The sequence below is a fragment of the Vidua macroura genome, chromosome 7, assembly GCF_024509145.1.
Source record: "Vidua macroura isolate BioBank_ID:100142 chromosome 7, ASM2450914v1, whole genome shotgun sequence".
Classification (NCBI taxonomy): Eukaryota; Metazoa; Chordata; class Aves; order Passeriformes; family Viduidae; genus Vidua; species Vidua macroura.
In genome coordinates, this window is record NC_071577.1 from 28,609,293 (window position 1) to 28,753,008 (window position 143,716).

A 143,716-nucleotide genomic window follows, 5' to 3' on the forward strand; every position below is an offset into this window, starting at 1 on the left:
CGGGGCTCTGCACAGAGCTCGGGGGCACAGACGGAGGCGGCCGTGGGGCGCGCAGCCCCTTGCGGCCGCTGCGCCGGCAGGACCGGCCCCTCACACGGCGGGGCTCGCCCCTCACGGCCTCCGCCGGCCTCGCCCCAAAGCTGATTGGTTCATGAGCTCCACGTGACCAGCGGGCGGGCGCGCTCTCGCGGGGAGCCGGGCCTGGCGGGAGCGGCGCCGGCGAGGGCGGAAGTGCGCGGCGGGGGCGCGCGGGCGGCGGCGCTGCTCCCTCAATGAGAGCCGGGGCGAGGCGGCAGCGGGAGCAGCGGGGCCGGGGGGCACAGCCGACACAGGAGCCGGGCTGGAGCCGCCGTGCGGAGCCGGGCCTTAGCCCCCAGGTGAGAGCGAGCAGCGACCTCAGGATCCCCCAACCCCGGGCTGGTGGGGGCCTCAGCCGTCCCGGCCGCGCGCCCTCGGCGAAGGCAGGCGAGAGTCGCCGGCTCCTGGCCGCAACCTGGGGATGTGGCTGAGCGCCCCCGTATCCGCGCCCTGCGGAGAGGGAGGGAAGGAAGGTGTCACCGGCGGCGCGGGGCAGCTCCTCTCTCCCGCGTGCGTCGGGCGAGGAGAGCCCCTCGGCTCTACCCGGGGGTTCCTCGGCCGTGGGAGAGCACCGGGGATGGGCGAGGGGAGAGCGGGGGCAGCCGGTGACCGTGGGGCCTGCGCGGGAGCCGCAGTGGGAGGCGAGAGGCCCCGCTCGTGGATTCGGCCGCTCCTGCGGCTCCCGGTGGCGCTGGGCTGAGGTGGAGCCGGGGACCACTGTGGCTCCTATCCTACAAGTGGGACGTGGGGGAGGGAAAGGGCGAAGAGGAGCTGGCCTTGAGCGTTAGTGCAGGCTGCCCTGCCTTCCCTTGGTGCCGTCGGATAAGTGATAACGTTTCGTCTGCGGGAGATAAACAGAGGGTTTGGGATGCTGGTGGTCTCAGCTGAGCCAGAAGTTCCTGGGGAGTCTTGTTTTATCTGGGTATGTTCTCTCTCTGCCCATCTTTATCCTCCCTGCAGCCTTACCCGTGTAGATCTTGTAGGAAGAGAAGGGTGGTGCCTGAGTGTGACCTTACCTGGAGAAGGGCAGGGAGTGAGGTGAGAGAAAGCAGCCCAGTCATGTTTCCTGAACAGCTGGTGGAGGCCTAACTCGGTCATTCTGCTGGAGCCCTGTTGAATCGATTCTGTTCTGAGAACAGGAGACTTAGCCTTGACTGTGCCTGGGCATTTTCATGGTGGAAGGGAACAAGGAGACTGTACTTGCACAAGGAGCAGCCTTGCCAATTTCAAAGCTGAAGTGTGCAGTCTGAGTAGTTTTGGGTTTTGCTTTTATTAAACTGTTCTGTTCTAACAGTTCTTCTCTGGTTACAAGATCCTCATTTCTCTTCTGAGGGACAGGGAGGTGCCTGTCCTCATGTTCAGAGGTACATGATTTTCAAGAAAAGCTGTCTTTATTTCTTAATGTCTTAAACGTTCCCTGCCCCGACTCTCCCCCTCCCACCCCCCAACTGAAGTTGTTAAAGTGAGAGCAGGAACTAACAAATCGGAACCAGACTTGTGGTTCTTGGAAGTGATTTGCTTGAAGGGTGAAAATAATTTTATTATAGTGAATATAATAGTAACAGGTCAATCTTACTTGACAATAGCATCTTTGCACTTATTCACGCATAGCAGACTTGCTAGAATAATTTTAACTATTTGCATTTTTGCTTGTGATCAAATCATACCAACTTACCATGGTGAAATATTTTGCATTTATTTCTTCTATTAAATACTTCATTTAGGAATAGAACAGCCTTCAGATTAGTCCTGTAAACAAGTTCCTGTGTTAGACTTTTAGCAGTAAATTGTTTATTTTCACTTCTTTTGGAGTAAGCCAAAACTTGATTCGGTTTTGCATGCCTGGAAGAAAGTGAAACTGACCTATTTTTGCTAGTGTTATGTATATACTGCAGAGTAATTTCTAGTCTAAAGATTTAGGTAGAATGCTTTACAAAAGCTCTTAACTGAAAGCTTAATTTGACCAGACAATATCCTTTCTTGGCCATCCTTTAAAACTCTCAACCTTGTCTCTAATTGTCAGTGCAGTGGTACTGGAAATCTGGGTAGAAGAGCAGTTGAGGCATTTTGATCAAATCAAGTCAGTAATGATGGGACACTGCCTGGACCACTTGGACATATACACTGAAATCCTGGATGGTTTATAGTTTCTGTGATCTAATGCCTCATTTGGACTCTTAAGTCTTTTCAGCTGCTTAATTGATTTTGCACCTATTGTTGTTTGACCGAATGCTGGATAAAATTACTTGCTTCTCTAGGAAGTGTTGGGGTCCAAGCTTCACATGGAACAAAACTGTCCTGTGAATAGAGCAGAAATGACCATATGAAGCAGCGGAACAAGCTGTAGCATCATGATTTGGGAATCTGGTTCCTAGTTTGTTCTTGTTCTGTAAACCTGTTCACTTTCCATGCAGTGGATAATTGCACAGTAACTCAATCATTTCCTACGAACTAGATTCAAGCTCCGTGTGACTGATTAAATGAATTGCTTTCTATTACACAACGGATTCATGTGAATTAATAGGCTCTTTTAGCAGGGGTACTGAGGGAGCCTGTTTCTCATGACAGCTGTGGCACACCCATGGGAATGCAAGTGCAGAGTGGTATCAAGATAAGCAGTGCCTGAGGTCAGTAGGTGTTTTGTGCCTGTTGCTGTAGCAAGCCACTTGGGATGGCAGTAGTGGTGTCCAGGGGTTTGAGTGAAAGGCAGTGGCTGGGGAGGCCACAGAAGTAGATAAATGTAGGTGCTTGATGCTTTTCAGTCCCTGGGTGCCTGACTTCAAGTAACTTTGCATGGCTCACTTAGGAGATGTGCTGATCCTAATTATCAACCAGGTTATATAGCAACTTATATTCTCAAACTCATTCTGTCTTGAGTTGGAAATACCATCCTACTGATAAAAACCTGCAGTTTTTAGATTTTTTCTCTTCATCCACCTTTGAGTACCATGTCTCTGCTAACTGTTCTGCATCACTGTCAAGCAGCGGTGATAAGATTCCATTGCTTGTTGCCTGCTATTGCTTGGAACAGCAAGGTCAGCAAACTGTCTTGGTTGTTTCACTCTCCTAGTGGTAATAGTCAATTTTGTGGCTTTTGTTGTATGATGCAGTTGATGCTTGTGTCTTGGTAGAGGTTCAGAACATGTATTTTAAAAGTCCTTGCTAAGAGCTGCTATGGAGCAATCATTTTGTTACTAGCTCTTTTAGCTCATTAAAAAGAACTAACCAACTTCTTCCATGCCTGCCCCAGAAATATCAAGTTGTCTTGTCATTTACGGAAGATAAGTCTGTATAAGTCATGCTTTCTCTCTTCATGTTCTCCCAAATACTGCTTTAATAGTAATATTAGAGGATCTGTTTTGTCTCTTGTGCTTGAGATGTGCAAATGTGTTTTTCAAGACCTGTCAAAATGAAAGTCATGGAGTCTTGTAATGTGACAATGTTATTTAGGCTGATGTGTAAGTAGCTACTTGATTCTTTATGGAAACAAAGTGCTCACTTAGAACTTCAACTGTTTTCTGGGGACCCTTGAGCCATTAGCCCTCCTTGCTGAAGTTGTTGACAAAGGAATAATGGTTGATTACACGAATATGAGACTTAATGGAAATGCAGTCCTGACTAGGAATCTTTGCTGGATCACAAGTCGAAGACCGAAAAAATCAGTTCTGGGATTATAAGCATTTGTTAAAGACTTAATCCTGTCAGCTGTTACTTTGTGAATTAGTGTTGCTGTCAGTTGAAGTGATTAGTGTGAAATGTTTTAGGCCACTAATAATGCAGCGAAACTGGAGTATTTAATATGCTCTTCCTAAATTTGGAATGTGTCAAAACTAATCTGAAGTCAAAAAGTCAAAGCATAGAACTGGAAAGCTGAAAACATGCTGAGTTAAGCAGATGCTGTGATTTCTCTGGTTTCTAGCTCTTTCTTTATATATTTTTACCTGTAGTGAAAGATTTTTTTTTTTTTTTTTTTCAGAAAAGTACTGGAGACCTAGACTTAGCTCCTATTTTGGGCATGGTAGATGGATATATTAAAGAATGTTTCCAACTTGGATTTAATATTGATGACTTTTTTTTTTTCCAAGCTGGTGATTTGAATCACAGGTTTAATAGAGGAAAGAATCCCACTTTATAGACAAGATTCTTATAGAGTACTGTATTACAAGATTATATCTAACTTGAGAAAGCACTTTAAAAGATTATTTGTAGGAACTACCTGAACCCTGGACTTCATCCTGCAGAACACACACTAAAGTGGCTTTTTCAATTTTTTTTTTTTTAAGTAGATGCTTTATAAGGTTAGTGCTACCCTGCTCCAGAGGATGCTGTCTTGGGTACCAGTCTAAAGCAGACATTTAACAAGTAAAGTAGTTTTAGATCAAGGTGCATGCCAGTTGCCTCAGCTTTCCAGAAAAGAGATGGTTTTGCTAACTGGGGAAGCTGCTCCCTGATTAAAATGAATTAATTGTAAAGTATTTAGTGATCTGTGATACAACCTTTCCACTAAACTGCTGCTGCAGTAAAAAGCTCCTCTCCATGATGATACTCTTCTGCTATTTAGTGTTCTTGGCTTACTGTGAGATCTCATTTTGGGTAGATAAGGAATTCTTATTAGTGTACTCACCAAGAAGTCTCACTGACTGGCTTTTATGGCAGCTTTCTACTTTTAACTACCATGTCATAAAATAGACTACCCAAGAAATTTAAGGAAATGATCTTTCAAAAGAGAGCACCAGTTTCAAGCACATATTCCTATCTCTCTTTGTACTTTATCATGTTTTAAAACACAGTTTAATAATCAATTTTTTAAACAATTCTGCAGGTGTTGGAAATTTACTTTTAAGTTTGTCTTACAAGACAAACTAAATTTCAAGTAGGCTTTATTGGTTGTATCTGTTCTGAAGTTTTAATGGAAGGAAACTGATTAAAAAATTATTAGGCAGACCAGTTGGTGGTGATACTGTGCATCTTTATAGTATTAGATAAAGTTTCTAATAAAGTGTTAGTCATGATGGATTGGCTTTAAGTTTTCTAGCTCTGCTGTACTACTTGTGCAAGTTGCAAAATGGGCCTTCCCACAGATAAGATTTATAGCAACTGCATTGCTGGGCACAGACTTGACTAAAAGTTGCTGAGGCTGGAAGATACTTGTGGAACTGCCTAGTCCAGTCCTCCTGCTGACTGCTACTCCTGACCCATAAGCTGGCTCATTATAATCTCTAGGCAGAGCTTTGTGCACTCCAGCTATTCTTATGGGAAAGACAACTCTCCTGCCTTGCTTGTCTGTCCTAAAGAGCCTGTAGCCATCCACACAGCATCCACATGGAGCCATGAGAGCTATCCCAGCTCATCTCTGTGGTCCCAGTGAGGTTCTAACCCCTGCAGCTACACACAGACCCTCAACATTTCCAGCTTGTTCCCTGTACTGCATGTATTAGTGTATGGAAGCAACCTGTTGTGCTGATTTTCCCGGAAAGGCATGAGCTCTGAGATGAGCTGGCTGTGTATCAGAATAGTAGGTTTTTTATTCTGGTTAAGTGCTCTGCAGAGATAGGAAATGTCTCCAGGAGCACACAAGAATAAATGCACAGTTTATATTCTGCACTAGTTCTGTATGTTCATGTGACCTGTCATTTGCTAGGTCATAAAGGGAAGTGTCCTAAGCTAAATGTGTCCTAATTCTCTGTGTTGAAGTAAAGTGGTTCTGAGTTAATAGTCTGCCACTCAAACCTAGAGTTACCATGCATGTTATATTGTGCCACTCTTAATTCTACAGCACTCTGGAGGCTGTGTTGAAGAGCACACATTTGGCTGTAAATGTTTTTATAGTGGTAGGCACAGCACTCTATGAGGGAGATCAAGGATAGCACCTCTTCCATAAGTAAAGCTCTCCACAGCTTTTTAGTCTTCCTAGCTATAGGGATACTGAAATTGCATAAGACCCCTGTACTGGTGTAATAATCCAGTTCCCATTTGAGGACAGAAATACTGCTTTTGGCTTTGATGTAAAGTATATGACTACAATAGTCTGGAAAACTGTTATTGAAAACATCTGCTCCTAGTCCAGTAAAAAGGCGGCTTCTTGCATGTGCAGAATACCTTGGTATGGTATTCTCTACCTCATTGGGGAAACTGGAGTAAAGAAATCTATTTAAAAATGACTTAACACAGCAACTGAATTACGGCTACTAAATGTCACTGTTGTTGTTTTGTGTGATGTTGTTGTTTTGTGTGATTGATTGAAAGATGGAGAGAAAGGTTTAATGTTTGACACTTGTGTGATGTTGCCTGATTGAGGGAGCTTAATGACTCACAGTACATATCTGTGAACCCCCGCAGTGAAGTCAGTGAAGTGCTTAAAATAGTGGAAAGTACCTTCATAGGCTATAGGAAGGTGATCTCTGAGTGCTCCTAGGGAGCTGGGATTCTATGGTTAAGAGTGAGCTCAGGGTGGGAGATTATTACTTGCCTATCTGCATCAAATGTGGTCTCAACAGTGGCTTACATTTCCCCAAATGGAGATGTGAGCATGAGATATTAACTTCAGTTTGCTAGCAAGGAATGTAATTGTATGGGCAGGCACATTTGCTTCTTCCAGTATTACCTGAATAATGTTTGGAATTGTGATTAATCCCAGTCATCTAGTTCACTGGGGAAGCATGATCTAGTGAGATACATCCTTTGGGGAAGCAACAGTAGCAGCTTGTGGCAGGTCTGCAGTGTCTGGTGCCATGTTTGTTGGACCAATGGGCTGGGTCTGACAGCCCCAGGACTGGGAAACAGTAGTGAGAGCTCCTGCAACTCTGTAGCACACTTCTTGTTTGAATTGGCATTTGTTGGAGTTTGTGAAATCAGTGGTAGTGATAACTTCCTTGTGGATTATATTTGTGCAGCTTTTTCACTGAAGTAACTGAAACCATGTTGTAACGTGGTACTGAGATGAGATTTGGTTATTTTGAGCTCCAGTGTGCCACTTAAGACACTGATTGTGTGATATGAGATGTTTGGCTGTTGTATTTGTTAGGCTTCTGGAGATCTAGTTAAAAATTGGTATGAGATTAACTATTTGAAGCATGTCACCACTGTTTCTTAGTGGTTTGGTGGACTTCATGTATGCTGTGTATCAAAGATGGACATGTTTCTGCATGGGTGAGCTTTCAAAGGAAGTGGAGTTGAAATACACTTTGCAAGTCAGTGGGAGTGAGGCTGTTGAGCAAGTCTGTTGCCTGAGTGTCACTTTTCTATGAGCCAAATTAACTAGTGTGAACAGTGGTGTCATAATTCACCCTAGGCAACTAGACTGTTACCGCCACAGTGACAAACTCTTAGCATAGTAAAACTGATTAATGGTATTAACTCAGTCTTTGTGCTTGTAGAAGAATTTGGTCAGGTTTTCTAGCAAGATCTTGTAGGGTAAGAGCAACATGGTAGATCCTTCTCTGCTGTAGTCTGTCTGCAATGTGTCTTCTGGGTGTTAATATTAGACTTGGAGGCTTTCTGAAAGTACTCGGAGAGGTCTGGCTAGATATTTCCCCACAGAAGAAGTGGTTTTAGCTGTAATGGCACTACTATCTTATGACTTTCTCTCCAGGTAACACTACCTTGCTGAAATAAAGAGTGTATTCTCCAGGTAACACTACCTTGCTGAAATAAAGAGTATATTCTATCTGGTGCTACATACGCCATACTAGTTGCTCTGTACTGAGTAATATGGAAAATAATGTGGAGAGTGATTTCTTACTTTTCCCCATAAAACTCTATGTAACTATGATGCTTGCATGCTGTCTGTGCATCAATGAGGCAGTTACTATAAATATACTGCCTACATGCAATGACAATCACTTCATACTGTTGATACCTGGCTGTTAAGAGCATTAGCTTTATAGCATGACATTGAAACCTTATTTACTTAAATACAGATGTATGTGATTTTTTTTGGGGGGGGGGGTGGGGGGTAGGGGAGGGTGTTCTCCAGTGCCTTAAAAACACTGTTGGAGGGAAGTCCTTTTTCTTCTCTGAGCTATTGCTCCGAAACAAGTTACTTGGCTGTTTTTCTTTCACTCTGATGGAATTGTAAAAATAAATAGCCAACCAAAATCAAGCAAACAACAACTGAAAAAAAAACCCCAAACAAACAAATTCAGATATTTAAGTTCCTTAGGAACAGGGATATATATTTGCTTATATTTCACTTCAGCATAAGATCCGAGTTTTAAAGGGCTGCTTTAAAGAGTTGCTCTTCTGAGCAATGGATCAGACTGATTCTTTCCTGTCACTAAATCTTTGAAGGTTGTAACCTTGCTACAGACTTGGACAGGATTTAGTTCCAGTTTTTCTTAGACATCAAGATTATTCTTAGCAAGGTTATTGGCTTGAGATTACTGCTGATGTGTAAGGTAATGTCTATTTGTAATAAGTAATCTAGAATGGTCCTGTACTGAATGAGTGAGAGGGCATATATTTAAGAATTTCATCTAGTAAGTAAATGTAAATTAAATGCTGTCAGATTTGCTTTCCAAGCTGCATGGATGCATCTCTGAAAACTTTTAAGAAGAGTTAAACTGTGCTTGGCAAGGATGGAGGGGACTGTGGGGAATGTGAGTATATACAGGTATTTTGTACTTAAAATGGATCACTGTTGTGGTGGTCCAGATCTGAACAGAGCCTTAAAAGATGGAATTATCCAAGTCTAGCTATAACCTGTCAGAAAGAGCAGCATGGTAGACTTTGTAGGTTGCAGGGACAATCATCAGTTAAAGGAGCAATGCACCTGGGAGTCTCTTGTTCTTCCTGTTCTACATAACTATAGGTATCAAAAAATCTTTCGTATACTCAGTCCACTCTTCTCAAAATCACTTGATCTTACTAAACAGTCCACTCTTCTCAAAATCACTTGATCTTACTTACTTTTTTAGTCTAAGTGAAGAGCTGGAGATGGCTTTGCATGCAAATGTGTGAAATAGTGAAAAGTAAGATACGGTATGGAGACCAGGGTCTCTAACAGAGATTCTTAATCCTAATTGGCTGGTATCCACTGGTTGGATGCCTGATGTTATTGATACTGTTGGAATATTTTAGTGTGATATCTGTGTTCTCTTCATGCATGCAGAGAGGGCTCCTGATCACAACTATATTAAAAATACTGTTTTTATACTCCCTGTGATATTTTCCAGATGAGCAAGTCTTAGGGACTCTCCTGCAGTACAAGTTCATCTCACAGTCTGCAGTCTGTCTTATTATGGAAGCTAATACTCCAGTCTGATTCTTTTCATGAAAAGAAATTCTGAAACGAAATGGTTCTTCAATCTGTGCCTGTCATTTCCCCAGCCTTGTAGGAGATGGAGAACAATAATGACCTGGCTTCAGGTTCTGGTTTAACCTTTAACTGCTGTAACATAGTGAACTTGCTAGTCCTGGTCTTGCTTCATGTGTCTGTTAGTTAGCAGTGTATATGTAGCTCCTGCCAGAGCATATTTATGACAGCCAATATCTGTAAGTGTACAAACAATTCTGGGGGGTTTAGGCAGGATTAGTAACTAATAATAATTGACTGAAATTGGTGTAATGTAACTTTCAGCATATCAAGTAAATGTATGTATTCTGTGTTTTTTCCTGTAATATTTAGGGATATGGTTATTGCCACTTTGAACAAGAATCTAGCCTATATAAAGAGGTTACATCCCTTCATGTGTACAGAGTAAAGTAGTTCCTTGCCTTAAATTCTTATTTTTCATCCGGATATTATAAAGTATTAAGTTTTCAAAATCTGTTTTGTTTCCTTTCCAGTGTCCTTATTGTGGCAATTGCAAGTCTACTAGTAGATATTAGGGAAAGAAAATGCCTGATTAGCAAAAGCAAATCTGAGCCTTGGGTTTCAGTCCAGTGCTCAGCCTGGCCACTGCAGCAGGGTGGGGCTGCCCCTTGTGTAAGGAGTGAATTGTGATCAGGGTCAGGCAACTGCCCTGTTTCTGCAGCAGTATAAGTAACTGCTTGGCTGCTAAACCTTCTTTGGTCTTAGTTGTGCAAACTCCCTTCACATCAGCACTGAGGTGTGTGTGGCCTTGCAGATGTGACTGACAGGCCCAGTGGGCTGTGCTGAATGGCTCTGCTGCAGGAGGAGATGGGCTGGAACAGCCAGGGGCAAGAAAGAGGGGACTGAGGCACAGGGGATGGGTGATATAAATGGGGACTGCAAAACTACTCCAATGTGCTCTGGGAGTCATTTCAAGCTGAATGAATTTTTTGATCCAAATAAACATGGCTCAGAAAAATCTATAAGCACAACCAAGAAGGTAGAAACATCCAGTATTACATGGGGAAGGATATTATTATTCTTATTATTATCAGGAATTTCTACCAAACACATCATGATCTCTGTTTAGCTTGGAAACCATTAACTGGATTTATGCCAAGAGTTAAGATGATAGCACAGCAAAAGACAGAGTAGCATTTGTAATTTTTCAGCCTGCATATCCTAAAATTTTCAGTGACATTAAATATGCCACTTAATCTCAAATGGGGTTTTTTAGTTGAATTACCATTTGGAGCATTTACAGTCCATTGAAAGCTAATGGAATTTCAGTACTTAAATATTTTCTGGGTAACCTCAGAATGGCTGAGGAGCTCTTACAGTTCATAGCTCAGTGAGATTGTTAATTAGTTTTGTGATCCAGGGAATTTCTATGACTGCATTCTTATGGGCATATCACAGAACCAAACATTTCAAAGCCGCTAATTCATATTCTGATAAATGAGGATCACTAAAATACCGTTGCAAACCTTGTTCTTTCTCTGCTGGCTTTTGATGACATCATATTTAAGTCTTTATAATAGGTTGAATACCCAGATTTTCCTTTAAAAGTAGGTATCTGAAGGGTTTAACAAAGCTCCTCTGTCAAGCTATTGGGCTAAGGGTTTCTAGAATCCTGTTTTAAAATCCGAAGAATGGCTGCTTTCAGTGGCAGGATAGCAATGAAAAGAAATGTCCAAAGATATCAGCTGCACAGCAAGAGAACAAGGGCTGATCTCAGCAATTTTGAGCTTAGAGCTTTATTTCAGTTTTAAATCTCAAACTGAATGGAAGAACTAGCAGCAATTCCAATTAAAGCCTTTGGAGGGTCTCAGATTCTTTTATTACAGCAGTAGAATATTTATTGGAAAACAGGTAGACTTAGTGAAGCTTCTTTTTTTTTTTTTTTTTTTTTTTTTTTGCCTTATGTACTTGGATGAACTGTAGCGAAGTTTCTTTCTTGTGAAGGGACAAGAGTGTTTTCCTTCAAGTGTTCTGCAGCTGTGGTGTCTTAATGCACGTGAAATAAACAGGGATGTGAGTGTGGTCTGGTTTGAAACACATGTAGTTATTCAGTTATAGTCTTTGAATCTTGGTATTAGGTAAACCAGTCCTGTTAGTAAACTCTGTTCTGAGCAGTTTTACTGTTTAGGTTGAGGAGCGGGTGGAGAAAAAGCAGTTTACTAAGCTGTTTATAAACAATTGCTTTGAAGTGCTCAGTTTCAAGGGACCAGCCAAGAATGACACAACATTGTGCAGGGGCTTTAGTTAACTTGCAGAAATTGTAATTTGTTACAATTACAAAGGAAGGCTGAAATAGCTGGTGAGTTTAGGGTTATGTATCTTACATTGAAGGTGGCATGGTTTGGTTAGTCCTGTGGCCAAGTAGAGATCTTCAGAAGTGTAAATCAAAACAGCTGATTAGTAACTCCTGTGGTTTGAATTGTAGACTCTGTGCTTCATGTGGGCAGCCTGTGCCTGGTGTAACTTTCCTTTCTTGATCTGAAGAGCATCTTTCACCAGCATCACAAAGCTCCTATTGTGCATAAGGCTGTGTGTTACCTATTATAGAATAAATGCAGCATTATCAAGTCAGTGGCTTAATCCTTATCTTTGAAAACAGATGAAACAGGTAATTGCTTCTATTTTCTTGAAGAAGAAAGACTGCTAGAAAAAGTGTATTCTCTGACATGGCATCTAGCAGTTTATTTCAAAGCAGGGTGAATGGTAACCAGAAGAAACCACCTCCCCTACCTCACTCCCTCAGATAAACTTTCTGAAGGTTTGGGGTGTGGTGGGGTTTTTTTGTTTGTTGGTTGGGGTTTTTTTTACACCTTATGACACTTAGCATATGAAGTTCAACATGGTGTCATTAGACCCCAGGGTAAAGTTACAGATGGAAGTTAAATAGATTGACTGACTGCCCAATGGATTGCTTCTTGTCCTGTCAGAGGAGAATGGATCTTGCTGGAAAGTAAACTGTGTCCAAAGAACAAGTAAAGAGCAATAGGGGAGAGGAGGAATCTTGCCACAGCGTTAGGTGTCTTGTCTGGACACCTACTCAGAGTGAGCTCTTCAGCCTTAAGGACCCTTTGCCTTAAATCTATGCCCCTTAAACTGAAGGGACTTGAGTAATGTTTTAAAGCAACTGCAATTGTCACAGGTTCTTCTAGACACTGCTCCTTTTTTTTAGAAGTGTTGGATTTCCCAAGACTTCTTTTTCTGTGAACAGATGAATTAATGTCAGTGTCTTGACTGCCTCAAGGATGCTTCATGTACAGAACAGGAAGAAAATTCATCCTTGCCTACTCAGAGATAAGAGGAGAGAGCTTCCACTTGTGTTAATAGATCTTTTTAAATTTTTTTTTACTTTTTTTAACCTCAAGGAACTCTTAGAAGTGAGCTTTGAACCATGTTGTGTAAACTGTTTCTTGGGCTGCAGAGGTACTGATAAAAATAAACAGTTGGCTCCAATGCCTTCTCTTGTTTCATTAGAATATTCCTATTATAATCTCACCATGCCCCTTTCTGAAGCAGTGATGTGCTGTCAGCCTGTTGTTCTGTAAGCACTGGTACTTCTGCACTGATACTGACTGTTAATCCTGTGTCACACTGCTTCAGCCTTGCCTTGTCCTCTGTTCTTGCCTCTTCACTGCCTGGCTATTCTGGGCTGGAGGGGGCCATGCTCCTTCTGATGCCACCGAAGAAGAGCTGCTTTGTGTGCAGCTTCTGGGACCTCACAGCGTGCACGCTGCACGGCGTCTGTGTTGTGAGCATACTGCTGCATTCACGGGGTCCCTGTAGTCCTGATCCTCTGAAATATTTGAGTGGCACTTGGAACAGCTCTGCAGGGAAGATCAAGTAACCTTGGCCATGAAGAGCTTGAGGTGCAATCAAACTGTAAATTTTTATGCTATTGGATGGATTTTGTTTAATATTATACTTTGATTATGAATCAGGTAATAGTGTAAGGCTGACCTTGCAGTTTCTACAGGCCGTTGTTTGGGTGGAATAGAGAAGGAAGATTTAAATATTCCCTCCACTTACCTTTATGATGAACTCAAGCTTGTTGGTATTTTTCCTAAAATAGAACTATTCGTTTACCATGACCATGTAAAGATGTGTTATTTGTATTGACAGAAAGAGAAGTCTTTTCTCTTGTCTATTAGTAAATTAGGCCTTTATTGTTGTTGCATAGCACAGTGGACTTAGTGTTGCTGCCTATTACATATTCCTAAGTTTGTGATGCCAGAAAAATGTCTAATTTGAAAACTTTGTATTAGATATCACAACAGTTACAACAATGTTAGGATGTCTGATAAAAGAATACTCACAGGTTAAAACAAGTCACAATTATATGAAAAGTAGCTAAGGGTCACACTCCAGAAAGCAGCTTATCTACTACTGTGAAAGCCAGACTACTCTTGAGCTAGGACAAAGCAGCATTCTCTACAATTTAAGAGCAGGCTGTGTTATTTTTATAACACTTAAAGTCCCTGAACTGTCTCATTGTGTGGCCAATCTGTAGCTCTTGTTTCTTGGGTGTTTATGTCCAAGCAAGCTCAATTCTAGTTTATTATTTGTAGACTATGTGGACAATAGGCAAAGCAACAACTTCTGGAGTTCAGGTGCTACCTGTTGTGTTTTTTCACATTCCCTTGGCAGGGAAATGTTCTCTTTCTCTCTTGCCTCTCTGGTGACTTAGAGTTAAAAATCAGTCTCTGTGGCAATGGCTGAATTCACCGTCCCCAACAAATGTATGTTTGTGCTGTACAGGGAGAACCTATGGAGAAGTAGGAATTGTAATGCTCCATTTCTGTACTAAGGAGTGTCCTGGATGAGGGAGCTGATGTATAACATAATAGAGAAGATTAACAGAGGAAAATATCTGTCTTCACTTACCAGTGTTTATCCCAGAATGAGCACTTAAAGATGATTAATTTGCATTGCTGTACTAAATGTGTGTAGCAAACAGGTGTGAGTAAAAAACTCTGCATGGAAAAATACTTCTGCTCAGATGTTTGAAAATGCTGTCCTGAGGGCACTTCTTGATTGTTGGCATGTTTGTTCTTGTATGCATGAGTCAATGAGAACTTAGTTTGATTTGTTGCTTTTCAGAACATCAAGTCATGACAAGGAAAAAAAAATAGTTGCTGTCAGTGTACTCTAAGGGCAGTTGTCCAGACTGGTCATGGAATTGTCAGTCTCAGAATGCAGGGCACATAAACTGGATTGCACGGAGCAAACTTCTTTCAGGGAGAGGTTTGGACTGGACAGTATCCAAAGGTCCCTTTCCAAGCTAAATTATCCTATGGCATGTTTGTAGGCTGATGATCCCTTAGTCTCTTGTTAGTTTTGTTTAGGCCAGCTGCTTGTCCTGAAGTCAATTTTCCAATATACTACTCAGTAACTTCTACTGCTGGCCTTGTGTTTCCATACAGTAATACTTGCTGATGTGGCAGTTGCAGTGTTTTTCGAAAGTAATCATGTCCAGGTAAATTTGAGACTCCTGGAAGGTCCATTGCTTCTGTGCTTCTGGAATAAAGTGTGCTGCTGTAAATCAAGGCTGGTACAGCCACTTCCTGTAGCAGTGTTTTCTGCTGGTCTCCTTACAGGTCTCTGCCAGGATATGAGCAGTTGGGGTCCTTTGTGGTGCTCCAAGGGCACAAGAATCTCTATCCTGCCATCTACCATATAAACATCATGTGTCTGAAATATTCATATTTGGGTTTTATTCTGTGTGGGAATCCTGACTGGTGACACATCTTTGTTTCACTTATTTCTGCTTTTATCTTCAGTGTGCTGTCCATAGAGATGCTGCTTTGTGCTAATCAGCATGGCAGCTGCTGCTTGTGCTTCTGGTACAACTACTGTGTCCAGCTACTCTTAAAAAAACCCAACCAACCAAAAAAAAAAGGCAGTATTACTTTTAAGGAGCCTCCAGTATTTAATTACGAGGCTCACATAACACACAAACAGAGGCTTGTTAGCTAGGGCTTGTTTATTGAAGCTAACTTCTTTATGGCTTGGCAAAATCAGGAGAAGAATAGGAACTAAGTTTTGGGGTTTTTTTTGGTTTTGTTTTTTTTTTTTTTCTGTAAAGCAGGATTTTTTTTTTTCTAAGCAAATTAGATTTGCAGCATCAAAAGGCAGGAAGAGTGTAAAATAAATGGTAATGCCATGTCATGAGACTTTTTGCTAGAAGCTTTTGCAACTTGTTCCTGCCAATTTACTGTGTATATCTGCTGTTTTCTTAGCCTACGTAGAGAGAAGATCAAAAGCCAGATTTCTGCCTATGAGCAGATCTAAGGTATAGCTGTATCAACATTAAAGAAATATTTTAGAAAGGTGTAATGCCTTATAACAAGAATAATAAAAACCACTTATTTTCATATCTTTTGAGAAAGAGTGAGTTTTTCTTTAGAAACTGTTCTAGACACTAGTCTTGTAGGCTGGGTTTACAAATTAAGAGTAGCTTGTTAGAAACCTTTGCCACTTTTATTAATCATACTGTAGTCACAAATAGAAGGCATTTGTTTTAATACTTTGTCCTACTCATACTTTAGGCATGGTTTGCATGCCAGTGCATTGGAGTTGCCCATTCTTTAGGCTTGCAGGGCAGGGCTTTAATCTGGTCTTTCAGCACTTGTGAGACACTTTACCTGTATGCTACTCTGATGTCATCAATGCCATGGATGGGTGACTGTGCTGCTTTTCTCTGCAGATCTGATTGGTTGCCTGGCACTTCGTCTGTGGCAAGCAGGGACAATGGCTGCCAGCAAGAGTAAGAACCAGAGTTCCTTGGCCCTCCATAAAGTAATTATGGTTGGCAGTGGAGGTGTGGGTAAATCTGCCCTCACACTTCAGTTTATGTATGATGAGGTAAGTAACTTCGGTTCAGCTTCTCTAAAGCACAAATTCATATGGCTTGCTAAGCTTTTTTATGTGGGACAGGGGAACTAAATGTGATGAGCAAAAGACCAGATGACCCAGCTGGCAGGAGCAGGATGTAGAAAGGTGGAAGATGTATCCTCTGGGAACATCTCTGGCTAAAGGTGACAAAATTGATGCTTATTTGTTAAAAGAAGTGTCTTCAGAAGTCATGCATAATGTATGGGTGCTTGTGTACAGAAGCTGTTACTACTTGGAGTTGAAGTTTAATTTTGTAATTTAGGTCAGTTAAGGATGAAGTCAGAAGTAAACATACTAGCTCATTCTGAGCCAGGTGATGAAGTAGGTATGTTCATAGCATGAATTCTTCCATACTGGTATACAGGAAGCTAGATTAGGCAGCCCACATTAGTATGTGAAGGAATACATAATCCTGTAGTTCAAAAGTTAGTATTTATCTATAGGTACTATAGTAGTGTTAAGTATCTGAACAGGTGATGTAGTCAGTCATTAATGAAAGCCAGCCAGCTTAATTGGGCTTAATTGTTGTGTTCTGAGGCTGAGAAACTCTTTACCTCTCTACTTCTCCGCTGGATGTGTGTGGAGAAGTTAACTAAGTTGAACTGGCAGTGACTTTGTGGATCTGATCAATACTGAACGGACTAAAAGTATGTGCCTGTGTAATTATGGAACAGGCCTTTGTGTTCAGCAGCTGGATGCTCTCATCTACACCTGTTAAAAGTTCAGATACCTGTTCCTGAAGTATATTCAAATGCATTTTCTTAAAGTGGGAGATCTAGATAATGTCAGCACATTGCTGGTAACTTACACTGCAACTCTGTTCTTAAATTGTACTGAAGTTGCTGACATGTTTTGTGTAGCAAAACTTGACTAGGCAAATTGGCTCTTTGATGTATTAAGGGCTTAAATAATTTGCTTTTAATAGTAACACTAAAAAAAAAGCAGTGGAACTTAGTGGCTGACTGAATTATGAGAAGGTTTTGGGGAATTTAAATGTCACTGAAGTGAAAGAAGGAAGACGGACAAATACTGAAACTGTTTGACAGTAATTCTAAACACTGATCCCTTTCTTGTCAGTTTGTAGAAGACTATGAACCTACCAAGGCTGACAGCTACAGAAAGAAAGTAGTTCTGGATGGTGAAGAAGTTCAGATAGACATTCTGGACACAGCAGGACAGGAGGATTATGCAGCTATCAGAGATAACTATTTCCGCAGTGGGGAAGGGTTTCTTCTTGTCTTTTCAATAACAGAGCACGAATCCTTCACAGCAACAGCAGAGTTTCGGTGAGTAGTTTCTCTCCTAGCCAGGGGAAGTTATCCAGTTCCTGTGTTGCTCTGACAACTCTGCCTAAAAGCTACAGCTCTTTATTCTTTGTTTGTTACCATTTAATTGATAAGAGTGAAACCTGACCATTTTGCTCTCAGTAACTGATAACCTAAACCACAATATTCAGCCTCTGGCTTTAGTAATCTTTGTGCCTGCAACTTATGAGTACACTATGCCAGCAGCAACTTCAGGCAAGTAACAGATTCTTGGACTCTTAAAACAGGCATATTCCAGCCAATTTTCAGTCTTCATGGATGTGAAGTTTAATTATCTTAGAACAGTACTTCTGGAATTAAGTCTGTCTTTTGGCCAGGTTTCAGACACAGTATTGCTTACTGCTAGAAGCAGGTGCTTTAAGGAAGGGAAGGATTAGCCTCCACTCTCAGGTATGGATTGGTGCCAAACAAGGGTTGGCAGCCAAGCATTGCTATTGTAGGCAGATGTATTCCTAGAAAGACACAGGGTAGTAGTAAGCACTTCCATTTTTCTTCTTGGGATTAGCAGTTCTGATGTAAAAATTGGCACCAGATTGACCATAGAAACTGCTTGTGTAGTGTGGGGGGTAAATAGAAAAGGATTTAAACCACTACTCTGGCTTTAGAATCCATGTAGCCCCATTCTTCAGGGCAAGTGTTCTAACTCTTTGATAATACCTGTTGCTTCAGTAGAAGGTAAGCTGGAGATTGCCTGGAACAGCTGTATAACTTGAAGGAAAACTTCCCAAAGCATAGGGAAAGTTTAAGAGTTCCTTATGCTTGTCAGAATAAAAGCTCTTTATCAGTCTGCCTTATGTTCCCTTTGCTTCAGTGGTACAAATTTAACAGATACTGACTGGTAATGGAAGTGCTGTAGCTGAGGACACTTATTTCTAGGTTTCCCTTAAAGCTAAGGCAAACTCCCCTTGCACACCAGAACTTAACATATCATACTCTTTCAACAATAGTGGAAGACCACAAAATCTTTCATGAGATATAAAAATACTAGTCCATCTTCACATAATACTTCTGTGACTTTGTTCTGCTTCAGAAGGCTGACAGTCATGGGACATATAAGCAGAGCTCAGTTTGCTCTAACTGCAGCTCTGAAAGGAGCCAACAGTTCCAGCTGTTAGAGGACTGCAAAACTGAGTGCTAACACTGATGTAAGATGGAGGAAAAGGTCAGGTAGCACTCAAAGAACACAAAGAAAATGAGACAAGTGGAAGCATTTGGTTTTGGCTTATGTGCCTAAGTGAAATATAATGTTAAACCCAAAGCTTAAGGCTTTGAATGAAAGAGAGTAGGAGTATTTATCTTGGCAGTTTGGTTTTTTTGTCAGACTTCTGTAACTAGGTTAATGGTGTGTTGGTTCAAGATTCCAGCAAAACAATGAAAAAGCAATGCTAGCCCTGAAGATGGGCAAGAAGGGCCTAAGAGCTTTGTGATGCAGAATCTCCTACTTTTCAATGGTTTGGAAATAAAACAAATAGTGAAATTAGTTAAATGGAATATTTAGGCTGATATGCAAGAACCAGCTCCTTGGTCCAGGAAGGAGTGTGGAATGGGTAGTATGAGTCACCAGCATCCCAGGCCAAACTGCAGAGTGGTATTATTTGCTGCAGAGCAAAAGGTTCCAGAATTCTAACACTATGAAAAAGTTGAATACTGAACAAACAATAGGTTTGTCTTTAAACCCTAGCTCTCCTGCTGATGCTAAGCATTCAGTGTTTGCTTTCAGTGCCTCTTTAATCTGAAAATGTGTGAAGATGCAGTTAAATGCAACAGCAGATTGTCTGCTTCAGTGTTAATGCTATTTTAGAGTCTCATGTACTCTCCTTACATTGTTATTTTGTAGATGGAAAATGCAGGCATCTCTCTTGGTGAGATGAGAGGGTGTAGCACTATGCTCATGCCTCGTTTAGGTCTTCATAACTATTTAAAAATAGTTTAGAGTAGTAGATTTCTTCCAGCATCCTAGATGGACAGCAGCATGTGTCAGTCTGGTTTCAGCTTGTGTTTTACCCCAGTACAGACTGAGACTGGTATGCAACATCACTCCATCTCCTTTCCTGGACACCGGTACATCCTCTTAGCGTGACAGGATAACGCTGGCAGTTGGAATATCTTCTTGGAGTCTGTGAAGGAGGAAGGTTGCTAGTGTTTTAGTTCAAAATTGTGTAGTAACTCTCTTCTTTGGGTAGAGTTGAGGTAGCCATTAGGAATGATCTCTGCCAGCTACTGGGCTGTTTGCAACCTACTGCCTTGGCAAAGACTTGATGTTGCCCAGACCTATATAGAGATGTGATGCAGACTGTGAATTAAAGATGGTGACTGAATGCCGAGGTGGAACTTGGCAAACATGGCACTTGTACTCTTTTTCCTCATTCAAGTGTGAACTCCTGCTGCCCGTTGCTCTTCTGCCATACTCTTCTTCTTTCCTAGAGCCTGATTACTCACTAACTAAATGGTAAAACTGCCTTCCTGGAAGTGTGAGGCTTTCAGCAGTGTAAAGCCCATAGCATTACTATGCTAATCTTGGAATAATTTTAAAGTGTGTGTCCAACTGCTGGGAAAAACCCAGTTGTAAGCACTAATAATGTACAGACCACTTGATCCACTCCACATAAGTGTGGGAGTTTTGTTGCTACAACTAACACAGATATTTTTATTTTTAATACCTCATGCATTAGGGAACAGATCCTGCGTGTGAAGGCTGAAGAGGATAAAATCCCTTTACTGGTAGTGGGAAACAAATCTGACTTGGAGGAGCGCAGACAAGTGCCTGTAGAAGAGGCTCGAAATAAGGCAGAAGAATGGGGGGTGCAGTATGTAGAAACCTCTGCCAAAACTAGAGCGAATGTAGATAAGGTAAGAGAAATGACATCTGCTCAATTAGATCATCACTGCTTGTTTAGTAGCTGACTCTTGCTGGGACAAAAGCAAGTCCACCGTTTGGTTTCTGAAAGCCTAGTTTATTTTAAAAAACACAAAAAAAACAATGAACTTACTGGAATGTGTGCACTTAAGCACATACCTAGCTTAAGGGAACCTGAGATCTGGAACAAGTTAATGCTATAGCATTACAATAGCATTACAAACATTTAACTGTTTGTACCTGAACAAATAGTTTTAAAATAATCCTTTGGGTAAATGGTTCTAAGGATTACACAAGTATCTTATTTTGTTTGTAGGGTGTGTCCTTCTAATAACACCAACAAATAACAAGCTATGGACAATTAGAAATTGTTCCCCCTTCCCTATAAAGCTACGTGTTTAAGCTACGTGGTTAATCTTAAAAATTTTATTCTTGTTTTCTGCTAAGACTACTTTCAACTGTGAGAAGAACTTTTTGCTGTGTCCCTGTCCTGTTTTGGCTTGTCCGTGGTGGTATAGGACAGTTATTCTCATGTTATTTTGCTGCTGGTTTCTTGCATAAACAGTGGTGGTGGGATATTCTAGAAGAGAAATTAATTATGACTATGGAGTGTTTGTCCTGTATAGAGGACAAATCAATTTCAGTCATCCCCTTTATTTTGTTTGTAGTGAGGAATTCTTGAGGAAAAGGGTGCCTTTTTACTTCACCAATTCACAGAAGATGATATGAAATTACTGTTTGCATCCTAAGCGCTCCAGATATGTCTTACTAATATGCATCTGTTTAAAGATTACAAATTTTAAGCAGTTTTCTCTTTGGATAAAGAACACTTGCAGCTAGCTGTACTCTTCTAGACAGCTTCCTGTTCTTCTATATTAGTTCACTAGTGGAAATGCTGTTGGTGCACAAGTTACTGGCAGGAACTCCTTCTCTCTTTAAAACTACAGTATATGAAACTTTTGAATTGAGACGTCTTGATTTAAAGAACGTGGCATAATTTCAGTTTGGTGAAGTCACGGTCACTTGCATAAACTGGGTGATGTAGTGAAACATGAATATTTAGACTTGCTTTTTCCTATAAACATCTCATTACTAGTGAATGGCTAGCCTATTTTATATTTAGACTAGTTTTCTGATCAGCTGAGATTAACAGCAGTGGAGCTGTGTGTCTGGAGTGTACTAGCATGGGGATCTAGATTTGTTGTTACAGGTCTTCACTGGCTAGCTCATGTGGCATACCAGTTATCCTCTGTATAAGCACTGTTAGGTGCATTGTACAAGAAGATATTTTTCTTTGTGGTGATTGTGTGTTAGTAATGGGGCAGAATAAAAAAAAACTTAAGAGGGTTTTGAATTACAAACTAATCTAGTTTTGAACAATAACATGGTCTTGTTTCCAAGTATCAAAGGCTTGAGAGTTCTCTGTTTGGAAAAAAAACACACTTTAGTTCTACAGAGTGATGCTAAACTCTTATTCTGTAATCATTAAAATAATTTTAAATAAAATAAAAATATTTTAAAATAATCCTAAAAATAAACACCCAATGACTGTACAGCAAAACAGCTCTTGCATCTTAAGTGGTATGTACCTAGACATCAGGAATACAGGGGTGAAATTGCCTAAGTTTTGGATGAAAACATTAGAGAGACATGAAAGGAAGCATGACTTTCTCTGAATTTTTCTTAGAACATATTTTTGAGAATTTTTTGTGCCCTGTCACTTGAATGCTGCAACTTTGTAATTACAGACCAAGCATAATAGTAACTGCATGGAAAAGATTGGACTAACTGCTTTCTATAGTTAACAGCACTGGAAAAGTTTGCTAGTTAGACAAATGTTCTCATGAGCTCTGAATGCTGCTTTTGTGCAAGAATGGTACTTAATAAAAATCCCTTAAAAGAGGGCTGTTGAATTTTTTGATAACCAGGTAAGATTGTGCAGCTTTTTGTCACTGCTTGACACACTACATAATTCTTACGTTGCGTTTGTCACAGGAATCTTTGTCTAAACTTACTACTGCTGTGTTGAGTACAGTGTGGTTCTACATCTTTATTTGCTGCTGAATACAGTAGTTTTCATCTGCTTTCTGGCAGCTGATGTTGTTTAATCTTTCTTTATTTTTCTCTCCTAGGTATTCTTTGATTTAATGAGAGAAATAAGAGCAAAGAAAATGTCAGAAAACAAAGACAAGAATGGCAAGAAAAGTGGCAAGAACAAGAAAAGCTTTAAAGAAAGATGTTGCTTACTGTGATGCTTTGGAACTGTAAATATCTATCTACAGCTGGCACGGATAAAATACCACTAAGGATATAGGGCTGGATTCATGAAAGGAAGTCTGTATTGACTCCCTTATCTTTTGCTTTGCATATCACACCTTTAAAATGTGAAAACAACTTTGCAACCATTTCTGGTATCCAACAAAACCTTTGCCTCCTTAAACTGAAATGGGCTCCATCTTCCAGCTTTCAAAACTAGAAATAGTTTCAGAACTACAGTCCTTCTGCTTGGTTACACGATGTACTTTTGTATTAACTTCCTTCTAATGTTTCTCTGTGTTTCTCTTGAACCTCTATTGGCCTTAACCAGCACAGCTGTTCAGGTTCAAACACTTTTTCATGCTGTTGCTGCGCTCCTTGATGGTGCAAACTGCAGAAAGGCTAGATGACACCTAATAAAGGGTTTGAGTCTCCATCTTCTCTTAGTTGTCACTGATATTTCTTACACCGAAATCTGCTGACTTCCTTCCCACACTCCATGTAAGAAATAGCAACTGACAGTTGAGAGTCAACTCAAAACAAACTTTCTTCTGTGTTCTGCTTAGTCAATACAGCATTCATGAATCAAGCCTATGGACTCAATTCAGACTTATTTAGGAAATGCAAAAATTGATATTTAAATACAGGCTAGATGCATTCCCTGCTGGGGTCTGTCCTCTCATCCTTAAATTAGTGGTATGGGGTGAGAAAATGACTGTAAGCCTTTCTTCAAAAGGAATAGTATTATCATCATCTCCCTGAAATGCTGTCCTGGGTTTCTTCCATGTATTGTCTTGACTCAATTACACTTTACATCTATCTTCCTTCCCTTCCCTTGTACTGGAATAGTGGAAATAGGTGATGATTTAATGAGTTATGTTTATATTGGAACACTTGTGATGATAATGTTGGAAAGTGAGAACATCTGCATCTGTCTCCTGTCTTGCTGAAGATGAAAATGGTGAATAAGGGTGGGTCCCATCACACAATCATGACCTGGAATAGGTGAGGCATATATGTTACCTCTCAATGATTAGCTGGCTAGTGAACTGTATGGTGTCAAAAAGCAAATGAAGCTAAGCAGTTGCCACATCTATTACTCACTGTTAATTTTATATGTACTGTTCCTGATTCACAGCAACCTAGCACATGATGAGTTTTGCTGTCAGTTATGCAGTGGTGGTCATGTCTGTTCAACAAAAACAGTCTAGAAGTGGAAAAGTCAGTACTTAGCAGGTCCTGTTGTCAGCTGAATGAAATGAACTTTCTGATGCAGTTTAACTGAAGTGCAGTTGCCAAAATTCACTTCTGTCACTGTGGAAAAGAACTCTTCTGGTTGTGGACTTTCTCAATGAATTATGGCTATCTTCTGCCTCCACGGAGTAGAGAAACTTGGAGAGTAGCTGTATCTTGCTGGTAACTGGATGCTTAAAACACAGTTGCTTGGTGAAAGTAATTTAAATGGTTGTTCAATGAAGCTCACTGCAGCACTAAATTAACTAATGGTCTTTCTTCCTGAGATGGAGTAGTGAATACTGTTCAGTATTTAGTGTTGTAATTTGAGGTTGAAAAATATTTTTTCATATGTACTAGATTGCTTTTGTGCGTTCTGTCTCTGAACATTGAAAAAAGTAAGGTGTTATCTACATCAGAACCTCTGTTGACCTGAGGTTTCACAGGGACTTACCACAAACTCATTGTCTTCCATAACTAGTTCATCTTGTCAGGCAACTCATTGGATTGGGGAAACTGTACTAAATAAAAGGTGCTGTAATCTTCATTCTTGTCAAATTAAATTCCTCCTTTGTTACTCTTATCTTGTATGGGCAGAAAGAAAGGTTAACCAGGTCTGGAAATGCTTCTCTGTGAATAGTATAATTAATTGTGAAGTTGGCTTTGTAATGCCCAATAGTCTTTTGAAGCAGAAGCTGGAAGCCTGCTGGCTTACAAAACTTGTCACTTGAGCTGTGTCACCTGTGTCTAAAGCCTAAGCACCTAATAGGACACTGGGAGCTCTAATACATCTAACAAATTTTCCTCTTGAACTTCCATGGATAAAAGTCCATTTCTGACTGTATAATGTGCATACAGAAAATGAATGTCCTCTTCTGGAGGAAGGCAACTCAGTTAGTTTGGTTTTAGTTGAGACTTAAAGGTTAAGTCCTTAATTAACCTAAAGGATAAACAACAGTTGAGTTCACATTACAAGCTTATCTAGGTCAAGCCCCTCCAAGTCGGGTTGTATATAACAAAATTGAATAAACTGTCCTTGCTGTATGAATAATGAGTTCAGCAAAGCTCACAATGAGCAGCTCAGCTATGTTGGCACAAGAGACTTGCATGCCTTGACCTTTGATCTCTATAGTCTTAAAGTACCTGACAGTATTTGATAGGACAGATGAATTTCTTCTCAGAACAGCGAGTCTCTCACTTGTGTTCTTACAGTCCATGTGCTGTTCTCACTCAGGTTATTTTTTTTTCTCCAACTGATAAAGCTATGCCACTGAGGTGGACTTACCTGGAAGAAGGTGCTTGCTGTTTCATGGCTTGATGCTGCATCTCTACAGTGTTCTGTTCTTGTCACCTGCTCCAGAAAGACTAGGCCTGGAGACGATATAAAGCAGCTTTTTAGTTTTCCTCTTCTGTTACTTGCAACAAACTCAGTTTAACTTGCCATTTACAGCTGAAAACACAATAAACAAAGCAGCTACCTTGCCTACTTTGGAACAGTGGGCAGCAAGCTTTCTGACTTGTAGCAGAAAGGCAATAAAACTGGTCCCCTGGACTGAAATCCTATTATCTCCACCTCATGGTGGAAGTGCCTGAATGTATGCCCTTCTGAATAGGGGCAATATGATTTGGGGGATCTTAAATGGCTTCCAGGTGTGCTTCACTGGACATCAATGGATATCACCATCAGGTGGGTTGAGTGGAGTGAATATAACATGGCACAGCATCCTGTGAGCAGTGTGAATGGAGCTTTGCGTAACTGGGGTCAGGTACGTCAAATAAGTGATCACTTTGGCAGCAGGGGGTGTGTGCCTGCCTGCTGGCCTGGCTGTGTAGCTGAGGAGACTGAAGGCTGGATTGAAGCTGAGGTGTTGTATCAGCCTTTGCACGTTGGGTAATTAAAAACCACGGCTTCTCTTTGTTGGTATAATGCGCTCTTAAATCATTCTGGAGCATGGCTGTAGGCAGGTAACTGGATATTTGCAGCTGGAGGTCATGCAAGACTTGACTATGCACTTGCACTTAAGCATTCAAGTATTAATCTTGTGTAATGGCTTAACATGAACTGTTTACTGCTACGTGCAATCTTCCATATGTGGCTTAGCGTCAAGTGCTCCAGTTTTCTTTCTGGTTTGAGCAGAGCAAACAACCCCCTGTTATAACAAGGTCTAAATAATATGAAAAAAAGCAGGACTCCAGGACTGCAAAGGAAGACTTGACTCTTGAAGAGGAGCATCTCTCCAGGTGGGAATACAGATGCAGCATGAAGTGTGTTTTCAATGACTTGTGCCATATGTGTTCTTATACAGACTGATGCACTTCTACTGCAGTTTCTAGGGGAACACTTGGCTTGATGAGGAGAAAGATGTATGCATACATTTACTGGGCATTAAACTTCAGTAAGATGTTGATAACAATCTGAAGTTCCAGTTGAGTCCTGTCTGGCTTAAGTATAATGCTCAAGAATACTTCAGGTCCAAGGTACAAAACTACGATCTGGAATGCAGTAAGAGGTATGTAGGGGGGATATGCATCTAACTAAATGCTCACCCAGGTCTTTTTTTAAAGCTTTTCAAAGCATTAACCCAGTTCTTAGGCCTGACAGGTCTATCAATTCTTGCTCAAGAAGAGGATACTGTTATCAGTTCAGCTCAGAGCCTATGTAGACAGAAGCTTTCCTTAATTGCTATAAGCATATGTTGTAGTGTTCACCTCCTGTTGACTTCATAGTTAGGAGAAGGAGGGAAGAGGAACAAATAAAAAAGCTATGATTTTCACCGTAATCTCCACACTTCATGGAAATGGCAGGTGTTCCTCTTGGGAGGGGAAGGTGTTATCTCTAACACCAAGTGAGAAGTTTAGTGTAGAGGAAGTGATTGTGATTGCAAGATTTAATGAAACTGCCTCTAAACTATGTATGCTATACTATACGATGTAAATTCTTAATTTTTTCCTTACATAGCTTCAGAGCTTTGTCTCTAACTTGCACAAACATTTTAATGTCTGTAAAACTGGTCACTTTTCATTATCATGCTAATACAACTGATTTGTATTACTATTGATAATAAAAAGAAAAAATGAGCTTCATATTTGTTTGTTATTGATTTTTACAGCATTCTAAAAGCATACCTCATCTCCAAATTCTTGAATGAGCCAGCCACTGATTTTCAGTGTCAGTAACTAACCTTTCTATCAAATATATAACAAGATTACATTGCAGACTATGGGAGGTGTTGAAGAGATGACTGAGACACTCATCATTGGCTTTCTGGAAATGGTATGCATGTTTTTCAGGACTGAATTGACATAGTTTGATTCATTCACGCTTAATTTTCCAGAACTTAATTGGATCAGACAGCTTGTATCAACTATATGAATGACAGAGTTGCTTTGTCTCTTCTTCAGACAGTCTTGTGCCTTTGAATAACAGAATAAGCAACACTGTGTGGAAAAAGTAGTCCTTAGTCTTTTGAGTGTGCCAGACTCCATTCTCTGTGTAGGTTTGTGGTGAATGAACTGCAGGAGAGAAGCTGAGATGCTTCTGAGGCAGAATGGCTCAGGACAGACTCACTGCTCTCTAATGCCACTTAATTTGGAGTGGCAGAACAATGGGATTCAAAGTAAACTTCCAGGCAGTTTCTGCCACCACTGCTGTACAAGTTGGAAGTGGAACATTCTCTAGCTGATGACTTCTGGCCAAGGACTACAGCAATTTACATAATCTTGTTTACATGGTGCTTGCCTGGTGTTTGCCCTGTGTTTCTGATTGCCACGGTGGTTTATGTTGCTCTCCTTCCCAGTGAAGTAACTTTTAAAATACTGTGGCAGAGAAAGGGTAGCATGGAAAGTGTCATGTAGGAAGCAAGAGAGGGTTCTGAGCACAGTTGTGTTACACTGCTATACCCAAAGCCCATATTGTCACCTTTTTCTTCAGATAGTCTGCAGATGCTTGTTGAGGAACAGGCTTGCCTTTGGTCGCAGCAGGATGAAACAGGAGGATGATGACTTGTACATGGTTTGGCTCCTGCCTTTGTGTTTGCCTGTATTCTGCCCCAACCAGAACATTTTAGTATGGTTCTGTGAGCTAGGTGCTGACAATTCCTGGGATGGTACAGGCACCTCTTCCTGAGAACTGCTGGCTCCATCTTGTGGATTTAGGAGTTAGAAGCTCTTCTGTGGAGAGGGGCTGGCTGTTCAGCATGCTCAGACGAGCAGACAAGTTGCTGCTATTTATCTGCTACCTGAATTACATGCAGAAATCCACACTAGCTAAATTCTTCTGGTTTTGTTGCTTGGCTGTATAATTCTCTCATGCGGTATGAGACTTTGTTCTAAAATTAAATTTTCCTTTTGCATGCAAATGCTAATGTTAAATCTTGCTTAAACATTCTTCCATGCAGCAGAACACCCAATTTCTCATGAGGATGGTGGATTTACGTTTTCTCGGGCATTAAACCAGTTTGCTTTGCAAGTGTAAGTTTGTTCTGCTTGCTGAGCACTGATTTGCATGCCTGAAAGAATACTTATTGTTCCCTGAGACTGTGCAGTACTTCACTAAATGTTTTGTTTCTATGGGTGACTAAAGATGCTGGGCTTTCTTTGAAATATAAAGCCTTAATTTGGGGGTGGGGCAGAGAATATCCTATTTTTTTTTTTTTTTTTCCTGGCTCATGGTCTTTCGTCCCCCAAACTATTCAGTGTCTGTCATGGAGATAGGATCTACTAGGGATATAGCAGCAAATGGCCCCTTAAGCATTGTAATTCCAAAGGGGGTTGGAATTTTAAGTTGAGGTGAGATGGGGATCACTGGCCTTTCTGATAGAGTTGATTAATCTTCAGAGTTTACAGTAAGTTCCCTTCAATGAGCTTTGTTACTTGGCTTTGGGGCAGAATCAAATGTTTTTGATATAATCAAAATATATAATATAATATAGATATAATATAATATATCTATTATATAGATATAATGTTTTTGATATAATCAGAGTTTATGGAGTTTGTTTTTACAGCCTAGCGTTTGGGGTATCGGAGGCTTTATGCATGTTAGCTTCATAGGCCAAATACCAGAATTCAAGGACAAACTTGTGCACGCATGTAGCATTGAGAGACAAGGAAAGTTACTCCCTACTGTTTAATAGTGCTGTGTTTTTATTCTAGAAAGGAAAACACATACAACAAACTGAACCTGCTGTTTGGATGAGTGTTTCAACCTGTGGTCTCTAAGAGTGCTCTGAAACATGATTACTCTCCCCGCAAAATGATGGCATTACAATTCCATACTTGTAAACGAGGAAAACAACTGTGGACTGTGGGAAGGAGTAATTATCTGAAAAAATAGCCAAATTCTTCCTTGCTTCTAAATGAAAACCATCATGGTAACATTGCCCAAGATACCCTGCAGTTTTACTTCTAGAAATTTGGCTCTTCAGTTTTAAAAAGGCTGCTGAGAACCAAAGAGAGATGGTCCTGGTCAGACACAGACCCCCCTGACAGAAGTGTCCTTTCCCAGAATGACAGGCTTCAGAAATCAGATATTAAAACTGTTTCTTGCTTGGAAGTTGGTGCTATGAAAACCCAAACCTATTAGGTTGCTGGAAAAATGCCTGCAGGATGGACTAGGTGTTTGTTTTTAATTTTCTAGTTTGTGCCCTGGTCATTGGTGTGGAAGAGCCTCTTTCACTCAGGGGTCTCTGCTTTCATTTCTCTATAGCCTGCTTGAGGGGTTCAGAGGGTTTCCTAGGTCTGCTTGGGTTCAGGCAGCTTAATAAAATATGAGCCCTTCTTTTCCTTTCACTCCTGGTAACTGCACCCCAATTAGGTGCTGAGCAGTGCCACTGTGTGACAAGTACTTGCATCCCCAGCTATGGTTGGCTGCCTCATTCCAGCTCTGAAGACTGCAGGACAACAGAATGAATCACACTATGGGAAGAACAACTACTCAGAGAAGGATTATGAGCACTAGGAGAGCTGGATGCTTCAGACTTTGCTAACGAAAGCTGCTTCCTACCTGAAGAACAGCAGCAGAATATGTGATTCACCCACTTCTGCAGTCAGGTTAGAACTTTCTAATGTGGTACCTTGAGTAAATCTGCTTGAGTGATGACAGTAGTGCACTAAACACTCATGGAGCAGAGGGAAACACTGTGCCTGCTTGAGTTGTTTTGTTTTGCCTTTTTTCCCCCCTTTCCCTCCCTGAACAGTGTGGAGGGAGGAAGGCAGGCAGAGCTTCTCCTGCGTGGGAATAAAGGCCACATTTGCAGCTTTGCCTCAGGAGTTTGAAAAACCATAAGTCAGGCCTCCAAAACTGCATTTGGTTTAGAAATAATGAGATGCTTTAGAAAATGAACTTGGAGTTCTCTTTCACAGTCTTTTTGTTTCCAAGCATTTTGAGTACCATTGCTTCATGTTTGCAAGCTTTCTTTCTTCAACAATGATGGCAGAAGTACTTTTTTCGATGAAAACAAAGATGTTCTTATGCTTGCTGATTCCAGCACCTGGGGCATAAATTTTAAAATATTGTGGCATTTGGAGAGAAGTGGAGGCAGGACACGCAAACCACTCAACTTTAAGCCCCATTTCTGCTGGGTCACTATCCTTTCCAGTAGGAATCTGAAGGATTGCAAAAGCCGGAACATAAGGATCCCCTGTTGGTGGTCCCAGTGTCTGTCTTGGCAGCTTGCCAGGAGCCCAAGGGATGCACTTAATTTTCTTTATTCATTAGCATATTTTTAATCAAATCCATCAAACCACAATGTTTCCACATGTCTCTCCCATGGCAAATGAACAAAAATAGGTCAGTGCCCAAATGTACCTTTAACACACTGCAGTTCACTCCCTTTCTATAGTTGCAGTTGGAGGACAGCAAATGACTTGTACTCTGCACCTGGTCAAAACTTATGATGAAGACTTTGCTTCTCTCCTGCAAGAAGTGAGCACATGGAGTTTGTCCATGACACAAACTGCTTTCCATCCACTGCCCAGTCAGAGGGCAGAAAGAGCTGTGTCTGAATCCTCTCCAACTTGAAGCTAAGTTTACAGCCATTTGTTTAATAGTGAATAATCAAGCAGGTGCAATGTCCAGGGCTGAATTCCCTGGCCCTAATGAAGTTCCAAGACTGCTTACGCCTAGTTTAATAACAGGCTTTTTACATTCTTGTCACCTGTAACCTACCTTCATATACCTCATGCTGCCAACCCATCTCTAGCCAGGCAAGGAAAATGTTGCAGTGTTGAGATCATGTTCACACTTGCAGCTGAGACGTGTCTTGCCTTGTTTCTTATCTCTGAATTGTTCATAACAAGAGCTAAGTAAAAATTACTCTTCATGTTTTTTACATGAGCTTTCAAAGTTGGTTCTGGGTGGGGTGAATATTGCATCAACACCAAGTTAAAACTTATCTTTTGTTCTTCTTTTTTGGAAAGAAATGGGGATATAGATTCCAGGGAAACCGTCTTCCCTATGAGACACAAATCAGGTAAAGTCAAAGGTATTAAATAGGTTTGGAGTTTTTGAAATGCAAGTGTATGACAAAGGGATGTCTGCTTTACTTTGTTTTCTTTCTCTTTTCCTAAAAGGCCTTTCCCAGGACTTCAAATTTAAAAAAACTGATGAACACATATCCTAAATGCCGAAATTTGAATGGAGTTGTAGCCTGTTCCCAGCTGCAGAAAAGCTAGGGAAGTGAAAGGTTTGAAAAGCTCTGCAGCCCCACCTCTTCTGGTAACCCCTTCCTGCTGACAGCACCATCACTCCAGACAGGCTGCAGCAAGTGACGCATGCACAGAGGAAACTCTGCTGCTGGCAGAGTCTCCCTTTCAGTCATCACAGGCTCCTTTGCGGTTCCTCTTGTTTTGGGAAATAACCAAGGGGTGAGGGTAGGAAAGGTGTCTTAGCAAGACTGTTAATTTTGGCTTCCCAGTTAAAGGATTTGGGCACTTCCTGCTGGGAAGGCCTTTTGCATGTATTTATGTCAGAAGCCCAAAAACAGAGTATGACTCTAAAGGCTGGAAGTCCATAGTGAGAAGATGAAATTTTCTCTGATGTGCACCAGGTGGTCTCTACTAAATAACAGAGCATCCCAGTTGTGGGGCTGGGGAGCTGTTTACTCCTGCCTTGTTCCATGCCTGTAATCATTCACAGCAGCAGTCCCATGTTATGGGCAAATACTCTACCAAATTATTGTTCTGTTCATTCGGCTCTTCCACTTCTGCTCTAAGTACTGTCTTCCTTGACAGCTACCAACCACTTGGTTACTTTCGAGTCTTAATACAGATAGTTAATGGTTTGCCTTGTCTAAATGACTTACCCCTGTATTCTTTTATTGTCCTTTGACCATTACTGTTAAACAAGCTCAGCCTTGCTACCTAGACAGAAAATAAGTTCCAGCAGGACTAATTTTGCTACAGGCTTAATCCTGCAAGTTTGTGCTTTGTCACTTCGAGAAAGAAGAGAGTCACTTGACACATTTACTTCACGATTTCTCTACTGTTGTGCCTGTTTTGTGGGGAGACTTGGGTCTGTACAGATTTTATTGTGTAGGGGTTTGGACTCTGGGGGAGCTGCCTCTCCTAGCATGGCAACAACAGTGATGTTTTAGCTTGGGGGAAGCAGGCTTCGAAAAGGTCTTGGGCATCACTGGGGAGTGTTGCAATGCCAGTTCTTGACAGCTGCCGCAAACCTTTGCCTTTTGAAGTGATGTTTCCTGAACCATGCTCTACCTCAAAATGGCAGCCACCAAAACCAAGAGGCTGCTCCTCTGCCTGAGCAAGCCATGGGCAACACAGCCTCTTAAATCTACCTTGCTTGGGGATCCCTTGGGCTTCACAATTTAGGCTCTCTCTTGGCTTTTTTCCAGGAACACAGCGTGGGTCCGTTCATGCAAGGGAAAGGCAGGGTGGTTGGCAGCACAGCAGTGTTTTGTATACACTGTGCTTGGCATTCAAAAGGCTAGTGCTGAACATGGGGAATTTCACATGGCTCAATTCCCTTCTGCCCCGGGGAAAGTGTATGTCTCCTCTCCCAGCAGAGTGCACTTACCAGGATATGCTTGGTGCCAGGGAGGGGACTGCCTCTATCCTCTTAAAGCTGGTCTCATGTGAATTGGCTAGTTCCAAATGTTTTGGCTAGCAGGGTGAGAAGAAGGGAGGCCTGGGTTTGTGGGTCTTTGAACTGTTTACAGAGTTGTGGGTTCCTGCTCCCTTTGGTCACGCACTGACTCAGCTGGAGGCTTGGGGAGTGCTCCTGTCCCAGCACCACCCCATGGCCTGCTCCTTCTGAGAACACCTGAGCTGCCTCTCATGCTCTCTGGCATCCCTGTCAGGCAGAAAAGAAGACTGAGCCCAGCTCTTCTTCATGAACTGTTGGACTACTGACTAAATTAAGGTATGAATAAAAATAGCCTACGCCCATATCCTACACCCACCTTGAGCTCTTTTAGAAACAGAGAAGGAAAAAAAATTTTATTTATTGCTGCATTTTTGGACACCTGATCTGGAAGGTGGGCAGACTGAAAACACCTGCTGCACTGAGTCCTTAGGGAAGAAAGTCAGAGATGTTCATCTAGTCATTGTAAGGGACTTAGTCTGAGATGGATGCTGCAGGCTTTACAATACTTGGAAGCCTTTGGTTTGCCACTAAATCCAGCAACAGGCACCTGGGCATCTTAAATATACCATCATGGAAGTCACTACCACATCAGATGCTCAAGGTTTCTTTGCATTTTGCTATGACACAAGTGATTTTAACATAGAAAGTCAATTAATGGGGGTAGGAATTCAGCAGCGGCTAAAACCACATGTTTCACAAATTTCGAGTTGCTCTAGCAGAAGTTGAGTAAGTGTCTTCTGTCTCCTTGAACTTTGTCCTGACCTGCATGTGCATGATTTGTACTGGGAGTGACAGGGAGTGGACAACAAATGTTTCACCAAAGTGAAATCTGTGCAACAGCCTTATTTCTCATGATATTTGTTCCAGTAGTTCACCAGGCTGTGGCCAATTTACTTAGTTGCTGTCCAGGAAATACAGGTAAATAGCATGCAATCATACTGATGATATTAAACAAAAGCACCTTTCCAGTGTGACTGCGCACCACTGGCAGCTCAAGTGCACATTTTGAGGTGGGGAAATGCCGACGACCTGAGGATCACCTGGAGCTGAATGAAGCAGGAGCCCTTAGAAATGCAGTCTGAGCCATCATACCTAATGCTTAGCTTTTCTGTTATTATGAACAGACTATTTTTAAAACACACACACAAAATACAGGGATACTGTGATGCCTAAATAACTGGTTATCTTAAATTTTCTCTAACCCTGACATCTGGAAAAAGCTGTGGCGGTACAAAATATCATCTATTGCTAATTCTTTATGCAGCTCTAGCACCTTTCACCCTGAAGGACCAGACCCCTTGACCTCTGGGCCATGACTACCTTCCCATTTGCCCCGAAAGACCACAGTAAATGAGGTCATCTTGGAGAAGTCCAGCTGTGTGATAGCAGCTGCTGCCTTATGCTCCCCTAAAGGGAAAGTGGGGCCTGTTTTAGGGTGTGTTGGGACCAACTGAATGCAGGCCTTGCATTTTCTCTCAGTGCCCTTCACTGTTCTTGTAGAGGTGGCCCTGCAGAAGAGGGTCCCAAAGGATGCAGCAGCCAAGTACAGCATCTGATGGAGTGAAAATTTGTGCACAATTCAGAGCAAGTACCAGTTTACAATAACCTCTAGTAAAGAGGAACTGTAGAGAATAAAACAAGTAATTGGATCTGTGTCGGGGTGCTTTAGTACCAACGATAAAATTTGGCCAAAGAAATGAAGCTCACACCTTTCTGTTGCACACAAATAAACCAATATTTCCTAGGGATCTTTCACAACCAGTATTGGTGAGGATTTATCACACATAATGTCCAAACCTGAATGCACCTGGCCCCAGTATGGGATCCTTAGTGATTGTTTTTTGGGGTTTGGGTGGTTTTTTTAATATTCCATTTTCAGCTGGAAATTACTGATGTGACCAAAGTCCGATTCCTTTCAGCAGTTTCTCCCTTCCTCCCCCCACCTTTTCGCACTCCCTGAGGTCTGACCATCTGGAAATCCTCCTCCACCTCTTCATCATGTGTGAATTTCCACCTAGGGCTGAAAGTGTCACTGTACTAAAGTGTGATGCATTAACACATTGAGGCAGAAAGCAGAGGGGAGTTGGGGATTATAACACTTCATGACCCACTCCACAGTCGCTCTATGATTTAATCATCTTTATCAGCTTGTATCCTTTTCTTTGTATCCCATATTTTCCCTGTATCCTTTATTAAAAAATTTCCATAATTAAAAAAACCCCAATGCTCTACACAAATACGTGGAGTGCAGAATCTTATATTGAGACTAGAATCAACTGAAAAAGGCAAATGTCTCAAGGAAAACATGCCTCACTCAAGCAATCTGGGGGACCTAGAACCCTCTTTCACAACGAAGCTGAATAATTATCTATATCTCCTATTGCAAACTTCGGTTTCTTCCTCCCAGCTCTCATGCATATGATCTGAAAAATATATATGTATATCTAAAATGTAAGTAGTAAAAATGTTATCTTGTACAGAAAGGAAACAAACCCTGAAAACCAGGTGCCATGTTGGTTTATACTTTTGGGAGAGTGGAATGGAAAATTCACTAATTTGGAAGTCAGTTAGTTAGAAGAAGGCTAGGCAGCTAAATACTGAGGCTTATTATGCTTCAAATAAATATATATATATGTATTTTGTGGCTTGGTTGCTGTAATCATCTTGGATGTAATAATGTTACTAGCCTCAGGGCTATATTTATTAAGATTTTAATTTAAAATCTTTCTGTCCTTCAGCATTTAAACAGAGGAAAACCCCATGTGGAGTAGCCAAAAAAAAAAAAAAAAGTTCATCCTTTTCTTTTTCATGCATTCCCCTCCCCTAGGCCCTCTCTCTCATCTTTTAAGCAAAAAACCCTAGAACAACACACTCTCCTTTTGCAGCTCTTCACCCTGCTAAGACTTTAGTACCTGTGTATGTTTGTTAGACCCAATGTCTGCTTAACATGATCCGTGTGCTTCTGCTCTTGCCATCTCTGAAGCAGTGGTTTATTTTCTTATCCTGGTATAATAGTATCAGTATATTTCACAGTAATATTTCCACATATTATAATTTATTCTTAATAATGTTCTTGGTAACAATCTCAACCACAGCTGTAAACAGTGAGGGGGCAAGATTATTACTCAGAAATGGCAAAGGGCTGTGGAGAAGTTTGAGGGTTATTCTTTGTTAATAAGCGCCCCCACTTCTGGGAAGATCACAGCAGGGAAATAACAGAACAAGAAGACCCGCTTGTAGCCTGGAGAGTGAAAAAGCTGTCACAGTGTAAGTGCTTTTTCACGTGTTTTGGAAGAAATGGCAGAGGTTACCACCCAAGTTGTACAACATTTGCAACCTGTTTTGTTTGAATCCCGCAGCATAGTCAGGCACTGACTTAGGACTGATAGATACTAAGCAGGGCAGAAGGTGATTCAGAAATATTTGTTAATAAGGTTCTCCTGTGATTTAGTGTGGTAGCAGAGGACCTTGCTTGGAGCCAATGTCCATACAGCAAACATGGTGGGTGAGGCAGCCTGAACATTCTAGCTAGAGGCCTGCAGAGGCTAAATAGCACTGGGCAGATGAGAGTGAGTTGTGTGGGACAGCTCTCAGCTGGGCTAAATCTGTAGAGCTCCACTAACTGGGACAGTGTTACTGCTCTGCCCCCGTGGAAGAACCTCCTTGCTTGAACTGGGGTACTTTGGTCCTCTTACAGGAGTGGCTTGATCCTGGCCCTAGCAGAGAGTCAACCATATCACAATCATCTTTCAAATCTCACTCTGACATTCTTTTGCAAACAGCCGAACTGCACAACAGTTTTCATTTAATATAATAAGCTTCATGGAAACAAAACTGTGCAATTTAACTATGAACAGATTGAAAATTACTTTTGACATACAGCACCAAGGCCATGTTGTTTGTGTCAAGTTCCATGGAAAAGATGAATTCTTGTATGCCTCTTTTCTTCATTTCAAAGCAACTTACAGAGAATTGAATGCTGTCATTCTAACTTAGAGCTAGTGAAAATGGGCTAAAGAGAGAGAAATTCAGGCTTAAGCCCAGGACTTCTGGCTGCAGCCTGTCCAGAGGAAGTAGGTGTAGTCACTTCCTCTACATTGTGCTACTTGCTTGTGGGGGAAAAAAAAAAAGCTTATGTTCAGGTACTCACAGAGTGCTACTGATTGTCCACTGTGACATGACTCGAGTACTCCATTTCTCTTATGGCATTGCAAATCTACCAGCCATTTTTTGATTCTGAGCTTCATTTAAAATTTGAGGGAAACATCTCCATCTTGTCACCACTCCCTGATAATCACTGCTGTTCTCAGGACAGCTGATTTTAACATTGCTCCATGCTAAAGTTCATTTTCTGGATCTATCAGATACATCAGTCATGGGTGGATGTACAGAAGAAAAGCACCCGTGGACTTCTAAATGCGCTGCCTCAGTAAGTAGTGTTCAAATTACAAAAAGTCAAGTTTTAACTATTTTGTTTACCACTTAAATGCAGATTTTATTTTTACCCACTTTGCTACTTTGCAAGCCTTTTGGTGTGAACTTAAACAAACATGAAAATCATGTTCTTTACAGTATGTTAAAAGTGCTTATATGTTAAAAGTGCTCACCACAAAGCAGACACTTCTTTGTTGGGCAACCAGCACAGCTTTTTCATGTTCTCTGTGTGTCCTCACCCGCCCCAACCTATTTAGGTCAATACAAGCAACTTCAGAGGAAGTCACTGCCTGGTTATAAGGCTACGGCTTTGGACTGCAGAGGACAGACTGTGCAAGGAAAACAAGAACACTCTGGGCCATCAACAAGCAGAGGATAGCTCTTGAATATCACACGGGATATCCACCCAATGGTGTTTGGTCCCTTTACTCTGGAGATTGGAGCAGATCCCTGAAGTCAGCCCTTTTGGCAAAGGGACACGGCTGTGTGCGGAGACCTGCCTGAGGCAGGGACCTGGCTGCACTGCACCACGGGCACAAGATTCAGCCACACTTCATTCCCCACAGTGAACCTGGGGCTCGGCTGCAAACCTTCCCAGAGCATGGAGGGGTCATTGAAGAGGATCAATCAGTCAACACATTGCCCATGAAGCACAGGCAGGTAGCTGAGGTGAGGGGAGCAGGACTCCAGCCACGCCGAAGCAGGTGCAGTGGGAGCAGGAGGCTGAGGCTGTGAGTATATCCCTGCCACCCTGTCCTGCTGTCTCCCCCATGTCCCCCATCCTGCCTGACACTTGTGCTGAAAGCTGGCATTCAATAGGTGCTCTTCAAAACCGGTTGAGGGCTCTACTATATTTCTTTGTGACTCATCTTTCAGATTCTCGTTGTACCTGCTTTAGATTAAGTGTTCCCAGTTTGATCAGGTCTTTTGTTTCTGTCTGCTAAACCCCTCTTCTTCCAAGTGCTGTTCAGAGTAGGACCCTTTCTTTTAGAGAACAAATCTCTGTTAACAAACAGTATTCAATTAAAGAAGCATGGGCAGGAGTGAAGAAGCCAGATTAACTCTTAGTGTTTTTATTTTTTAATGAGTTAGGTCTACCTTTGACAGTTCAGAAAATGTCTATGTCATTCAGAATGCCATTTACCTACCTGATTTTCAGTAGGACTTTTATACAGAATTATGCTGCTTTTGAAACATCCAGAGTCTTTGCCACACTTGTTCTAGTAGTAATTTTGTGTAGTGAGGAATGAGTCTGATTACAGATACATAATTTCATGTGAAGCTAAAGAATGTAGTGAACACAAATTCCAGATAGAGCACAGCACTCCCAGCCTACCACTGTGTCGGTGTGTCTCAGTTTCTCTGTATTTCCTGCAAGATGACAATGGCCACTTTGTAATATGCTCTTTCAGATATGAGGCAGAAGTATACACTTCAAGGTCTAGCCTTGAAACTTCTGTGGGATAGCAATGCTCTTCTGAAGTGCCATTTAAAACAGATTGCGTTTCACTACGTGCAAAAATCCCCCATATAGATGCAGCTATATGAGCAAAAAAAAAGTGCTTTTGCCAGTATAGCCTATTTTATTTGGGAAACGCTTGCAGAAAAAGATGCTTGTGCTAGTAAAACTTGTATTTGCTGGTTATCAAAGGACAAGCATTTCTAGTGCAAACCAGGCCTCTCTTATGTGAAGCTTTTATTCAGTTCAGCCATCAGTACAGCAGAGAAAATCCTACCTCAAAGGGATTAGTAAGGTTACCTAATAGATATTATTAATGGTTTAAGTGCATAAAAGGTGCTTTAGCTAAAGGTGAAGGGCTAGATCCTTTGCTAATGTAAGTTGTTCATGGTTCCACTGAGGGCATGGTAGAAACACAGAGCACTGAGGGAGCTTCCTTGTGCCATTGCCTCCTGCTCAGTTTCTAGCTCAGGGCTGCACTGACTGGCCTCTCCAAGAGTGACTTCTGCATCCTTACTCCTGAGAAAAATGTGCATAAGCAAATATCTAGGTTATAAAGGAAGAAAAAGTTGTATCTAGGAAGACCCTGTTTGAGCAGGGAGGTAGGATCAGATGACCCCATGGGTGGTGCCTTCCAACCTGGCCTGTTCCGTGATTCTGTAGCAGTCGGATGTCTCGGGAACATGCTGCCTTACACTGCCTGAGGATCTCAGTTTATACTGTTTTCATTATACTAGTAGCTTTTTATAGGCATCAGATTCCAGTCATGAGACTTGATGATTCTACAGAAAATACCCTCCGACGCTGTACTTTCTCACAGTAGGGCTCCCTGGCTAATCGTGTGCTTGCCCGTCAAGCACAAATCCCAGCCATTTCCTTCCCAGTTTTCCCCTGCATTTAATGTATGGAAAAGCATGACCCTGAATCAGATGAATAGCAGCCGCTTTGAGAAGGTGTGTGTGAAAATGTATCCTCACGCAGATGAGCTCAGAACAAATAGAATAGAGGGGAGGAGGGGAAGAGAGCAGAGTCAGGGAACGTGAAGCTACCCTTTCCCTGATACTTCAGCCACTATGTGTAAGCAACAAGTTTATGCCCAAGGGAAAGAACTGAAAGCTGAGGAAATCTTAAAATTAACAGAGCTTTATGGCTCAATCAATAGGCCATGCTCCCTGAGCAAGATTAGAAATCAGATGGCACATTTCTTTCTGTTAACCCTGTTTGCTCTCCCCGAAGGCTCTTCTGCCTGAAAGCATCTGAAGTTTGATTAAGTTCTTCTCTAGGAGGAAGCCAGAGAAAGTCCATTGTGTGAGAACTGCCTCCAGAATGCTGTGTTGGACACACTTTAAATAACAATAGAGGTTATTAGAGTATTAGTTTGTTAGTAATTGTGAGAGAAGATAAGTCTTCCCAATATTTGAATATGCAAAATGGCTTTGGCTAACTGAGAAAGAGGGGGGGGGGGGGAAGCAAAAACCAAAACATGCCACTACAATGAGTAACAGGGATGATTAAAAATCCCCATATGTAAAAAAGAAAACCTCTACCTTGTTTTACTGCTAGAAGTACCTTGCCAGATTTGTTATCCCCATCAAATCCATTATATTTTCCCTCTTTGGCATTTCATTTTCACTGGGGCAATGAAATAGTTTTTTCCAAAGGGAGACGGACTGTGTTTGCACCTATTTCTTGTTTGACAGTGACCTCTATGAACCAGTCATCACTGCTCTGCCTGTTGTTTTCTTGTTAGCTCTTTGCTGTCAAATTAATTACTGTGAAGTACTAAGCTTGTTGCATTCACGTGCTCTTATTAGCTCACAGGATGTCAGAGTGATTGGATTTTTAGCATTATTTCTTTTTTTACATTCTAGGCTTTCCATTCAAAACCTGTTACTGGCAGGGAGGAAATACTGTACCTAATTCTGATCTCTCATCAGGGTAGCTCCAGTGATGCTGAGGATTTACAAAGCTGTATATGCAATTAGATTTTGTTTATATTAAACCCAACATGAACAATTAGATTGGGATTGCAATGTGACTTTGAAGCACACATTGAATGTCTTTCCTTTTGCAGTATAGAACAAGAAAGAAAATATTTAGGATGAGAATAGCATTTGTCCTCTCCATTCTTAAATCACAGTAATGAGCTGATCCTCCACTTGACCCTCTTCACACTCCCGAGTTGCTTGTATTAGTGACAGCTAACAGCTCTCACTCGAGTGCAGTCCAGGGATCTATGAGAAGTTTTATTATTTTCTTCTTCTACAAAATGAAACGAGCAGAAGGAACTTCTTTGCTGTCATGCTTTAAATTTGTGTGTCCTGCATCTGCCCTTGAAAAGCACCATCTGTCTCGGTGAAAAAGATGACGGTCTTGAGAGTTGTCTTCACTCCTGAAGGTAGATTTTCTTTGCTATTTAAAAAAAAAGTAGATGCGATTAGAAGGGCCGGCAGTCTCGCTGGCCGGGTAGGAGGCTCAGCCTAAGGTGCTCCTTCGCCCAGCGCAGAGCTCCGGCTCCAGCGCGCACCGCCCGCTGCCCAGCCCCAGCCTCGGCCCCTCGCCTCTGCGGGACCTGACACCCCGGCCCGGCCCGCGGAAACCTCCCCAGCGCCCCCCACGGCCGGGTCCTCCCGTGCGTCGGAGGGCTGGCACGGGATGCCGGCTGTCCCCGTCCCGCTGCCCCGGTGCCGCTTCCCCGGTGACCCCGCCCGGCCCCGCCGCCGCTTCCCCGCGCGGCCCAGAGGGGGCGCCCTCGGCCCAGGCTTCCCCCGTGACGGCGGCGGCGCGCGCGGGCCCCGCGCAGGTGAGCGCGACCCCGCGGGGGGCCCGGCCCGGCCCGGCCGGGGCGCGGAGCGGCCGCGGTGACGCCTCGGCGGCGACGCCTCGGTGCTGCCGCGGCCGCGGATGTGCGCCGGGCTTCTCCCCACGCCCCCGCGGCCCCTGTCCCTGGCCGCTGGTCCTCGGGCAGGACTTCTGGCGGGAGCCGGGTGGGAATCTCTCCTGACCCCTGCGAGGGGTGTCAGAGCCATCGCCTTTGCCTCGGTGCCCGCTCCCCCCCCACCCCCCGCCAAAGCGCTGCCTCGCGAAGGCGCGCAGAAAACCCGGTCCCCGGGCGCGGGCAGGGCCGGCTCTGCTGCCGGCTCCCTGCCACGGCTGCGGGAGTGCACCGGTCCCGTTATTTCCCCTCCCGTCTCCCCTCGGCCGCCGCCCCGGTCCCCCTCCCCCTGCTGCCTTCGACAGGCTCCGCGTCCCTCCTGCCCCACGGAAAACACACACAGTCCCCGGCACCCGCCCCGGCTACCCGGCCCATTCAAACAAACAAACAGAAACCTGCCCCGTCGCAAAGCCAACCGACGGTAAACTTTCTAATGACTCCTTCTTTCAAGTGCTTAAAAGGCAAGGAGCACCGGGGGAGGGGAAGAAGGGGGCATCCATCTCCCGGCCGGGGCGGGAGTGGGGCCAGAGCTGCATCCGCTCGGGGTCCGTCCGTCCGTCCTGCCGGACGACGGGACAGGGACGGGAGCCGGTGTGTGGTGGGTGTGTTTGCAGGAACCGGGAGGGAGGGAGGGAGGGGACGGGGGGAGTTAAAGAAACAGCATAGTTAATATTTCCACATCAGGAAGTTACTGTAATAGCCCAGGGGGCAAAAGACTTAACTTAATCTCCTAAATAGTGAGGAACCCATGGCGTCTCTGTTATAGGTTGGAGTTCCCACGTGGTTTTAACTCATGTATAAAAGTTTCAGTAGAAAGTGCCACAATGTCGTGATTTTGCAGGGGGGAAAAATTAGCAGGAGGAGATCAGAGAAGATAAACGAGGAGCAAGCAGCTTCCCCGAGACCTTTCACTGCGGATCCGAGAGGGAACATCAGACGCGTAAAAAAAGAAAAACAAAAAACAAAAACAAAAACCAAAAAGCCAAACAAAACAAAAAACCCCAAACAAAACAAAACACAGCGTTCAAGCCAGCACAAGGCGAGCGAAAGATCAAAAAGACGCAGAGGGAGACAGATTAACTGGAGCAGCAGCAGCAGCAGCAACAACAACAAAAATCACACTTAAAATAATAATAACAATAATAATAATAAAACCCAAACCACCAACAAGGGAGATATTGTTTAAAAGAGCAAGCGAGGGAGCGAGCCGAAGAGCTGGTCTGACCGAGTGGATCCGTGCAGCTTCTCCTGGGATCGCCGGGATCGCGCCGCTTCTCCGCTCCGCGTCGCGCAGCGTGCGGTGCCCTGCCCGCGGCGGGGGTCCCCGGGTGCCGCCACCGCATCCGCGCCGGACTCCGGACCCTCCGCGCTGCTTTGAAAATAAAAGCATCTCGCTAATAATAAGCGGGACGGTGGGGGGAGAAGACTCGCAACAGTGGAGCTGCCAGCCGCGCACCCCCTGCCCGTCGCCCCCGGCTCCCTCCCCAGCTATGCTCCGGGTCAACTTTGATGGCACGTTGAGAAGCAGCGGGCGCTGAAGGGGGACAACCGAGCGGAGCGGAGCCGACCTGCTCAGAGACCTGCACCCACGGATTGTCTTGCGGGGGCGGAGTGGGCGGGGGGGTACAAGTGGCATTTCTCCCCCCCCTCCTTCCAGGCTATAAATTGGATTGTATATAAATCTGCTTCGTTTATCTCCCTGACCCCCCTCAATGACGCTGGACTAGAGAGCTCCTCTCCGCGGCCCGCCCGGACCTGCCGAAGCGAGCGATGGACCACGAGCGACTGCGCCCGGGGATGCCCCTCTGAAGCGACGCGGGGCACCGGGGCAGAGCGGCGCCGCCTCTCCCCTGCTCCCCGGATACCCTCGCACCTCCGGCTCGCTCCCCGCTCCCCCTCCCTCCTCCCCGGGCTCCGCAGCCACCCCCTCACCTGCTGCCGTCCCCCTCCCCCGTGGAGCCGGGCTCTCTCCGTGCACGCCAAGCCTGTTTCCCCCCCCGCCGCCAACTTCGCCCTCGGTGCCTGCGCGTGCAGCCTCCCCCCTCCGCCTCCCCGGCGGCACACGCCGCTTCCCCGGGCGCCCCCTCCCTCCGCCGCGGCTCCCCCCCTGCGCGGAGCGGTTGCGGCCCCCCAGCTTGGCTGCCACCGCCCCCTCCGCGCCGCGGAGCGCTCGGAGCGGCGCTGCCTGCAGACGGGCTCCCTGCGGCGCTCCGGGGCGGCCCCCAGCTCGGCCCCCCGCTCCTCCGCCATGGACGGGGCGGCTCGCCGGGGGGTGCTGGCCGCGCTGCTGGCCTGCGGGCTGCTCCTGCTGGGCGCCGCGGCCACCCCGACCCCTCCGGCCCCCGCCGGCGGCTCCCCGCAGGACACATGCACCTCCTGCGGCTTCCGGCGGCCCGAGGAGCCGGGCAAGGTGGACGGGGATTTCCTGGAGGCGGTGAAGAGGCACATCCTGAGCCGGCTGCAGATGCGGGACCGGCCCAACATCACGCACGCCGTGCCCAAGGCGGCCATGGTCACGGCGCTGCGCAAGCTGCACGCCGGCAAGGTGCGGGAGGACGGCCGCGTGGAGATCCCCAGCCTGGACGGGCAGGCGAGCGCCGGGCCCCCGGCCCACGACCCGGTCTCCGAGATCATCAGCTTCGCCGAGACAGGTGGGCGCCGCCCGGCCGCGCGCCCCCGCCGCCCGCGCCCCTCTGCCCGACCCGCCGCGGCCCCTGCCCTGCCGCGCTCCCCGCCTGTCCTGCCTCGCCCCGTCTGTCATTCCCCCTGCTCGACCCCTGTCAGTCCCCCTGCTTGACCTCTGTCAGTCTTCCCTCTCGCCCTGCCCGTCCTCCTGCCCACCTTCTCTTTCCGCCTGCCTGACCCGTAGCAGTTCCCCGGCTGCCCTTGCCTGGCCCCCTGCGCACCCTTCTTGTCCTCCCGCCTGTCCTTCTGCCTGGTACAGGCACCTGGCCGCCCAGCTCACCCGCTTGTCCTTCGCCTCATTCGCTCTCCCCTCTGCCCCGCACCGTCTTGCTCTGGCCCTGCCCGCGCTTTCCCATTCTCCTGCTTGTGCCCCTGTGCCCGGGATTCTCCCCAGGCTGTGCCTTGCAACTCCCCTCTCTTGTCCCTCCATCCCTCCGCAGCCTCTGTGCCCCCGGCTCCCCTCTGGCGGTCCTTCGAGCAGCACCGGGGTTTGTCTCTGTCCCTGTGTGTCCCACTGTCCCTCCTCTGCCTGTCCCACTCCATCTCTCGCATCCCTTGCCTTGTCTGTCTGCCCTGCACATTCATCTGGTTCACTGCCTGCATCTGTTGAGGCTTGCATTTGCCCATCCTCTCTTTCCGTTTGTTTCCCATTTATTTAGCTTTCTTTTGCAGTATTGGCCTTGTCTGTTTGTCCACTGCATGTAGTGTCCTACCAAGTGTGTCTGTTTCCTCTCTGTCAGTCCGTTTACTAACTGCCCTCCATCCCCACGGTACCAGCCATCTCAGTCCTGTCCAGCCATTGCAGTTATGTGTCACCGAATCCCTTCAGCACAGCTTTCCAGTAGTTTAACCACTGTCCCTGTGAACTTTGCACATCTGGCTGGAACACCATCACTCTGTGAATTACCTCTCTCCTGTCTATCTGCCCATCTCTCCTTTCCTTCATCACTTTATCGCTCGTTTCATTTTCCTCTCTCTATCTTCTTGTGGCATCTATATATCATTTGTCCACAAAATAAATCTCTTTCTATCCTGTATGCTGCCCACTCATCTTCTTTATCTACCCTCCCACTTACCAAAGGCATATACATTTACAGTATCTATGGGATCTGTTGCATTATGCATATGCTTGTTATATTCACATACAAAATTTATGAGTGCACACAATCTCACACAACACAAGTGATGTGGATCGGTGCAGCAGCACCGTACTGTTCTTTTTCTGTCACTGTCACCACAGTTTACGAAAAAGTTGTGTATTTACTAACATGCGAAAGGCTTTCTTAGTGTACATTTTGGGGGTTATTATTTTTTAATAGGATGTTGTTGGGAGATTGGGGGTGGGCTTGTACTTCCATTTGGTATTCAGTCAATCGCTGTCTTTTGTAACACTTCCAAAATTGACTTTATGTAAAACGTAGACAAACACAGTGAAAATTTTTGTCACTGAACTATTACAAGGTACTGAATGGGCTCTGGAGGCACATTTGAAAGGCATCTAGGGTAACAAATGAAGACACCGACTACGCAAAAAATCCCATTCAGAGATTGACAAAAATGCTAAAGATTCTTAGGGAAGGAAAAGGCAGAAAAAAAAATCTACATTTAGCTCTGTACAGACGGCAGCAAAACTGATAAGGGCAGATGAGAAAATGCCTTTCCAGCAATAATTTTAAATAGCGATTGGGATGCTTTGATTCAGGAACCAGAATTATGGTCTCCGCCATAAAGGCCGGCACATTTATCACCTACGTCAAATTTAGTTAGGACTTACATTACAAAATTGCAGGAAGGCCGCTGGTATTTCTGAAATGTTTCATGCAGCAGGCTCTTCTGTTTACAAATAAGGGGTTATGTCAGACATTTGGTGACATTTGGTTTTCTGTGACAATTTCTCTCCTTTAATTCTGGTGTTGCTGAAAAGCGTATTGAGAACAGCCAATAACGGCATTTACAGCGGGAACAACCGCTTCATTGCCTTGCCTCGTATGGGAGCTCATCGTTCTGGGGAGAAAAGGCAGAGATTGAAATGATTAATAATAGCTGATACTCTACCAGACTAAGTGGGGGTTAGCTTGATCTGTTGGACAAGCAGGGACATTACTGAAATATTTTCCATTCTGTCTCGTGAATTCTCTCCTTTAAACCGCAAGGAGAATATGTGCAAATCGAAACAAAATCCCTGGTTTGGCATTGGCGTTTTAGTGGTTATTGAAAGAGCTCTCCCCATGAGAATTGGCAGGTAGCTGAAAGTTAAAACTATTCTTAAACTGATGATATAGCAGAATCTAGTCCTAGTGCCGGTCTTTTTCAAGGTGCTGCTGTAGCATCTTTAAATCTGGCTTTCTGGAAAAAAACATATATTCGGGAAAACTCTTACTGATGTCTGTGGATCTGCCACATCCGACTACAGCCCGATGTTGAAGGCTGCTGTGAGAAGTCCCCTTTTCAATTAATTCTAATTGCAAATTGGGGATATCTGATGCAGTGCATGCCGTCTGACTGGCACAGCCCTGTCACTGTTCGCTCGATCTGCTGTGCTCTAGTGTTGTCCCTGAATCCAGAATGGCACACAAGCTAACATTTCCTTTTTGACTTAATCTTGCTGATCTCTCCTTATCTTGCAGACGATCTGGCCTCATCTAGAGTCCGCCTCTATTTCTTCATCTCAAATGAAGGGAACCAGAACTTGTTTGTCGTTCAAGCCAGCCTGTGGCTTTACTTGAAGCTGCTTCCATATGTCTTAGAGAAAGGCAGCAGGCGAAAAGTAAGAGTCAAAGTCTATTTCCAAGACCCGGACACTAGCAACAAGTGGAATGTGGTTGAAAAGAAAGTTGATCTCAAAAGAAGTGGTTGGCACACTTTTCCCATGACAGAGGCGATCCAGGCTCTGTTTGAGAGAGGAGAAAGGAGACTGAACTTGGATGTTCAATGTGAGGGCTGTGAAGAGTATTCAGTGCTGCCAATTTATGTGGACCCCGGGGAGGAATCCCACCGGCCTTTTTTAGTGGTGCAAGCCCGCCTCGCTGATAACAAACACAGGATCCGGAAAAGAGGCCTGGAGTGCGATGGCAGGACCAATCTATGTTGCAGGCAACAGTTTTACATTGACTTTAGACTCATTGGGTGGAATGACTGGATCATAGCACCATCAGGTTACTATGGGAATTACTGTGAAGGGAGCTGCCCGGCCTACTTGGCCGGTGTCCCGGGGTCGGCTTCCTCCTTTCACACCGCTGTCGTGAATCAGTACCGAATGCGGGGGCTGAACCCGGGCACCGTGAACTCCTGTTGCATTCCAACCAAACTTAGCACAATGTCAATGCTGTACTTTGATGATGAATACAACATTGTGAAAAGGGACGTTCCCAATATGATTGTGGAAGAATGTGGTTGTGCTTGATTTAAGGTGTGTTTTGGGGGGGGAGAGAGAGAGAGGGGGAGAGAGAGAAACATTCCCGTACAAGATGGTGTTGGAGGAAGTTTCACTGTGTATCCAGGCATCAGTGTTGGAAAGTCACTGTGGAAAAGTTTGACAAAAAAAAAAAAAAAAAGAAAAAAAGAATCATTTCACTTTGGTGTCAGGACAGTGGCAGTTTGTGGATCATGGACACTTATATATTCTATCACTTATAAGTTAATGCTATGAAATATCTTAAAGACACACACACACACACATGAAATGTGGGCACGCACACAAACACGCGCTCAGACACACAGACACACACAGACACACACAGACACACACACACGAGGCAGCTCGGAAAAGGGACATGAGCACAGAAAGTCAGTGACCAGTGACGATGGACCTAAATGCCTGCCAGTACGAGTGAACGGCTGAGCAGCTGTTTCCCCGCCTGCCGGCGAAGCCAGACCGAAATGAGCTCCCTTTGCTCAGGCAAAAGCACAGACTGTGAGAACACAACGTATTCTTGCACGCAGGTGTCAAAATGACCAAACTTAGAAAACTAAAAAAAAAACAAAAAAGAAAAAAAAAAGTCGACTGTCACCTCTTAGGTCTAACAGGAAGCTGCAGGACACCTGGCTTGGGAGGCGATCACTTCCTCTTAATTTAAATTTATCTAAGCATAAACATCACAGATACCCACTTCTTGCTACAGCACTTCCAGCAAGGAATCCTGTGGTTCCATCGGGGGGAGAGAGAGAGAGAGAGAAGAGGGGGCAGACATGTAAGAAACTGCTGTATTTCTAACACCTGGCCGTTGCAGAGTCACAAGCTGGGCTGGCATGATCTGATGCTTTTACTGCCCACTAGCAACCCATGGCTGGCTACACCCGCCGTGTCTTGGAAAAGGGAATCGATACCATATCTGGACCGTGTTGACTGTTGGCATCTCTCACTGTGCAAAGAACAAAAAGTCAAAAGTTGCAATCTGTGTTCTTCAGTGGGGGACTCGGCAAGGCTACGTCACGTGGGGGATGAGCAAACAAGCAATGGCCACCATGGCTAAACCAATGAACCCTAAAGAGGAGTGACAGAGTGGAGACGTTCTGGGAAATGCAGTGCATTTAATAACAGGCGAGGAACATTTTTACAAGTCTTGGAAAGGAGGAGAGAGGAGAGTGCTTTCAATTTCCTTACCAGGAGGTGTCAAGGATGGCCATAAAGATCAGAAAATAATGATACAGCATAGCACTTGCAAACTGCTTGAATGCACGTATAATAGCACTTGCAAATTTCAATGCCTTGAAAAGTGGTACTTGATAGTGCACTTATCTTTGCTCACTATCTAGGTAAACAGGTGCCGCATGAGCTATGCAATTTAAAGTGTTGACCCATACTAGACAAAACTGGACTTATGATATGACTTTTTTATATTTTTTTATACTTGAAATTAAATCTTTTGCTTCTTTTTTAAAGCGAATGATTGCTTTTAATGTTTGCACTGATTTAGTTGCATGATTAGTCAAAAACTGCCATTTGAAAAAAAATGTTATTTTTATAGCAGCAAAAAATGAATACAGTTAAATGTATTATACAGAAATTTTGGAACCAAAGAGGCCAACATATTAGTTATAATTTTTATGAGATGGCAAAGCCATCATATATCATGTAGTCATACTGAGCAATCCCTCACGAGGCCTACCAATTGTTTCAGGGTACAAAATGGATTCTGTTTGTTCTATTCAGTGTCTTTTCTATACCATACGCACATGGAATGTAGAGTGAAAAAAAAGTGACTATTGTAGAATACATTACAATATGTGCATCCTTTAAATCCAATTTTTATGTTTATTTAATAAAGTTCCTTTTAGGTTCTGTTCCATAATAATTTAAACCAAACAATTTTCACTTAGATTTGCTGTTGAAGTATTTTACATTTGTGTACAGTTTAAATAAATAAAAAAGATTGAAAACTGGATGTGCTTTTTTTTTTTTTCAGTGTGTAACATCTGGAGGAACTTGCTTACTTTCAGGACTGAATAGGCTGCAGACGGTGAACTGTCGCATTAGACTGTAGTCGTATTAGTCATTGCAGAAAGCCTTGTCTGAGAGCTCAGCTGCGATCCTAAAAATGTTACACTCCAGTTTTATTGCTGTCTATACATGTAAGCATCTGCTTCTTTCTCTCTGCAGCAGTGCAGGGGCTCTGGGCGCAGGAACGGCGCTGTTCCGCATACCTGCAGGTCATTTACAGCAAGTTCCTGGTTCACCTGCTGTGTAAGAATGTAACTTCTTCTCTGGGTCACTCCCTGACTGCTTAGAAGACGTAAAAAAAAAAAAAAAAAAAAAAAGTGGAAAGCACTTCCAGGAATAAAGGACCAATAGTAAAGTAAGTTTGATTAATTTTTTTTTTTTTCCAAAACTAGCTGACACTAAGAAAAAGGTTTTTTTTTTTCTTTTTAATAAAATATCTCCCTTTTACTAACAAGCCCTCAAAAATGTTGAGAAATACTCAAGTACTCAGCTGCACATACATCCAGATATTGATTTACCTGATTTTCACAGATAAATTCTTCTTCCTGGAGACCTGAGCAAATGCCAGCTGAAGCTGACAGAAGGACCTCTGTTGACTTAGCAAATGTTAGATCTGACCCTGAAACCTGAAAAGTGTTGAAGAAGCGAGATCATGCAACTAATGATGGGTTCTAGTTACAATTCACATTCAGGTGTAGCTCTGCCCAGCTCTCCTCACAGCCAGGCACTGGGTTTAAATGGGAGACCTGGAAGAGTAATTTGCTGTGACTGTGTCAACAATCTGCTTCTCAGAACTTTGTCCTCCAGATCAAATTTTTTGAATATCTCACAGCTTTCTCACCACCTCGAGCTGCACATTGATTGTCAAAGCCACTAACCACTCACTGTTGCTGCTCCACCTCTCGGCAGCCTTCTCTCTGGTTTTTATTCCGTGGGTCAACTAGGCTACTGATAAGTTTAATAAATTCCCCTTGAAATCAGTGGCCAGTACCCCCCCACTTTCGCTCTGAAGGCATGTTTGCCCTAATATGACACCATCATTATAAATAAGACTGGGCAGCCCTTTAAAAAATGGGATATATTAAGAAATCTTGCCCACTGAAATGCAAGGCCCTGGAGGTAGCTCTGGTTAGGTTTTGTTGTTAATTGAAAGAGTTTGGTTCCTGGGGTCAAAGCCAAACCCTACCCTGGACACTGGGAATCCTGTGCTCAGGAGGAGACCAGGGTGTCTCGGCAAGGGGTTTGGACCTGCAGCCCTGGGAACAGGGAACTGCTGGCAGCCAGGATGCTTCGAGCTTGGGCTGGCCAGGAGCGAGGGGCAGGAACTGTGCTCTGTATCCATCTGCAAACCCACAAGTGAGCTTGGGATCCTGAACTATTTCACACAGGCCATCAAAAAGCACCTCTGTTCTAGGTATAAAAGTCTTTCCCAGGTTTCTTCCCCTGTCCCTGCCTTCTCTGCTCCCCAGTTTGTAGCTAGAGTCACGGTGTTTATGGGACAGAAACAGAAACGCAAGGAATAGCATGAATATCAGGATAGTGTAAGGGGCAACATCTGGGAGTGGGAAGAGCTGGATCATAGTCCAGGCTCCCAGGTCCTTTTATTTTGTGTGAGACTCTAGAAATCGATGTGAACTGAACATGCTTGGAGATTTCTGCAAGCATGGAGTCACTTGCTGCTTTGGGCATTCTACAGACAGTGAGGTGTTCTTGTATCCTGGTGCTGACAGCAACCTGTTACACAGATTTCTGAGGCTAAAATGAAACAAAATCATCTTTAATTTTGTGGGACCAATCTATGACAGTTTGGGCTTGATTTTTCAGAAATGCCATAAAGCTACTGCTCTTGCCAGCTTTTTACAGGGGAGTGCAGGAATTCTGCTTTGTGCAGCTTCCACCTCCTGCATTTTTGAAATCGGGCAAAATGAAAAATGAGATGGCCAAGCCTGATGGCTGCTTTTCAAAAATTTTGGGGTGTTCCCATCTGTCATTCCCATCCTTATAAAACTGAGCATCCAGTTTCATTGCTTTATGCCAGGTTAGGTACTCTACCTCAAAAACCAGCTGGGTCATATCCATACCCCCCCCCACCCAAAGGTGACTTGGTGACTCTCTTGTTTTTGATAGGCTTTGAACTCAATTCTGTAAATGCTAAATCAGTGTCTTCTATCATGTGACAGAATCAATCTCTGGAGGTGGAGAATCTTCACCCTTTAAAATATTCTAACACAGGCAAAACCCCATCCCGGACCTGGCACTGCTGTTAATGAGGATGGTGTGAACTGTGGGTGACTGTCACGATGTGATGCAACAGAGCACTTGTCGGATTAACTCTGCATACATCACGTATTTCCACACATAATAGACACCTGCTCCGAAATTGCCAGCTCTCACCTTCTTTGCTTTGCCACTTGTGAGATGAACTCAGCAGCTGAAAATTAATTGCTGCACTTGCCCTGCCACCAGAGAAGAGGGAAACCCCTCACTGAACGCATCCTTCATAAGGATAATTTTTGTATGGAGTGGTTTCTACTGGGAAGGGTGGGAAACATTTTGCAAAATAGATCAGAAATACAAATTTCTGTCTAAGAGGGGAGTCTGTTTCAGTTAATGCTGATGTCAGTCTACAGTAACTCCCCTAAAGTCTGCAGATGTAATTCAGGCTAGCACCAATATGAGTAAAGACACACCTGAATCTGTTTTTCTGGAATTCCTGATTGGGCCCAGCTCATTCTCAGTTCTCAGTATTTCTAAAAGAAGTAATTTTTCCTTTAGAATCAGCAGCTAAAAGTTTTAGCAAAACCCACACATGCTGGGTGACAGATCAGAACAAGAGTAGAAGACATCTAACTTTGTCATGAATCTCCCTACATACACTGGAATTTGGCCAGGAATTAGCAATCTGCATCAGTAAAAAATGTCCTTTCATTTGCTTGCCTAGTCAGTAACCTTGAACTAAAAGCTGGATTTACATACCTGCTTGTAACAGTAGGGGCCAATTTTATTTGTGTAACTTCATTGATTTCAAGGGAATTGTTTCTGATTTGTACTAGAATAAGTGGGAGCAGATTTAGGTTCTTTAATGTTCTTCCAGTTTAGCTCTTGGAATAACTTATATTTCATTATTATGTGTTTATGTAATTAGTGCAATTATATCAAATTATATAATTGGTACAATTACTTGGACTCATGTAACCACTGCATATAGCATTCCATGCTGTAAAATCTTTTACTCTGGGAAAAAAAAAAAAGGAAAAAAAAAAAAAAAGCAGTCAATATTACATGGGAATCTTAATTTGTTTTTAAATTCCAGTATCAAATTTAGGGCCTGACCACATGCAAGGAACTTCTGGTTCACATCAGTGGAATCTCTGAACAGGCAGCTTGCAGCCTTCACCATAGATACTGCACTTTTAATCTGATTTGGCCAATTCTATTCAACAGAGGCCCTCCTGGAATGTGTGCAGCTCTAACCAGCCTTCCCTGTACAAAGCAGAGACATCAAACTTTTACACACACACACACACACACACACACACCATATGACCTGAGAGATCTTGAAGCCATCAGAGCCCTGAGATATGTGTACAGTTTTTTTATACTTGATCAGATTTACTGTCTTTGTGATCTGCTGTTGAGAATTTTAAGCTAATATTTTATTAAATTCATATACTCCCACTTTTTGGTCATTGAAACTGTTTTGTTCCCCTCCTCTTCTATAATTTGCTTTCAGGCCACATTGCTGTGAAGGCTTGGAAGTAGAGGGTTCTGCTGTATCTGTTGGGGACAGAGGGAGGTTATTCTGCCCCTGTACTCCACTCTGGTGAGACCCTACCTGGAGTCTGCACCCAACTCTGGGGCCCCCAGCATAAGAAGGACATGGACTTGTTGGAAGAGTCCTGAGGAGGGTCACAAAAATGATCAGAGGGCTGGAGCACGTCTCCTGTGAGGACAGACTGAGAGTACTGGGGCTGTTCAGGCTGCAGAAGAGAAGGATTACAGTGCCTAAAAGGGCCTACAAGAGAGCTGGAGGGGCACTTTTTACAAGGGCATGTAGTGATAGCTAAGGAGTGATGGCTTTAAACTGGATGAGGATAGGCTCAGATTAGCTGTAAGGCACAAATTCTTTAGTGTGAGGGTGGTGAGGCACTGGAATGGGTTGCTCAGTGACGTTGTGGGCGCCTCATCCCTGGAAGTGTTCAAAGCCAGGTTGATGGGACTTTGAGCAATCTGGTCTAGGGGAAGATGTCCCTACCCGTATCAGGAGGGTTGGAACTAAATGATCTTTAAGGTCCCTTCCAAACCAAACCATTCTACGAGTCTGTGAAAGTCGAAGTAAGCACATCCAGCAAAACAGGAAAAACAGGTAAGAAGGAAACCGATTTGATTTCCCTAGGTCAGACCAAGGAAGACCCAAGGGTGGGAGCTATGATTGATAACCACCTGATGGACCTCTCCTCAGAAAAGATCAGCCATCCCAGGTGCTGTATAGTTGGGATTCTGCCCTGGTCCAAATGCAATCATTGAACCCAGCTACCAGTGCACACACCCCAGGGGAGGCCCTGCTCTACCTAAGGACATCTCCACAGAGTTTGTGTACTACTGTTCTTTCTCATTTTGGACCTGCTTTTGGAGAGGGTTCACCTTTCTGTGTGCTCTTCTGCAGTCTGGCCTTTGGAATCAGGCTACAGCACAGCCATTTTAGGGCTGCAGCTCGTGCTGCCTCACTGCCTTCCTCCAGCTGGTGAGTGTGCTCAGTGCCTGTTATTTTTATCTTGAGCTTTTGCTTTGTTTTTGAGGATAATTGCACATTATTGCTGCAATATGTTATAATAAGTGCTATGAAGATGACTATTGTATCCAAGGGGAAAGAAGATGTGGCTGGGGAGCAAACTTAAACCTATGTGTCAGCAAAACAAACACGCTGTGTTTGGGCTGTGTCAGTCAAGTGGCACCAAAGTGGCATTTAGGTTTTGCCTGAGAGGAGTCTGCTGGACTGATCTCGCCCCTCTTCACTTTGTTGGCTAGCGTGGCTCGTGCCCATTTCCGCAGAGGAGTTTGCGAGGAGCTGGGGAAGAGCTGCAGCAGCTGCGCTGTCCTGCAGCTGCAGCCGAGCTCCTCACCCTCTGATGGGGGAGCCAGTCCTGGGCAGTGCAGCAGAAGCCAGGTAGGAGAGTTGGATGCTGAAGGCGGTATCCATTTGAGGATAAGGAGTTATAAATAATACTGCATCTGGTTCCTGTGAGCTGAAGCAGACTGGGCTCTTGGACTTTTGGACCCCCATGTGCCATATCCTATTCACTATATCCTCTGTAATCTCATTTGGTCTTGTATGGCTTGGTTTTGGGTCAGGTTTTGGAACCAATCCTCGGCTGTTAGGACTTCAAGGTTATCAAAAATAATTCAGGACCTTATAAATTAAGGCTTTAGGCTCTTGTGAAAGGAAACAAACAATGTTATCTGTGTTAATGAGTTGTGTATGTGTATTTTGTATCCAATTGTATGCATTATTATTAGCAGTGATACTTCATAAGACCATATAATTTATGAGGTGGTTATCAGTGACTCATAAGTATTTATTTATGTCTTATATGCATTGTGTATGTTTGGCTTGATCAGGGTGGCATGTTTGCATGGGTGAGCACCATTTCACCTGTAAACACACAGACAAGAAACAAAAGGCTGTATCTAAGCAAATTGTCTTCTGCCATGCTAATGCCCCTGAAATAAAATGTATTTTGGGGGATCCTGATGAGAGATTGAAGGTAATGCAGTGTAGGTACTGACTATTTTGAGTAGATTTCTTTCCTCTTGTGTGCCCCATCCTTGGTTTGCATTCAGCATGTGGTATGTAGGTGCCCTTGTGATGGCTGAAGAGAGGCAGCCTGTTCTCAGATGTGGCTCTGCTCCAGCCTGCTCCACATCCAAGAGAGTGCAGCAAACCACTTTTGCTCAACTCGTGTTTTGAAATTGCTCAGAAACTGGTTTGGTCTTTAGCACAGTTTGGAGCAACCTTGAGGCTGCCTTTAGGACAGCTGCCAGGGGTCCCCAGTGTAAAAGCTGAGAAAGGGCTGGAATACCATAGTGCCCTGAATACAGGCCTTGTATTCGGCTGTGCTTCCTATACTGGGGGCTTTTGGGTGGCACTTGGATGGAGTGGAACCCATCTAAGTCTCTATGCTGAGTGTTTCTTATTAAGTACATGATAGGCACAGAGATGCAGGATTTAAACCAGCTCTGTTTCTGCTAGCTGTGCACCATAGTGGTTGAATCACTATGTTAAGAGTGCGTGACAATGAATCAAGCCCTATATTTCATTTTATGGGTGGATTCCACTTTGTTCTCATTTTCTTCTCCCCTCCTTTTGACAATTTAGACATGTGCATCTTGGAGAACATTGCTTCCAGACTGTATCCCCTTGAATGGGGTTACTGCATCAAGCAGGGAAAGTAATGCTGTGTTTAAGTTCTACCCTAAATGAAAGCTTTTTCTACTTTGCATGCCGCAAATAGACTTTTAATTATGGGGAGCACATGCTGTAAGTGCACTCCAGGATTTGATTCCATCCTTTGTCTGTTAAGCTTGTGGATGTGCCAGCTCTTAGAGTAATCTTTTTTTTCAGCATCACCAGTTGCAATCCATAGTTAGCAGATAAAGCAACAAAAGGAATTGCAAACCGGTCTTTGTGCTGATGGTCACCAGTTTGCTGCCTCTGATAGAGTTTCTTGAGGTGATATTGAATGTTAAAACAACATTCAGATGTGCTCTGTGATTTGCTGAGTTTAAAAATCTGTTGATGTTAATGTAGGGCCAGATTCAGTTATTCACACCTGTGGAAAGCAGGCTCAAAATCCTACCAAATTGGAATTCCCCAGTCAATTACAGTCAAAAGCAGACTGCAAGACTGTACAGAGCAAAGCCTGTAGTACTTTTGGTACAATATCAGAGCCTTAGCTGAAGGTGCTATTACTCCATGAGCTTCTGTTCAGTTGCACCCATTTGCACCAGGTGTGAGTTTATTCTGTTGGCTTGTAGACAAAGCCCTTGCTTTAGATCAGTCAGCAGCTGGGCTCCTGGTGCTCTGTGCATTTCTGTAGCTGGTGATAGCTCTTGTTCTTTTCTGCAGTATGTTCACGGCATCAGGCATTATGACTCATGTCATAACACCATTGTGAGCCATTTGTTTAATAATACAGCATCCGTGTTGTGTCACTCCAGCAAGGTTCTTAATTCTTTCTATTATTAACATCTGGTTTGAAGTGTTTATACTTGTAATTTAGCTTTTCAAATTCTCACTGGATATAAGCTGGTGCAAGAGGAAAATTTTCATAAACACATCTAGAAGAATCTGACACTTTATTGGCCATACCTGATCAGAAAACCAAGCAGCGTATTTGTTTAGGCCTCTTTTTGGTTTGCAATAAATGGTAATGCAGGTTTCTTCAGCACCTAGAAAGGAAAATGCAGGTGCTACTTTTTTGTTGGTTTTGGTTTTTTACTCCTGTGGGACTAGTTGGATTTTAATTGTTAATGGTATCTTTCAATTTGACAAAGCAGATGCTGTAAAAAAGGTAGTTTACCTTTTTCCAGTTGGGCAAGTTACTAATTTGTTAGGGTGGTGACTTTTTTAGACACAACTGTATCTACATCCTATCTATAGATCTTTGAAGCTGTTTGTGCATCCTTGGCACTGTGGAGAATGTGAAGAACCTCCTTGGGTCCTTCCTTTCTGTCTACTGGCAAAAAAGTGGAGTGAGATCCAGCAAATATTTGGGCAGCAGATCTTCTGTTGAAGCTGTTGGAGTAGAAATGCTTAGTCTATAAACAATTTGGGGTCAGGGAACTTCTGAAAAGTTCTTTGTTGCTGTTGTTCTGTTGTTGTTTTGGTTGGGTTTTTTTCTGATTGGCTTAGCTTCTGGCGATGTTGTCATACAATGACAACTCGGAGGTGTCTTTCTGGAACAGTGTAGCTCTCTTCTATTCTGCTGGGATGTCTGCAGTGACCCTTTATTGGGGCTCTGAGTAAATCTTGCCATAATTGATAGAAACAGCTTTAAAAGAAAAGCAAAACAGATCATGAAGAAAAGAAAGAGCTGATAAAGCTTCTAGCATCAAGAGTGTGCATGTTGAAACACTCTCTAATTATATATTTATCCAATCCAGTTAATACTACAGAGCTTGCAAAAAAAGCCCCATAATTAGGGGTTATGAAAATGTCTACATAGCAATAATACGGCACCTAAATATAGCATCTTTCCTCCTGAAGCACTTTACATCATTTGAGAACCATGGGCTCAATTCACAGCTGGCATTCACAGGTGCAACCTTATTGATTTCAATGGAATAGTGCCATTTTTACCAGGGATGAATTTTGTTATAAATGGGAGTTTTATCTTAGGGGCTTGTAGGGCTGCCCATCACAATAGTATCTGCATATCTTTTACATCAAATTAACTGGCAATTGAAAAACCTTTAGCAGACTTCACAAAGTCTCTGCCACATCTGCCTTCTCATCCTGCAGAAACCTTTTTTTTGGGCTCAACTCTCTCATATTTTGTGTCTTTTGGAGACTGGGAGAGAAAAACAGCTGATGGTAGTGAAGATGTACAATGCTCTTTTGGTGGGTAATGTGACCATGGGTTTCATTCAATGATTCTGCTGGAAGCTGAATTCACAGTTTCTGGATTGAGAATATCAGGATTTTGGGACTCGTATTGCTCAGAGCACCTCTAGAGCTCAAACACAGGGTGACTGTAGCAGGACCTGAATTATGCATTGGTCATGGAACCAATCACTGACAAAGTGACTGCTACATACAATTAAAAAAAATCCTAAGTGAACTTTGTCCAATACCTGGTGAAGTCACTGGGAGTTAGGCTCAATGCTCTGTATTCCCCAGTGTCAGAATAGGCCCTGGAGATTTTGGTCTACTTATCTGCCACTATACAGATTACCTATAAAAGTAGTGACAAACCTGGCACCTACCTCCCTCTAACATGGGAAAGGCAATGTTCCCTGAGTGTGAAGTAAAAAGTGTGTATTGGGAGCTCAGAAACAAAGAAAAATAGTTGGCTAATACTTCAGTTGTATTTGCCACAACCTTCTGTGTGAGGAAAATTTGATTAGGCTGAAACTTGTCAGCTTGAAGATGAGATGCTGGTGGGGTAGGAGTGAATCCTTCAAGTCAGAAGGTGGGCAGGGATTGTTTATTCTGTGGCAGTGTATCAATTAAAGCCATTAAATGAAACTAGAAGCAACCAGGCTTAAAGCAAACAAAAAGAGATGTTCTCTATGCAACTGGTAGTGGACACAAGGAATTCGCTGCCAAAGGTGGTTGTGGAGGCTAAAAGCTTATTAGAGTTCAAAGGATGACTGGACAAGTTTGTGTAAAGAAATGCATGGAGGATTACTAAGTAGCTAGAAACCACATCTGGCTTAGGAAATACCTTGATCTGAAAATAGCTGGAGGCTAGCAGAAATGTGAGGGAAATAGCATAAGTGGTTCCCTGGCTTCTGCTGCTTTCTGGCTTGCTCCAGGAGCCAGCTATAGAAGACTTGATGCTGGGCTAGATGGACTAGTATGGCCATTTTTCTGTTTGTACTTGATGTGACAGCTCTGCCCTGCAGGTTGTTGCAGCAGGCACATGTGGGTCAGGGCGCTTAGAGGTGTTGTGTGCTCCAGTTCTCCTCCATTTGTCATTGCTAAACTTGGTCCCATGTTGTCTGTGAAGGTCTGGGTTCAGAACCTCTGTGAAATGCATCTGGATGATCTTTTATGTTGGAATACCTACGTAGTGTGAATGGAAAAGCAAGATTGTGGAGTACTGAAAATCAGTCCTGTTTCCTGTAATAACTGATTTTCCTTTGAGGCTTCTTCTCCAAAACTTTACAAGACAGACCCTGTGTAGTTCTGAAAGGATCGAGGAGCTATATAGTTTTATTGTGAAAGAGAATAAATTATATTGAGCAACTCCTACACACACATACGGAAGAAAAAATTTCACCTCCTCCCATAATATCAGATTGTTGATATTCCCTGCATAGAACCGTAGGGAATAAACAAATGCATTCATTAACATTTACCCAGTAAGGTGAACTGAGGACAGAATATCAGTCCAGATATCCAGGCTTATCTCTGAATTTCCTGGATTTTATGGGTTTAAGTCTGACTCTGAACAGGTCTTAAGGGCATTTTCTTGGTGGATTAGAAGGATCTGTGTTTGGACGGTCCCATCTATAGTACCTATGGGATTGTACAAAGCCCTAGTTTTACTATTTGTATCTGTTTTAAAATCCTGCTATTCATTTGCCTGAGTCAAACAGCTTTCCAACTAGAATTAGAGTTGGTTTCATAGCATGAGGAGAGTACACATCTGGAAAGAGCTCGAAAGACTCAACCAGTGTTTCACAGACAATGTTGGAAAACAAACAAAAACCTCTCTGAAAATGTGGTCTGCAGATGGGTCTTTATATTCTCTTCCCCATTATTTTAACGGGGAAAATTCATCTTTAACAGAAAGGCATTCAGCACAAAAACAGCAGGAAAAGGGCTCAATGGGAGTAATTTTCCAGGATATCTTTCTGTCTGGGTCAGAGAACAAATTCTTCTGTGCCAAGAGACTCCACTCTTCACAGGGTAGCTGCAGTGTCGAAAATGTCATCATCAGTGTCTTCTGCTGGAACAGTGCTGGGTGAAGCTGTAAATTTCCTCGGGATATTTCTCCAGTAGCTGGTATGGGGCTCTGCTGTGGGCTTGCCCAGTTTGCCACAGAAAGCGTCGTGTGGCTCGGGCGGCCAATCCCAGCTCCAAAGATGGTGTGCTTGTTGCAAGCTCGTGCCAAGCCATCTGTAAGATTTGTCAGATAAATGTGACTAGCGAAGTGGCACTCGTGAGCAGATGAAGGGAAATTCCCTAGGGGATTCTTTATTCGCTCATCATTAGCAGGAGAGGCAGTGGGAAAATTCATTGTTTAGCTGTTCAAAACACTGGTGAACATTTGATACTGAATAATCTTTAAATCTTTGTCAGGGGATGTCAAACGTGTCTTGAGCAGCCCAGACTGTGCTGGAGGTGGAGTATCATGTTCTGCATGTCGCGCTTACCTTCATGAAGAAGGATAAAGATATCCCAGTTCCTCAATTTTGTATTTCACCTCAAAACCACCTCCCCTCCCTGGGGTAGCTTTATTTAAAGTGAGCTGAGGCATGGAGCAGCCTGGAGGTGCATTACTGCTGTTTACCTGTGTGTGTCCCTGATCCTAAATGGAAAATAAAATGTGTCCCTGCTGTGAGAAGGTACTGCCCATTCACTAAATGAAACTGGCTTGCAGGCTTTTTGGTGACAGCTTTGCAGTGAGGACTAAATCTCATTTGCTCCAGTCATGAGGCTGACTTAGATGTGATGTCTTGTGGCGTAAACTTACTGGGCTCTGCCACTGGTATTTTGTGAGCTAAAGTGGGCCCAATCTCCATGCTGATGAGAAACAGGTCATCAGTCTCACGTGTTCTCTGTAGAGCTCCTTTTGCGCAACTCTCTTTGCTTCACCAAAGGGATTTTTTTTAATCTTAGAAGTAATTAAGCTCCTATAACTGCCCTCCCTACTTCCCTCGCCAAGATATTTTAGGCAAAGCCCTTGGTTCTTTTACATTTTTATGGTTGGGGCAAGGATGCTTTATGATGTCTGTGTGCTGACAAGGGCACACATGGCACAAAGTATTCTGCTTGCATTGTTAGCAGCCCTATTATTCATTCAAATAGACTTATATTTAAACTTATATTTAAACAGGAGCTTCGAAATAAATGAAAATATCATCTGCTTGAAAGATACATTGTAGTTGCACTCATTGGGGTCTTTTCCTCCCAAGGAGGATTGGGAGAGGGTACTAAGCTGGTTTCTGGGGAGAAGGAGAAGAGCAGGTTGCAGGATCCAAGTCAGAACACCCTGTGATTCTGTGAGATTCCCAGTTCCATAAACTCTACCATGGCTGGAGACCAGCACAGGTTTCATCTTCAGGGAGGTTAACTTAGTGAGAGCTGGTGAAGAGGATGTAGGGAGAAAGGTGGTCTTCTACTGAATCCCATAAGACCATTCCTCCAAAGGCTTGCTGGTGTAAGGTACTGTAAAAGATGAAGATTCTGTCTTCCACCACTTCTTCCCATAAGTCAAGATGAAAATCAAACCTAATAATACATAACACCATCGTACCACAGCAAGGGTCCCATATCCACATTCAGCATCTTCACTGTGTGAGCAGATTTGAAAAAGCTGAACCCCTTTGCAGCTCCATTTGGCTTGAGGGAGATATGAAGCAGCATCTGACTTTAAATGGTAGTATGTGAAATGTAAAGGCTATCAGTGAATCTTGAGGAGTGAATAGGTAGCTCTTCAGATGCATCAGGTTTCATCAGTGAAAAGGTATTTGTGAATTTGAGTTGAATGCAGTGGATAGCTAGAAAAATGAGACTAGTCCAACAGCAGCTCCAGACCTTGCTTCATGTTTTCTCTAAATAGATGAACTTCTGTTGACTCCTATACAATGTTGCTTGCTTGCATGACATCGGTCTTTTTTATTACAAAGGAAAAAGTCACCTCACAAGAGACCTTTGATGTTTTAATGTGTCCTGGCATATTGATAGATACATCCAGTGGAGAAGAACAATCTGGGACACTTGGTCTGCATTTGTGCTTTGCTGGAGATTTGCTATGTAACCTCGAGCAAATCTATTAATCTCCCAGTACCTCAATTCCCCAAATGCAAAATGGAGATAATAAAACATAACTCCCTTAGCAGGGTAAACACATTAAAAAATGCACTTAGAAGCAGTTGGGTACTAGGTTAATGGAGACCTATATCTTGTGGGGAAGATTTGTTGTATTATAAATAATGCATCTTCACAATTATTCCACTTAGTCTGCCTTGAAGCCTTCAAAGACATACCACGCAAATGTTTACTGGCAGCATGTTTCCCCCCTTTTATTGGCCAACAACATGTTTAGACCAGACTTCGCTGTGGCAAAGTATTTCAGCACATTGCACATGGCAAATGGCTCTTTTACTGTAAAAGTAGATTTTAAGTTTTTTTCGAGAATACCCCAAATAATGCTGTACTCAGCAAAGGCCTGTGCACCTGGAATAGCTGTCTCTGAGCAGATTTTCCTTGCAAAAGGTTCAGCATGCTTCTGCCTAGAGCTTTCAACAGAAATGGAGAATGAAGGAGGTGTGGTGGGTACCAAGGACAAACTTTTTAAGGGTGAGTTAACTTTGCAGACCACCTGAAAGAACTTGGGTATGTCTCAAGCCAGCTAAGCAATGCTGGTGTCAGAATGTCCTGGACAAAAAGGCCAGTGTTGCAGAGCATGGTTAAATTGCCTAGGGTACAAAGTGGGGGTCTGGGGGACTCCACTGCAGTGTTAGTGCACAGGAGCTATTCAGGCCTTTAGACCACCCACTGTTTTAGCAGTGTTACTTAGCTTCCCTGGACTCTGTAATTGCTCTTGTCACATTACTGAGGATAATGTAGAAATATTGCAAGCATTTGCCTTGAACTTGGAGTGTTGAAGCTTATGTAAGGGGGAAAAAAGCTACACAGAATAAAATGAAGGGGGTGAGGTGATTCTTATTGCACTTGTGCTTGTTTAACACTGGTTTTCCCTCTGATGGAGTAATTCCTCTTTAATGATGTAATATATTTAGAAGAAGACCTCTGTATGTTTGTGAAACATCTTTGCCTGTCTAAAAGAGGTGTGTTATAAGGGTATTTTGAGGAAAGCAGCATCCTGGAATTGGCATTTGCTTCAGTTCAGATAAGATTTCTTTTTCCCCCCTCATACAGTGATAGGCCAGTGCGGTGTGAAGAAGGAAAGCTTTGTTTCTGTGATCAGGACATCAAATAAGAGAATTGCATTTTCTCAGGAGCCTTTCCCAAGGGGATGCTCCCTAAGAGCTGACGATGGCAGAGGCATGCTGTCACACCCTCTACCTCACGCTGCTGGAGATGGGCAGCGGGATTTGCTAGTGTGTGAGACCTGTCATGTACCTGCTTCCCAGACCGGGGGGGCTGGTGCAATAAACCTGTGGTAGCTCTGGTGACACAGTTAATCCCAGGTCTGTGTCTGCTGCACAGCTTGGGAGGTGTCATGCAGCCAGCTAAGAAAGGCTGGGTACCAGGAGAGTTTGCTTTTAACCTCTGCCCCGAAGTACAGGAACTATGGAATTGGGGGTTTTTTTTGGTGTCTGCGGTGTAATGCTGTTGGGTGAGAGGCACCACGGAAGAATAGCAGCAGCACAAAAATACGAAGGACCCTAAGAAGAATACCCTGAAATGAGGATTAGATGGGAAGAAAGGTAACCCTGCAGAGGGGCTTCCACGCTTGTCAGTAGCCCCTGACAATTCTCCTGGTCTGATGCTAACAGAAACCCCAGCAAATGTTTATTTTAACCTCTGGCAAACATCTATTCATTGGGTAAGACTAAAAAGTTGATCTCATGCTTGGGAGGAGCTTGGGAACAGCTAGTACACGCCACTTGGCTGTGCTTCAGGCACAGCTGGCCAGTCCCTCCAGCAGGTGATGCTGGGCACACTGGGAGTGCTCCTGGTCTCTCTCAGGCTGTGCGTGCAGCAGTGAGCACAGCTCTGAGCCTCTCTGCAGCCTGGTCTGCATGGGCTGTGTTAGAGGAACCTATAAGAGGGCTGAGGTTTGATTGTGTTTGACCCCTAAACAGCACGCTATCGCTAAGAAGGTAGCATTAATTTGTGGGTACCCATGTGCACTGCTTGGATGGCACCTCTGGTTGCACACTTCATTAATGTTTATTCCACACCATAACCCAAAGCAGCTGAACCATTGTTCTGTAATAAGGCAAAGAGATGTATCTGTGCTGTTTTCTTAGTCCATTGTGGAGAGGCCCAAGAAGAGAAACTACGTAGGAGTAGATACTCCAACCTCGACGACTGATCTCCCAGTGATGCTAAACTGAAGGTCAAATTTTTTCATATTGCATAACTGCTACTGTTGCTCCTATATGCCCCAATGAAAGGCATTTATTTTGACTCTGTATTTTGGATGTCCTACCGTATCTTGATGCCTAGAGTCTATAGGTTAACAAAGCCTTTGTTTTATTGGGAACTATTTCAAATTACTCTAGATATTAATTTGCTGATATCATGACTGTACTTTCTATTGTGATTCAGATTACTTCCTTTAGTAGTGTCTTGTCCTTTCTCCTCAATTTTAACTGTGTTTTGGACATGAAACTATGAATGCAGGGTCACTTATTCTTCTGTCTTGTGATCATCTGTTACCTAGACTAGCAGACAACAAAGAAAAAAATGGTAGTGCCAGTCTATGAGGTGTCACTATTTATGCATAGCACCTAGCACAGTTGGGAGTATATATTATCGACATTGCTGTGGTGTGAAGGGACCTTAATGCTCCAGGCATTACACAGACAGACAACAAAATATGGTGCCTCCCCAAAGAGCTTATGAACAAAATGTGGTTAATGATCAATTGATCTTCACAGCAGAACCCTGTAGAACCCCAGTGGATCAAAGCTGCATAAAGCAGTGACACACACAACGTTTATCTGACTGACAAACTAGGCTTGCACAGAGGCTCATGAAGGGCTGTATGCCAGATTCTTTGGGAAGAACCTGCAAGCAGTACTTCATGTGAATAGGAGAACTTAGAATGATGAAGTTAAGGCCCAGCTAAAGGCCAGTGATCAGACAGAAGGGATGGCTGAAAATGTGAGTTTGCAAGAATCACTTCAGAGAAGGTGAAATAGGTGTTTCTACCCATGCTAGGGCTCTTTACACACAAAGACAAGCCAGATAGAGGCTAACACATCTCTGCTGAACCAGGCAGAGGCTGCTGGAGAAGCTGCCTTGGTAGGCCTGGGTGTACTTCTTGTGCCATCACCCTCTGGCACGTGAGGAGAGGCATTGAAGGCCCAGGCAATGCTGCTTAGAAACTGATACTATGGACAGGCAGGGTAGGAAGAAGGGGATAATGAATTTCAAGTTGTTAAAGAGGTCTAGTGGCATGGGGACTGTGGGAGGACAAGGCTTTCAGAAGAAAACACAGATCTGCTGTTGTGCAGGTGTTGATGACTGCTCAAGGCTGAGGATGGGAAGACTGAAACTCATGTTTCCCTAGGGAAGATGCTCTGAGCCTCAAACTTCTACCTTTTAGACCAGCAGAGTGTAGGAGAGTGTTGCAAGATGATGAATCCATACCACATCTTTGCTTGCTTTTTTTGAGGGAAAAAAAAAAAAAAAAGATGCAATGGCATGGAAAGAAATTCATGGATGCAAACTTGAAGAAATATCAAAAACTAATGAAAAGACAATGAAAGTGCAGGAAGCAAGGTTCATTTGCCTTGGAGAAGCAAAGCTGGCCCTAGAAAAAAATGGCAAAGCAAGAGAGCAAGTATGGGGAAAAAATGAAAATCCCAGTCACAATAATGTGAACAGAAGGCCTTTGGAAAATGTGTGATGCAGGTGGCCAGCACCTAAGGAAAGGAATGCAATGGAGGTATAATCAGACAAAAGAAATTGAGTTAAAGTAGAAAGCACAGCTTGTGACTAAATTAAAACAAATATTTTGTATCTTGCTTTTTTTTTTCCTCCACCAGATTTTACACACAGCTTTTGTAAGGACTGTAAAGTATTTTGAAAGGTGTTGTTGGAAAAAGTAGTAATTTCAATATCAATGTATTTGGTGATGATTTTATCTATTTGTTTTATGGTAGAATTTGGGAAAGAGTTGTAAATCCTCAACCTGCATTTCTTGTTTTAGCATGAATATGTGAAATTCTTTGTATGAATTGGACAGAGCTTAACACTTAGAGGCATAGAAAGAAGGCATAAAAATGCAGATTAAATAGATTCAATATGAATCAAATGGATTCAGATGTGAAATTTGCAAATGCAATCTACTATGGTGTAAATAGGGTTTATTTCAAGTTTTTATCCCAAGCTTGATGTGCACCTGAAAAAGCTTAGCTGAAATAGAAATACGAATCTGTACAAAACCTCTTGCCAGAGTTTAAAAAATAATTTCAACTTAAATTAGTGCAGCTTTTAGTTATAAATAAAAGATGTATGTTAGAGTGGAAACTTAACTCTGATTTCTGCTCTTCTAATTCAGCACATACACCACAAGCCCACTGCTTATGGCATGAAAATCAGAGCAAGAGGGGCAGATGCAGAGCACAGCAGCATAGGATGGTAATGTTTGGGTCTTTGTCATGCAATATCCTTCTGTAAGAACTGCAGATGAAGGGAGCCAAGGGAGGGCTCTCTCTAGCCCTTGGAGAGCAGAAGGTCAGGGGTGAAGTATTTATATTGTAGTGTTGGGGAACCGAGGTTTCACAGAATGGGAGAGGTTGGAAGGGAGCTCAGTGGGTCACCTGGATCATCCCAGAACACATGGCACAGGACTGGGTCCAGACAGTTCTGGAATATCTCCAGTGAGGGGAACTCCAAAGCCTCTCTGGGCAGACTGTTCCAGTGCTTGGTCACTGTGCAGTAAAGAAGGTCTTCCTTTTATTCAGGTGGAACTTCCTGTGCATCAGTTTCCAACCATTGCCCCTTGTCCTATTGCTTGGCCCAAGAAGAGCTTGGATCCATCCTCTGTCACCTCCCCTTACAGACTGTTAATCTACAAATTGATAAATTTCCCTGTCATTCTTTCCTTTCCTCTTCCTACAGTGTGGAAAACCATGGCTAGAAACATCACCTGGATGTGTGAAATGCTTTTTTCCCCTCCCTTGCAGGCTGTGGAGGCTCAGATCTTTCCACTGCAAAGTGAAGAGATGATAATCCTCTGCAGGGTCATCAGAACTGCTGAGTTGTCAAACTTTGGCTGCTCCCTGTGTTCCTATGAGGACAGGTGCCCATTCTTCTTGCTTTAGGGGATGCTCTATTTGCACAGCTTTAATCAGCATGTTATGGTTTTAGCTAGTGCAGTTTATGATGGTGACAAAGTATATATTTTTTTTAATGTGGAATCGGCCTGTGCCTCATTGAACAATGTACAAATAAAAGATATAGAAATAAAAACTGGTTTGGCTTGCTGTCTAACATAGACAAGAATAAAAAAAGAACAGGTGAACAATTCTAGCAGGTAATTCCCAGTCTTTAGTGGGTGCCTAAACTTCCACATGTCAGAAGGAGAGAGAGCAAGACTTTTCCTAACAGCATTGCATGCATTTGGAGAATGACGATTATGACTTGGAAACATTAATTCTCATACAAGATGTTCTTCTTTGACATTCTAGTTTTATGAATATTAAAATCTTTATCATCTGGTCAACAACTCCTGCTACTCATTTTGAGAAAAGCTGATATTTTCATGTTGTTCTCTAGGTGGGGATTACAGAAACACTATTCTATGATCCTGCACAGGCAAGAGCACAAACAAAATAGGAAGCTGGACAGAGTCCTCTGCTATAATCAATCTTGCTCAAAACTTTAGGTGAAACAAAAGGAACGTGATTAACCATTTTCAGATCTGACCCTGCTGAAAGCCTCTGAGAAAAAATAAATATCTTGCTATGTGGGCAGGCTGCTTTCAGTATCTATCTCAGGGAAAGATTTCACTTGATGACAGAATTATTATTAAATCATGTATTTGGTTGCTGGGAGTTACCTCAGACTTGAAATCCAATAGATAATAGGCTTTATGTTGCTGATGAAATAACTAAATCTGCATATATTATATCTGAAGTAAATGAAACAAGCAAAGGGAATCTACTAAATGGCTTAAAGACCTTTTCTACTTCACTTTTGGAAACAAGTGAAAAATGAAACATTTTCCAGTGCTTGGCTGAGTGCAGTGACATCATGCTTGTTCAAGGGTTTAACTGAAACAAAACAAATAGCCCAACTGCTCTGACTCTGCTGGGGTGGAGAAGAACATCTTGGGTCCTAAATGTGCTTATGGACAGTACCCATGGGACACTCTGAGGACCCTGAACTGAATTTGAGGCACATATCTATAATAAATAATAAAATCTCATTTTGACTTTTTTTAATACCTGCTTTTCTGTTTCCAAGGTACATAATAATGCAATGTGATTGGAGTAGTGAGATCACTCTCTCTTCTCCCTAAGAAAAAAGATTATGCAAGGATATTAATCATATTAGTTGTAACAGAGGGCAGCTATCTTTTCCAATACTTGTTCCACAACATAAATAATTTTTCTGGGTGTCTTCAGGAAGGATTAAAAAGTCTGCTGTTAAAGAGCAAGGAAGATATGGACATTTTGATTTTGTCTTTACCTTTGTTACTCCCACCCAAGATAAAGCGTCAGCAGCAAATTTATCTCTGTTGTGTCTTCTGCCCAAGTCAGCTTGGGTCTCTGCTTCAGACTGTTCGGTGTTTGATAATTTGCATTTAAGTCAAAGCTCCAGTTACCTTCTGCCTGTAATAGCTGTCAAGGTGTAAAATACACAGCCTCCGTGAAAGCACTGCTTAATTGGCAAACAATTCATGGCATAGGCCTTCAGCTGTGATTGCAAATCAAACTGATAACAGGAAAAATCCTGCCGTGAACACAGCCATCATTATCTTTTAAAAATTGAGAATCTCACAAGCAGTTTCTCTTGCTGGGGAGCGGAAAAGCTATGGCCAAGCTAAACCCATCTCAAAATTCCGAGGAATTTGCAGGGAAAATGATTAGATGAGTAGCTTTTCCAGGCGTTGCTATAATGGATTTTGTCTCAGAATAGAAAATGGAGGTCATACTGAGAAAAGGAAAATGTTTCTTTTATGTGGTCAAAAGTGGAAGCCTTCCAAATTTGGGAAAATACAGTAATAAATCTGCAGTCACCTAGAATTATGTGGTGTTACAAGTGAAGACAGCTCCAAACTTCATTCCTGCAGCAGGAGCAAAACTCCATTCCCCCACCTTGAATCCACCACTGCCTGAGCTCATCTTCATTGGCCCAATGTGCTCTCCAACGTGGAGCCAGACTGCCTGAGCCCCTGCCTTCCCGGGCATTGCTGCCCAGCACAGATGCTTTTTGTACAGTCACACCGCAATTTTTACAAATAAGTATTGCTTGTACTCTACAGTGAAATTCAGAGGTCCTGTATGGCAGGCTACCACATCAGTTGACTTCAAGAGGGGAACTGACACTAAGATGGATTTGGTTTCTCACCTCTGTTGCTCTTCAGGAAGTATTCATGTGCTTCATCTCTCTGATGGTTAAGCAGTGGCTGCTTCCCCTGCTGAGGTTCTGTACTTGGTGTTGAGCACAAGCCTGGGAGGGCACCTTTGCTCCCTGGCAGCCTCTCCTTTACAGTTCTTTCTTGCATGCTTAATGCTGTCAATTCATTTAATTTTTTCCTCCCCTTTCCCTCTTCCTTGGGGATTTTCTGCCCATTTTCTCTGTGTTGCCAAGTGGTTCTGTGTTGTAGCTTGTTAACTGCCAGTGTGTTGGTGTTGCATATGGTAAAAAAGCGTAGCTGGCAATGTAGTATCACCTCCGCAAAATAAAAAGATGTGAAACCCTACTGAATTCAGCCCTGAAGCTGCTTTTGCTGGGACCGTCTGGGGCAGAGACCCTCATGGGCACACCGAGTCAGGGATGCTGTGCAGCCTGGAGCACAGGGCTGAGGTCGGGCAAACGTCCGTGCACGGAGCGTCAGGCTCTGCCACCAGGGATTTTAAAGGCTGAGGTTAAACACTGTTGCTGGAAATTCCTTGGGAAAAGGAGTGGGGGGGACTCCAGAGGGAGCAGAACAGGTAATGAGGGCGGAAAGCGAGCTTTGCCCCCGAGCTGGTGCGAGAGGGGCAGGGGGGGGGACGGTCGCTCGCCACTTAGGAGGAAACAAGCCCCCTGCAAGGGAGGCAGCGTTCCTGTGCGGGGACAGGCGGGAGAGGAGCAGAAGCCTGCGGAGGAGAGGGGATGGGGGCGGCGGGGTGAGGGGGCCCAGCGTGGCGGGCGGGGGCTGCGGCAGCGCTCGGGCTGTCGTTGGCACCTCGGTCACGTGCGTGGCGAGCACCGCCGGTGCACCGGGCCCGCGCGGCGCGTGGGTGCCCGTGGCGAGGCGAGATGTGGGACGGAGCCGAGCGGGGCCCAGCTGCTTCTGTTTATGCTCCCCGGCACGGAGGCACACGCAGCGCGGCTGCGGCTCGCCGGCAGTCAGCCGTGGGCTGCTGTCCGTGGGGAGGCCGGCGGGGACCGGCAGCGCTGCGCAGCCTCGGGGCCGCGCCCGTTCGCTCTGCCCGGGCCGTGGTGCTGGGCCGGGGGGACTGTGTCGCTTGGGATTCGCCGCTTCTCCGCAGCAGTGCGGCCCTCATCCCTCCTTGCTCTGCTCGGGAGGCCCTGGCAGAGTTCAGGGTCGCTTTTTTCTCTTTTCCATCTTGAAAACAATAGTGAAATTCCTGAAAAGGCGTGAGCGTGTACCTGCATGCAGGTGTGTTTAGGGAGGGAGGCAGGTAAAGCTGAGAAATAAGTGGTGAAGGGAGGCAGCCCAGGGTCTGCGGCGATGGTCTCCTGCTTGCCCCAGTGGTTCTTGTGAGGCCATCGAGGCTTTGTGGAGTTGCATCACAAAACCCAGTTCCACTTCATTTGGCTTTTTGAGCCTCAGTCCAAGTCCCTGAGGACCATAAACTTTTAATGCACCCCTCTCAGAAGGAAAAAAGAAAAAAGTCACACATAGTCAGTGGTTGCTGGAGCTCTGGTCTGGTGATGGTCTTGATGGTGCCATGGTGGAAGAGCAGTGTACCTGGAACAGACACACAAGGAAAGGGGAAGAGACCTGGGCTCTCTCAGTTCCGTCTCCCCGTTTCAATTTGAACAGGACACGTGGCTCCTGACACATGTTGTCTAACCAGCTTGGTTTTATGTGCTACTTCAGTCAGGAAATTAATCGGGCAAAAAAGATAAGGAAGCATTATGCTATTCAGAGTAAATCGCCGCATTACACAATGCTGCTCCCATTGCCTAGGTAAAGCTGTTTAAGAAAATGGGCTGGCTTGAGGGCTTCCTTCTGATTGTCTAATTAAACTTCCAACCTTTGCAATTATGAAAATAACCATGTGGTTAGAAGTACTCGTACATGCTATAGGTAACTGTTGAATTAGCTAGAAAGAGGCTAAGATGTTTGCACTGAGATCTTATTCCAAGATATCTTTTTTTAATGCACTTTGGCTTTTTTTCCAAAGACACTATTTCAATGTATAGTACCACAAACTCATAAATGCAACTGGTGTGATGACTAAAACTAGAGGTTCACTTGTTGCAGCTTCCCATTTGCAGCAAGACCCAGTTAAAAAAGGCCTTTGAGGAGACAAAAGACACAAACCACTTGGGTCTTTGTAGCCCCAACAATTAATTTCCATTTAAAAATCTTTCATCCAATGACAGCCAAGCATTTGAACGATGACGTCTTGTGGCAGATTTCCACTGGTTAGCTGTGTGCTGCATTAATGCAGAAAGCATTAACTATTTTCCTGTTTCCTGGCTTGCAGACATGCTTCACGTGCTATTATATGAGAAGGTAAAGCTACAGCTTGGTTTTTTTGTATCTGGTAGCATTCTGGCTATTTTTTTATTATCTGCAGTTTTGAATGCAGATAGGTAATGCATAATTCTCAAATATTGTTTGATTCATCTCACTTAAGTCAATCAAAGTCAACAAACTCCCTTAGGATGAGTATGTGCCCTAGCCTCATATAATTTGCTATCTTTCCGAGACCAATATATCAATATTGGAGACAGCTGTCTGCCTGATCTCCTGGGGTACAGTACTTTTCGGGTGAAGGTGACTCCGTTTTTCTCAGTACACCTGTGCATGGTGCAAGCAGCATGCTCTGCCTACCACAGCCATGAAGGTTTTCCTTAGAGCAAAGATACAGATGCAGATATTAAAAATCTGGTCTTTGAAAGAATTGTGATTTCTCTCTTAAGCCCCTGACCCATCACTGTGGATAACTGCATCAGACAAAGCACTGATAGCAGAGGCTGTGTTGTCCTCTTATGCATTGGAAATGGACTTCATGCCACCCAAAGTATTTCCTGTTAGTACCTTATCCTCAGCTTTTGCTGATATGAGTGAGCACATCCCTTTGCTAGTTTGTTTGTGCAGCTTTTGTCATGACCCTGAGATTAGCTCAGTTGGTTATAGCATGGTGCTGATATCACTGAGATTGTGGGTTCAATCCCTGTATGGGCCATTTACTTAGGAATTGGACTAGATGATCCTTGTGGGTCCCTTCCAACTAAGAATGTTCTGTGCTCCTTTTTTTCTCCTGATTTATCTGATCCTCCTTATGAAAACAGAGCTATGCCATGCACAGCTGGATGTGCTTTGAGAAATCTGCTGCCTGAGTGCTACCTGTTCATGTGATCAGAGGGGAGTGCTGAGCTGAAGAATAGAATATGTCTTTTGTGATTGATCTGCCAGGCGGGTTTGATAGCGCGGAAAAAAGTAGGTGTTGTACATACAGGAACGTTAGGGCTTGGACTCTGTTTTCAGTATGAAAGATGAAGTGTTGAAATTGGAAGGGAGCGAGGGCCTTTGCACAACCACGTGGTAAGGGCAGATGAGTGACTTGTCTGGTGCATTCGAGTGATTTTTTTGGTTTCTAATGGCCCTGGTTGCAGTGGGGACTGCAGCGTGATAGCCCGTGGAGGTACTGACAGAAGCAAGGATCTGGTGGTGAAGGTGCGATACATGTGGTATTCAGCCATCACTCAATGCTTCACATTCTTGTGAGAAATCTGCTTTAATCTGGGTCTGGTTCCAACTGGCAGTGCATAACAACAAGGCTTTCCAGCCTTCTCCTCCCCCGGGGTTTCAGTCCTTAAAGATGCAGGTTCTGATAGCATGTTTTTCTTTCTAATCCAAAATTTAGTTAAAAAATTGACAAGCACTTACACACAGCAAAATATTTAACCTTACTGCCAAGATGGAATTAGCCTGCGTTACTTTCTGCTCTTTCATGGTTAGCAGCACTATTGCAGTGAGAAAGCAGCACAGCTAGTTCTCTTCTCTTTGCATCCAAGAACGCCATGAGGTCACCATGTTATCACCATGGCTTTTTCTGAGATCTTTCTCTAGTAAGATTGCCACCTATTTATTTTCCTTGTAATTTAATGATCCCCTTCTCACAAGGTCCCAGGAAGCACTAGGTAAGGGATCACAGCCCCTTGGGACACAGATGTGATCCTTCTTTTCCACTCCCAAGATGCACAACTTCCATGCAGTGGTGGTGACTGCCAGGATCTGTTCCGTGACTGAGCAGGGCTACATAGGGGTAGAATATGCTTTCCCTGATTTATTTCAGGGTGACCTTTAGTATTCTGACACCATTTTTCATATATTTAGCAGAGTGAAGATAACGTAGACTAGAGATTACATGTCTAGATGTGTATTCCATTGCCAGCTGTTTATGCCCCTAGCCACTGAAATGGACTGTTGTCAGACTTTGTTATGTAAAGTGTGTGATATTTGGTAAAAATAGGCTTTATATGCAAAGTCAGTGCCCCAGTGCTAATGCAGAGAAAACCATTCTCTTTTTAGCTATAGTAAGCAAAACAGGCTAATTTTGCTCCAAAAGGCCAGTTTTCCATGGCCCTTCGTAGTTGATGTGGTCTTAGGTTTGTTTGTGCTACGAAGAAGCCTCAGTGGTTCTCTCACAGGGGTAGTTTTGGATTTTTGGGGTTTTTTGTGACCAGTATAAAATAGCTCTTGTCCTTCCCTGAAGACTTTTGATTTGTAACTGACTTTCATAAGTCCCTCTTAAGATGTTTGTTTCTGACACTGTAAGAAATGCAGCCTCAGTGCCTTTAAAAATCTTGACAGCTTCTTGGTAAGCTGACTGTAATAGCAAGGCTGTCCTGTGCTGGTAGCTCCAAGTTGACCTGGTGGCAGTGACACTGACTGTCTCAGCCCAGTTCATCCAAGGGGGAAGGGATCAGTTTTTGGAAGGTTTTGCAGGACCCCTTTGTACAACATCTTGCATTGCAGAACCACAGTGAGCATCATAGTGTTCCACTCATAAAGACCTTGTGAGCACCAGTGCTGAATACAGCCCCTGATACCAGGCCTCAACCTTGGTGCAGCTGGGCTCTGAGAGCCCAAGTATTTGGGTCTTTTGCAGTTTGCAAATTACACTGATGCTCAGTTCTTTGCTGGTCTGGGACCTAAAAATCCCATGTGTAGAAGTTGTAGGGGACTGAGTTTCTATGCAGAGAGACTCCAGCTGACCTCTGAACAGTCCTCGTGAGTCTCTAGATACATTATTTTTGCACACACTGCTTAGCTTTCTCCAGAGAGAAACCATAGACATTGGCTCTCTAAAACATACTTGATGTAGGTTATTTTCCATTTACTTTAATCATATTCTCAACCCATTTAACAAACAGACAAATGTGTAATGCTTGGGGCAGACCCAGTTCGCCTGTGGGAGAAACAGTTATTTTAAATAAAAACAGTCTGATTTTTCTGGAGGTGATGAAGACCCGCAATTCTGATTGACTAGTTCACCAATAGATAAAAATCAAAATATCATCAAACTTATCTATTTACAAATTGTCCAGGAGCAGATTGTGAAATTGTCAGGTTTGTCATGTAAAGTTATTCACTAATTTCTTCAGGGAATAATTAGATCATTAGACAAATATGCCATAGGCAATCTGTGTGGGAACTTGTGTAATTAACCAATCCAAAATGAGTGATAAATTGTATATCGGTAATTTTCACACTTAGCAATTTAAGACGTGTTAAGTAGTTTTGTCATCAAGTTAAGGAACAGAAACAATACATTATGACTTATATAACTAATTAGCATTCCCGATTTTACAAACACAAACAATTTGGAATTTACCTTGGGCGACAGTTTGCGCATGTGATGTAGGAGAATATTCATGAGCACAGAACTTTGCACTCACTTTTTGCAAATGTTTGAACGTTAAAGAGGTCATAAATCTGGTTAATCAGAAATTTGCCTTTCAATTTTAACAAATGTTCATGGTATGTTACTAAGAAAAAAAAAATCTCTTTTCTTCCCCTGATATTGGCTCAGCTTCTTATAAAATCCTCTTGATAGCACTTACTGAATCAGAATTGTGTTGTACTAAGGAATGGGCCTGTGCATGCTTTGTAAAGTACTGGGTGATTCCTTTGTTCACCAAATTGCTGAATTTATGGTGCAATGCCAAATTATTATTTTAATTGTAAATTAACTTGGTGGGGGGGGGGGAGGGCAGAGGAGGTTGAAAACAAAAAAGGTTTAGTAATTGGAAAAGGTTAAATTCAGAATGGATGGAAGTTATCAGGAGAGGTTAGACTGTGGCCACAAGTAAACAGGAGTGGCACAAGCCTGGTGACCAAGTGGAGAGGCTGTGACCAGTGTGGTATGAGGAGTGTAGCAAGAAGAGGTGTTGCACCATAAAATGGTGAAAGAACGAGGCAAAAAACTCCAGATGCTGTATTTCTTTTATGACCTCACTACAACCATCTAAGAAGGTGGGATATGTGATGGTAAAGTTGGTAAAGACAAAGGATCACACTGAAGGTTAGCTGTCTATAGGCATGCATTTATGTCTATACTTGTCTATATATATGCACAAATACCATGTGAAGAAAGATGGAGCAGGAGACCTCCTGGTCCCCTTCCATACGTGAATTTGAAGTTCACAAAGCCCACAACCTTGCAAGCGTATGAGGCACAAATCCTCTCATTCTCTCCTTCTCTACAGCATCCTTTAGATAGAGGTGAGCTCATCAGTATAATATTAGGTCAAGCACTATGCAACACCATGTATATATAACAAGGCTGTGGTGTGTGCAATCCAGGGCTACTGATGATATCAAGGTCTCTGGGAAGAACAAGCAGCTGTCTGCTTTTAAACATTATGCTGATACTACAGGAACTGTGAATGGTCTCTGGTTTGCTCAGAACACATAATTAAACACGGAGACAAATCAGTGACACGGTCCAGTTGCATCAAGTCACCAAAAAAATCCACAGACCTACCTGACTGGAAACTCTTAAAGATCAGTGTGTTGTATTCTCATTTTCAACTTGAAAAACATGTGTGAGTGCCAGGATGCTTTTAGAGGGAAGAGTGTTGTGCAGAGACCATTAAAAATAAAATTAAAAAAAAAAAAAAGAAAAAAAAAAAAAAAAAAGAAATACACTAATACACTACACCACTGCAGAGTCAGCAGAGGGAGTGCGAGTTAGGAAGCCCCTCTTTTAATATCTGAATGGCTGCAATGCTGGAGGAGGGAAGTAAACAAAAAGATGTGTGAGCTAGAACTGTGGGCAAGAAATAGGCCTAAATCAAAATCTTGATGATAAGGTGACAGCAACACCTTGATGAAAACTGTGATACCCTTGCTCTTGAAGGAATATGAGCTTGATTCAATCCATTCTAGAAAATGCAATACATTTCACAAAGTTACCTAAGCACTTTCAGCTCCTGTGATTTTAATTATTATCTTACAGTATTTTATATTCACACCCCCTGGTCCATCAAATCATGGTTACATTAAAATCCTTTCCTTTTTTATATTTTTGTCTCTTTAGTTTCTGCTGAAATGTTATTGCATCTCAATATTGCCGAGATGGTTATGAAGTCAGGCTTAAATTGTGATCTGATTGCATTTAATGTGTGAAAAAGCCATAAGGCAAATAACAAGATTCTCAGGGCTTGAAAAGTCATGATGGTGCTTAAATGCTTTGAGCTGGCAGAGCTAGCACTACTTAAAATGACATTTAATGAGGGTGCATTTCTGGGCAACTCCACAGAATCTATTTTACCTCTGCATCTTGTAGGGTTTTTCTTTTCAGTTACAGAGAAAATATGTAATAAAAAAGCCTGAAATGGCATTTTCACATTTGTATTTAATTTATCTGTTCCAAGAATACACAGTTATTCCTTAGAGACACACTCTATTTTTTGATCTGTTCAGGACTTTTCCTTAAGCCATGCCTGTAGTCGATCGTGTCTAAGACCAGCCATTTTCTTCAATGTGTTTTAGAAGGATGTCCTGGAGTGGCCCTAAAAATTAAACCAAGCTGCAGTTCTAATTAGGGAAAAAGTTCTTTCTCAGTCTAGAGGTAAAAAGCAATGCTATACTAGATGGATAATATACTAAATAATTGAATTTCGTTTCGTCTGGAGCTTCAGAAAGACACAATGTGTTCTTTTTTTACTTCCACACATACATCAATGTAGATGATCAAAATGAAGATAAGCAGTTGTACAGGAGGTACTTGTGGGCTACTTACATTTTTGCTCAGCTTTGAGTATGGTTCTTCATCTCTGAAGTAATTTATTTAGAAGTATGTGCTCAGACAGAAATGCTGCTTGAGATTTAGAGGGCAGTGATGCTGAAAATACTGTTGGCTGGGGTTTTTTGGTGTTTGTTTTTTTTTTTAATATTGGGCACACAAAAACCCTCAGAAAAAATATCCAAGGTCCACTCTACTTTTGACTACGTAAGATCACTCTTAGTAGGCTGCAGAAGTATGACTTCTAACTGTGTCTGACTGGTATGGGCTATTGTGCTAGTAACTCCTCATGCATTTTCAGTTTGTTTCTTTCCAGTATTATGCTACCCAGTTTATTTTCAGTGGTGGTTTTTTTTTTTTTTTTTTTTTTTTCCTTCTCCTCTCTCCCCTTCCTAAACTTCTGTCAATGTGTTATGGTAATGCAGCTCGGCTTTCCACTCATGAGGTGCCTGCATTCATTGGTGGGTGATACGAATAAGTAAAACCTGTCTCGTAGTGCGCATTCACAAGAGTGTTGAACTGAGATTACACTGACATCTGAAATTCTGGCAGTTTGTAACTCCAAGTGCTTACACTTTGTAAATCTCAATCGCGTCCTTAATGTAGATTTTGTTTCTTTTCCTGCTAAAGAGTAAAAAATGTAAATTTAGAAAGACTGTCACTCTCCCCCTTGGTCTTTGAGTGATTTAAGTCATTCCTTTGTCAAGTGATCTAATGTGTTTTTGCAGCGATAATGTCTGCTTAGTCTCCAACATCTGTGCGCTGGACAGAAACTGAGATTCCTTGATGTGCCTTGGGTGCAACTGTATCTGCACTATAGCATAGTGACATGTAGGTAAAATATATGGCTTTATGCAACAAGTACAAATGAGACTGTTTTGAACTGAGCATTGTTTGAAAGCTATGATGAAAGAAACTACTGTCAGGTGCAAGCTTATTTGATTTTATTGAAACTGTCCTCTTACTTGAAAAAACTGGAAGTAGACTGAGCCATAACTGGCTCTGGAACTGTTGACTCCTGGGGAAGGTCAGGTGTGGGTGAGAGTGGCATGACTCAAGGCTCTTTCTGGCATGGGCTGAGTCACAGCCCCAAGTTCATGTGCCTTTCTGTTGCCTGTGAAATCAGAGACCTGTAACTATGGCCTTTCCTAAGAGCCTGAACCATATCCTGGGTGAATAGAGTAGTTCTCTGTGAAGAGAACATTTTCTTCTGATTTATCTGAACAGACATCTCTTGCTGGTGGCTGTTCCCACTGGGACTGCAGGACACTTTAGGTTTGTTCCTGGATTGAGTTTTGACATGGCTTTAGCTCTCAAAACTGGGCATGGTTTGTTTCCTTGTCTTCTTACTTTCTCCATAGATATCTGCCACTTTCTTGCCTGCCTCTATGTGCATGCACTTAAAAACTTTTTTATCAGCTGAAGTAGCCTCAGCATCACTGTGTGCTGCAGGCTGTCTGTGAATATGGCGGCTTTTTTTTTTTTTTTTTTTTTTTTTTTTTTTTTTTTTAGAGCAGAGGGAGCCAGAAAGACTTAGCCCCAAAGAGCCCAGAGGCTAAGCAGGTACCTGGGATAACAGTTTTAATCCACAGAAGATTGGGGTTTTTTTCTGTATTATTGTTTAGTGAGGCTGGAGTTAACACTGCCATCAGGGTCTTTCTCTGGTCTAGACCTTGAAAACAGACTGTTCCCCAGTGGAGAACTGATGAGCCTCAACATGTCAGACTGACAACTGCCCTTGTACGGCATCACCTGCTAAGGAAGGGAAAGTTCCAGCTATAAAATTATATGGTTATACAAATACAAGATACTTCTTACAAAATAAGAACAACATGCCAAAATAAACCACCACTCTCTGTAGCAGAGAAATGGAGCAGCTGCTCTTGGGCAAGACCAGGGGTGTAGCTGCAGATGCGGAAATCAGCCTCCGTGCCAGGGGGCAGTGGTGGAGTGAGGTTTCTGTTGCGCAAAGTGCATGGTCTTTAAATAAGTAAAGGGCTGTATGCCCTGCTCTCGTGCCTTCCTGAGGAGAAGTTGTGGGACGTGGCCGTGTTCGCTCCACAGGTTCTCTGAGCTAGCTGGTTTCTCATGATGCTGATGTTCCCACAGGCCCCTGGCAGGGGAAAAGCAGAGAGACTGGTGGGTGGTGGGCTCCAAGCTTTGCTTGCAGCAGTGGCTTGGTACAGCCATGGGTGGCCAAGATGGTGCAGGAACAGAGCAAGGACAGGCTTTGGTTGCTGTGGGGTCCAGCACTCTCCACATGCTGTAGTGGGGATTGGCCTCAGGCTGTGTCTGGCCAGTCGCTGCTGGTGTCCCTGGGGACTGTCCAGTTTTGCTCAGTCACTTCATTGTTTTAATTACTTTTTTCCCTTTTTAATATGGGAAATGAAATAGGTAGAAATGCTGACAATTTAAATGCAGCAAAGATCCCCTGACTCCTCCATTTAGTGTCTCCTTGTAAAAGTCTGCTTTGGACTTAATTGTTGAAGTTGAAATGGACATAATTCTTCTGAGTGAAAATTCATCACAAGCAAAAGTTGCTTCTGGCCAAACCAGTGTCTTTAATTTCTTGTTATCTGAACCTTCATTAAGTTTTATTAAAAAAAAAAATCAAATTAAACCCTATTTCGTATTTTAACTCTTCCCCCCAAACTCAGAACTCATTTAAAAGCCTGAGGGAAGCATTTTGACTTGTAGAAGTTGTTCTCAATTCTTTCAATAGACAGATCCAAGTTTGACATGCAATATCACACCTGTTAATTTTAAATAAATTGATAAATAAAATAGTTGTCAAGAATGTTGCCAAGCCTTTCTCATGTAGACTTCTGTGTGTCAGCTGCATTTGGTTCTTATTTTTAGGATTTCTCCATATTGTAACAGGTTTAAGTCCCCAAAATGAAGACTGACATCTTGAAGACCAACATCATCATTTCTTGTAAGCTTAGGCCAAAAGACAGGAGTTGCAAGGTCTCTGACTTACGTAACAATACATTTTCCTGTGTTTGAATAATAAAAATTCTGCAATTAATTTTAATTAACTTAAGCAAACCAAAATTTCAAGGATGCTCTGCTTTTCCTAATGAGAGGTTAAGTGGGCCACCAGAATTTTATTTAATTGGCAGCATTTGACTTCTAAGCTATTACAATTCACCTTACCAACTGAAACCTACACTGTGTTTGGAGCCCATGGTGGGTAGATAATCTTCCTTTAGAGCAGGGGCTGGTCATGGTGATGCCACTTGCCCTTTCACAGTATTCCCCAAGGGGACCAGGTTGGAGGAATGCTCTGGTTTTGCAACCACAGCAAAGACCTACGAGCTGTGCTTTCAGTTTTGGTGTCTTTGGGTCCTACTTGCTTCTATTTGAAGAAATACTTGAGAGAGTGGCAGAATCTTGTGGATCTCTGTGTGTTTTACCTTCAAGACTTGCCCCATGCCGTAAGGTATGCCATCTTCTGATAAGACCACGCAAGCTATGCCTTACGGTTTCAGGTGAAAAGTTAAACAGTGCAAAAGGAAATACCAGTGGCAGTGTTTGACTAGTTTGGACAGAAAAGCATTGACTTAATATGTAATATGAATTGTTTCTGGAACTCTGACCTTGATTAAGCAAGTGTGATTGTCTTTGGAAGCCCTTCTGGCACCTGTAGCCACCCACAGACTGAAGACTATTTTTCCAGCACAGTCTTTTCTGCTGCAGAGAGCTCAGAGGGGAGCTGGTGCTGCAGTCTAGTTGTGTCAGCCCTCTGCTGTGGATGCTGAAGGAAGCTGCTCACGGTTGGCTGCAGCAGAGCTGATCTGTGGGGCAGCCAGCTGAGGGCTGCTCTCTCTGTCCATCTTCTTCACCCACCAGATCATCGTTTTCTGAGAATCCTTGAGCTGCTTGGCCATGGCTTCAGGTTGTGCTTTTATCCTTCCTACCAGGTAGGAAGCAAAACACTAGGGACAGCTTTTAAGCCTTTCTGCAATATCAGCCTCAAGGGCCATGGAATAGTTTGAAAATAGAGTATGTAGCTCTTTGTGGATTTTAAGAATCTTAGAAAGAGAAAGGGGGACACTCCCCCCACCATTGTAATTAAAATTTTTTGGCATCTTTTTCAGTCTGACTTGGACCAGTGCTTCTTCATTGATCCGTGTGAAGATTGCTGAGCCATATAAAGACCCTGCTGTCATATTTTTGTCAGATATCCTGTTGTGTTCCTGCCCAACTAGCAAAATGTCATGCACAACACAGCCTTTCCTACACAGAACAGCCTTAGGCAAATGCACTCTACTAGTGCCTAACAACCCATGGGATCTAATCTCTGCTCTCTTACTGACTGTTCATAACCTTTCTGTGCACTTCAAGACTTTTCAGACTAATCCTTCTGCACATAATCACAGCACATACGAAACTGGGAAGGGAGCACTGGCTGGGGCTGGATCTGGGGATCCAACTGTCTGCTATGGTAAACCTATATTTTTGTCACTTTTCCACATTATTTTCAGGAAGCAAAGTGTCTGTGATGACTTAACCACAGGAAAATGTTTAATGTATCCTTTTTGACAAACAGGCAATGACAACCCTTTTGCTATGGACAGTGCTTCCAGTATTTGGGAGACCCTCTAAATGTGATCCCTGAAGGTGGTAGTAATGGAGCTTTATCATAGCTGGCTATCCTCCTTGGATAGCATATTATTCTGTGTGCAAAGAAGAAGCCAATTGAGGGGTTATTTGGCATTCAGTGGCAGTGTAGTAATTTCCAAATAACTGGATTTCTGTGGTCTGCCAGTGTTGGTCGATGCACCTGCAGATACATGCCTTTCCTGAGCTGCACTGGGGGAGACTTATTCTGTGGATGTGATGTTTTGGTGTTTTCTATGGCATGGTCCACTTGGGGGCATGTGTGCCAAAAGTCCTGTAAGGTCCTGGAATAATTGCTATTATGAAGATAATTTTAGAGTGAAGCATGTGCTGCAAGGTGACATTTGAGGCTGGGTGGAGTTGAGATGCCTGATTAATTGCTATAGTTAATTAAATCCACCTCTGAAAGTGGAGAGAGGTGGAGATGCTGGCTGAGGAGACATGGGAGCGCAGCAAGTGCAGCATTGCAAACTCAAGTGAGCTCCAAAAGATTGGCATTTTCTTGATACTGGCATGTTCTTCCAAAGACAAATCTCTCTCCAAAACACAATGATTCTTTTTTGCCTGGATATATGAGATGGCATTAAGCTGTTTTTTTTTGTTTTTGTTTTTTTTGTTTTTTTTTTTTTTTGTTTTTTTTTTTTTTTGTTTTTTTTTGTTTTTTTTGTTTTTTTTTTTTTTTTTAAATGTGTGATTCCAGCCCAGTTTACATCAGGTGTAAGAAAGTAAATTAAGCCAATGTGTGCCTGGTGATTGCTCACTGCAGGAACCTCTGTTGTGGCTTCAACACTGCAAACAAAACTCACTGCTGTGAGCTGGGCGACTCAGAAGAGATCAAGGCTGCAGATACCAACTTCTGCTCTCATCTCCTGTGAGAAACTTAGCCCTGCAGGTCAGGGTTGGGCTGAGATGGCCTGGTAGCAAAGGTGCCTCTTGGTAAAGAGATCACATTTTTCATCAGCACAGCCAAAATTATTCCTTTCACCCTGTGATAATTCCCTAAAGTATTTTTACAGCTACATTTTAGAGAGTTGCAAATTGGGTGATTTGTGTGTCAGTAACTAATGCCCTTTCCACTGAAGCCATGGCAAATGGGGAGCTGCTGCTTCCTTTTTCTCCCTTCCCGTTGATAAACAAACAAGTTCATCAACCTGTTAGTTATTCCAGTGAATTACACCTGGGATTAACCTGTGCTGTTGGCTTCACTCATCTTTGTGGAAAGTAAGCAGGAGCTCTGAGGCCATCCACGGGAGCTGGAAATGAAGGATTCCTGCATGTTGTGGTATATTCCAAGAGTAATGAAAGAGACACTTTGCATTATTCCCTGCATATGTAGCAACTCTGAGAGTACCAGGAAGCTTGTCCTGCTTGCTCGGTATGCTGTAATCCCGGGGAGGTGTTTGTGATAGCAGCTTTGATCGTGGGGTACCTCTGACCTCTACAGACCGGGGTGCTGGAACAGCTTCGGCCCGGGATGGCTCTGCTGGTTGAGGGGAGAGGTCAGAAAGCCTGGGGACAGAGTGAGAAAAATTGTTCACTGGGACAACTCATGTCTGGACTGATACGCTTTCTTTAGTCTTGGAGAAAGTTCAGCAGGCTTAGCTTCTCTCTCAACACACACTCCTTAGAAAAATAAGTTCAACCAGGGGAAAGTGCCCAGACATTACATTTTCAAAAGAAAGTTTCCATTTCATTCATGCATTCATGCCATTTTGGTCAGGCTGTCTGAAACTGTAACTGTGCTGTTACAGCACGAGACTCAGGACTCTCTGGCTTGCTGTATAATCTCTATGTTTGCTCTAGGTATGATTTAGGAAATAGCCAGAGACTGGGGTCCCTGTCATGAATTACTTACTGGCCTAAATGATAGATGTGACAAATGACAATATAACATACATCAGAAAAGGAGGGAGCAGCATACTGCAGCTTGCTGATTTGTGGTTTGAGTTTAGATGCACCTATATTTTATTGGGTCCTCTGTTTATACCAACATGGGAGGCCAGATTCTCATGCCGTGTGAACGACGAGCTCGGTGCAGGGCCTGCTCTTTGATGTTTGTAGGCAAAGGGATTTCTCAGGAGCAGTTTGAATGAGGTGAGTGGCTGATGTGTGCTGACTGGAACTTAGAAAGCTGTTCCAAGCATGAGAGAAGGTGTGGGAGATGGTGCAGAAATGCCTCTGTGATGAGGGAATGAAGGGGAATGCAAGGTCAGTGCTGCAGGACTCACTGGGGGGTGGGTCGGGTCACATGCAGGACCGTGGGCAAATCCATTAACTGCTCTGTGCTTAAGCTTTACTGCTGTAAAGTGGGGATAGTAATGCAATATCCTTGGCTCCTGTGGTAACTCACAGTTGATAACAGAGATGTCCAGAGTAAACACAGCTAAGCCTGGATCTGGGTATACATTTGGGTTTGTGCCGTTCATTCATTTTGATGCTTTTAGAAATCCTGCCAAAGTCAAGGGGCTATGAGAGACCAGGCTTTCTATCAGCATCTGGAGGGCAAAATCCCAGCAGAAGACCAGTTATTGTATTATTCTACTTCATTAAGTACCTTCTTGAGGGGTTAAAGTAGCCTGTGAAAACATGTTATCATGAGCAGTGGAGTGTCTTACAGCCCTTTGGGAAAAGGGAAGATACACTATCTGTGCACTTCAAGATCCATTTGTAGTGGCAGCCACGTAGATTGCACCCCCTTCCCCAGCTTTCTGCTCATCATAGCACCTGGACACTTCAGATATTGGGGATAAGTCTACTCCACAGAAGGAGTTTCCCAAATAATGCATGTTTAGTACTTACTGGAAGAATCTCGCATACAGAAGCCCTAGACCCATATAGATCAAAACTCAAATAACATTTGACCAGGAATATATATTGTGTTGCCCATGAAGCCATGGAGGTAGAAATAATTTCAATTTCTTGTATCCTTGAAGGAAGCCGTTTCTTCTACTGACTGCTATACTATTGCTGGAGTGTGTATGGGTTAGTGCATACTGAGCTGTATGTTATCCTTTCCTGGTAGCTCCTGACCTGAAATGAACACTGCTCTGTTACCATTTTTCATGAAGTTTCAAGCAATAAATACAGGGAACTTGTTTTCAGGACAATGGAAAGTTTAAATGTGAGTTCAGGAGTTTGTAGAGTAATAGATCCTGTCCTGTCAGATTCAATACCAGAGGGTATAAAATATGTCAGATAATTCATCAGGTGTTGGGATTAGATAACATAACTTAATTAAGGTACAGTTTGGCTGGAAAACACGCATTAAGACAGGAGTAATGCTATTACTGAATACCATGTAGCAACACGTAGATGTCTTTTCTGGAACAATAGAAGAATAAACAGATATCAAAATGGATAAATCTTCTCACATATTGCTGAAGATGATCAAATAACTAATGGCAAAACCTATATTTGTTTTTTTCCATTTTAAAATCCTTCCTAATCCTGTCCTCTCTTCTATTTTCAACTTCTTAGTGTCTGCCAAATTGATTCTGAACATTTTTCAGCTGATGAGTTGTGCATGAGGGCTCTGCTCTGTAACTAGCTGGTATTTGTTCATGATGTGCTTGACTGGCTGCACTCTCATTCTTTCTGAGTAAATGGCTTAAATTTTTGAGCACAGAGGAATAATGTAGCCATACACACTTACACTGCATAATTTGATGATTTATATTAAAGTAATGAAATCTTTGGGTTTGTGACTGCTTTCATTGGCAGTGATACGGGCAATCCAAAAAGGGAGTAAGTATGACTGGACTGGTAGCAGCATCAGACAGATTTCATTCACTTTCCCCTCCCCCTTCCCAAGTTCGTTGTATCATTCAACTTGATGAAAAAAATATTTCCACTTGTGGTTCTTGTTCTTAGTGGGGTGCAATGTGTCTAGGTGTGGTGGCTGACCTTTTTCCTGGTTTCCCATACAGATATGGGTTGGTCGCTGCCTTACTGCCTGTACTGCTCAAGCAGCACTGGCTGATCCCCTCTAGCTGCAGAGGTGGTCCTCTCTTTTCAGGTTTGTCTTGGAAGGAGTGGAGGTAGCCTGAAACAGACTGAACTAACAGCATACTGCAGTGAACAAGTGGGATTCTTATGCTCGAGCTTGGTCCTTGGCCTCCTTTAACACGGTAGGTGTCATGCCCTACATCCTTGACATACAGCTGAGGAACTGATTCTCTCCTATCTTGCAGAAGCATTACTAGGGATTACTATCTTGGAGGGCATTACATTGCCACATTATGTGGCAGTTGGTTTAATAATAGGCTTTTTTTCATTTTTTAATGGACAAAAGCAATTAGAACCAGAAAACATTCTATATGCACTAAGGGAAACCTTCAGGATACCCAATGTTACACTAAAAATAGAGGTTAGCTATGGATATAGAAGGGAAAGTGCAACTTCTGCAGTAATGAAAACCTTGAGATGGCCCAAGGAGAAGGGATATATAGGATCTCTTAGCCTGTAGGTCACCCCTATCTTGTCATGAGGAGCAGACTAATGCGTGTGAAGAATATGCTTATTTATATCTGTGGTTTTACCAGAGGGGGTTGTCAGATTATACTTGATAAAGCTTGAAAATGTTTCTGCATTTATGGCACTGTTGATTTGCTGAAAGGAACAACCCAGCAAATAACTGATGACTGATTTTTGCCGCCTTGTGCAAAAATATGTCCAAGTGCGTGACTTTCCTACCACTGCAAGAGAGATCAACATCAATATTGTAGACTTTTGGACTGAGGGAGAAACTTTGTTCAGAAGCAAGAGAAGAGGAAACATGATCATTTAAGTATATTTCAATGGGACATTACTGTATCTGCATGTATTTTTTTTCTTCTCTTGTATTGACTAGGTCCCTCACTTTGTTTATCTTTGTTCTTATGAGGAACAAAGGAGTAATTCATCACCAATGTGCAGGGATACCTTACTTTGCATTTGTATGGTATTGTCTGTCCAAGTGGCTCAAAGGCCTTTACAGACTTCAAGAGCTGTCTTCAGCTGGTATAGCAGTGCTATGCTGACACCGTCTGAAAATCTGATCCTATCTCACTTCCATTTTTGTCTTTGTTTTTTGACTTGACATATCATAATATTACAGATGCAAAACTAGTCCCCCGCAAACTCAAGAGTGGCATGATTTACTCATGGATGACTTCTCTAACATCAGCTTTTAGAACTGCAGAAGTACTTGATTCTCTATTCTATCTGATTTTCCTTGTTTCTGTAGTTTTATATATCTGTACTGAAATGCATTGTTTGAGTGAGTCCAAGTTAGCAACTGATGTGAATTATTTTGTACAACAGCCCTGCATTTACTGTTGTTTACTATCTGTCAGTCCTAGGGGGGTGTCTCCAGCATTTTATGATGGTTTGTCTTGTACATGATAATTTTATGTCAGTGAAAGTTTCAAAGCTAGATGTGCATTCAGATGTGGAGAGCTGCTCAGAACTCCCCTCTGTGATTGCTTTCTGTACCGTAGCTAATTATACATTAGTTGGGAAATGTGTGCTACTCATACTGTTGCAACATTCTAATGTCAAAATGTCACACTGGACCAGATGCTGTAAACCCTGTATTTCTCTGCAAGTAGCTATATTGATCTTGTAACTTCTGCAAAGAATTTATATATTTTATATATACGGGTGTATCTGCGTGTAAAATTTTATATTTGCATGTTATATATAATTGGTTTCACAAAAATAACATTGACGGGTGTTGATTAAAACAATAATCTGTATTTTTTTATTAGCAGGTCTGTTGGGCTTTTTGTTTTCACTTAGCCACATTACTCTGAAAAATGTACAGGTTTTTTGACCACTCAAATATTCATCACTTCATGTACTTACTTACCCTTATCTTTGGGATCTTCTGGAACTGGTTTGATGTTCCACTCTAGAAAATAATAATAACATCAATAAGATATATTTCAACAGACTGTCATTGGTATTTTTAGTTATGAATTATCTGGACCTATTCACTAGCAAACATTGTTTAACAGTTTTTAATAATGAATATTCTTCCCCACCAATAGAAAAAGTTGGAAATCTTCATTTCTAATAGGAAGTACTTCATCTTTGTAGTTCACATACATAAGAATAAACTGTGAGAACATTGAAGGCTGGTTGCTACAGGGAGGTGGTTAAATTGTCAGTAACTCTGCAGAGACAGCAGAAATAGTTTTGACTTCTTTGAAGAAGCAGCATTGGCTTTATGGCCTTTTGATTAGCTCCTCATTAAAAAAATTCACACTTGCCTTTGTATCTCTTGCATCTACTAAGCATTATCCATGTCTTTTGAAACAAAACTTTATTAGTACTACTAGCTCTGGGCTGCCTGCACTGGTGCTGAATGAGTTTGGGTCCAAACTATCCTTTTGGGGACTGCTGGTATGTGGTTTGGCAGCTAGTTTATTTTGAACCCTTAAAACTATAGCAAATAAAAAATAGAAGGTCCATGTGTAAAAGTTTTCATGCATGAATGTTGTTTTAAATATTACCTGTGATTTTCAGAAATGTCTCATTATGATCTGTGAGGGCTTCCAGCAAACTGGAGTCACGTAATGTAGTTTTTAATTCTGAACGTTTAACAAGTGTTCAAGGATTGAATCATTCTGCTCCCCGATGTGCTTTGGTGACCTAAAACAGCGTGGACTGAGATTCCCCCATCTGGGCTTTACATTTCCCTGAAGTCTTATATAATCCATGTAATACAACGGGATGCTGTGTCACTTATTCCAAAGGTATCATCACCAGTGGAGATTTGCCAGGTGACTTCATCCTCCCACTCAGTTTTGCCTCTGTCTCATGGTTGTGTTTCGGGGAGGGAGCATACCAGCTTGTTGTCCTTGTGCACGTCGCTAAATTTTCTTTCCGTATTTCGTACTGTGGAGTCCTTGAGGATTACTTGCCCTTTTAGGAAAGCTGAAAGGCCTCCTTTCATAGCTGCTTAATTCCTATCATAAAGATTTTTTTTTTTCTCTCTCTGACCCCTCAATCCTTCTTTCTTCTTCCCCTCAAGAAGGATTCCTTGGTATTTGCTTTGCTAAATATTGGATATTTCTAGCTGGGTAAAAATGTCTCCTGATTCTTTTTCCTTGTGGTCACAAATCTGTTTCTTGTATCTCCAGTTCTTGTACCATCTGTCCTTCCCCCTGCAGCATGTGTGGCTGTAATTTGGGTAACTTATTGTCCAAGAAGTCTTTGTTTTCTCAGATGCTGTGCATTAATGACGTTTGAGTTTTAGACTGTGTGTATTCTTCCCTTTAATGGATCAGGAGTTTATTTGGACCACTATCAGATTGGAAAACCTGAGCACAGCCAGGACACTACCAGAAAATTTTGCCTGCTCATCTGCTCTTTGCTTACAGGAAACAGTGAGCCTCTCCTACCCAGGCTGTCCCCCAAACTGGGGGTTAACTGCAGCCCCTTCCCCAGAAACTCAAATAAGCTTCATTTCAAAGATTTGGTGACATCATTTTGCAAAAGTGCTGGGTGAAGCATAAGTTCATTTCCCTCGGCACCACTTCTTAATGCATTTTTGTTCATCAAGGCGTACAACTAATGTGAAGAGGCAATTCAGTCTCAGCAGTCATTCTGCTGAGGGTGAAATACTGATAGGTACTTCATTTAATAAAATAATAATGCTGTGCAGCTGTACACTGTCTCTCCCACAAGGATCTCTAGGTACCTGAAAGAGTATTAAATAATTAAGCTTGACAATACCCCTGTATTTCATTAGTTCCATTTCACAGGTGGATTAGCAGAGGTTAAGTGACTTGACCAAGGTCAGGATCAGACCATATTCCTGTGAGGGAAGCCTGTTTGGGGGATAGTTTGTATGTGGATGGATCAGCTAGTCCTGCATCGGGTTTCTGTGACAACCTGGGGTCTGTGCATGGAGGCAGAGCCAAAGCCCATGGCAGAATGGGGAGGGAACCAGGGAATCCTGGCTCTGTTTTCTTAATTTGTTTCCAAATGTCCAGGCCTAGGATAATCCATACTAAATGCGGTGACAAGACTGAAGGGTTTGATTTGCTGAAGCCACAAAAATATATAACTTGCTGCCCAAGAGACCTGTAAGCATTTATTTAATATTCACTGACATCTCCTGTCCAGTTGGCTCAGCAAGTCATATTTTTGTAAAGTTATTTTGCACCATCTGTATTGAAAATGGCAACCTGGCCAATTACAATGGATTTTAACTCTCTTCTGTGAGAGAGTTTTAAAATGGAAAGAATCCAGGAGTGAGGCAGGGGGAGGAAATACCATATCTTTCCCAAGTAAAGTCGGGGTTTGATCCTGCAGGCAGCTGAAACATGCAAAATTAGTTGGGTGCTGAGTGTTCAGCACCTTTTCAGTGATGCTCAGGACTTTGCAGAGTCAAAGCTCTGAGCTATAAGGTTAAACACGAACATTAATGAAATGTTATCTCTCTACCAGATGGAACTAAGTGACAAGTACTCTGGCTGTCAAGCGCAGAAAATCGTGAATCTGTCGCACATCCCCTGACAACAGCAAGGGAATCTTCTTAAAACTGACTTATGCAATAGGAATTGCTCTGTGGTGGGGTATCTCATTCATGTGGTCAGGAAGCTGACCTTTGCTGGGAACTATTTGTCCCTGCTTTTTGTTTGTTTTGTTTTGTTTTTTTTTTTTTCTTGTGGGATGCATCTAGCTTTCTGATCAACTGCCACCTTGCAAATAATCCACTTAAAAGGATATTTTTTTCAATGCTAAAATAGCTACAAGCTAAGGCTCAAATTGCATAAAAATTACATGTATGCTTGAAATCTTTACAACTGATGATTCCAGATAAGAGCAGATACTCCATTCTGATCAGCCTTCGGCTGAAAGGTGTAACCACTACCAACCTCTTGCTGTCAATGAAACATCTTCCCTGTCTACCAGGATACAACAAAAACATTATGTTGCCATATCAGAGCACAGGAGAACTTTCCTGGAGCCTTAAGGGATTTCCTCATATTTTACAGACTTAACTGACTGCTGATAAATGAACAACAACATATTTTTTATATGTGCATACTCTACATGAATGATCATGTAGTATTAACATTTAATCCACAACTGAAATACCTGCTTTATAGAAGTGGAATGCAGAGGATATGGGAGAACACTCACATATTTGAGGTTGAAACTGAGATGAAAAGTGGGGCTAAGAAAATAAAACAAGCTTTCAAAGGGATCTCAAAATCTTAAGTGCATCTTTTTGGCCTAACATTGTAGCTGCAAGCTGATAGCAAATAAAATGAGGTTGTTCAGAGAAAACCAAAGTTCCTCTGGAAACTTGGCTTCTTGTTGTTTGGCAAATAAATTTACCTTTGCCATGTAATTGACCTGCTGCTGCAATTCTCACCTGCTCTTGGAGAATGCCCTTGTCTGTTTGTTCAAAGAAGGGCTCATTTTATCATTATGTTTAGATGAATGGTTGGAGTGGAATCTTTTGGTATAAAATATTCATTATGAACAAACTGTGAACTTGTGAATATGCATGATTCCCCTTTAATCTGTGTTTTTTTTTTTTTTTTTAATTTTTTTTTTTTTAAGAAACATTTCCTTTCCAAAAGAAAGGCAAAATCGGTCTGCTCAAACTGACCAACAAGACTTAAGTATCAGTTGCCGAACAATCTGCGCACAAGCTGCCTACGATTATTTTTTGCGTAAAGAATTTGCTGAGAAAACTACAAACGTGACTGTGGACAACTTGCAATGGACTGAAACTTCCCCAGTAAATTATGTGTTTCACTTTAGCAAGAAAAGAGTCTCCAGCTAATAGATGTGACATGATTAAGATAAGAGAAAGAAACCTGTAAAAAAGAAGCTAGAAAATCTTGAGGATATACCAGAAAACTCCTTCCATACCTGCAAAGTGTGTTTGTTAGTTTCCTTTCCTTGAAAGAAGGGGAATTGGTCATCAGGTTAATGCTTGGACAACTGCATTTAAATGCTGGCAGAGAGCAGCTACATTCTTATGATGTGAACATTTCTTAGTCAGGTGGTTGCTGAGATGTTTTCAGAGATTGCCACTGTTTAAAATAATGTCAGTCTGGGGGATTCCCCTGCTGTCATCCAAGGTGTGCATGAAGCTGTGCTTTAGCCCATGTTGTTCTCCCTTCATCCAGGCAATGCTACTTGCCATGTGTCGTTTTTGGGTGTCTGATCCTTTGTCCAGTGGTCGGTCTTCTCAGAATATTTGTGTGGGAAGTGACTGTGGGGGAAGGGAAACCCCCACATTTCTTATATTTCAAAATTATTCTAGGAGCTGTAGAAGAGGCAGAAGTCACGATATTGGCACAACCAAGCTGAAGATAATATTATATGCATCTCTTTCACAATACTCAGGGGTGGAGTTGGGGCAAAATATTGGGAAACGTGTCCTACATTCATCTCAAAACCATATTTAGCCATGGCTATTCCATTTTATTACAATGATGGCTTTCTGGGTACTTGCTAAACATGAAACAAGAGTGATGGTGCTTTTTTAGAAGGTTAAATTTCTGTCTGTGGTGGCCAAGCCTTGGAGATGTTGACCTGCAAGTTGCTACAGTACTTTGAGGTCCATGGCTCCTAGATACATGGAAGCACATGAGAGAATAGCGAAGGGAGAAGACTATAATCCTCTTCCATAAATTATATCTTCGTGTTACTTATTTCTTCTTCCCTAACATTTATTAAGTTGCATGATGTGGGTATGGAGCTTCTTTAGATGCTGACCTGCTGTAAGAAATTTCTTACTTCTTTAGGTAGTTTCAGTTAAGGCAGTGAAATAAGACTGAAATGTTCTGCAATTGTTCCTGGTAATAAAAGCCATGGTTCAAATGTATGCATTTACATTAATGAAAGAAAGTTGCATTGCAAGTAGTGGCAGTTTCCACATTGGTCGTAACTCACCACAGTCTCAGTTCAGCAAGTTTTAATTGGTGTGATTCTAGCTTTCTCACAGGCACCTTCCAAACCATCTCATTAGTTTCATTAGAAGTTTATGCTGCTAGGAGATATTGAGCTCTTGAGGAGGTACAACCCTGAAGAAAACATTCCTCCGAATATTTAGCTTGCAGCCTAGGTAAGCACAGGGTAAGAGATAAGTGCTCTGATATGATAGGACCAGAGATATGTGAGAACAAAGTCTTGTTTTCCTTCTCCACAGCAAATACATAATTAAAAGTGACAACCAAATCAGCTGACAAAGTCTGTGATTGTGGGCAACATGGGTCAAGTCAATTATGTGGGAAATCAAAATGTTCCTTTGACTTCTGAGTGGTGGGCAGCCCTATGGCGTTTCTGGAAGGCTCTGAAAGCTTTCTGAGATGTAGTCCTTCACAGTCAGGGGAAAAAGGATCTCAGGAGCAGGTCTCCATCCTACTTGTGAGATTTAGGGTGTGCCTCTTGTCCCCACTGCACCCGTATACTCTTGCCTTAAACGTCTGTGTCATGCTTGCGATGAAGTGGGTGTCAGAGCTGGAGGAGGCAGGGATGTGCTGAAAAGTCATGTGTGTTTGTGAAGCAGATATTTAAGGGATAGAAATCTCAATTTAGACAGGAAGAAAGAAGACACCCTGTATATGCTGTAACAAGGTAAGAAGGTTATAGAAAGGGAAGTATTTTAGTTCCAGAGTTCATCCACTCTATTTTCCAGGGTATGACCAGGAACCTTGCATTTGAAAGCTGTCCAAAAACAGAAGCTGTCAAGGACTGCTGAAGCTTCACATTACTGGGTTTTTGAGATGTCTCCTGTTGCTTAGTTTTGAAATGCAGCCAGTGCTGGGGTAGGTCGTGCAGTTGCAACATGCACATCATTTTTGAGCAGAATATCAACTATGTGCTAGAGAAATCCAGGCAGAGTAGAAGCTGGCTTGGGCACCCATGCTTGCATCTCTGGGCTCATGAAAGTGAAAAATGAAATATTTGACTATCGCAAACAGCTCCAACACAGTGATCTTCAAAAATGTGTTGTAGGAGCACTGCTTTGCCGCTGGCTGCGGAGAAAGGAGACTGCACTTCTGGAACCACCCCATCCTTTCCTTCCTTTCCCACTTGCATATTGACCTAGCTTAACTCTCTCTGGCAGGGTCAGGAAGCACATAAGTTCTAAAAGGCTACCTGCCAACTTTCATTTTTCATAGTTTAGTCATTCATGGTTTTCTGTGGAAGAAACGCCCTGTTTGGTTGGAAGGTAAACTTATTTTGGCAGAGAGGTAAATTCGCAATTTTCACTGTAAAATTATGGCTAAAAAGAAAGAGAAACCATTTTTGCATTCCAAGAATTAAACTCGTTAATGTATGTAGCATTACATTTTAGCAAAGTAATCACAGCTGAGCATCCAAAATGTTGTCTTGAATGCTTGAAAAATTTACTGAAAGTAGAAATGGAAAGGGCTCTGCAACATTCTTTATAGGAGAAGCTGCTAGGAATTCTCATATTGGGTCAGCAATTCAAGATGCTACAATTTTTTATTTATATATGATAGATAAATTGTGTGTTTGCTTGTAAGGGAAAAAATATCTCACAATGAAAATTTTCCCTAGAGTTTTCAGTAGCTTTCCATATTTCAAGCCATACTTCTGCCTCAGTCCAAGCATTTATGATATCCATTTTCTGAAGTTTAGGCTTCTGAAGGACACGTGTATAAACATAATGTCATCATTCTATGATATAAATGTAAAAATATGCATAAGTAATTTGTAGCTATAAAAGAAGAAAAAAAAAAAGGGTGGGGAGAAAGAGCAGAAGAAAGCAAGCCCAGCTCCTGGTTCCTAAGCTCTTTTTGGAATTCCTTTGTGACTCTGTGTAAGTCCTTACATTGAAAAGGTATCAGCTTTAGATGCCACCCTTAGTCTTTGGAAGTAAGGCACTGAATGTTGTACAGGTACCTTTTTTGTGTTTAAGTAGAACTGTAATAAGCAGTACAAAAAAATTGGCAAATTTCATGAAATTTCATGAGGGCTGATTTCCAAGCGGGAATTTCCAAGTGGGAATTTCATGAGGGCTGATTTCCAAGCGGGTTTTCAGACACTAAATTGTTGGGGAATACTCTCATTGATCCTTGGTATTCTTGGACCTGAGAGGATCTGCCTAAAAACTGGCTTTGAGGCATTATTTGAATAGGGATATGTGAGAACTCCTTAGGTTTCTGTATGCATGTGTGTGAATTATTTATCAGGGAAGTTGAAATGGATGCTTCATTTTTGTTTAGTGTAATTAAGACCCTAATATTAATATATAATCAAACATATTGCTTAGGGGTTGACTCTTCTGATTCTCAGCCTCAGCTTGAAGATATTGTCTCTTTCTTTCCTCCTTTTTCCTCATTAGTAGCTTAGATAGGCATGAAAAAATCTTTTGAGCTTAAATAAGAGATCTTTGTTGTTGTTGTTCTTGTATAGTTCAAAAGCAGTTAATTTTTAAGACCTCAAACTTGGCATGTGGCCACTCTCAGCTGGCAAATACACCCTTGCTATTTTTGCTGTGTGTGATTTTTAGTTCATCTGGAAGCTGCTGCCAAACAACTTTTGTCTAATTCTCCTGCCCCTTGCCTCTTCCTATTGCACTCCAAGTGCTCTCATGTGCTTCCACCCAGTTAATGAACCATCTGTAAAATGAAGGAGTAGCTCAGTCCTTGATGCCTCTGCTGAATCTCCAGGCCATAATGGCAACTGTGGCGGCTGGTGGCTTGCGGAGCCATGCCCGATTTGGCTGCGCTGGCAGCTCTGCATTCTCCTCCGACCCACCCCAAGCAATCATCCCATGGATGGTGGAATGACAGGCACTGCAGGGCTGGTCTGCTTTGGAGCTGCACTCCCCAGCTGTAAGGTGTTCTACCTCTTCATCATTCCCCTCTGACATCCATCCGTACAGGCAATTGCATCATTACAACCACATCATTTTGTCTGGCATTCAATTTGCAGCTTAGGAGAAGATACTTGTAGCTTCAGGTGCATGAAAGTAGGAGCTGGCATGTTTTGTGAGCAGCAGGTGGGAGTTGTTCAGTGGGAAGGTTAGATGAGATGGTAATTGAGAGTCTTCAGGCTAGTTAATAGGGCAGGAAAATTTGTGTGGATTTTATTTTCTGGTTTAGAGCAGATTAGGAAATACCATATCAAATTTGAAATCAAAGGTGAAAATGAGCTATCCAGAGGCAGAGTGTAAATACAAGGAGGCTGGCTTGGACAGTAGAATTAAACAGTTATTATTCCAAAAGTTCCTCTTTAAAAGCAAAGTGTTTTTTTATTATTATTTATCAGATCTATATTAATGCTATACAGTCTATCTGCTGGAAATTTTCTTAATTAAACTTCTGTAGAAAATATACAAAACACAAATCTTTTGTCTTTTTTGCCTTTTCTATCCCCTTGTTTATCAGTAACAGTGAAAAATCTGTCTGGGAAAAGATGCAGAGAAAATCTAAACAACTCTTGTTCCATCTGTAAAAGGAAACACTATCTCTTTGAAAAACTTCAAATGGTATATCGCTCTCTTGTATCATCACACTCACTGTATGTAATGTTATGGGAGTATTTTAGAAAGATCGTATATTAATGTAATATATCACAAATCTCTTGTTTGGTTTTAGCGGGGGGAGTTTGATGTGCAGTTGATTCATTGCTGTGTGTGAATTGCTCGTGTGTCCCTTTCCAGATCTGAGTGTTATCTGCGCATGGTCCACCCACGCTTCCTGGCATGCTTGGCAATGCTTACAGGCAAAGGTGACTGGAGGGCCCAAGTCCCTTGAGATAGAAACTCTGTGTAGGTGAGCGAGACAATATCCAGGAAGGGCAGAAAAGTAACCATTGAGTGACAGTGTGTGTTTTAAAAAATAAAAATCTTGGGGGGGGGGGGGGGAGAGTTGAACGGCAATGTTATTCTTGTTCCCTCAGAAGGCCAGAGGAATAAGGAAGTGCAGGCACTGTCAAGGCACTGTCATTTTATGTACATTGCTTATTTCTCACACAGAAGGGTGAGTTTGTACTGAACGGGTAGTGGATTGAATTAAGCAGACAGCACTGGCAGCATAGCCATAACTTTCTGAGAGTGAAAAAGCTGAAATTGGCAACTGCAAATTAAACACACCAAGGTTTTTGATATGGTTTTGTTTAAGATAACAAGTGAGACATCTGCAGAAACTGATGTGAATTGTCTAGATTCCCAGACACTTTTTGCATCAGTCGAATTTTGGGAGTGTGTCTGTCTGCACATGTGATCTTTGCTATGAGTGTCTGGCACAACATGATCATCAGAAGCCATCTTCATTACATCTGCACTAGGGTCTCTGCTGATGTCAGTTATTAGGAGGATTTTTTTTTTTTTTTTTTCAGTTTTAACAGGACAATGTGGAAAGGATGGAGTTTATTCTTGCTGTGTGTAAATTCCAAAGACTGATTGTAAGTTCCTCAGTCCCTTCCCTGCATCCAAGATGGAAGGTTACGAAAATGATGTGGGTAGCAGTATCACTGAAGCTTGGTTGATACTTGTATACTTTTATACCTAATTGTCTTCTCATTGGACCTGTGTTCAGTGGTTCCTTTGCTTCCTTAGCTCTTGGCAGAGGTGGTAATGAGCCGGTTGCAGGTCTGTGCCGAACAGGTGATAACAATGAGGATTGTTCAGGAAGAATGGGTGGAACCTTCTGCCTGCCTCAGCTTGTATGATATATGTCCCATACTATTATATTACCTAAAGGCTTTCTCTCAGTCTGGAAGAGAGAAATCAAACCATTTGAAATCAGCTACTTGCTTTTAGACAAGTATGTATTTGTGCATCTTTAGCTTTCTTAAACAGAAAACACAAAGTAAAAGAGAAGGGAGAAAAAAGTTCACAGCAGATCCATGCATATATTATGGGGTTTTTTTAAAGATAATTTGTATCCATTTCTTCTCATCTACTGGTGGCAAGTAAAATCTTGAGGAAAGCAATTGGAAGGAGTGAAAAATTTAGAGATCAGAAAATTTGCAGGATGGGGGATGGATGAGAACAAGCAAACGGGAAGATGAAGAGCATTTTTGTCTTGGGACTTTTCTGATTTGCACTAAATATTGTATTGTCGGACTAAGTTTGAATGAATTTTCAGTTGGGTTGTTAAAGTTGGCAGTGTGGGCTGCACATTTAACAGGAGAGATTTATGAACTTAACTCATGCAGGTGGTAGACCGTTAGCTATAAAGGAGCCAGAAACCTTGGTATGAATCCCTCAGCACCTGCTCTGTTGAAGGTCACAATGTGATAAACCCCACAATGCTCCTGATCCCTGAGGAACCTGAAGGAAAAAGGCATAACTGCTACTGTTAATATGTGCATTTTCTCTGTATTCAGCTTAATTCACCATTCAGTTCCCATCCCTAACTGTAGATTGTACATAGTACAACTGGTTTTGGTGAGCCTTAACCACCTTTACAGTGCTAATAAGATCTAATTTGCCTTTTGTTCTTGTTCATTCACTTTGCCTTAACAGTGTGTTGAATATTCCAGTATGAAAATTCAGTCAAATGCATATAAAATGTATTAGGCTGATGGTCTGAGCTTTAGGATTAGGATGCACTTTTTTTTCTGTCTGTGTAATTGTACAAGGTGCTTTATTCATTTGCTGGTATTTATATGGCTTATATTTTTCCTGAATGTATTGTACTGTTGTAATTCTTTAAAAAACCCAAACAATTGTAATTTTTATGGTCTTATCTTTTACAGTGAATCTTCTCCTTGTGGATTTTTCACTGTTAAAGAGGACATGTATTTCCCACTTTAATGCACCATAGCTAAGTTAATAATACTCATATGAGGCTTTAGCATTTGAAAGCATGCTACATACATTAAATCCTGTAAAATTCTAATCAACTTAATAAGTTTTTTTTCCCACATTGTGCAGATGAAGAAACACAGTCTAAATAGTTAAGCTACTTGCCAAACCACACAGTGAGTTAAAGACAGAGATGTGATTGGACTTTGTGGTTCTCAATCCATGTTCAGACTAGTAAATGATATTGAACCTCTGGGTTCTTTCTGTAATACAGTATCCAAACCCTCTTTGATTTCTTTGTGTAGAGTGAAAATGTCACTGACAGAAAGACCATTTGATTTTTCTCAGCCTTGAAAAGAATATGAATTTTTTTAGAACTGAATTTTTCATCAGAAAATTGTATGCTGACTTTTATACGTCACAAATCCCATATGGACTCCTAAATATGGAGAGAGAATAATTATGAGCCCCTTTGTACTGACTCACTTCTCTGATTTTTTTTTTTAACTCCATTTTAAGGATTCAAATGCTGATTGCCAACGTGGTGTATCACTTCTGCTGTTAGATAATCTTAGCTTTTTAACTGAATACAGCCATGCACTGCCTTATGATTAATTACATGTACAACAGGTGTTGATCTTGTTGGACCAAGATTATGAAGTTCTTTGCTATCCAGGTGGTCTGTTTTAATATAAAAAGACCAGTAGCATAATGAGCAAGAAATTGAACTAACAAGCGAGGGGAAAAATACTTGAATGCATTAATCACCTTTAATAAGCTTAGCCAGCTCAGCACAGCTAATCAGCTGGGAAGTCCTTGCTTTGAAGAAGCATCAATTGTTGTATACCCAGTAGGGTAAATAAAAGATAAGCCAAGAGCGGTGGGAAGGGTGTTTGTACATCTAAAAGCTTTCAAGATTTTCCAAATATAAGGCACCTGGTATGATGGTTTTTAAAATTATATTAGTCAAAATGAAAATGCAGTTACTTTTTGGTAATGGAGAGATATGTCAATCAGATATCTCCGGATGCAGTAGCATGGTAGTAATTACTGAAAAGGGTTGGTTATTTGCAATATAGCTCATTTTAATTTTCACACTTTGAAGGGAGCAGTGAGGCTAACTTAAAGCCCTCTAATGACCTCTGTTCATAAACCCTGAGCTCAGAAATTTGAGGCTAAGATGCTATTCCTACTTAGAAAGATATGTGAATAAATCCCTCACCCTCCCTCCTCCCCTCCAGTATTTTACATTTCATATACATCAATTCTTTGTATTTCAAATTCTTTGACAGTGAATGAAGTGTCTGTCTAATGCTTAGTGAACAGCCCTTTTAGCATAGCATATATAATTTTTTTCCCTTAATGCCATAAATATATTTTTCTTCTCCTGATTTTGCAGCTCTTACCCATACGGTAGCAATGACTACACTTGTACACTTGTGCTCTTGAGGTGTTGTGAGCTATTGGGCAATTGCAGTGTAGAGATACAAAACAAATGCACAGAACAGCCAATGATGGAATCTACTTTTTTTTTTTTTTTTTTTTTTTTGACAACTTTAGCAGTATTTCTGTGTTGCTGATATTAGGGCAAAATTATTCTGATTCTGCAGTTTGCAGGTTAGAACTCTGCGTATTTCAAAGCTATTGCAGCCTTTTTCACACATATTCCCTCAACATTGCTCTTAGCCTGGAAAAGAAGGAGAGGCATCTCTCTCAATATCTGTGGTGCTCAGGATATGATTTCCTCAGGTTGTTCAAGTGTCTTTTCTACCATAACTGTTTAAACCCTTTCTTTCTTTCTTTCCTTCTCCTCCACCCTGTGATTTTTGTCTTCGGCAGTTGAGGCATGTGATGAATTTGGAGGCTTCACCCCTCTGTTCTTCTCTTTGAATTTTTTTTTTTCATTGAAAAATGTTTTTGTTGTTCTCCCATAATCTCAAAACAGTTAAACAGATCTTCTGCAGACTTTCCAGATCAATTTGCCTTGGGGATAAAACCAAGTAAGCAGTTTTAATATTTCTGTATGAAGTGAGAAAATAGGATTGCCATGTATGACCATGCTACACAGCCATCACCTGAGCTAGAAATCCTCATGTGCTGATATAAAAATGTTACTGTCTGTTCTGAAGGATTTTCTTAGAGAGAAATGGCATAAAATATTTTAAATATAATAAAATCTGTCCAGGCTGATGCTTTAAGTTAGTGTTGGTTAAAGTGTAACTGTGGCTGTGTTAGAGGCACTTGGGTGCAGTGAGACACACACTTATCGGGTATCTTAGTTTAACTTTTCCAGTATGTGGGAATCTAACTATTTGTGTGATCACATCAAGGTAAAAGCAGCTACTGTTATGTTTTCTTCTCACAACTTCCATTTGATTACTAGTGGTGGTTCTATTGAACTTGGGGCATGTCTGTACAAGCAACTCTACACAGATGAAGCAGGACATTGATTCTGTAGCTGGGTACCTCAGCATAGCCCTTCTGTAGCTGGCATGATCTGATGCTTTTTTAATTGGGGGTAGGCAACACTTAAAATACTGGCAGCATGTGGGCATGTACAGTAGTCACTTTTTACACAAAGCTTCTGGGTTTTTTGCAGCTGCCTGGCACAGAATTTGGCAGGACTCATGCTGAAGTGACTGAGGAGAAGGTGATCTCACCCTCATAGTATTTTTGTGTTGATGAACCTCATTCTCCAGTAATGTTGTGATTCGACTGAGGCTGTCACATCTCCCTTAACATGTTCAGACGAACGTGTTCAGATTTGGCATTCCAGGCTGAGATGTGCAGCCAGGATGCTGGAGGGTGAGGAAAGCCTCCAGAAGTTGCACGTTCACTGAGATGACCATGGTGTCATTCATTTGAAAGAGTCCTTGCAAGGTCCCCCTTACTTTTCATTTAGTAGTTTGGCAGCACTGTGGCTCAATCCCAAGTCTGAAGGCAGGCTGTCTCAGTCAGGGCTCTCAACCTGAGGACTTCACCCAGGGTGAGAGAGAAGCTGAGAGTAAGAAATGCGAGGGGCAGTCTGGTACATGGGTTAATGCTAGAAATGACCTGGATGTTGTGACCACAGATGTTGCCTTCTTCAATTAGAAGAACTGGACTTTGTCCAAGCTGCTGATAAATGTTGAGACTGAAAATGGCTGGTTCTTATTTTGGAATATCACCATTGAAGTCCTTGATTCGTAATTATGATCCTTGAGGCTAGAGTACAGCAATTCACTTTTCCGCTTGGGTAATGGGAAGGTAGGGGGAACAGCTGCTTTCCTCTTCCCTTCCCTGCTGAAATCTACACACTCTCAGCAATTCTGGGTGCTTTCAGAAAGACACAAAACCCACGTGTTTGCTGTTGTTAACAATACTGGAATTAAGCACTCCTGTTTCTCTGAAATGGGAAAGCATGCTTCTTCTGTCATCACATATTAGGTGTGTCAGTCATATCAATTGGGCCTTATGTTGAAGCTCAGGTAGCATGGAACAAATTTGCTAATAAAGAGCACACAGATAAAACTTCCTTCAGAAATCCTTGTCCAAATCCAAAGTAAAATCCTTTTGAAATGTCTTTTCTCCAAGACTTGACTCTGGTTTAGCTAAGGCGGGATAAGTTACCCATCCAGCACTTTACCAGAAGACATTAGATGCTGCAGTACATTAGGAACTTGATAGTGGGTTGCATAAGGTGAGAAAATGGTACAATTAGTTTTAATAGTCAACTAGTATTACTCCAAATTCTCCAAAATAATTTCCCCTATCATTCAAGACATTTGTCCAGTGATATGATAAAACTGAAGTTTGATTGTTCCAAATGAGTGTTAAAGAGTGAGAGAAGTGGGTGGGATGGAGTAACCCCTATCACTCTTACCCTCTTAAGTTTCACAAGCAAAAATGACCTGCAGTCCTGGATATAATTTTACCTTGTATTCCCTGAGTAATGCTATAATCATGAGTGTTGTACATTAAGGGAGCTGACCTTAAGCTACCTCCCTCACTGATTACTTTCCTTCCTGCAAGCTCACAGTGCTTGGGAGCATATGTGCATGCTGTCAAAGCATGATTTCAAGAGAGAAAATAAGGTTATAATGATAATTTAGGTCTTGGCTGTACTCAGATTATTTCAGTAGTGAATCATTTTTATACTCGATTTTCATTAGATTTTTTAATGCCCTTTTAGATGCCAAAATTGTCATCTTTATTCTACAGAATAGATGTGCAATTTGAGAGCTAGAAGTATCTTTCTGATTTTGCAGTGTATTATAAATCACTTTTTCTTCCACATGTCCTGCCAAACCTGAAAGTCCTGCAGCTCAGTCAACATATAGATGAATAAAACAGATTGCTAAAAACTTTCTTGAGCCTCTGTACTACTTTCAGAATTGCCAGAGGTCAAGCTGACCTGTATCCTTACAAAGGAAGTTAAATAGTAAAACTTTCTTTAGTCATACAAATAAAAGAGAACAAGGAACGAGGAAGTGATGTTGCTCAGTAATGATGCAAACAAAAATTTAGTAGTTTCCCAATAAGTAAGTTGATACTTTGCCTCTAGTTTTTAAATAAATATGATAATTTGAAGTGTAAAGGTAAAGTCAAACCTTCCAATGAGAATGAGTATGTATAGTGAAAACTGGTACATTCAGGTGGAATGAAGAACTTAATGCACTCAAGATGCAGGCAGGAGATAGTCTACATTCCAAAAAATTTTTGAAAATTCTGGCAGTGTGCAGTGGAATTCCACCAGTGAGGATTTTTAATGCATTTGTCAAGCTGATGTTGTGACTATGGAATAGCAAATGTATTATCCATAGACATTAAGGAAATGTGGAAAAATTATCCAGGCAACTACAAACCTGTTAGTCTGGCCTGAGAAGTATGCAACTTTTGGAACAAATTCTGAGGGAGAAGTTTTATCAGACAAGATAGTGGAGAATGTGATAAAAATGTAGTGTATTTTTAACAAAAGACAATCATGCCAGACTAATCCTGTAGTATTCTTTGATGTGATTGCTGATCTTACAGGCAAGCCAACTGTGCTAAGTCTCATGTATTTGTTTTTCAATGAAGCATTTAGTGAGGTGTTCCATAGGAAAGTATTAGTTGAGGAAAAAGTAGGATTTGGTATTGTAAGGCAGGTATTGTAAAAGTTGTGATGGGAAGAAAACTTTATTATTGGTTCCAGGCAGATGAATAATACTCAATTTAAAGGATTGTGGGGCATAAAAGAGAGAAAAAAAGCAAAATGCCAATGAGGTACATTGCTGTCAACAATGTTGGAAGCAAAGTTGCATGAAGCATTGTGATGTCTGAGATAGCCTAGGTTTTGAATGAGCAGGAATTTCATGTTGTATGGTTGTTGTGACTTTGAGAACACCAGCATTAATTCTTGTTGTAAAATGTGAGTTTATCAGCCAGAAACTGAGTATAGAAGTAGTAATAGTTACACATTCAGGGTGTACAACAACTACTGCAGGGCATAGCAGTTGTACAGAAGATCATTATGACCTTGTGATCCAGCCATGAAAAAGGCAAACAGAGTGCAGGCAACTATTTATAGTGGGGGTATGAGCTCTTAATGCTTGTAAATAAGGCTTTGTATACACAAAATAAGATGTAACTTTTAGTCACCCATATTCAGCAGAGAGTGGTTTACAGGAGCAGCTTCAAAGAAAGGTTAGCATAGAGGACTGGGAAAATGGAGAGTCTATGTCATGAGCAGAGCTGAAAAATGTTTGGCTCTTTCAGTAAAAAGAAAGCACAGAAGGGAAATAATTGCTGTCTATAAGCAAATCACATGGGTAAATAATAAAGGGAGGGGGGAAAGTTAATCCAAAGAACAGTGTTGGTAGCAAAGCAAAACATTAAGTTGGTCATGAATATGGTTAAGTTTAAATGAAAGATTTCTATTCATCGACAAAACTGTGAAGTTCTGGAAAACCTTTCTAAAAGGACAACAAACCAACTTTTAAGATGCAGTAAAAAAAGATTGTGAGCAAGATTATGTCATGCTTGTCCAGTTGTGAAGGGTTGTGTTGGATGATTCTGGTATTCCTATGCCCAATGCTCATGTTATGGCTCTACTGTGAAGCTGGTCTGCTCTTATATGTAGCCCCAGAACACTCTAAAGGAATTGTTGGTTGTAGCTATGAATATAGAAACATATCTTTTACCAATGTTTTATTACTATAAAAAATAATCTAGTCCATTGACAAGAATAATAGTCTAAATTACATAAAATTATTTGGCTTTTTTGGTAATACAAGACCAGGTTATAGGCTGGTACATATTAGCAGACTTAAATCCATAATGGATTTAGATCAGATCCCTTGTTTTAAGCTTGTTGGTATGGCAACCTATGGCTGAAATTGTCCAAAAGGAGTTTTCTTAGCACGTGTCTCTTTGTCTTCATATCCGAATATGCTTGCTGCTGATTTTCACTGTGTCAACAAATTTGAGGGGGTTGTGATTGTTTTGTTAAGACCTTATGGTCCCCAAATTGTAATATTTTTACAAGGGCATCTTATTTTTAAGAACTTAAAGCATCTGCTTTTGTGCTTAATCATAGCTTCTGTGTCATAGCTTCTGTGTTAGTTTAACAAGTTGAATTTTGCTTTTTATATTGCACCAGCTGTGGTCTATGGGCTGTTTAAGAGCAGTTCCACAGAAGATGTGTTGTCCTTCAACATCAGTATTGTTTCAAGACTCATCTTAACATTTGGAGCTCATAATGCCAGATGTGGCCTTTGAAATAGGCTTTATTACCCTGATCCAGCCATGCTGGCTTCCCTTTGTTCCCAACTGGAAGTGGTTTGGAGGGTCGGGGTGAGACCTGGGGATCTCCGTAATGCAAGTGCAATTCCCCAATTCCAGCAGTAGCAGCAGCAGCATTAATTCCTAGCATGGTTGTTGGGGCTCGGCTGGGCTGAGCTCTGCCTCCCTGGCGTCATTGCTTTTTTTCCATCCCCAAATAGGTGATGAGTAATTGCTTGGTCTTGATTTGTCATTCAGATCATAGTAGTTCTGTTACAAAGTAAACATTTTTGTTGGCTGAGTCCTAATGCAAAGACCATTTCACAACCACCTCTTATTTTAGGTTTTAATTGCTTTGCTTTGCTGTCAACTGATGTCCCCCTCCCCCATGCCTGGAGCCCTCCTCCCCTCTCCCCCTTCCCTGGCATGGGTTTTTTCCTGTTCCCACACTGCTAATGTGATGAGCAACAGTTGCAGTATCACGGGGCCCTCTCTGAAGGAGAAGAAAAAAAAGAAAAAAAAAAAATCCCAAACACCACCTTGTTTGCTTTTAGAGCCCTCCCGCCTTTTCAGTAGGGGCTGTGTTAATCCTTATACTATGAAGGGAAACTCCTATGTAAATCAAACCAGTGCTCAGAGCTCTCCTCCTTCCCCCTTCCAGCTCCCATATATTAAGTGATTGTTCTCCTCCCTTAGAAATGACAAATGATTGGTTGCCTTACTCTTGGCTTTCAACATATTTTCTTTACAGCCCAAAATTCTGGGGTTAAATCATGGTTCTTTCTGTTCTGTTGCTATTCCCTCATATTACGCCATACATTCATATGAATTTATTTCCCACCAACATGCTCAGAATAAACCAAGGCCTTTCCTCGATTTAAAGATGCAAAAACTAATGCAACTCAACCCAGAGCAGATTGCAACTATATTTTTTTCTTTTTTTTCTTCTTTTTTTTTTCCTTTCCCCTAATGCTGTTTCTGTTTTTGTGCTGCATAGCCTTTTCTGGTTAAGCCTGCACTCCGAGGCTAGATTTTGATGTCAATGATTAGTATTTCTAATCGGTTGAACAAGGACAATGTCCCTTCTGCTGCGCAGAGGACACAAAGGCACTGATTCTGCTCCCCCTTGAAGCATTTTGGCTCCACTGGGCCTTTTCCCTCGTTGTTGTAAATCAGGGGAAATTCCACCCATCCCTGGGGTTAGAGATTAGAGCTGCAACCGTAGGGGAGCTCTGGTTCCCCGAGGTGGGCAAAGCAGGGAAGCCGTACACCTCCAGCCTGGGATCTGCTCTTTGCTGTGGACAGGGGCTCTGGTGGTCTCCCTTTGGTGCTGGCTCAGCAGCTGTGGATTTGCTGCTTTGGGGGAAATGACTCTGGATTTCCACCTGTAAAGCAGATTCCAGGGCTTTGTTCTGCCCTGACAAGGCAAACTTTGCTTCTGGCAGCCCGTGCCTGCTCAGCTCCTGGCTCCTGGCGGCATCTGAGGGGCAGAGGCTGAGGGCCCCGTCCAACTTTCTTTGATATTAGTGGGAGTTTGCAGTTCTTCTGTGCCCTCAGGATGGATCCATGAAGTGGTCGTACAGGTTCAGGCTTCACTTCTTTTATTTTTCCTGAAACAGTTAGTAAGTTAATTTACATGAGATGTGCACCCTGGCAAATGCCATCTCCTAGCTATTGTTTCAGCTAAGCAGCTGTCATTTGCGTAACATTATGCATCCTTCATTGTACCATGCTAATTTTTTGAGGGGCAATTTTTCTACAATGAGCACTGCGGCTTCTAACAGAAACCTCTTTATGGCATTGGCCCCGGGGAGCTGCAAGCCCTGCCAAAGCAAACAAAGGCTTATTGCTCCAACTGGGCATGTCTGTGCCTTTAATACAGCGTGAAGTTCACAGAACACTGCATCCAATCTGCACATAGTTAACACCTGGTCCAATGCCTTCTGGCAATTAATCAAGATATCAATCAGTGGTGACAAAAATTAATAAATAACCCATGCTTGCATATTGCACATTCTCAGAACGGGAGAATTTGCATTGACACTTACAGCCTATTTACATTTTTTGACTGAGTTTTCAGAGTGTGATACTGTACAATACAGTAATTACTGATGCGTATATGTAACTGGTACCTTGGACACTTATGAAAGTCATATTGATCTATCTTGATGAAAAAAGCATTGAATCACAGTCTCAAACATTGATGTAGGACCACAAAACTCTACTGCCGCAAATCCATCAATGGGGCCAGCCTAATTTTGTCTTCTTTCGAAAGCAGTGGAGTGGTTTGGGGTTGAACATGGCATATTCTTATCTTGCTAATTAATGGGAATGTTTTCCTATACCTTAAGCTAAATTCCACTGTTACACCTTTGTTAACTCTGAACAAGTACCCAAACTTTTTCCCTTTTGAAGTAACTTGGAAGTTAGCCACAGCTTCAAAGGAAGGAAGATCTGTTCCTCTCTTCATTTAGAATACATAAAAGTACTCTGGACTATGTTTAATTTATCAAAACAGAGGCAGCACTTTGCAAATATAGGTGCACAGTCATTTGTACTGGCCACGCGAAGGTGTTATCAAAGGAGTGGCTTGTCTGACCTGAAAACAGAAATCACTTGGTTGGATATGAACAAAGGTATCCTCTCTTTTGTAAAAGCTGGTACTTGTTCTCTAGTGATGCAAGAAAATATTCCTGGCAAAGAATGAAGCAAGTAGCTTTTGTTATCCTACAGAGTCCTCCACTACAATGGTCAGAAATGGTAATTATAAATCCCCGTCACAAACGGTTGTTCCCCTTTGCAGCCCGAGAGGCCGTGGCTGTACAGACCTGGAGTTCAATATTTGCTGCTGCTTTTAGGTCAGGGTTGAAGCTCATTAGCGGTGCAGGGGTGGGGAGTTTGTTGTGCTTTCACAGCATGTTTCTGTCCTACCTGCTCTGTCAATGAACAGAGCTCTCTTTGGGTGTCAGCTGGGGTAATTAAACCCGCTGATGAATGTCATGGCTTTGAAAGAGAGGGTCATGCATGGCCAGGTAGGACCACGAGCAGGCAAGGAGGAGTTGTACCCTGCACTGACCTACTGCGCTGCCCTACTCTCTTGAGCAATAATTTGGCTATCGTACCACACTGGGTAGTGGCTTTCCAATGTGGGTAAATACAGCCTTGGAAATAGCAGTTTTGGTGAGTCCCAGCTCAAGTGTGAAATCCTGTCAGGACCTGCTAGAACTGAGAAATGTAACAGTTTCATAATAGTCTGGTACATGAAACAAGAACATAATTCTACTACCTGAAGCCAAACTATGGTATCTCTAAAAGGTAACTTCTGAAATAGTTCTGCTTTGGCTTCTGAATTATTTGGAGTATAACAGTGCCTATGAACTTCATGATTTAAATACTTTCCAGAACAAGGAGACAAGAACATTTAAATTAGCTTAGTAGAAAGGCATTTAACATAAAGAGAGCAATAAAAATACATCACCTGTCACATGTGATCTTTATATGACCTTAGCCACAGAACAATAAATATTACATAACCACACTAAAAGCAGTTTTAAACATCATATATTTATATTTAATAAGTCGTGATTTTCTTTCCTTCAAGATGCAATTTTGATGAGACACTTTAAGTGTGTGATCTAAAGGCAAAAACTTTGTGACTGGTTATGTAATGCTTCTAGTAGGGCATCATTTAAAGACTGTTTGAATGAAAACAGTCTCTTTGTTTTACTCTGTGTCTTGCCAATCTAATAGAGCAGTAACTATACAGTCCCTTTTAAATACAATTTTGTGTTTTCTGCCTTTTATTTGGGTTTGGCAGCTGGGCAACTCTTCACCTAGAAGCATAAAATGACACTTGCTGATTTCTGCATAGTTCAAGTGATCAGTTGCTATCCCCAATTATCAGTTTAACTGTTAGATTTGCACTTGTAGTCTATAAAAGAAAAAATATTGCAAGCTAGTTAGACTTTAATTGTCCCTTTTAAATTAATTATCTGAGATTCAGGTTGCAGTATCAAAATGCAACAGGGGAAATCAAAGTATCCTCCTTTAAATTAAATTAGCTTTTAATTACATTGGAAAGCCAAATACTACAACTGTAATTATTTTTTGTTGAAGGAAGGCTGATTTTTTTGCATGTGCTGTCCTGTCTTACTAAGTTTTTTGGGGGGCAGTACCTATTAAGAATAGATTTGTATAAAGGAAAAGCTGATAGTACTTTCTGTACAAATAGAGGCAATAAATATTAGAAGTCTAAAATAATAATGAAATTTTTATTTTTTGACTCATGTAAGCTTCCTTCAAATCTCCTAGAGTTTTATACTGGCCATTTTTTAGATTCATGTTGTCTGTCCTAAGATAAAGCCCATAAATATGTAATATATAATGAGTTTATTAATCCAGCTGGGGAAAAGACAAAATTTGCCCCTTCTTTCCCCAACAAGTTATAACTATTCTGTGCAATCAGCCTTTAGGCACTAGTCAGCTGAAATGGAAAAAATATTTAATAACAGAAGCTCAATAGCCTGCAGATCTCTGATGTCTGAGATGACTTCAACTCTTGTGATGAGCTACATTTAACCTAAGAAATATGATTTAATTCCACTTCAAAAGTATACTGAAATCTTTGATATATAGTCTGTGGCCTATTAAGCTTGATCCTGGCCTGACCTCTTAAAGGAAGAAAAGCTTTGTTTCTTTTTAAAACGCACAACCAAACAAAGCAGAAATTTCTATGTGGGTTCCAGTAGTTACAGCTTCAAAAATGAAAAGCATTTAAATACAGGCTTTACTTAAGTGTTTCCATTGTCTTATTGACTTCACAGTCTAGATATTTCTTTTTTGCCTGTTGGGAAACATTGACCTCAAAATTGCTCCTTGCATTGGAGTTCCTTGATTGACTTCAGAGGATGTTACTTGAACGCAGCCATCTGAACTATGCTTGCTAGAGGGGTCAAATAAAATAAATTTGGATATGGCTAAATTAAACTCTTAGCCACTTAATGCTCTCACGTGCAAAGAAAGGGGCAGTAGCTATGCCAGAGGGAGTAAGCATTCTGGAAAGACTAATGGGGAAATAAGCAGTATATAGGCTGGGTGATCAGTGAAGTGTTGGATGTACACACAGCAAGGGACATTCTGTAATATACTAAAGGTCCCTTCTTTTGTCTTTCAAAGAATATGACTGAAGGACTGGAAGAAATATCTATTGCATCTCTGAGTTTAGTTTCCTGTTTTAGAGATAACCACATCTATTTATCACACTGTAAGAAAAAAAAAAAATTAGTCCTCCTGTCTTTTAGTGATGGACTATCACACCTGGTGGGCAGTTACCTTCAACTCACAGTGTGCATTCACTCATGACAAGTTCATATCCAGTTCTCTTGTCCCAGTTTTTCATTTGACTAAATAACTCTTTTTCCGCCATGATGCTTGTCTTTGATCCATCTATGAAGAGCAGTCATAACCTTTCTAGCCAGTCTTTTGGTATGCTTGCCATACCACAGTTTGAGTCCTGCACAGCCATTCATAGGGTTGTTCTTTAAAGCTTTTCCAGTAATCTGAGACATGGTAAAAGGAAACACTTTGCTGCTTATCACCTCGATCCTGGGTGGCTGTGAGGTGGAGTGAAGGGACTTGTCTGGTTAGAAGAATTATCATGTGGTATTAAGGTCATCACAGACACTGTAATTACAAAGGAATGGGAGATCTGATCATCAGCTAGGTAGTTACAGTCAGATTTGGGATGACCTCAAAACAGCTTGGTGACTTTTGGTTGGGTACAAAGTAATTGATAATAGCTGAGAAGAAACCTTTGGTCATGGTGTATGTTGACACTGGTGTAGGAGAGAGTTTTAGAGAGTTAATTTCTGAATGTTTCAACACAAGGTCTCTCTCTCATAGTTTTCTCTGGATGTTTCCCAGTGTTACGTGGTGTAGGGAGGACAAGGTAATCTTAGGTTCTCCAAAGTGTAGCTAAGCAGGTGTGACAGAGCAGAGAGAAGTTAAGCTTGGTTAGGTGTTTGTAGACATCTTGAGGAAGAGAAGAGAGTGCAGGAAAGCTGGGTGAAGCACCTATCAAAATAGAACCTACTTCTATTCTATTAATTTCTATTCTATTTCATTCTACTCTATTCTATTCTATTCTATTCTATTCTATTCTATTCTATTCTATTCTGTTCTATTCAGTGCATATTCTATATGCACTGTATACACTTCAGTGCATACAGAAAAAAAAATCAGGATAATAATTAATCTCAAGAAACTGATGGGAAATGAAGAACTTGCAAATTGGAGACATCTCTGCCAAAGATGTGGGTGAAGCAAAGAATTACAATAGAGGGTGGGATACAAATTTTAATCGAATTAAGGGGGAAAAAGGATGTGGCAATACATTATGTGAAGTCAGTGGCATGTGAGGTTAAGTTAAAGTAAGTGAAAACCAGGCATGATCAGAGAGGTTGGAAAGCAAAATTGTGCTTGATGGTCTTCTACAAACTTTAATAAGAGGAAAGGTTTAGAAGGAGCATAAAACATTGGATTGTATATGGACATAATCATAACCTGAACCTTTGCATATAAACCTACTTCCTGGTAGACTGGGCACTACTAGGTAAAAGAGGGCTACAAAAAGTTGGTACAAGACAGTTAAACAAAAGGATATTTTATCTGCTCCCATACAGAGTAATTAAAGCTGCAAGAGGATCTAGTTTATGGAAGCAGTTTCTTGATATTTTATCTATGTGCTTTTTAAAAGCAGCACATTTTAATGAATCTAAGTGGTTCACTCAATGTTATGAGAAATGTACCATTTTAGTCACAGAGGTAACTGAACAAGAAGTATCAGAACTCTTCTAAATTACCTTCAATGAATAAAGGCAAAGTAGAGAGTGACAGAGTGATGCAAAAATTAAGGAAAAACATTATCAGTTAAATGAAGTAGTTGAGAACAAAACTCTGCCTTAAAATAAAGGGAATAAAACCTTTTTAGTACCATGAAAAATGTTTCAAAAGACACATATTGTTTTCTTGTCTCCAAGGTCAGTTAGGTGAGAGAAAGCAAAGAATTGGATTTGAGGGCTCATTTCATCAGAAGAAAGTATCAAGACTGATTTAGGTCCTGTATTACTTAACATGTTAGTGGTCTGCAGAATGTGTGGGGAAAGAGGGAGGTAGCTGAATTTCCCAGCTGACGCAAATGTGGTGAGTGTTTTCTTTAAAGTAGTGAGGTGGGGAAGGTGGGCAGCAATGTTTACACATGGATCTCTCTGCAGCATTTCTGCTTTGCACCTAGGTCTTACACAGGAGCTTCTGCAGAACAACACTGGGTTTTCTCCTACCATGGTGAAGCACAATGCTTACCAGTGGAAGGCTTCTTTTGATTTGTGTTGGTGCTGGATAGGTTATATTTATTGTCTAGAATCCCATTAATTTTCTTAGGCTAGGAAGTATTGCTTAAATTATTTTAATATGCTACTGTAACAGGAGGCCCCAAGTAGGTTAAAAACTTATATGACATCTAAGTTGTATAGAGACTTAGTCTTGCACCAGTGAAGTTGAGGCAAAATTTCCTTCAATCATAACAGCAACAGGTTCAGGACCTTTTATTAGTCATCTTTTAACTCAATTGATGTGGTTAGAAATTGCATGTATGCTTTTTCTTCTTCTTTCAAACAAGTAACAAAAGCTGAATTAGGCTGCAGTGATGAAATCTGAATCATTTCCTCCTCAGACTAAACTTGCTAAACTGGTACAATCTGGAGAATGATGTAATGAGGAAAAAACCTGTTGTTTGTCTCTTGATACCGTTCCTGAAAAAAATAATTGCTACGTAATACAAATATAGTCATCACCTTTTATATCCTTTCACCATTGCTGATATTGGAACCCTTCCAAATAAGTAGCATTCCAAAATTGGCTGTAGCCTTCTTCACAGTTTACCTACTTAATTATAGGTTAAACTGGCTTATTTTTCTTTTATTTTTTTCTTCTGCTTTTAAATAAAGCTCTACTGTTTAAAAGGTTGTTTCAACAAGCTATGTAACAATATTTTCATTCATTGTTGTAATAGAAATATCTATCTTTAATCTCATTTTTGCATTGATTTAGAGCTCCATGGTATCTTGGCTAGACTTCCTTTAGTCACGTATTGCTACAGTTTTGATGCTAAAATAAGAAACTGAGGAACTTGAATTATTCATGGGAGACTCCATTTAGGACTCACAGCTAAAACACACAGGAGTGTAAAAGTTCAGAGGTGGTGGTGTTTTTTTGATTTTTTTTTTTTTTTTTTTTTTTTTTTTTTTTTTTTTATTATTATTTTTTTTTTTTCTAAAAGACAAAACAACTTGAACCAGCTGGGTAACCTGTGGTAAGCTATAAATTGTAGATGTCTTTGACAAAGATGATAGAGATGAGCCAATGTTGTATAAACGAAACACTCAAGTTCTTAAACTGTCTGGCACACATGCTTTCCCAGAAAAGTAATCAGCTTAAGGAATGAATTCTTTATTTCTGTTCCACAATTCTATCATAACTGCCAAACTTATTTATCAGAAAATGGAGAAAGCTTGAGGCAAGATAATTTTTATTATTTTTAAGCATGAACTCAAAATTAAAATCTTCTGTAAGTTTTACACAATGACAATTTAACTTTATGATGCGAGTTTGTTATGTAACACCAGCCTTACACAGGCATCGCATTGCAGAAGTGATGAATTGCTTCAAAAGAGGAAAGGTAGCCTCCTGCATTTAGAGCCCAGCAGCAGGGGTCAGGAGATGCTAGTTCTGTTCCCTATCCTGCCTCTGATTTGATATATCACCATGGGAAAGTTTTTGAAAAAGACACTGGCCTTGATCCTGGAATAGGTGCTTTATGGGTAATCCTCTGAACAAACACTGCTTCTGTGCCTTTCTGACTCTAACAGAGGCTCCTATTCAAATGGAGCTCATTGGAGGAGTAGGGTGATGGTGAAGATACCGTCTTTGCACAGATGGAAGAAAAATCATAATACTTCCTTATGTAGCTGGGGAATTTGTTTTAGAGTATTCTGAGCTCTCAAATGGGAGAGGCTTGTAATGTGACAATAATAGATTTTAACTGAAGAGCAATCTCTGGTGTCAGAAATGTGAATAGACCTTATCAAGGTGCGTGAAATGCCATGTAGGAATTTCTTATGCAAACTCTTCATAGGGAACGATTTCTTGAGAATAATGAATTGTAGGTAGCTTCTAATGAAGTGTAGAGCCAGGATGATATAAAGCAGAAATGGGTGAGCAATTACAACAGGTAAAATAATGAGAATAGAGAGACTGTTGTGGGAAATGGTAAAGTGTCAATCTTGGCTACAATAGACAGACAGCAGCTTGTTACTTAAAGACAAAACAGACAGGACTTTTTTTTTTTCCTTTTGTGAATCCACAGCTCAATTTGGCATTGCAATGTGAACTGGGGGGTGAGGGTGGTGTTGGTTGTTACTATTTTTTTTCCCTTTTCTTTTTGAATGTTCCAAATCTTGCAAAGATAAAGGAAGTTTTAACTGAAGAAATAAATTTTGGCCTCACTTAGAGCTTATGGTCAAGTAATTTGAATAGATGCAGAACTAAAACATAACAGCTTAGTGTTAGACATACTATGTGTGCTGTCCTATGAGAGTATTATCCAAAGGTGCTTTACCTCCTGAAGGCCTGATTTATTCCAGCAACAGGTTCATGCAGTAGATATTTTGCATATGCCACCATCATATGGTTGAGCATTCAGCTAAATCTATGTAATTGCTTCATACAACGGGAAAGTATTCTGCTCATTCAGTCATGAACAGCACATATGCAAAGCCTTTCTTGGGAAAGGGTGATCAGCTAATCTGAATTTCTGCGTGGCACAAGCTGTCGGGTGTCACTGTAATAATTATATTCTGCATTAGTCTGGTTTGCTACTGGTACCAGTTGAGGAGTCGTGGTGACGTTGGAGCACATCTTTCAGAGAAATATCAATCGTTGCAGGTGTAAGTTGTTCCAATGGTTTAAAAGTGGCACTGCTTTTCTAGACTGAAGTTGTCTGACACTTACAGGGCTGAGTGTCAAACATTTGTGAGATGTGGAGTTTTTTGAAATAGCTTTTTATGCCAATGAAAAGTTGAAAATACTAATTTTCAGGGATTTATGGAAGAAGGAGTTGGGGAAGGAATGAAAGAAAGAGATCACATCTTTACTTCTTGTCCCCTGTGTCTGTGAAGACTGGACATCCCAGTTACTAAGGCATAAACCCAGGGTTTAAGATACTCTGATGCAGTTCTTTGCTGGGTAAGAGTTAGAATAGGAATTTGAAACTTGCTGGCTACTTGGGGAACTCCAGTACAGAACTGAACTATTCACTGTGTATTTGAGAAAAACATATACAATTAATTGCTGAGTAACTCGATGATATATTAGCAACAAAAATGTTTTTATACTGTGCTCTAGAATATTTTGCTAATGGGTTCAGAGGCTTTTATATAATCATCTTTGTTTTATTTTCTAGAGGTGGGCAAAAAAAGGAAGTATTGTTATCACTGCTTCTGCAATTCCCATGGCCCCAAAACCCAACTAATGACCAGTCTTGACAAGTTCATTTCTGTGGAAGACATTCTCTTACTTCCAATTCACTACCACCCACAGATGACACTTTACAAAATGTCACTGTTACATAATTGATAATCACTCAACAACTGAGAAAATGGAACTTGGAAAGAGGCAACATTTCTGTGTCCAGAGAGGAAATTCTCTTTCAGCTACTCCATTCCAGAGTGGATAAAGGTGAGTGTTCTGCAAGTTAGGAAAAAGTTGATTTTTGCATGGAGGCATCTTTCCAAAATGATGACCATAAAATTAAAAAAAAAAGAAAAAAAAAAAAAAGAAAGAAAGAAAGAAAAAATAGATATTTATTACTCATTGAATAAAGTGATGCTCATCTCAAATATATCTTGCCTTCTGGAGAACAAAGACCTTAAGAAAATCCAAAGCAAACACTCCCTCACAGGGGATGCAGTATGCTGAAGGAGAATCTTGACAAATTTCAGTGGTTTATTAAAGCTGGGACACTGGAGACAGGAAGTGTGAAAGATATGTTTTTCCCTCAGGTATTATATATGGATAATTCCACTGTAACTGGACAGTCATTGTGATTGTGCAATCAATCCTATTGGATTCCTAGGTGAAGGGTGCAGTTTTTAATAAGTTCATCTCTTCAGGCTCAATCTTTTATCTGTTGTACAGAATAACGCATCTGGCGCTTCCCCCCACCACCATCTCTAAGTAAGACTGTTAAAAGCACATTGCAATGGAAGATATAATTTCTATAGTCTGTGATGTATACACCTGATCTCAATTAAATTAGTGGCTCTCCTGCCATTCACAGCCTGATGGTAGCCAGAGAAGGCCCCAATATTTGCACAGCAAAGCAGGTGTATTTGCAATACTTCTGGTTGCCCTACAAGAGAGCTCTCAGATGGTGTGCGATGAGCAGCAGCACCAGTGGAAGAGAAGGACCTCAGTTTGCACCCCAGAAGTACAAGGGACAAGTACTACTGTAATTAAGCAAGGTACTTATACACTGATATTTCTAAACTGGCATCCACAGGCACTTCCAATTCCTCTCATTTATTATTGAGGCTCCTCACAGCAGTGTACGGATTCCTTCCACTTCCCCCTGTGCTTGCATTCGTCATATGCATGACACCTTGGAACTGGTGTATGCATCCGTGATTTGTGCTGTGATTAACACATTATCAGCTTCCCGTTTCTTGTTAGCTAAAAATAGTCCTGGCTATCCCTGCTAGTCTGTCGCTCAGGTGATGGAGATGGAGGCTGCAGGAACCTTCTGTAGTATTTGGCAGTCAGGTCCATCTCTCTCATGCGTTTCCCAAATCTTTCCTTGATCTCCTGGCATGGGTAATGGTTCAGAGTTATTTTTTGATGTCTCTTGCTCAAAGAATTGGAAGAGTTTCCAAAACCTGCATTTCCATCCTACCTTTTCTTCCTTTTCTGATGCTTTCATGGACCACAGCAGTCTCTCTGTGTCCCTTTCCCTGCTTGCGAGGATGCCCACACAAGGCACGTGAGGCTCAGTCCTTTCTTCCTGCAATGCTGCCTGTTGTGGTTGTACCACACAATTTTACAAACAAAATAGAAACACTAAAATACCCAAAAGAGTAAATGCACCAAATAGAGTGCTTGTCATCTTGTATGACTCAAAAAGGCCCAACAATATTTTTCTGAAACTTTCCTGGAATATTCAGCTGTAGGGTGTATGCAAGCAGAGGAAGGTTTTGGGAAGTAATACCTTTTGGTTTCAGGTTAAACTTGTATTTTAATACACATTCTGGAAACAGAACTTCAGGTTGGTGCAAATATGAGGAGATTAAAATATTAGAGATCAAATTAGCCTTGGAATTACAATCTACCTATGTACATCTCTTTCCTTACCCCAGGCACTCGCTTATTGAAGCTTCAAAATCTTGAACTATTTGCAAAACAGAGCATTATAGAGAAATGAATGCCTATGGTACAGAAGTACGAATTCCTGCCACTTCTGTTCTATGCTGTTTGCTGTCTCCAGAGTAAAAGCTTCTATTTCAGAGCTGTGTCAAGAACCATGAAGCGTTATAGCCTGACCAAGCATCGACCTAGCACTAAGCAAACTCTTAAACCCTGGAGACAAGTCAGTGGAGAGATTGAATAAACTTCTTTTAAAATTGCTGTCTCTAAACAGTGGCAACAGTAGTTCAATTTTGTTGCTTCTCAGGTTTTCTTCGATTTCTGATTTATTTTGCCCTTGCATATTCTTTTTTTAGCAATTTGTGCATCTTATTTTAGAAATTTTGTGCCTTCATGAAGAATTATATGCAGTCCTCCACTTGTTAATGTTTCTAAACCTTCCAAAAAGCTGGGTCTTTTATCCTTTGACTTTATACTCCATTGTCTTATCTGCTGCATCCCAGAATCCCCTGCACATCTTTCAGCAAGGAAAAAGAATGCATTTGGACCCATTTCTGAAGGCTGTAGGAGCAGCAACTGAACTTGAATAAATCAACCAACTAATTTGATAGTTTGACCACACAAATGAATATGATGCTAGGTGCCTATTTCTATCTTTATGTAGAAAACCTTAATGTCTGTGAGCAGAATAGCTACAGCTACTTCTACTTAATCTAGAAGTTGCTGAATTAGAAATGTCAGATTTCTAGGATGCTTCAAAGGGAGGTGGTTACTGTAAGTGTCTCAGCTGAGGTATCTTACTACAATCCTAAAATTCTTTTCCCACTGTCTGTGGCTGAAGGGTTGCCATGAATGTGTAGCAGGTGACAGCCTAAGGTTTAATGTTCAGAGATTTTTAAGACTGCAAAAGGTCACTGTTGCAGTGTGATCTGACTCTTTGTATGCCAAGACTGTGGGATGGCATCTAGTTCAATAACTAGATGAATTAGAACATCAGTTTTGGAAAAATGCTTAAACCTGATCTTGTTATTGAAAGAAAGATGTGTTCTGCACTGACATTTTGGGACAGTATCTGTTGTTTGAAGTCTTGCACAAGGAAGAAGAAAGCTTGGCATTGTTGCAAACTGAGCCAGGGGAAGGTCCTCTGCCCCTGGCAGAGCTGTGTGGGGAGACAATGCACTGACAAGGGAATGTGAGTGTTTCTGTATGCAGAAAGTCTTCCCAAACACTTGGCATTTGTTATAAATGTGTGTCTGAAAGCTGTTTCAGATGTTGCAGTCCCTTTTCTCTTCTTTGTCTTTAGGTTCAATCCTCATTTCCCCTTGTCAGTGCAGCATCCAGAACACTTGCAGACATTCACTGGGAAGTGCAACTGTTAGTTTGTTCAATTTTACTTTTTTTTTTTTTCTTCTCTAGAAGAAAGACAATGCAACTTCCTAAAATATACATTTAATCTGTTTGTGGGTATTGTATTTTATTTGTTATTTAAGGGAAGAAGAAATAAGAGTAATTGTGCTTGATGTAAAAAGGGGTGTGATTTAAAACAGCTTTCCTGAGTTTTGGATGTGCCAGGTGCAGGTGTGTGTGACAGGGAAGGTAAATCCCAGGTTCTGGGGTAGATTTGAAAGAAGCATTATGTACAGACAGAGCCTTGGCATTGTGCTTTTCTTCTGTTTGCTCTTCCTTTGGGACCTGGCTTGAACAAATACATAAGACCCTGAAAACTTTCAAATAAGGTTAAATGTATGTGATCTTATGCTCCAGGGATGAGTGGAATTAGCTGTGCAAGTAGGGGGATTTTTTTCTTTTCTTTTGCTTTTTTTCCCCCTTAGTTTTTATTTTGGAATGCTTTGAGTTGTGGCCATGTGTGGGTGTATGTCATTGGACTACAGGGCTGTTTAAAGTCAGCATGCATTGTAGGTCTGTGGGCCATATCTACATTTAGAGTCAGTGCCACATGGCAGAGTTGGCTCCCACCAAGCAATCTGGCTGAATCTGATTAAACAATCCAGATATTTTTCACACCTTATATGTCCCCACCAGCTAGACAAGTTTATCGTATAGCAGTTCACTAATGTCCCCAGGAAATCACTTGCTACTACTGAAACATATTTTGCATTCACCTTTGATCCTGTTGAGTGTTCAGTTTTGTTATGGAAATTAAAATTTTAATAGTTAGTGAATGGGTCCCTCCATTCTCTGTTATGGAAAGCATGCATAACTTTCCATTCTCTGTCATGGAAAGCAACCATAACTTCACATAAAGCTTCACTTTGGAGATGGGGGAATAGGGCTCTTGATGTCCTGACCAACAAAAGGCACCACAGGGCAGCATGTAGCACACAGGGAGAACAGGAAAGCAGCTAATCCCAGCCAGATCCCATTGCAGAACATCTTACTATCTGGCTAATCAGGATAAGTGCTGAAAAGCTCTGAGTGTGATGTCAGATTTATTTCACGATGAACAGGGAAGATCTCTTGATCCTCAAACACTTCAAGTAAAAGTTAAAAGGGGGGGGTGTGAGGTGCGGGGGAGGAGGCGGAAAAAAGATATTGCGCTTTTTTTCTTTTTTTTTCCAAGTGTGATGAACTGTTTTCTCCTCTAAGTGTTTTAAATAGCGGCAGTGTGAAAATTACATTTGCTTTGAATAATTGCTAGCGTTTTTCCCATTGCAGTCCTTCTATCTGGAAGCTTTGTATCTAATATTGCTCTTGCCTGAAACTCGGAGGAGCAGTGTGAATGGAGCGGCAGGTCCATTTTTAAAACAAAAAATATTTTATAATATTTTATTTGCTCAACAGTTCTACGCTGTGGCAACACAGGCTTACACAGCAGTTTATAAGCGTAGGCCCCGGTCCAACAAAGGCTTATATCGCGTATGTTTAGCTTTACGCTGACTCCAAAGGGAATATCATGTGTGATATGGACTGTAGGTAAGGCCCATTTCCTGCCCTGAGCAGCTTGCAAGTGAAGTAAGACAAGACCCAGAACAACCGTGCGCGAGTAGGAGTCTTGAACAGGGAAAAGATCGAGGGGGAAAAACCCTACTTGGAGGGATTTTTAAAGAGGGAGGAGGAAAAAATAGATTTTTTCATGTTGTGGGTCAAGGGCAGTGAGAGGGAGAGCACAAGGGTGGCAGGGAGACCTTGTGGGAGGACAAGGCAATGGCTGGAGGAGTGGAGGCTCTCTGAGGAGATGGGATGCAGCAGAGTAGCAGGCCTAGTGCGGTCTCTTGGTTTTATCTGTTGACTAAATAAAACTGGTTGACACTTCAGGGCATTCATTTTTATTCAGTCTAATGAATACTGTCAAATCCTGAGAACAGCTTGTGGAATTCATACATAATTGTTTCACTGATGAAGAAACCGAGGCAGGGAGACTAATGATTTTCCCAAGGCCACAGAAGGAACATCATAATTAAAAAAAAAAATTCTCTTTCCCAGGCCTGGGCTGAACCACTAATTTATCTCTGAACAGAGGGCAGTATTTACAGAGGTGCTGTACTCATTTTTAAGCGATTTAGACACACCTAGGAGTTTGTGTCATTGGAAGGCAATGCTATTCCTAAAAGGCTAGATCAAGTTTAAGAAGGAACTTTAGACTCCTAAAGATACTGGAAAAGATTATCTGATATCTGAAAAGAGTATTTGAGAGGAAATTATAGACACTTTATACCATATATATAGCCGGACTGAATTGTGGTCTACTGAAGTCAAGCAGATCTGATCTGCTACAACTTGCTGAAAAGAAAATCCTTATTAATTCCCAGCTTGGCAATCAGCTCTATCCAGTGTCCTGCTTTACTACTTTCTCTTATGAGCCACAATACCCAGGCTTGTCTTAGTATATAGTAGCACTTCCTCCTCTACCCATCAGTTTGGAAATCAGGTTGTAGTTGGCACCATCTTCCTCTTGTGTGGGTAACACTAGGAAAAAATGATTGTTAACTGTAGATACTCTGTTTAGGGAAATAGAATCTTTTCCAAGGATATATATCACTTTCCAACTTAGTCATGTGCACACCCAAGCCTGTGCATGAGCTGCATTTCTGTTGCATGATGCACACTCCCATTTCATTCAGGTGGAGTCCTGGTAATATCTAATAAATACCTGCTTCTAGCTATTTTGAAGAATATGCTCTGAATCACCTGCTGTTTGGCAATACATCCAATATGTAAACAAATTCACTTAAAACCACTGTATGGATAAGCTGAAACTCAGAGGAGCTGCAAGCAGTATGCAGGATAAGTTGTTTGGAGAAAGCTTCTACCTGTTTGAGCAGAAAGATTGCCTAAATGATTCACTCTCAGGTGACCATGCCCTGCCCAAGTTACTGCAGGGTTTACTTTTCCCTGGGACAAAGTGCAGTGATGCAGGCGGAGAAGAAGCTGCAGTAGAGGGAAGACCTCTGGCCTGTGTTTGCATGAGCACCACTGCTAGTTTTAGCAAAAGGTTAGGGAAAGCACAGTCTTATCTGCAGCCCTGCATTCATTCCTGCCTTTACTTTGCTGAATCAGAAATATCATTTGGTTGCAATTTCACTCATAAATCTGCAGTTTTGAAATGGGAATCAGATACATTCAAATAGGAAAAGACATAGCATGCCCTGCTGCCTGTGGCCAGAGAAGGGGCCATATGATCTGCAGGTGAGATCTGGGACACCTGTGCATCTCTTGCATTTGGACATATGGGAGCTCTACCTGAGCAAGCCCTGTGAAACCAGGCCCTAAGTGTTTGAGTGAAACCTTACGTTATGAAAGGTCCTTGTGTAGTGTCCTTTGGGAAAGGGCTTAGTGTGCTCATTTGCATCTCTATACCCAGAATGCTTTTCCAGCTCATTGCTGTTTCATAGTCGCTCTGGTGTCAGTGCTACAGAGCAGCTGAAAATGGCTTGATGTGCTTCTGCATGCTGCTACTTTCCCTCTGGAGCAAAAGAAAGGATGTCTGTCTGGAAAGGGAGGATGAAACAAAATGTCCCTCTCTTCCCCACAGCATGGGTACTCTTTCTGGCCACCCAAACAACCAGCAAGTGCTGCTAAGAGGACAGATGCTGGTACTCAAAATCTTAAGCTGCCTGCAAAATATCATCGCGCTCCCAGGCAGAGACGCAGCTGTGTGAAATTGTGAACCTTTAACGTGATCCCACCTCCCTGACACAGACAGTTTGTGGCAGCTTGGAGAAGTGCTGAGGGTCTAGAGATGTAAAATCCTGACTTTTGTGTCTGTTATAGGGAAGGAAATATGGTAGATTTTGCACTGAAACATCAAACCAGGCAATTGTGAGTGAATCTGGTAATGTTAAAAGCTCTGGGATCAGGTGTGAGGGCTACAAAGCATCCACTGTGCTGCAGAATGAGAGCTCAAATGGAAGAGAGCCCAACCAAGTGGTCATCAATTCCCTTCCCGACAGGCAAGGGCTGTGCCCTGCAATGAATATTCTGGTTAAAGACATATCCTTGAAGATTCAGCATGTAATGATTTGCAAGTTGTAGCCTAAGATAACTCAGAGGAAGTACTATATAAATGTCAAGCTACTCTTAATATACTGGTGGTGGTACTATACACTGGTGGTGGTACTTTTTCAAGGAATTGTCACTGAAGTAAAATTAACATGCAAAAGATATGGCAGATCTACTAGCAAATTATGTAAATATTTTGCAAGGGGCAAACTTTCAGTGCCAGGCGTGAAAATTGGGTCACAATTCCCATTAACAATTACACAGCCTGCGTGCCTAATTTTCCAGGCACCATGCTGAAAATTCACCCCACGTTATGGAAGCAATTAATGGCTTAAAATTCTTTTTAGGCCAGTAAATGTGTAGAAGTGTTGATAGCCTTTTCTGTGTGGCATTTAATGAGCTATAATCTGATAACTAGATTAGATTGTTCTCTCATGATATTGACAAAGATTGCTTTATATCATTATTATTGCTATTTAAATACTACAGCAATGCCAGATGCAGGGATCAGAGCCCTGTTGCGCTAGGTGCTGTACAAATATCTGTGAACATGTGGTCTCTTCACTGAAGACAGATATAATAACTACTTTGCTATTCTGGTCTGCTTAGGCACCAGGGAAATGCTGAAGGTTCCCACACAGTATGAATCTATTAAAAAGATAATCTGAAGCTATTTTGGTTTCTCATATAGAGGATTTTTTTTTCCCCTTTTCAATGCTTACACATGACTTTCATTAGCATTAAATGTGTGTGGAGGAAGAGTTGCTCTTAACGTTTGTAGCTCAGTACCTGTCCCTTTCATATCAGTTAAATCCCAGGGAATATAACTGTTTAGTAATTGTCTGGTATTTAATTAAAATACAATAACCCCTTTCCAGAGACGCCAGTTGTGAATCTGGTGGCCCAGTCATAAAGATGCTAATTTAATGAATATTCATATATCATGAATATTCATAGAGTGTCAGGGATGTTCTTTTGTACCCTGCTGCTATGCCAGGTCTTGCTGGCACAGCAGACGGCACATGTTGAAGGAGCTTTGCTCCTAGGGGAGAAGAGAAATATTCACGCTGGAGCAGGACAAGTGTCTGGGTGTAACTCTGAGTGGAGGTGCTGGGAGGAGAGGCGACGGCTGGCGAGGAGCGCATCCGACCCGCCAAGTGGGATGCGCAGTCTCGATGTGGCTAGCAGGTGGTAGAGTGTGCTCCTTCTCAGGGCTATTGGTGCTTTTATAGCTGATACACGGCTCTGGCAGAGATGTTACAGTCAACCTTTGCAGTCACAGTGGCCACAGCCACACCACAGCCAGCACCAGAGCCTGCATGCTGGGATTCCCAGTTATTCTTGCCCAGGCTGTACATGTGGAAAAGGCACTGTAGGAAGCTGCCTTAAAGCACTTCAGCCTGCTGCAAGTGGTAGGCATGACATGCCCAATGCTGTGGGGCTGAGTGTGGTTCATGCAGGGGAGCCTCTCTTATCTAGGATATTCCAGGTTGCTCCTTGTACTGGGATCTTTCCCCAGGGTTTCCAGGGATTTGGCATCCTCCTTGGTCAATGACAGTGACCCTGCTTGACACTGATGTTGTAGCCAAATATTTTTCTCATTAACTTTGGGGTGTGTAGGGGAATTTAATGATACATCTCTTTATTAGTCAAAAGAAAAAAGAAAACCATTCCAGAAAATTGTGTTTTATCCTGCCACCTGGGATACTGCAGAACAAAGTCAGTGTCCCTCCACAGCCTCACAAACTCCATGCTTTCCTTGTGGCACGTTTTTAAAGAAACTGAGTGTTTAACCTAACCCTAGGAATCCCTAATATGCCGTCTAAAGAGCAGGCAAGGGAGCCAGCCTTGTGTTTGTTGCTTCCACAGGTTTCAGTTGCCCCCAGAGTTCCAGGTTGATGGCTGAAATATGCTTGAATGCAAATGCTGTGCGCCCTTATGGTGCCTGTGCGATGCCAGTGAGGCGCTTTGCTGCAGCTTCACGTTGTGAGGCGCGTACCTATGGGTGCGGAGCAAGCCCGCTTCTCACCCCGCCGCACACTGCTGGGATGCAAATTTGTTCTTGTGAAAAAATGTCAGCGCAGAGAGTTGAGCTGTTTGCTTTGGCAAAGTGTAGAGCAGGAGCGAGCACCCGTCCCTCTGTCCAGGCTGGGATGTTGGAAAGTTTATTAACCCCGAGCAACACCAGTGCTCTGAGTACCCTGCTGCCTCTTCCCCGGGACCACCGCTGCACTCAGGCTCTGGCTTTGTGCAAGACATCCTTGCAGACCCCCTACCAACCCTTCAAATGTGTTTGCAAAAACTGGCAGGGAGAGAAGAGAAGAAGAGCTGCTGGTGCTATCCAAGAGAGCTCTGTTTTCTCTGGTAATTTATTTCAGCTAATACACTTCTCTAATAGCTGCCGGCTCCAATCTTTGCTTACATAAACGCTTATTTAAAGCTCTTACGATCAAATCATTCATCTGGACTCAAACTCGCTTCTAAATTTGTGCATGTAAATTTTATTCATGGGCCCAGCTGTGTTCGTGCCGAATTTGCATTTGTGCATATGAATGTGTTGTTTTTTCCCTCTGTCAGCATACAACCACAGGCTGCAGCTGAAAATATGGACCTAGATTTCAAAAATTTTAATGACCATACACTGAAAGTTTTAGTTCCTTTCCCCAGAGCTGGTAAACTTGTCTGCATAAGCCTTATCTTTATCCTTTGCTTTAGGGAGCTTGCTACTGTATGTGTCTGAAGACTCGCACGTGGTGTTCAAATATAAAATGAGACTTTGTTTTGCCAATATGAGTATTGACATGAAAGGGCAATTAACTGTTTGTCTTGCTTTTTCTGCAACTAATCCTTCCTTCCTTCCTTTCTAAGTTTGTGCCACCTCAGTTTGTCTACCAAAAGATTATTTTGAGATGAGCTGAAATTTATCTTGTTTGTGGAGGGTGGCAGGGCAAGAAATCAGTGCACTGGAGGCTGGGAGGAAAAATATGTTTCTGCCTCTGTAAACAGTGTAAATAAATACAATTCAGAGAAGGAAACGGTAAATCAGTCTTGCATAGCAATTTGGACATCTGATGTATGCAGCATGAGTAACCTCACTTCGTGTACTACCAGAAGTGTGAAGCAACAGTGGTGCTGCATGTTCCCTACAGCTGTAAATCAGAAGGGTCTTACAGGATTCTTTTCCTGATGCTTTGTGTAGAAGATTGTAGTGAGCATTTGCCTTCTGCGTGCCCCATTCATTATAATGCTCTTCCCTTATTGTCCAAGAGTGGGAGCCCAGTTAAATTGGGCTCTGATAAAAAGTTTGTTAAATAAACTTGCAGTAATTTCTAAACTTTAAGTAGTTACAAATTTGTTAAAAATAAAGAACCTTTGCAATCTGCTGAATACAAAAATATTGTAAATCAATTAGAGGGTACTAAAACTCACTCCAGTGCTTCTGAAATGAGTAAACTGAAAGGCAGCATAAACCTGAGTAGAGCATGGAGTCAAGAGGATCCCAAGCACTTTGCATGTAGGGGCTCTTCTGAGAGATACTGTTTTACATAAATTGGTTCTCTACCTTCTCATGTGGCATAGGCTATTTTTGGGGGGTTGGGGTTTAGGTAACAGTGTAGGTTTTACCCTGGGAAATGCAGTTGTGAGTCACAAGTTGTTCTAGGTAAGTGAAGATGTTTATGCATCTTCAGTGCTCAAGTGCTGCATGGGAGCTGTAGGCACTGGAAGTGAAAGGCACAAAGAGGTGAAGGCCCCAGCATCATCTTTTGTTATCATTATCTCTCTTCCAATAGGAAATGTTGGGTACTCATCATTTTTCTTGAAACTGGGGACTTCGGAAGGAGATGAAGGAGGTACTTGCTGATCTTGTGAGAGTTTGAGGATGTTTAACTTCCTTTGGCATCTGACAAGACTGTGGGAGTTTTGGATGATGACGACCAGTAATGTCACAGGCATGTGTTAGAAGCATGCTTCCTCTCCAATAGTTTTTGGAAAGCTTTAGCCAAAGAGGTTAAAAGAGGGTTGAACAGTGATTAAATGATAATTCTGGAAACAATCCTAATTCCACTTCTTTTACTGTTTAGACTGTTTGTGCAAGATAAGTAATTATATCAGAAATGTGGTATAGGAAGCTGGGCAATTCCACACTTGAGCAATTACTCTGCATTTGAGATGCAACCCTGCCTTTTAAATTTTTTTAAAATTCTCTTTTCTTAGTGATTTTGGTGTGGTTTTCATTTGTGGCATGCTGAGCTGTAGCCGTTTTTATTTGTGGCATGCTGAGCTGTTTGTGCACTACTGACTTGTCGGTAGTACAGAGCTGCGGTGTCCAGTGTCACTGCATGCAGGAAAGCATGAAGGGTGAAGTGAGAGTTCCTTTTCATCACAATTTGCACTATGCTGAGGGCCACAGAGCATCTGGAATATCCCCTACCTTGTGCTTTTGTGCTTTCACAAGTTTGGATGAATGAATTATTCCTTGAAATGATACCACTTACTTCTTCAGTACAGCCTTTCTCAATAGGAAAATGTCTCAGACCTGTAACCTTTGCAGGCAACATCTGAGTTGTCCTTAGTCTCAGACATACTCCAAAATTTGTCAGTGTAATTAACTGGAGTCCTAAAATTTCATTATGGACACTTTAATGAAAAAAAAATTCTATTGAGATGTATTTTACATAGATTGCTCATACCCTTTTGCTTAATAATCTAAAATGAAAGCATATTTAAGGAGGGCCTAATTACATATTTATTGTGTTTTTAACTTAGATAAGAATTTCAGTGGGATGTCTTCACCCAGAATATTCCTCAACTTCGATGAGGAACAAAAGATGATCTATTAGAAATCAACATTTTCTGCTTTAGAATCCAGTAGTGCTTGTTTGAAGAAATAGTAGTTACAGAAGGGAAAATGACAGTCTCTTTAACATATACTTAAGTATGGTAAGTGCAACGATGAAAGCAGACATAAGGAGTGAGAAAGATATAAATGGAACGATTAATGACAGCATTAATTTATTTGCATCTATCATGGAGAAGTTATTTGCAACATAAAAAGTAGCAGTTTGTGAAAGGCACTGTAGTAACTTAATTCTCATCTGGGTATTAAACTTAATACGTGTAATATTTCTACGGTTTCACCTGCCTCCCTTCCTTTTTTGTTCTCTGCCTTGGAATTTACAATGCCCTTTTGTGTTCTTATTCATGGGGTGGTGAGCAATGCTTTGACCTCTTTTGCACTTTAGACACGAAGCATGTGTGTAACCTTGTCTGGTGAGTACAGCCGTCTTTACGCCATTAAAAGGAAAAAAAAAATCATTTGTGCAAGCAGATAATGCAAATTATTTCTTGGAAAGTATTGCAGAACAGCAACTATGGGATATTCTCATTTATGTTGCAACTCTCTTTTCACTTGGTATCCAGGCATGAGTTCACGTGGGTGCTCGAGGGTTGTGTTTCCTCCCCTGTAAGCCTGCCTGTGTGGTGAGCAAGGTCTGCACGTCACCTGGAGGGGCCACAGCCCTTGGACCAGGGCAGCAGCTGCTGCCCTTTCTGCCACGGGATTCCTTTGCAGTTTCAGGTAGCAAACCTGTAGTAAGGATGGGTTCAATGCCAGCTGACACAAAGAGGAAAACTGTGTTTCTTTGAAGCTGCGGGGGCTGGGCAGGAGGAGCAAAAGAGTTATTAGACTGACACAGAGTAATTGCCGGAAGCAGAATTTGGCCAAGCCTCATGGTTCATGCTGGGAGCACCTTATGCAGTTTATATTACAGTTATAGATTTTACTTGTGATATCACTTACCTTAAATGACCATTGCCTCCTTAAATGACCATTGCCTGAAAGACAGCACATAATGAGATAATGTTCATCCTGACACCTTCCTGGGTAATGGCTCAATGTTCACTCAGGAAGAAAAATTCATTCTGACCAAATTACCTCTACGACAATCTGATGCCTTTTTTTTTTTTTTTCCCTAGAGGGCTTATATCCAAACACTGTCCAAACTTCAGCAAAAAAATCTCACATGTTCACAGTCTGATTCAATAGTTCACAAAGAGAGACAACCCATTAAACAAATGCATAAGATTGTCTTGGCTCAGCATTTATTCATTGTTCAAAAATTTTAAACCAACAGAGGTTCTCCTGCATTTGGAAAGAGATGATCTTTATGATATATAATGGCTTTTCCTTTAAAAAAAGGTGAACTTGAGTATCAATTCCAAAAGACCAAACCGTTATGGCAGCAAGGCCATTAGGCTGCAATTTGTCTTATAACAGATGTTGTAGAGTCTTGTCACTTCGAATGCTAAAACAGATGGGATATACACTTGAAAATGTACTAGAAGTATTTAATTTCCTTTCCAGCACTGGAGATTTCTTCTCTCCAAGGTCTTTGATGCTCTTTGCCTGTTTGTTAAATCCTGTTGCATTGGTCGGTATGGTTTAATCTCCTTGGAAAGCTTTGTCTGAATTTGTGTTCTAATACAATTACTCTTGAATTGCTTTGGTTTTGCTGAATGAGACATGATTCCGTTTCAAGCTGACTTTTTATTAGCCTCTTTCAAGATCCCTTGTAAACTTGCTATTATCACTAAGTACAAAACTGTAGAGGTGACACAATATCTGGCACTGATTTTCAGCAGTTATGAATAACATTAGCCAAATGCATATTATATATGTCTATGTATTGAAAAAAAAACCCTAGATAATCTGTGATACTCATATGCACTTTACATTACAGGCTACCATGTACATTGTGAGGTTACTGTTGTTTACAATAACTATGATTTCTCATCATCTGCAGGAAGACCCAGCTGACTTCATTGGACTCCATATCAGGTTTTCTAATCCAATGCAGATGCTTTTTCAAAGTCTGGGGATTATCAAGTCAATCCCCACATGAACTGGGAAGTTGTTAAGTGAAAATGACAGTGCCGTAGTGGTGGAGGAGTGAGGGGCTAAAAACTTTGAATGATTCTCCCCAAGACATGTGGAGGGAAACTTGGAGAGCAGGTATTGACTTTCAAAAGCTGTCCTTGGGCTCTTAACCTGTGAGTGCTGAATAGCAGATATTACAGACACATCCATGTGTGTGCTTACATTTCATACCATATAATCAATTTTCTTCTTTTAAAATCAACTTTCCATGTAAAACTAGTGTTTGTTTTTTTAAGTCAAAGGAAAAGCCTTGATATCACCACATCAGTTTCATTCTTAGTTTCAAGATGCATGACTTTATGAATATCAGTGTGTAGATAGCTAGCACAAAATTCAGCATCTTTAAAGTGCCCTGTGCTGGGCAATCTTAGGTCTGCCTCAATAAATTAGGGGACTGCACTGGCTGAGTGAAATGGCACTCTTATTTTCAGCTCCTGAGAGATTTTTAGTGTGCATGTGTGTAGAATCAACTCTAGAAGGAAAGCGCATGCAGAATGCAAAGGACCTTTTACTGTTTTGAGCTTGGCAACAGTTTAACTTGAATTTTTGTAGTTTGAGGATAAAAATCAGGCTATTATAGGCTTCGTGCTGACATGAATTTGTACTTTAAGTGGATTTCTGTATTGTAATGCTAGTCAAAAACAATTACACAATTTTTCATATAGGTGCATCTTTTGGACACAGAAAACTCTGAGGGCTGTTCCAATGCACTGAGCTGGTTGGTGAGAATGCTGAATAAGAGTTCAGAAGGTATTTCCTTAGGTGAGGAGGAGGTCGTGAACAAGGTGTCTTTCATGTAGCTCTTATGGTTTCCAGTTCTCAGGTGCTGCATCTTTATTGCCATATTTACTTTCCTGGTCTTGTAGGGGACTTTGGGGAGTGGGGGGAGGTTACCATTTCATGGAAATGACAGTTGCTCCAAAATTTTATTTTCCCTCCAGCTGCATGTGTGGGAATGTGGTATGCTGCTACTTTTCTTTTTTTTTTTTTTTTTTTCCTTTTTTTTTTTGTAATATTTTCTTAGATATTATTTAAAAGGGTAGCACAATTCGAAGTAACAAAAGACTTCAGAAAGTTTATACTTGCCATTTTTTTTAGCTGACACAAATAGAACAAAACTTTACCACCTCAAGGCAATCAGTCATCCTCAAATCATTTGTTTATTAAATAAAATATTGATCTCATGTTTACTTAAGCTTTTTACTGTCCATACTTCTCCCATGAAGTTTTTTTAATCATCTACTGTATGAGTCAAGCTGTTAAAGCTTCACATGGCTAAAAGTTATGTTAAGAATTTATTAGCAGCTTAAAGTGATTCTGTTAGAAAGATAACATGTACTTGAAGCTGATATGATTTGTGTACCATAAGAACAACTACGGGAAGAGTGAAATTGTGTAAGGTTACCAAAGATTCAACTGAAGAGGGTTAGGTTTATAGAGAAGAAACTGTAGGCCTTTTTTTTTCCCCCAGTTAAGTAGTTAAATAATTTAAACACCAAGTTTAAATGAGAAAAGAAATTGAAAAGCACATATCCATGCAATCCAGAACTTATCAATAGCTTGCCATCTAAACATTAACAGTTACTTCTGTAGAAGCCATTTAGCCTGAAGCAAAAAGTCTAATCTTGCCTGAACTTTACAAAATAAGTGATTTAAAATTGAAGTACAAATGGGAGTACAGTTTGGTATGTTTTTGATATTGCTGGCATAGCAGGAATACAAAAGCAACTACGTGCAAAAAACACTTTTCTGCATTCTAAATATAGCAGTGCCCACTTGACTGAATACAAGAATAACCTGTATAAAAGGAATAAACACAGGCAGCAATGATATTGGTAGGATATTGTTTTTAGATGGAACAGGTTTTAAATGAGTAAATGAATATCTAATAAAACCACTAAATTCTTGTATGAATGAAAGTCTGATAGACCTGTGTTTTGTTGGCTATTCAATAGAAAACTTTTAAAACAGGGAAAATATAAATAAACTTAAGTTGAAATAGAAAGAAAAGTAGGAACTTGTGCATGTTTCTCTAGCTTAGACTTTTTATTGCAGCTGACTGGTTCACCTGTGATGGGATGCAATAAAAGGCAGATGTAAACACTGCCCTGTTGTGTACAGAGCCCAGGATGGATCAGGCAATGCCAGGGAGGAGCCACAGGGTGAGCTGCCTCCTCTAGCAGGGGGAATGGAATGTTCTTTGGTGGTTTTGGTCTAAATCTCTTTGAGGAAATATCCAGGGTCATGTTAGGCAACAGCTTGCCTTCCCAGAGGTTCACTTGCCTGGGGTCCTGCAAGGTTTCAGGCTGCTCCAGTGACACACATAATGTTGGCACAGGATTACTGAGGAACACAGTGTGGGATGCGCTAGGTGCAAAAATTACACCAACCTTTCCTCCACCACCTAGCTCAGATGCTCCAGTTATGTCTTGGGGGATGTTTGGAGCATAAAACTGAAAGTGCTGGCAGGAACTTGACACAACAAAATGAATTGAACCTTAGACTCAGGCCAAAGGGACAAGGGATGCTTGAGCCTGCCCTGACCAGGATCACATTGTGTTCCCTGTGTGCAGGCTGGAGACTTGCTGAGCTCCTGCTTGGGAACCTGCTTTGTCCCTTTCGTAGTTGATGGGGAAGGTCAGTGGGGAAGCAACTTCTATGCAAGGACTGAAAATTTAAAGCTCACAGATTTTTGACCAAGTGTCTTGAATTTGATACTGTAGCCTAACAATGGGATATGAAGGAGAGGGGGACTGATGAAGAATGTTAAATAGATAGCAGAAAGGTGAGGAAATATCCTCTGGGAATGAGAAGATCTCATGAAAATTATGTATAGAGATAAAAGGGGCTATGATCTATTGCAAAACACCAAGTCAGGAAGGTCAGATGGATAAGAATTTTTGTGGAATTAATGAGAATTTTACATTCATCTGGAATTTTAAATGCTTGCAGACATCTCCTGAGGGAAAAACCATAGTGGGAAATGGATGATTCCTCAAGTTTTAAAATAGTGGGGCTTAGTCTTGATTTTTTTTTTTTTCATTTTTGTTTGTTTTGCAGAATGGAGAAATGTGTGAAGAGCAAAGGCTTTTTTATATTTTAGACAATGAAGGTGAAGTAGCTGAGAGTACAAAGGCAATAGCCAAGTTGGGTGAAATTGAGCATGAAATGAGATTTCACAATCTTTGTGAAGAGATGAGGAGGAACAACAATGTAACAAAAATGGACTTGAGAGAATGATAGCTAAGATTTCTCCAGAGACAAATTTAATAGTTGAAAGCAAAGGTGAATTAGCTGCCAGATCCTCAAAGATGTGACATTATGGTACAAGCACAGAAAAACCCAATATAGAGATTAACTTGGCTAAAGAGCTGGGCTCTGCACAGGGAGCAAGAAGGAAATAGATCAAAGAGGAGGAAAGAGTACCCAAAATGGCACAAGTATGAAGGGATGAAAGGAAGGTCCAGGCACTAGGTTCCAAAGCTAGCTAGCTAGTTAGAGATGTTGAAATGAGGAGGAATCATCCTCAACATACATTAATAGTAAGGTAATCTAGTCAAGGATTGCTGCTTTGCTTACAGGAGAAAGCAACCTGCTAATGGAATACTGAAGAGTCTTTTTTTAATCCTTTCCTTTTTTTCTTTTTGACTGAGACCTCATTAAGAAAGTTTTTTGCTTTCATATTATTGATACTATTAAAATCAATAGAAAAGGGATACAATCTTAGACAAGAATAGAAAAGACCAAGTTAGGGATTTACAGATAATTCAGATGTTTTCAAATGGACTGGTTGTGATGGACTTTGTTCCATGATTTGTATAAAGGAATCTCAGAGCCATTAGTGTTTTCTTTGAGAGCTCTTCTGAGATCAGTGATGTACCAGAAGTTGGGAAAAGAGAAAATATAATGTCTTTCATTTTGAAAAAGGTGGGGAAAAGAGGAGCCAGAGGATTTCAGACCAACCAGTGCTAACTACAGCTCCAGTCCACAGAAAAATTCTCGGGAGGGGGAAAAAAAATCAAAACTAAAAATCAAACATTTGAAAGCAGCTGAAGGATAACAAGAAAGTAAAAAGCTGCCACCACAGATTTGTCAAGAATGAATTGTCAAACCACTTGAATTTCCTTGTGCAGCAGGGTAACAGACTTCATGGAAAGAGAAGAAACCATTGACATAGTCTCTTGAGTATGAGTTGTGAGATCTTTAAAGTTGGCTTGCAAGACATTGTCTGAAGCAAGGGAAAGCTGGGCTGGATGAAAATGCTGTTAGGTAAAAACAAAACTAGCTAGAGAAACTGCTTTGGAAAATGAATTTTAGGAGGATGAAGTAGTATCAAAGCAGAAGTATGTATTGAGGAGTGCTCTACAGAGCTGTGCCCAGCTCTCAAACGATGACCTGAGTGATGCAATACAGAAAACTGAGAGTGGAAAGCTTTATGAATAGAAAATGGCCTTGAGAATGGGGAAAAGGGTCTATAAGAATAGGCTGAAACTTTGTAAACTGAGTACAGAAGAATGGTAGTTCAGCAGAAACAATAAACTGCAGAAATACGTTTCCCAGCAGAAACAATAAACTGCAGGAATACGACAAGGGGAACACCTGTTTTGACAGCAGTTCTTTGGAAAAATTACAAACCGAGTAGTGTCACGCTGTTGCGAAAATGGCAAACATCATCTAGGAAGTCATAAATGGCAATATAATCTGAAAGGCGTGCTAAGTAATTCCTCTGCCATGCTTAGCACAGGCGATGTCTTCCCAAAAGATGCTGACCACTTTGAGCATACCTTTGTCCTTCTAGAAAGATGTTGACCACTTGGAGACAACCCAGACAAGAGTGATGGGCATGGTCACCATGTCCTGTCAAGATGTTATGGCTGTCATGGAGACGTGTGGATGGATGCTGTTTACTCTCGGTCAGGGAAAACTCTTGTGGGGTCATACCAATAGTCTTCAAACATGCAAAAGTATGGTACAGAAAGGAAGAAATAGGTTTCATTTTGCATAAGAGGAAATGGGATGAAATCATTGTTAGGAAGAATTGGATACTAGGAGAAATAAAAACCACCCAGTTTTCTGATCATTTGTGCAGGGCAGTTCTGGAACAGACTGTCCCCTTTGTGGTTGGAGGTTGTTAAGAAGAGGAATGACAAAATGTAGAGCTGTCTTGAAGCAAGAAGTCCTGCAGACAGTCTCCCCAATCCCACTTTCCTTAATTCCACAGTTTTGCTGCTAATGATAAACATCCATCTTGTGTAAGTACTTGGAAGGGATGAAATCATTGTGGAATTGCTGTTGTTCTGGGACTTTGCCCTTGACAATGTCTGCTACAACAAGCATGGCTGTCAATATCAAAGTGAGATAGAAAGTACTTTGGGCAGGAAGTTTGATCCAGGTCAGGCCTGTAACAGACAGCACTAAGCAATAGGTTTTTCCTGCTGTTCTGAAACTCCTCACCGTATATTTGCAGATAATTAATCTGTCTGTCTCTGTCTTTCATGTACTGTGTTGATGAACTTCTGAGCAGTACAACTAAGTGATTAGAAAATTGTTTAGTTCAGTGCTGGTGTATTGAGTTTTAAATCAGGCTAAATAATTTTTTTTTGTTATCCCAGTCAAACTGCTCATACTCCTTTTAAATTCCTTCACTCTGATTTTGATTCTCAATACCCCAGATTAAAGCTCTTTTTCCATACCTTCATGCTTTCTCTTTTGCAGTTCCAGTGCAGATTTGCATAGCAAAGGAGATATTTGTGTTTCTCCTGACCTCATCTATATTCTGGTGCACAGCATGCACTTATATGATAGTTTATTCTGGGATGATGAACAGATGCAAAAGTGTCTTCAATTGTCTCTGGAAATTAGCAATGGTCAATACATCCTGCAAACACAATGCTGGATGCCGTGGTGCATGCAAAACATGCATGGCAGGCAGAGCACATAGCCTTTTCCTGCCTCTAGCACACTTCATTTAATTTTAATAGTAGAAGGAGATGTGGTATCTTTTGAACATAAATATCCTTGTGAACTAATGTAAGGCTTGGACAATGAGAGTTTTGCATAGGAGAATTTGGCTTAACCTGTCAGTCTTCCAGAGATTAACAACTTCATCAGCCACTGTTGATATTGACAGTCAGTTGCTAGGCTACATGTTTACTGCTAAATGAATAGGCGACTTGGGGCCAGTGTGAATATTCAACAGATTGGCAAATAAGTAAAACGTGCTGTGACTTGATTTGTTAATTATAGTCAAAATAAATGGCTGTATTGATGACTATGATTTTACACAGCATTAGTCCTCTGAAAACAGCAATTAAGTCTGCCATGTAAACATATATCTTGCCTGTGACAAAAAAAAAAAAAAAAAAAAAAAAAAAAAAAAAAAAAAAAAAAAAAAAAAGCTTTAAACAACTGAATACACCACTCCAAGCAGTTTCACTAGGACTCCTGAAGTGCTTACATTAGTTAAATTATGTCCTTGGGTGTTTTTACACCTCTGACTGAAGCACAACTTTCAGGCACGGTCTGGATTTTGAAAAGCTTTCTTGTTTGCTGCATGCAGTGCTACTTATGGTCAGAGTTTATCAAAAGAAGCTGATCACACTTGAGAGAGAAAACTCAAGGAGCTGGATTTCAGGAGGATGGTTTTTTTTTTTTTTTCCTGTTGGGAGAAATCTGAGCATTAATTTTATGCTTTATATGCTCTTGTCTTGTGAGTTCTCACATGTATACCCTATTACTGTGTTCCAGTTTATTAGCTGGGCTAACTAGAATTCACTTCCCTTGATCTGTACTACTTTCTCGTTATGTTGGAAGCTCTCACTATATCAATTCACTCATTTTGTGTTTCAAGACTTGCACACACTGGCAGGTGCACTGAGTATTCAGCATCACTCATTGTTCAGTGTTGCATGTGTATAGGCAATGCCACTGTTCTGGGCTGTACTGTGCCTTTTGATTGAAACTTGAAAAACACATATTCTGTTCTCATTGCTGTTGACAATGCACTGGTCATGCCTCTCTCCCAAGCTTTGGCTCAGTTTTGCTATCTATAATAAATAGTTGTTGGGGTTTTTTCCTTCATAAATAACAGCCAACCTGAAGAGCTCTGAAGTTGCCCAATATTCCCCAAGATTTTCAAGAGAGAAAGAGAGATTATTTTAAGCTTGAGAAAAGTAAATGTGTTCTTGCATAGAAAAAAATAAAATACTACTTTCCCTGGATAGGTCTGTGTTACCAATATGTGTTGAGATTGGGTTTGAGTTTGGGCTGGTAATTATCTTTTCCCCAAAAAGAGGTGGGAAGGTCTTCCCTTGTTTCAGACCTAATTTTTATTCCAATGAACATCTGAACATCTGCCCTTCTTTGTAAGCTCTTGAATTGTTGTCTTCTGCTGTGTCACCATGGGGTGTCCAAGACCAAATTTGCAAAAGTAAAACCACACTGACTGGGTCTAATCAAGCTGGTCCGAGGCAGAGTGGTACCAAATGCTTAAGCCAATAGGGAGTTTTGGCTTTTCTTTCAGTGTGTTGCTGAAGGAGAACCCACCCAATGTAGATGCTTGGTTGGCAGATGTTTGGAGAAAATCAGGCTGAAAGGGTGTTAGAAATGAAACTAGAAATGAAGTAGGACTAGAGATTGAGCTGGATAGCTTAGAAGGCAGCAAATAAGAAGTGATTTGTACAGGGAGAGATCCAAAATGAAGAAATAGTTGGGAGACAAGTGGTTGCACTGATATCAATTTGATGATAGGAAAACAAAAAAGATTAAATAAAAAACAGAGTGATAATCAGCTGCAAATACTGTTAGCATCTTTATCTTTACTTAAGGATACGAGATCAGTGCTCTCTGTCAGCACATTGTCATACATCTGCATGCTATTCATCACCTTTGTCACCAATGCAGGTTATGTAGAAGGCTTGCAAACTACCCTGATTCCCAGGATGTACACTGACGGTTACAATGAAGGAGCAAGGTGGCAGGGATGTTGACAGCTCTGTGAATTCTTATGTGCTCCACAATGATTAAAAAAAAAATAAAAGTTAATAGTTACCAGGGAAATCACTGAAGACAACACAAAGAATATCAAGGTTCACCTTGAATGCACTCATGTTTTGGACCTTTCATTTTTGCATGCTTTTGTGGATAGGGAAAAAAACTTTAAAGGAAGACAAGGATGTTCCAAAGCATTGAATGGCTTTACAAAGTGGGTGGTAGACCAGCGGAGCTCACTGCCAAAAGACATTGTGAATGTGACAGGTTTACATGTTTAAGTTCATGAAAGACAAAATCAGGGAGAATTACTAACGGCATGTAAACTATACACAGGTCAGGAAGTCTCAGGGCTGAAAATAGTTGGAAGCTGAGACACTGTGAGTTGGAAATAGGATTGCTCTGTCCTTCCTCATCTCCAGCATCTGATTATGGCCACCACAGCAGACAAAAGCACTCCTGATACATGGATTTTGTTCTGGACATTTTTTTCCTGGTTAGTTTGCCCTTGCCTGCACTGTAGCTCATCTGACTCAGAGGGGTGTTTTGAGGGATTTCTCTCCCAAGGACTACACTTACCAAATTAGTTTTATGTCATATGTTGCGCCATAAGTACTGGGATCCTCTTCTTGGGAAGATGACAAATCTTTCATTGGATAAAGCAGAAGTATTTATGCTTCTGGGAATCATGGGAAAGTTACTGTGTTTCCCCAGAGATTATTAACTGTAATGAGCTACTGAACTAGGCATAGTTTCATAACCAGTGTGGCTGTGCAAACATACATTGCTGGTTTGGTCATTTTAGGATTCCCACAACGTGAACCATTTTTGCAAAAGCTTGTTCTGTGCTGACCGTGAACTTCCTTGGAGATCCAGTGTGGGAAAATTGTTTTGTCGGGGCATCTTCTTGTGGGGGGAATAAATCCCTTCAGAAAATTTGGACTTCTATTCAGTAATCCACTGTCCAAGTTTTGTGTGCAGTTGCATTTGCCCCCAAGCACTAATGAGTGGACAGGATGAAGAAGCCTCAGGGTGCACCTAGCTAAGACAGGAACAATTGCAAAAGCCCTTTTCAAGTCTGGAGACATTAACTTTACACTGACTTACTACTGGGATGGTTTCCCTAATCAATTTGGTGGCTTTGCAATGCTGAGAAATATGCTGATAGTCTTGAAACCAAGAAACAGAGTCCTCCGAGAGCTGGTGCCTATCCCTGTGTGGGGGCAGCTGCAAGATCTGGGCCACTTCTCATTGTCCAGGGAAGTCTTACTCCCTTCCTTGCTTGATTTGCCCAAGGTAAATTACCTCTTTTTGAAACAAGCTCCTAGCTTTTCTATTTAGACAGTCTAAGACTAGCAGCTTTAAGCTAATTACAGTCCATTTATTAATGTATCAGTTCTTGTTCCAACATTTTACCATGCACCAGGATATCATCTAGGTATAACAAACAGGCTGAGAGAGGCATGCCACATAATACCCTCTTCGTTAGACTTTTGAATGTAGCTGATGTATTGTACTAGCCAAAACCCATCATTTTAAATTGCCACAGTTCTTGTCCTGCTGTGAATGTGTTGGGTTTTTTTCTTCCCCTGTCCCTCTGGATCCACTTCTACTTGCCAATTGCTACTTTTAAGATTCAGGGTAGTAAACCAGACCAAGCTTTCACCAGTATCTAGGGTACTATTTGCAGTAATAAAGGAGCACATGCTAAATGACTTTGTATTGTTTTCTGTAATCTGATGCTGTCATCTTTTTGCCTTAACTGGACTCAGCCTGAGATTTGGCTGAAGGGTCTGTTCTAGCTTCCTGACACACTTCTTCCATGGGCTTATAAGGCTTCTCTACTGCTTCCCTGCTGAAAACAAGGATGCTGTTTAGGTAGCCAGGATCACTCTTGTGTGAAAGCAGTCAAGTACAACTCAGGTGTTTGTCAGAGAGACAATAATTTCTAACAAAACAGTCTCAAAAATATTTTCTTGCTTCTCTTTGAGTTCTTTGTAGGGTGCCAGATTAAAAGTTAATACGTTTCCTGAGTGTTTAGATGTTCACACCCAAACTTCCTATAGTTCATATTAATTTACAAGATCCATTTTTTTGCCATCACAGTCCGCCTTTCCCCATCTCTTTCTGACTATTGTCAGAAACATTCTGTAAATGTATAGAGATTTGCTCTTGTTTCAGATCCAGGAGAACTTCAGCAGCTAAAGATCCCCAGGGATCTGGGGTCTCAAAGCAAGTTTCAAGCTCTCCTCATCTTTCATTTGCTGGAAAGAGGCCACTGCCTGTAATTCCTAGTCGTATTTCTGCCCCTAAACATGGGGCTTGGGCACTGCAAAAGAGATCTGTAGGTTGAATGACTCATTCCCTTACCTTTTATTCCTGGTGTCACAACCAAAGTCTGACTCAGTGATTCTTGTGTATTTCACAAGTTACATATTACACATTAAATAGCCTTCTCTGTTTATTTCTTCTTTAAAAAAAAAGAACTGTTAAGCTCCCTACAGAAACTACAAACTGGTGTATCACTGGTGTCTGAACTCCTGGCTTGGTTCAGCTTCATGCTCCTCTCCACCCTGTTCCACATCTTGTTGTTGGGGGTCTGGTTTGGAACATGCCATTCTCACTAAGCCTGTGTTTATAACTATTCTCCTTGAAAGGCGTTTTTTTCCTCCCGGATCAATAATGACCTCATCTGCATTCCTTCATTTTTGCCATTGTTGCCAATTTCTTTTGCTTTATAAACTCAGATTGGTCATTACTCCTTCCACATAGCATAATGATGGTATGAGCCATATTAAAATTGCTGAACTGAATTTGAGATAGAGAAACAGCACTGTAGAAGTCTTGGCAAATTCCTGGCATCTTCTTCTGTTTGCAGCAGCTGTTTCCTTTTGTGGTATGCAGCTGTGAAAAAAGTTCAGGATCTGTAGTAAATTGTACAGTCCGTACAATATCTTTTTGTCTTTTGCTGATCTTTATTTCCGGCTCTTACCTGAGTGTCTGCAAACTGGTGTATAGCCAATTTGCCCTTGAGGTCCTTGCTGATATTTGAGTATATCAGGGAAAGGGTTTGTTCCCACCTAATTCAAATGAAGTTTTGGGTTTTTTTCCTTTCCCTTCCTTTCAGCATGTCACGGTTGTTGATACTGGTTCATTTTCGTTCTCTGGAACACTTTTCAATTCCCTGAACCCTTTCTGCAGTTTATCAGATAGCAACTTCCAGGTTGGTCAAAACTTTTGTAGCCCTTTCCAATCTTATTTCAAACCACAACTGTTGCAGCTGCAACTCTTAGTTTCTTTGGGCATTTTGCCATTGGCTTTCTCAAAAGGGTTCATCTTTACCAGTAAGTTTTCAGGTGCTTTTTTAACTCCTCCAGTTCTTTACATGTTTGAACTGTGTACTGCCTTTTGTTCTGCCCTGATACAGGAGAGATACCAGCTCACAGGCTTTGTTCTTGGAAACCAGAACATAGGGGTTTTCTCTCTTTAACCCTGTTGTAGGAAGCCCAGAGTCTGAATGTTAAGAAGTGCAATTGATGATTGAGTCACTTATCTTTGATGCAATCCTGTTTATTTACAAAGTCCTGATTTCTGTTTCTGCAGGTAGAATCAAACAAGAGATAATTCCCTTGCTTGCAATTCCCAATCTCTTTCAGTCAGCACTTGCCTCAATAGCTTTCTTAAGGTTTATCTTGAAGTCATGCTGTTGATGCTTTTGTGGCTCTTTTTGATGCTTCCTTTTGGCTTTTGATTGGAGATTCTCCCACAACCATCCAAAACAAGCATTCTGCTACCAAAGTCCTAAACATCTAGACTCCAGGGCTTATTTTCATTCCAAACTTCCCATATGTTTATGCTTTGGTTGTTCTCCCATTGTTTTGATTATTTTGCTCCACAAATGAGCCTAATGTTTATTTGTATTTAGTACAAATGAAAAACAGTTCTTCCACTCAATGATTTCAGCAAGTTTTGGTCAATCCTGCTGTGATGCTTTCTTACTGCTCTTTGGATAAAGGCCACAGAGGTACATAGACACACTGCAGAGAGAGGAGGGCAGCTGCATGGTGCTTAGTGAGAATTCTTGTCTGACCTCCTCAAGTGGCCTCTTAGCTGCTGGTTGTCCTTTCGGCTGTGTTCAAAAGGACTGGTAGTGAAATTTGGTTGGAGAACATTACATTTCTCAAATGAATAATTTAAACATTTTTTTCCTCTCTGAAAATGCTTTGTGGACTGCAGGAGTGAAAAAATCTTCAGTTTTTTGATGTTTTTAATAAAAGGCACTACTTTAGGAAAAGTTCAAGATTCTTTATTTCATTTTCTTTGGTACTGAATAACTATGGAAAAGAGGAATAAAGTTGATTTAATCTGATAAACAATTTACACAAAAAGGGTTTTGGAGAAAATGTTCACTTTGAAGACTTTGTTCCAATGTCTTAGGTCAACTCTGAAGTCAAACTCCAAATTCACTCTTAGCAAATATGTGTG

At 41.7% G+C, this 143,716-nt stretch overlaps 4 protein-coding genes across 6 annotated transcripts; 3 read left to right on the forward strand and 1 right to left on the reverse strand.

Annotated features, from left to right (window-relative positions):
* Positions 1–222: 222 nt before the first annotated feature.
* RALB (RAS like proto-oncogene B) lies at positions 223–27,034 on the forward strand. Its single transcript, XM_053982038.1, has 5 exons — positions 223–377; positions 16,092–16,249; positions 17,357–17,565; positions 20,277–20,454; positions 22,594–27,034. Exons 2-5 carry the CDS (start codon positions 16,136–16,138, stop codon positions 22,711–22,713), a joined length of 621 nt encoding a protein of 206 aa, XP_053838013.1. The 5' UTR covers positions 223–377; positions 16,092–16,135; the 3' UTR covers positions 22,714–27,034.
* Positions 27,035–40,922: 13,888 nt separating this feature from the next.
* On the reverse strand, positions 40,923–44,154 carry LOC128810209 (translation initiation factor IF-2-like). 3 transcript variants are annotated; one of them, XM_053982860.1, is made up of 3 exons: positions 43,814–44,154; positions 43,107–43,253; positions 40,923–41,358 (listed from the first exon to the last, which is right to left on the reverse strand). In XM_053982860.1, exons 1-3 carry the CDS (start codon positions 44,129–44,131, stop codon positions 41,209–41,211), a joined length of 615 nt encoding a protein of 204 aa, XP_053838835.1. In that variant the 5' UTR covers positions 44,132–44,154; the 3' UTR covers positions 40,923–41,208. The 3 variants fall into 3 exon arrangements, with proteins under 3 accessions (XP_053838835.1, XP_053838834.1, XP_053838833.1); XM_053982859.1 differs by lacking the exon at positions 40,923–41,358 and having other exon boundaries at positions 42,933–43,250; XM_053982858.1 differs by lacking the exon at positions 40,923–41,358 and having other exon boundaries at positions 42,933–43,253.
* TGFBR3L (transforming growth factor beta receptor 3 like) lies at positions 41,789–42,813 on the forward strand. Its single transcript, XM_053982861.1, has 2 exons — positions 41,789–42,302; positions 42,723–42,813. The coding sequence occupies exons 1-2, from the start codon at positions 41,851–41,853 to the stop codon at positions 42,757–42,759; spliced, it is 489 nt and encodes a 162-aa protein (XP_053838836.1). The 5' UTR covers positions 41,789–41,850; the 3' UTR covers positions 42,760–42,813.
* On the forward strand, positions 44,130–49,948 carry INHBB (inhibin subunit beta B). The gene is made up of 2 exons (XM_053982857.1): positions 44,130–44,532; positions 47,194–49,948. Exons 1-2 carry the CDS (start codon positions 44,130–44,132, stop codon positions 47,967–47,969), a joined length of 1,179 nt encoding a protein of 392 aa, XP_053838832.1. The 3' UTR covers positions 47,970–49,948.
* The last annotated feature ends 93,768 nt before the right edge of the window (positions 49,949–143,716 follow it).

What these genes read in the sequence shown, in the direction of transcription:
- RALB (XM_053982038.1), top strand. Translation starts at nt 16,136, where the DNA reads ATGGCTGCCAGCAAGAGTAAGAACCAGAGTTCCTTGGCCCTCCATAAA. An exon ending in ACAGCAACAGCAGAGTTTCG is followed by an intron (nt 17,566 to 20,276) that starts GTGAGTAGTTTC and finishes CTCATGCATTAG; the next exon opens with GGAACAGATCCTGCGTGTGA. An exon ending in CTAGAGCGAATGTAGATAAG is followed by an intron (nt 20,455 to 22,593) that starts GTAAGAGAAATG and finishes TTTCTCTCCTAG; the next exon opens with GTATTCTTTGATTTAATGAG.
- TGFBR3L (XM_053982861.1), top strand. Translation starts at nt 41,851, where the DNA reads ATGTGCGCCGGGCTTCTCCCCACGCCCCCGCGGCCCCTGTCCCTGGCC. An exon ending in CGTCGCAAAGCCAACCGACG is followed by an intron (nt 42,303 to 42,722) that starts GTAAACTTTCTA and finishes GTGATTTTGCAG; the next exon opens with GGGGGAAAAATTAGCAGGAG.
- INHBB (XM_053982857.1), top strand. Translation starts at nt 44,130, where the DNA reads ATGGACGGGGCGGCTCGCCGGGGGGTGCTGGCCGCGCTGCTGGCCTGC. An exon ending in CATCAGCTTCGCCGAGACAG is followed by an intron (nt 44,533 to 47,193) that starts GTGGGCGCCGCC and finishes CTTATCTTGCAG; the next exon opens with ACGATCTGGCCTCATCTAGA.
- LOC128810209 (XM_053982858.1), bottom strand. Translation starts at nt 44,131, where the DNA reads ATGGCGGAGGAGCGGGGGGCCGAGCTGGGGGCCGCCCCGGAGCGCCGC. An exon ending in GGGGAGGGGGACGGCAGCAG is followed by an intron (nt 43,254 to 43,813) that starts GTGAGGGGGTGG and finishes TTATTTTCAAAG; the next exon opens with CAGCGCGGAGGGTCCGGAGT.